At 38.6% G+C, this 144,179-nt stretch overlaps 1 non-coding gene and 1 pseudogene across 1 annotated transcript; both read right to left on the reverse strand.

Annotated features, from left to right (window-relative positions):
* Nucleotides 1-127,717: 127,717 nt before the first annotated feature.
* On the reverse strand, nucleotides 127,718-127,848 carry LOC114235506 (small nucleolar RNA SNORA42/SNORA80 family). Its single transcript, XR_003621664.1, has one exon. It is a non-coding gene; the product is annotated as a small nucleolar RNA SNORA42/SNORA80 family (small nucleolar RNA).
* Nucleotides 127,849-128,724: 876 nt separating this feature from the next.
* LOC130709125 (patatin-like phospholipase domain-containing protein 4) lies at nucleotides 128,725-131,437 on the reverse strand (annotated as a pseudogene).
* Between the last annotated feature and the right edge of the window lie 12,742 nt (nucleotides 131,438-144,179).

The raw sequence follows: 144,179 nt of genomic DNA on the forward strand, positions 1-144,179 counted from the left end.
ATAGTTTCAGGTATCTCACTGCTGATTAGCAGTGGTATGAAATCAGTAATGGGTATTGCTGTAAGTAATAATTTTGAATAGTTCATGATCATCTTGAAGTAGTGTATAATAATGAACTTTCTTAAAATTCACTGTGATACATTTCCTGGGGAGGAAGAAACCTAACTAGTTGACTATAAATGTTTGGTTTTTATAGGCTTTAAAAATCTTAATGACCAAACCTGGGAGTCTTGACTGATGTAATTAATTTCACAGAAATTAAACTTTATTATGGCTGGGGAAAATGAATTCCAAAGAAAATAGTGAATTTGTGTCTGATTGCTTTCACCCTGTCCAAGGGTACTGTGTTTCCCAGAAATAAACCAACTGCTATCATGGCCACTAGTAGCCATTGGCAGTGGAACCCCATCCTCCCAGCGCCAGGGATCCACCTCCAGGTCTGTTGTAGGGCCACACACACATCTGGTGGGTCTGGTGTGCAGTGCTGGAATCTTACACCCTGGCCCAAAGGCTCTTCACTCCCACAGGAACATTAAATATGCATCTACTCTGCAGCAGGTATTGGATAGGTACACTACAGCCCTTATAACCTTGTAACCTCCTTATTATACTATTCCCATTTTCAGGATGAGGCATCTGAGGCTCAGAACAGTTAGAAAACTTTCCAAGGTCATCCAGCTACTAAGTGACGAAGCTCTTAAGTAGTGTTTGTTGAACCCTATTGTCCAGAAAGTCAAAATAAAATTAAACTGATTCAGCAAAAAACCCCACCAAACTATATTAAGACACAATTTCCTTTTAGGTATTCAAAACACATAGTTAATAAACATCTAGCACCATAAAAATTAGTTACCACCAATCCTAATGGTTTCTAAACTGTGTTCCTACTTAGAGAAGAGAAGAAGGGGATAGCCCATAAATTCAGTCAAAACTGCTCTACTTTTATCTGTTTAGTTTATTTATACTCAGGCTGTTATAACAAAATACTGTAAACTAGATGGCTTTATAACAACAGACATTTATTTCTCATAGTTCCAGAGGCTGGAAAGTCCAAGATCATGGTGCTAGCAGATTTGGTGCCTGGTGAAGGCTGCCTTTTGCTGTAACCTCATATGATGGAAGGAACAAGCTAGCTCTCTGGGGTCTCTTTTATGTGGGTACTAACCCCATTCATGAGAGCTCCACCCTCATGACCTAAGCACTTCTCAGAAGCCCTACTGCTAATATCATCATCTGGGCATTAGGTTTCAACATATCAATTTTGGAGGAACACAAATATTCAGTCCTTAGCACTCATTTCATTTGAACAAGAGTTTCCACGGGAAAGAAGTCTGAAGACCACTGATCTGGTCTAACTATCCCATCATACAGGTAAGGCAACTGAACCTACAGAGTGGCTTGTGTAAGGTTATATGATACCAAAGTAAGTGGAAAAGCCTATACTTTCAGTTCTATTCAGTTCAGTAAGCATATATAGGGTTTCTGCTATGCATGTGGCCCTGAGCTAGATAAGTAAGCTCATATACAAAATCTTAGTCCTCTAGCAGCTCACAGTCTGTGGGGGAACTCAAGTTTCTTGACAACAAGGCCACGAATGTTTGCCGTATCATTTTGCTGCTTGTTTAATCCTGCCAGTTCATACACACTGTCTCTAATTGGCCAGTCCTTAAAAGAGAGGACCATACTACACTAATGCCACACTAGAATGAATAGCTTTGCTTGCAACTCACTTATTAGATCTGCTTCCCTGCTCCTAAGAGGGTAGCTGCAGAGAATTGTGTACTTTGGGAAGAGGAATTAAGGAGAGAAAGAAAGGGATTGTCTGAAAGATAAAGAAATAATTGCTGAGGCGTCCTCAGTGGGTGGTAGGCATGAGCATGCAGCAGACAAACTTTGACTATATTGTGTCTTAACCCAAACCCCTTCTAGGCTTTAGAGTCTTGTGCATGGTACTGCAGGATCTTGGAAAGTCAGATAGCCCAAGTAAAAGCGTAAGCATTGCCTTTGGCATGTAATAATCCTTAACAATGTACTAATAATTGTAATAATTCTTAACATCAGTTTTCTCATCTCTAAAATAGTGATTACGATAGTACCTACCTCCTAGGATTTAATCGAGTTGATGTGTACGAAGTATTTGGGACAGTGCTCAGTAAAAGTGCCTCATAGCAGTCCTGACTATGGAATGGTACCCAGACGAGGTGAAAGGAGCTGGCTATATTTTGACATGAATCACAATGACCTTGCCTGGTCATTTGGCCAGGGCATTGGTTTCCTGTGCTTATCATAAAGTCAGAGTTCTGGGAAGGTACCAGGAGAGTCTCTGCAAGGCATCTTGAATTATTCTTATTTTTGACTTGCTTTCATAATTAGCTAATTGCTGGAGAGATGACCCAGATGCAGATTATAAACTTGCATGATGGACCTGCTCATGTGGGGAAAACCCATGGCTTCCTGACAGTGAACTTGGTCGCACCAACCAAGAAAAGAAAGGCCCTTGAGCAGATTGGAGCACAATTGCTTCTCTCGATGTTATCACTCCATGAACCAATGCTAGCCCTCTGCACAGGTGGAGGTTCGTATTTGAGCGCCATTGAACACTACCCATTTCCCTAATGCATCATAATTAAACACCTGTGCTAAATAACTTCTCATTGATCCACTGTGGCAATTTGCTGGGTGCTCAACAGTCCTTGACATTTTCTATATCTTACTTGGGAGGGTGGTCTCAAGGTTATGCTTTGGTTCTCTTAAAAAAAAAAAAAAGGGGGGGGTAGCCTCCTTCCACTCTATAGAAAACTCTTACTGAGGGGTGGATTTCAGGACCTTTCAAGGACGCTCAGGTAAGAAAACATTTTGTGAATTTGGGAGCCATTTGTGCTTCCTCAAAAGCACAGTAATTAAAATACATTGTCCAACAGTAAGATGACACAAGAGCTATATATTTTTTTAAAGACATCACTGACGCAGTGAAGAGAATGTCTGGAAATTCAGTGCCTTTTTAATGAAGTTGGCTGTGCTAAAATGAGGATTATATGTAAAACACATGAACCAGCATTGTCCTGTGTCATAAGGCTCAGCAAAAAAATGACGCTTTTAGGTTATCTTGTTCATAGTTGCAATACACATCCATACCCCATTGAGTATTTTTCTTTCATCTTGAACAGCAGATAGCAAACAGGTTTGGCCCTGGGCTAAAAGTGTGGCTTGAGTGAAGCCTATCTTCAACTTGTAATACTTCTCTTTCTTGGTGGTTACCTCACATTTTGGGTGTTGTGTGTCTTTGCTTTTTGAGTTGTTCCCTCCGTCAAAACAAGAGACAGTAAGACCTAATGGATACTGTTTGTTGAGTATCTATCTATCTATCTTCATCATCATCATCTGCCTTACCTGTATTGTTCATGTAAAGTGAATAAGGTACATTTTTAACCCCCATGTTATACATGAGAGCATTTATAATGAGAGAGGTTAAGGCATGCTTATCATGTCATATAGCACTTAACTGTTACATTTGGGAATTGAACCTAGAATCTGTGGGACACTAAAGTCTGTGAATCTTCCACTCATGAGGGGGATCTGAATCCATGATTTGTGCTTGGTGATTACAGTATTTCTATAATTAATCTTTCAACAGTGTATCTTCTCAACTAGGAATTTTAATTTTAAGCTTTTAATTTCTAATACTGGAGGTTAAGGGAAAATCCTGTACATTATCAAGAAGATAGGGAGAAACTTGGAAATCCCTTCAGATATATGTTGTACAAGTAGGGGATTCTCCAGATTTTTCTTGATTTTGTCACTTTAAGTGATGGATTGCAGGAAACATCTGTACCCTCAATTCTCTTCCCCTTTGCCCTTTTTCTTTATCTTCCCAGAAAAATCTACAGCCCTGCATTGATTCCTGGTCTGTAGAATGAGCAAGAACCCCTGAGGAAAATATCATCACTGTGGGTTTGGTGGCCTAGTGCTACAGTTTTATGTTTCCAGAATCAAATGAGTCCTCAGTTCTTCGCAGTGATTCTTTGCTATGTCCCAATTCTTCCATTCATAGCAATAGCAATTCCACATTTTTATCATGTTCCATGGGATTTAACTGTCTCCCAGATGATGACCTCACCTACCATTCATAGAAAAAAAATAACAAAGTTCTCAGGTGAGAATTTCATATGCTCTTTGGGAACCCAATGGATATTAAAACCACATCTATTGATTTTCTCTTTCTCTCTTTTTAGGAAATGTTGTGTCTGTGCTCTTACTCAAAAACAATCATTTCATCTCTGTTCTGGATCCTCTTGGCCTCCCTACCTTGCTTCATCATTTATTCCTTTTCTCCTCTGCAACTTTTATATTTTCATCTCAACTGATACCTTCCTCTTTCTTATCTTATATTCTAATTTCTCCTGTCTTAAAAAGAAATAATAATTTTGAAAAATAACCATATTTCTCTTGATTTTGTATCTATATTATTCTGTCTCTCTATTTTTCTTTCAGGTTTGTTGGTGTGTGAAAGACTGACTTTTTTTTTTTTTAGTTGGGGTATAGTTGCTTTACAATGTTGTGTTAGTTCCTGCTGTACAGCGAAGTGAATCAGCTATACGTGTACATATAACCCCTCCTGTTTGGATTTCCTTCCCATTTAGGTCCAACACAGAACACGGAGTAGAGTTCCCTGTACTATACAGCAGGTTCTCATTAGTTATCTATTTTATACATAGTAGTGTATATATGTCAATCCCAATCTCCCAATTCATCCCACCCCTCCTTTCCCCCCTTGGTGTCCATATGTTTGTTCTCCGTGTCTATGTCTCTAAAGACTGACTTCTTAACCATCCAGCCCCATCAGCAAGCCAGTGACTTCCACTACCTACACTCTGATGATGTGAAATTCCGTATCTCTATCTCAGATCTTTTTTTTTTTTTTTTTAATATTTATTTTTGGCTGTGTTGGGTCTTCGTTTCTGTGCGAGGGCTTTCTCTAGTTGCGGCAAGCGGGGGCTGCTCTTCATTGCGGTGCGCAGGCCTCTCACTATCGCGGCCTCTCTTGTTGCGGAGCACAGGCTCCAGACTCGCAGGCTCAGTAGTTGTGGCGCACAGGCCCAGTTGCTCCGCGGCATGTGGGATCTTCCCAGACCAGGGCTCGAACCCGTGTCCCCTGCATTGGCAGGCAGATTCTCAACCACTGTGCCACCAGGGAAGCCCTCTATCTCAGATCTTTATCTTGAGTTCTTGTTGATGTTACCACTTGGATGTACCATGGGGTCCTCAAACTCTTTATGCATTCATTCATCATCTCCCCTTACACACTTCATCCTGCATCTTATTTCTGATCCTGATTAAGGACATCGTCTTCATCCAGATTCCCAAGCCAAAAATTGAGGAGTCTTTCTGTACACTTCCACCTCCCCACTTTCCTTCCACATGCAATTTGTATCAGTTCTTACTCCTAAATAGTCCTTAAATTTGTCTTTTTTGTCTTATTACCAAGGCTTCAGTTCAGCCCTTCATCGTTGTTGCCTGGACCACTTCAACAGCCTCCTGATTGTTATGATTATTACTATCAGAAGCAGAGAAATCAGTTAAAATGTTTTGCAGTAGTTTACTCCCAAAATAAAGGCTTTCGTAACTACAGTAAGGGCCTTGGAGACAGAGGCTGAGGGAAGCTTTGGCAGGGTGACCAGTGTGAAGAAAACAAAGAAGGTATAAAATAGTGAAAAACTAGAAAGATTACATTACCCCCCAAAATGAAATACTTAGGTATAAATCTAGAAAAATATGTATAGGATTTATATGAAGAAAACTACAAAACTCTGATGAAAGATATTAAAAAAAAAAAACCTTAAGTAAAAGGAGAGATTTTCCAAGTTTATGGATAGGAAGATTCAGTATTATCGGGATAGCAATTCTTCCCAACTTGATCTATAGATTCAGTACAATCCCAATCAAAATCCCAGGAAGTTATTTTGTGGATATTGACAGATGGATCTAAAGTTTACACAGAGAGGCAAAAAACTAAGAATAGCCAACACAATATTGAAGGAGAAGAGCAAAGTTGGAGAACTGGCACAACCTAACTACTTGACTTACTATACAGCTGCAGTAATCAAGGCAGTATGGTATTGATGAAAGAATAAACAAAAAGATCAATGGAACAGAATAGAGGGACCAGAAATAGACCCACATAAATGTAGTCCACTGATCTCTGACAAAAAAGCAAAGGCAATACAATGGAGCAAAGATAGTCATTTCAATAAATAGTGCTAGAACAACTGGACATCCAAAAGCAGAAAATGGATCTAGACACAGAACTTACACCCTTCTAAAAATTAATGCAAAAGGGATACAGACCTAAATGTAAAATGCAGACCCGTAAAACTCCTAGAAGATAATATAGGAGAAAATCTAGATGACCTTGAGTTTGGTGATGATGACTTTTTAGATATAAGAGGCATGATCCATGAAAGAAAAAAATTGATAAGCTCAAGTTCATTAAAATTTAAAATTTATGCTCTGTGAAAGACAATGTCAAGGGAATTAGAAAGTATACTACAGACTGGGAGAAAATATTTGCAGAAGGCACATCTGATAAAGGATTATTATCCAAAGTATGATAACTCTTAAAACTTAACAATAAGAAAACAAACAACCCAATTAAAAACTGGCTAAAGAACTTAATAGACACCTCACCAAAGAAGATGTACAAATGGCAAATAAACATATGAGAAGATGCTTCATATCACATGTAATCAGGGAAATGCAAATTAAAACAAAAATACCACTGAATACTTATTAGAATGGCCAAAATCTGGAACACTGCACTGACAACACTGCTTTGGAAGATAGTTTGGCCATTTCTTACAAAACTGAACATATTCTTTTATTCCATGACATTCTTCTCCGTGGTGAATGGACTGATAAACTGTGGTACATTCAGACATTGGAATATTATTCAGTGCTAAAAAGAAATGAGCTATAAAGCCATGAAAAGACATAGAGGAAACTTAAATGCATACTACTAAGCTAAATAAGCCAATCTGAAAAGGGTTCAGTCATCACACTGTATGATTGCAGCTATATGACATTCTGGAAATCGTAAGACTATGCATACGATAAGAAGATCAGTGGTTATCAGACTGGCAGGGAAGGGTGGGGAAAGAGATGAATAGGTGAAACATAGAATTTTTAGGATTGTGAATATACTCTGTATGAAACTATAATGATGGATATATGTCATTATACATTTGTCCAAACCCATAAAATGTGAAACACCAAGAGTGAACCCTAATGTAAACTATGGACTTCGAGTGATTATGATGTGTCAGTGCAGATTTATCAGTTGTAACAGATGTACCACTCTGGTTGTTGAGAATGGGGGAGGCTATGGATGTGTGGGGGTAGGGAGTATAGGGGAAATCAATATACTTTCTGCTTAATTTTGCTAAAAAAGTAAAGTCTTAACAACAATAATAATAAAGAAACTAAAGAGAGCTGACCAGGGAAATGCAGGAGATCTCTCCAGTGGCCCAAGACCCACTTGAAACACTCTATCTAGTGGCCCCATTCTGCACATTTGATGCCTCCAGCAGCTCCTCTATAGGCGAAGAGAAAGTGGGCATGGAGCTTTGTAGTGGGTGGAGATTTTTGTGAATGTTAGGGTGAGGCAAATATATTTTGCATATGGGATGGATATGAATCTTTAGGGGTCAGTAGATAAAGTATAGTAGACATAATAATGCCTTTCTGAAATAAATAGATCCTAATCCCTGGAATATATGAAAATTACATTATGTGGCTAAAGGGACTTTACAGGTGAGATTAAGTTAAAGATTTTGAGAGGGGGAGATTCTTGATTATTATGGTGGACCCTAAATATAATCAAGAGTGTCCTTGTAAATGGGAGACTGAGGAAGATTTGACCAAAAGGATAACCTTATGTGATCACTGAAAAAAAAGGTTCAAGTGATGTGCTTTGAAGATGAAGGAAAGGAGCCATGAACCAAAGAATATAGGCAACCATCAGGAGGTGAAGCAGGCAAGGAAATAGATTTCTCCCTCAGAGCCTCTAGAAAGAACTAGTTCTGCTGATGCCTTGACTTTGGCCCAGTGAAACTGACTTTGGACTTTTGATCTCAAGAACTTTAAGAGAGTATATTTGTTTTAAGCCGCTAAGTTTGTGGTAATTTGTTATAGCAGCAATAGGAAACTAATACAGGCTTGATTCAGTGTTGAGGTTTTGGCAGAGACATGGGCAGAAAGGAAAAGAGGCAAGATAGTAGGGAAGAGCTGGGACAGAGTAGCTGAAGTGATAGTCCAAGTATTCAGTTTATTAGGGCAGAAGTGGAGATGTACAGGGACTGATAGGGAAAAAGTAGAAGGCTCAAGGGATTGGAGAGTCCAGTGCAGGACCAGGAGATTTCTACTTCTTTTGAAGTATTTGGGTGAATTGCTTATAAATTATACAAATTAACCTGAGGTCAAAAACATTCCAGTACTACTGCAGCTAGTAATAATATAAATATCATTAACAATGGGTCTGGAAATTCATATAAATATCTTTGTTCACTTGTGGGACCAACAGATATTGGGTTGAAAGATAAATGGGTGTAAACATAAGAGACTATAATTTCCTGGATATTGTGGATTTTTCTAATAGGCATAACAGTGTTAGAAATTCTCTCTTTCATCTTCAAATATAGGTTGATCAAGTTGTTAACAAAATATTAAAAGTACATGCCTCATGTACACACTACTATATTTAAGACAGATGACCAACAATGACCTACTGTATAGCACAGGGAACTCTGCTCAATATTCTGTAATAACCTAAATGGGATAAAAACTTGAAAAAGAATATTGTTAATCAATTATGCTCCAATATAAAATAAATTTTTTTTAAAAAGTACATGCTTCAGTAAAAATTTAGGAAAATAGTAGCTCAATCTGCATGAAGACAGAAATGAAAAAAAATAAGCTAACAAACCTGAAAATTTGCTCTTTGATAAAAACAAATAAAATAATAAAACTTTGTGATACATCTGCGTTCAAAGAAATGTCACAAGAAATCCACACTCACAAATGCACACACACATAGGCAATTATGTGACTAGTAGAAGAGGTACAGCAAATTTGGGAACTTAAACATATCAAAGCCCATTGCAAGATATAATAGCAAATACAAGCCAATTTATTATTTGGATATCCATAAACAGTCACCAAATAAATATTATTTGGAAACTATTCAAAAAGATGTGCTCCTTCTAGATATTGTCTCGCCAGAAAAGTCTTTCTATACTAAGACATACACTTGGCCATAAGGCCATACTATTATAGTGTTCATATCAGATTCATGAGAGTAATACGGATGCATTGTATTTATGTGACACTTCGCTTGGTACTTCTGTTACCTAGGAAAGCCTGCCTTCTTTTAGCACTATTGGGTGACTTAATTTATAGAGAAAGTGGCTGTCACTTTTTTCTGCATCTCTTCTCTCCTCTGGGTTGTTATGTCTTTCTATTGCTATGAAATTCGTGTAGTCCAACTATAAACCCATCCAAAGGAAAACTTAAACAGCTTCATTGTCAGTTGGACTTGTATGCCTTTGTTCTGTAAACAATAAAGCTATATATCCCTGACTAAATGTAAATAGATAAGGTTTGGTATTATCTTTCTAGAGATAAACTACAGTGGTTGATTTTTCCACACTGAATCATTCAATGGATTTTTTGCATGTGAAGTTTTTTATATGCAAATGAAACATATAAAGTATGGCATTAAATAGCATAAGTGTTTAAGTAGCACTCACATGGTAAGACTGGAAAATTATTTTCTAAGTTCTGATCCTTGTAATGCATTTAAAAGTCAGTACAACGAAACTGTCTTTGGCAGTAACACATTTCAATCATTCCAACAATTGTTAAGAATAATATACTGACTAATTGCATCAAAAGTGTATTATATATTAGGGCATGGATCAGCAAATTCCAGTTGATAGACCATACCTGGTCAGCTACCTGTATTTGTAAATAAAGTTTTATTGGAACATAGCCATACTTTTTCATTTACATATTGTCTGTGGCTTCTTTAGCTCTACAAGGACAGAGTTCAGTAGTTGTACCAGAGACCTAATGGTCCGCAAAGCCTAAAATATTTACAATCAGCCCTTTTAAGAAAAAGCCCACCAACATCTGCATTAGACAAATATGCATGTAGTACTTATATTGTGCCTTATTTTGCTATTTATCTTGAATGTTCTGAGATAATTTTGATTTCAAATTTTCTTTTTTCTTCATAAATGATTTAAGGGTCCTAGGAATTCTAGCCTCTGTACCCAAACTTCACTTGTGCCTTCTTGACAAAAATTTTTTTTTTTCGAAAATGTGGTGCCTATTTCTATAGTGTACTCCTTTCATTTTAGAAAGTAAATGAATATTGAATTGCCTCTTACATTCATGTTGTGTGAGATTTTATCTAATGTGTGATTTCAAATCCAAATTCAAATCCTGTGAGTTAAATCCATAAATAACAGAGCCCATGCTGTGCAGTTTTATTAACAGTGGTAACTTCTTAAAAAAAAACCAAAAACAAAACAGTGGTAACTTCTTTAATGCCACTTTCATGAACTGTCTGACTTCAGACTCCTCATGTAATTGTGGTGTAAGCTAACTTACCTTATCTGTAAAATCAGACCAATAACTCTTATCTTCAGGGCGATGAAGCCCATTGGGCTTCAGAGTCTATGCTCTTGACTGCTACTCCATGCTCCATGTTTAGTTGGAAGTGATGCTTCTTGATTGCCTAAAATATTATTAAGGGGCTATTTGTTCCCCCCAAGAGTCGCATATTTTGTAAAATGGGAGCCCTCATCATCTGCTTTCGCATGTTGGTCTGTGGATCTCCATTAACCTGTGGCAGGAAGCACAGGCCACTCTATATGGGCCCATTTGTCTTCACACAATACGTTTTGGTATGTTGGGTGGACAAATGAGGCATGCAGTCCTTGGAAAGAAGAAGCAAAAGGGAGGTTTTCTCCTCTTAAAAGGAAGCCACCCTATAGTAAATACACTGCTCTTTGCATTCCTGAGAAAGGTACATTTTCTTCTGGAGTCATGAGGAGGCAACCACATAGACCATGAATTAAATAGACAGGGTTCTTAAAAATACTCAATGAACGAACTCTCCCAGGGCACCGCAGTATTTGTGAGTGATCTCCTATAGGTGGCGGTTTAAATTCATTTGGACCCTTGTGTGCAAGTGAATTTGTGTTGAAATCTCCTTTTTTCCTAGAACAAAGCTAATGGAAATCTAATTCTGAGAAATAAAAATATACGTTAAATGCATTCAAATTCTCAACCATTTCCATTTCATTGGTTTTGGAGGAAGTTTAGTGACGCTGCCCATAGGCAGAAGACAAATTCAGAAAAGATAGGAACCTGCCTGTATAGAAGATTTTGTAAGAGTTAAAATTCCTAGTTGTATTTACTAAGAAAAAAGGTTTAGTTAGGATTAAAATTACAATGCTTTCTATTTTAGTGAGTACTGAAAATGAAAGACCCAAGCAGGGCTCTGTGACTCCCGAGGAGTGCTGGGGGATTCTGTGATGCTAGTGAAGGATGCATTTTAGAAATTTAACTTCTCTTTCTGAATTTTTATTGATGAGGCTTTTTAATCATTTTATTGATGAGGCTAAACAATCATTGAGACTGTTCCTCCACGCACGCCTCCATCTAGCCAACTCTCAACAGCACCAAACCAGGTTAATGCAACTTCTACTCTTTCTGTGAATGGCCCAAAATACCTGGATTAGGAATTCTATGACTCTCTCATTAGGTTCATTTTGTGCTGTATTTGGAGATATCTATTCCATTAAACCAGTTGGTGGGTGATACTACTCCATGCACACAAAATGTTCTCTGTGACCTTGCTAGGATGGCTCCAGATGAAGCTTTTGTAAGCTGCCTGACTGTTCAGTGTGCCTGCCCTCCTGGTTCAGGGTACAATGTGAGCACCTTTCTGCCATCCACAAAAGGCAGGTACTCACCTTCAGCTCTGCTTTACTTGCTTTCAACTCTCACCTCTGATCCCTTAAGATGAGAGATTAAGAGCCATCCAACCAGTAAATTCCTGGTCCATTCCTGACCAGGCAAATTACTTAACCTCATCTGTAAAATGGACGTTATAATAATAGTATTGACTTCATAGAGTTTTATAATGAATAGATATTTTTAAAGGGCTTAGAAGAGTATCTGTGCCATGTTGTATTCCTCCAAAGAGTTAGTTCTAGATGATAAAATCAAACTGTCCTCTGAAATGTGCAAAGCAGCATTTGTACAGAAATAAGCAATGATATTAATGTTCATTATTCTTATTAAGCTGAATATCAAATTAGCTTATATTTATAACTTCACTATGGTCTTATTCTTTGTTTCTTTTTGTTTATTTTTTTCCCTTGTTGCCTTCAATCTTACTTAGAACCCTTTCCCAACCGGTCTTCCAAGGACCTATGTCTGGTGTATTTCTATTCTATGATGTCCTTGTTCACAGGTCACTCAATGCACTCGTTGTCACCTCATTCTCCAGCTATACCTCAGTATTGGTTATGGTCTTCTTGGGAATATTAAACAATGGTATATCTTTCCAGAATGGTATATCAATAAGCTTACTATGTGTGTATGTGTGATGAGTTAACTAGAACCAGGGCATAACTCCAAGCATTAAGGTTTTGTGAGATTTGTTATTTGTATTTTTCCAATTCCTTTTGCATTTATATATTTTCTTAAATAAGGACATAGCCCATCAAGATGGCTGTTACGTGAAAATTCTGAAGAGCCAACTCAATTTCTCTTCTTACTTTTTATACCCACACTCCCCAGACATACTTGCAGATGTATCTTCAGCCTCTTCTTGGCACTGGCCAGGTGTCTGACCCCTTGAACGACCAAAAATTATATCTCAAGCTCCATGTTACTCTTTCAGAGAAGTACACTTGGGGCTGCTACGGAGACCCTCATTTGCCATTTTGAGTTTTGCTGATTTTAGCAATTGAAAGAATGATTCCTGAGGCATAAACTTGACTGTAGGTCAAAGGATGTGACTTTCTCCAATTCTAGCAGTGGCTCTGGTTCTTTTATCTATAGGTCATCATAACCCACCTCCACAGTGAAAATCCCAGGCTTCTATTCTTAAATTCCTGACCCAATAATCTGAAGAATACCCCAATCTCCTCCCAAAGAGAGACTTTAACTTCCTTTTTCTAGTTCTGCTTCTAGAGAATGGATGCCTGATCCTAAATCTTACTTCTGTGACTGGAAACCTGCTACTTACTCTTTGGTCTCCATTTCTTTGGCTGACTACCCTGATCTCAGAGGTCTAACTGCTGGCCCAGATGGAGATTTGCAGTTCCTATAAATCTTGGGTATTGTGCTTCTATATTAGGCGGACCCTTCTCTATTCACAGAAGGCTTCCTCCTCAGTACCTTCTAGGTCATTATCCTAATTCATCTCCAAGCTCCTTTCTGCTTTAAATAACTAGGCTACAGTTGGGCTGGTTTCAAGTTGTGACATATTAGAACATTTTTTGGGGGGGCAGAGGTATCTGAAACAGAATAGACTTAAAATATCTTTAAGTCTTTCTCTTTCTTAAAAGATATTTTTGGTAGGTATAGGATTTGGAGTTGACAGTTATTACATTAAGCACACTAAGACTGTCCTTTCACTGACTTCTGTAACCATTTGTCACTTTAAAGACAGTTGTCAGTCTGTCATCCCTTTTAAAGTAATCTATTTTTTTTTTTTTTTGGTTGTTGTTAAATGATTTTAGTACTTAGTCTTTAACTTTTTTTGTGTTTGGCAGTTTTATGATATGTATAGGTGTGGATTTATTTTATTTATCCTGCTGCAGATACCCCATGCTTCCTGAATCTATGGATTGTTCTCTATTGTTATATTTGGGGAATTCTCTCCATTATCTCTTCAGATACTGCCTCTGCCACATGTTGTTTCTCAGCTCCTTCTGAGATGCCAATTAAATGTGTGTCAGACCATTTCATTCCATATATTCTCCATGTCTCCTAACTTTCAGTTACCTAATTTTCTCTTCAGTTATGTCTATTCTGTGGTTAAACTCATTTTTCAGTTTTACATTTTAGTTGTTTTATTTTTTATTTTCATTTTTTCACATCTGATATATTTTTAAAAACTAGCTATTGATTCCCATTTGATATTTTAAGCTTATCTTTTATTTCTTTAAACATAGTCAACACAGTTATTTATAATCTTTGATAATCCCAATATCTCGTTTCAGTAATTCCAATATTCAGTGTTTTGATGGTCCTATTTCTGTTTTCTCTCATTACTGCTATTTCTTGCTCATTCTGCCTTATTTGTATGCTTTGTTATTTTTATTATTTGTGTCTCATTTATCTTATAATATTATTCATGAAAATTCTTTCAGCACTAAGGTTAAGAGTTATAATCCTCCAAGGAGAGTTTCCATTATCTTCTGTCAGGTGCCTAATAAACTATTTTCATGGCATGAGGTTTTCCTTTTTTTTTAATGAGAGGAGTTATATGAGATTTTGTATTGCAACTCCTACTGAAGGCAAGCATGTCACCACTCATAGACCTGACCGCTGTCTCCCAAAGGGAGATAAGACAACTTTACCAAGGGGTGGGAAGCTAAGAGAGCTTTGCTTCTGGTTCATCCTTATGCTGAGGGGATAGCCTTGTGAAGTCCCAAGACTGTGAGGGGGAGAATCTTTTATTTAGTTTCCCCACTGTGGGCAGATCCTGGCTTTTGAGTATCTTGTGTTCCCAGACAGACTTGGAAGCCAGAGTCTGCTAAATTCAGCAAATGCCTCAAGACAAAAGTGGCTTCGTTTAATTCTTTGAGTAAAAGGTTTTACTTAGATTTTGTCCTGTTAATTCTCTATAAATTGTCCGTCTTTTGTTTTAATATGATGAAAATACATTATTCCTTTTTATCATAATATTTAGTTGTTTCTTTGGGGGAGGGAGCCAAGGGATGGTCTTAATAACAACTCACAGTATTCTAGAAACTTCAACCTTTTGATTGGTATTTTATATTCATATTTTACATCTATTTTATTAACAAGCTTACATTTATTTTTAAACAGATTCAAAAATTTTTTTCTCCAATTTTTTTAGTAAATTTTTAGCTGGCCTTTCTTATTTTAAAATCCTAAGACTTAAACCTGTATATCTATGCTGATTTCCTGCCGTAATTAGTCTTGGTAGCAGCAAATAAGAAAGTATCAAAGAGAGGGTTTGTAACAGGTCCTTTCAGGATTTGCTTTATCTCACAATCATGGATGGATATTTGGTATCAAAGCAAATAAAACAAAATTAATGGAGAAGTACTGGAGAACCTGGTCAAATAATCTGTTTAGTGTCAACCATGGGATAACAGATTAGAGAGATTCAATGGTCCTTGGACAGAGGGTGTGTGATAACTTCTTCCTAAACCTATATCCCTTTCCCTTGTCTGGGCAGTGTTCTCCCAGTGGGTGTTCATGGATTCTGTTTAAAAAGTCCATCATATCTTTCTGTGGGTTTTACTGCTGTAAGATGACATTTAGAAATTGTTCAACCAAATCATAATGGAAGGATTTGGAGGCACCATTGGGGGTGTAAGAATTTCCCTCCCCTGTAGCTCTACTAGTAAGAACACGGGTTCTCAGGTCAGAATGCCTGGGTTCATCTTGGGAGACTGACCCATCCACTCACTCAGTGACTTAGTTTCTTCATTTGTAAAATCAGAATAATAAGAGTATCTATCTCAGAGTTGTTGTGAATATCGAAAGAGTTTATACATGGAATGTGCTTTGAACTAAACCTGAAACTTAGTGTTTTATGAATGTTAAAGGGAATGGAGCTTTTCAGTGCACAGTGGAGGATGAGTGAAAATACAAATACTTCTGGGAGAGGTAGTACATGGATTATGTTCTCCTGAGCAGACCAGTTTTAGGGAGTGAGGTGCAACATGGATGGAGGGCATTGGATGCCTAAGGGATGGGAATGAGAAAGGAGTTTAGGACAAATGTACAGAGGTGCGGTTCTTAGCCTATTCACATTTAGCCCAGGGCTATTGTTTTTTTTCCCCTCACTGCTCTCTTCCTTCAGTTACACAGGTCTAATTCTCTTTCTTAGAAGCCAATGAGTATACAGACTGATTTTTCTTTTAACCAAGGAATATATTAAGTAAGGTTGAACATGAATTTTTATTGTGCCACAAGGGGAAAAAAACTGATTCAATTTGATTCTCAAGTGTATTCCTGCACTGAATAATAATGACATCATTTAATTATTTAGACATTAGCTTCATCCGCATGTGTAGTTTGGGACCATTTAGAAAAAAAAAACCTAGAAAGAACAATATTCTGTTTTTATTGTAGAACCCCACTGTTAAATATCTCACAGGCTAATGTTTAATCACATTCTTAGGCTTGCACAGTTCTTGATAATAATTAACCTGAAATAACTACTTTCATACGTGAGTTGAGGGACACATTTGCTCTTGTTGTTTCAATTTCCTTTCTCAGGAAGTTAAATGGTTAAAACTTGCAGATCTAAATTGCCCGTGAATAACCATAAGAGGAAAAAGCCCATGAAATATGGAGATTGGGAAGTTTGTATGTATTTGCCAATACAAACCCAAGCATTTATTAAACATTTAAAGACTATATTTAAATGACTGTTTCTTTTCAATGTCATGTGACTAGAACATTAGCAAGTTTGAAAATCTTAGACTCTACCATGGGCAGTTTTTCTCCTGTTCTGGTGACTAAAATCAAGAAAATCGAATTATCAAACCACTCATTAAAGGTAACTTCGGTGAGCCAAGTTGTAGGTCTACAACACAAGGATTTTATGTATATATCTCTTATTTTCTCTCTACTATTTCTCCTTCATTTCCTCTACCATACTTTGAACACACAAGCCTATTCATTTATCCAGGAGATGATATAATAGTTTTCCAATTAACTATAGCAAAATCAATAATAACATGTTTTAGAATTTTAAAAGATTGCTGAATCACCAAATACATATATTTATTTTGGTAGATTGTATTACTTTTCTAACTTTTCGATCCTTTCCCTGCTTATTGCCATAAAAAGTCTTCTTGTCGTCAGAGTTTACTTCCTTACCTCATTGTCAGTTGGCCAAATAATTTGTTGGGCCATTAGAATGTGAGAAGTGACAGAACGCCAGACCCAAGTGGAAGTTTCTAGAGGCATCTCATGTTTCTGCTATTTCTTGTGCTTTTCCTGCTGCCACAAGAAGGCATGTCTCAAATAAGAGCCACTTCTTCAACCAGAAAACGTATGTAGTAGAGCTACTGCAGATAAACTTCAGCCTCTGATTCATAAGAAAAACCAGAAATAAGTGTTTTTGTTCTAAACCACTGAGATTTGGAGTTGTTTCTTACTGCAGCAAAGTTGACTAATACATATGTTAAAATGACCTCTGGTATTTGTAATGAACTATAAACCTACTGAAGCTACACTGTGTAACATTATGTACATGGTAATGCCTCTCAGTGAGCCATTTAGTTTTATTATTTAATTACTGGTCTTTGAAAGCAGATCACTAAGATTTCTCATTAATAGCTAGATAAAAGTGAGAGTTCATGGTCCTAGGGTACTTCAAGGCTGCAAATTTTACCAACTTATTATCTAAACCAAAATTATGTAGACAATTCACAGAGTGCAAATATTTTATTTTGTATTTGATATAATTACATATTGAGTCTTATATTTGGGGAAAGTGTCCATATTTTTCTTGGCATACTTTCTTTTCATATTTTCAGTGTGCTTTTTGGAATTTTTAAAGCACTTACAGAACTAATTTTTCATGAAGATTTAGATTAACGATAGAAAAGGGTATGTTGCCATGCATGTAAAATGAGGGAAAGCATGCAGAATATCTTCCTCTCCTTTGCACATCGAGTTTCTTTTGTCAACAGGATTAAGTATTTCTCTTAAGGCATATGTTTTTGGATGCTTAAGGGATACATTCTTACGTCCATGTGATAGAGTAGCTTCTACTTTTACTAGAGGGAGATATTTTCATGCATCAAAGGTATGTGAGATTACTTTTTCAATTTTAATTGTTTCCCCCCACTTTTGATTGAAACTGTGTCACCAGGTTACTATTTTTAGGTTATTGTCTCAGAGAAGTCACACAAGGATGTCTTTATATAAATACCTGTAGCCCATGGCAATATAGTAGCTGATTATTAATTGTTGGATAGAACCTCACCAGATTCTGCCCCAAAACACATTCCTAAAAGACACTATAAATGATCCTCGTACTTCAGGTTCTATCCTAAGTCAACTCCATCACCTCCTTGATACTCCCTGATCACACCTGCCAGCACCAGTCTCTTCCCCTCTTTTACTCGTCCATATTGTACACTGGTGCCCATTAAATTGGGGGTGCTTGAGGGTGGGGTATGGTACCCTGCAGCACCTCCACGCTCACTGAATACATGAGTCTGTCAGAGAAGGAGAGTATGCACTGATGAATAAACTAGATCCTGTGAAGTTTAATAGGTGGGTATCAGCTGGTTTTTCTTACACTCTCATTAGCTCTTATCCCCCTCGCAGTACAGGGAGCTTCTTGAGGGCGGTCATCGTGTCCCTCCACTGTTGTCTCCCACAGCACAAGGCACACAGTTGTTGCTGAGTACGTACTCACTGAATGTAATTGAATTGAGTTCAGTGGGTAGGAAATAACAAAGACTTGTTTGAATTGGGCTTCATTCATTTAGCATTGAAACACCAGTCCTCAGAGTCACAAATCTAGTCCTCATCACCTCACTGTTTGGGACAACTTGCACTAAAAAAATCCATGGATGGCTGCTGAACCCATTCTCATTTTGTGAACAAAATTTAAGCAGTTGAGAGAAGAGAAGGACTTAGGCATTTCTGTTATTCATTCACACCATCAGTGTGTGCTGGCTGGAGTTGGTGTTGGGTATAATGATCATTGTCACCCCACTCCATAGTACAGACATTTTCTGACCCCTGTGACAGTGCCTGGGGATGCAGGCATTTTGAAGTGTTTCCAGCACATGCCCAGAAGTAAAGGAAGCTCTCTGGATCTGGGGAGAAGAACATGGTATCTTCCACCAGATATAGACAAGAGTTTGAATCTCAGTTCTGGTACTTATGCTTATGAGCTGAGGTCTTAGATAAATCACATAAATGCTCTAAATCACAGTTGCCTCATTTATCGAATGGGAATCAATGCCTACTTCACAGGCTTCTGGGAGTGTAAGAGAGAAGGTGATGAGGTGCCCCTGCAGTGGCTGACACAGGGCTGAGATGCTAGCCTTTGTTACTGTTTACATCGTTAGTCCCTAGGTCTGGTATCTGGTAGGATAATAAGTGCTAAATCAAATTGACCCCAGTAAAAAAACTCTGTTGGGCTCATGAAACAATTTCTATTGTGATGACAGGAAAAGAAACTATGGGGAGGTCCATTAAATGTGAATTTTTATGAATTAGAGGAGGTGGAAAAGTCTTTGTCCTCCTAGCTATATATGGAGCTGTGTGGTATAACTTATGTGTCAATACTTTATTAAGTGTCTACTGTCTGATTAGCACTGAAAGCACTTTTTCATGTACCACAGAGGATTTAAAAACAGTAAAGACGGAACTGGTATTGAACATTGGTGAAGAATTTGCCACCTCCGTTGTGGAATGAGAGAGATGGTGGACAAGCGTCTAAACCAGAAGCACCTGCTGTCATGGTATCTGAAATTCTGTGATTAGAAACCCATCCCTCTGTTGTTCATTACTACTTACCATGACAATGCCAGGCATTTGTGTAGCACCTTAGAGTTTATGATGCACTTTAATAGACACTATTTTACTTTATTATTTTTATACCAATCCAATGAAGTAAGAAGAACTTATTACTCCTATTTTGTAGATGACCATATAATTGGAAGTTTATGAAGCCAGGAAACCTCACTTCTACTCCAGAGCTCTTTTCCTCTGTGGACTTCTAAAGTCCTCTACGGACTTCTAAAGTCCTCTGCTAATAGAGGAGATCTAGAAGTCTAGTTCCCAAAGAACGATGGGCCATTGGCTTCACAACGTCAGGGGTTCTTGGAGGGGTGAGAATTCTCTAAGGTAGGGTCTTCAGCCTGAACACATTGACATTTAGACATAACAGCTCTTTGCTGGAGGAGCTGTCCTGTGCGCTGTAGGATATTTAGCAGCATTCTTGCCTTTACCCATTAGATACCAATAACACCCCTCAACTGGGACAACAGAAAATGTCTCCAGATGTTGCCAAATACCCCTTGGGAAGAGGGAGCAAAATCATTCTCGTTGGGAACCAGTGCTTCAGAGAAGAGGTAAAAAATAAACTTCACCTATTCTATAGTTATCATCAGGGCCAGATCTAAGCAGAAGTCCTAGAACCAAGGCAGTTACTATTTTTCACAGATACAGGTACAACCCTGCTTCTTAAGAATAGTTTAGTTGGTGCTGAAAGCTTTAGAATACAGTGAGGATAGTGAGACACTCATCCCTGAGGAAGAGATATGGCTGGTCTCATAGGGAGAAATCTGCTAACACTCCAAGGCATAAGCCCAAGTAAGACTATTCATTGAAACATAAAGAGGGAGACTTGTCCAATGAAATGTACCCAGCGTGGACTAACCACACACGCTCTTTTTTGGAGCGTGCTATATAACAACCATGGGTGGTGCCACTATCTATTTCCGTCTCCAAAATACCTTGGACCCTTTCTTGCTGTCAGAACCACTCTGCTTTAATACTCAAAAGGGTGAAGTGCGGGAGCATACAAGGCGATGAGTCTGGAGATGAAAGATTTGACTTTTTCGGGCACTAGTCACTAGTGTGTAACCTTAGGCAAGGCACTTTACCTCCTTGGATCTAGCTTTCTATATCTGAAAAGGAGATTAATTTCAATATCTCCAAGCTTTACATTTGTATAGTTTTCCTACTCTTACGACCACAACTAAATCACTACTAATACTGCCAGCTAGTATGAATATAAGATTATACTGCAATGCACACCATCAGAAGTAATATGGTAATATTGGTGGTATCATTCTTGTAAAGTTAAAAAAATGTTCTAATGAAGCAGATTAAGGCTACTTACAATATAAGCATCCTTGGGCTCAGGAGGGCTAGGTAGGAAATGATCTACTTGGATATGAGAAATGAAGTAGCCCGGGCATTGAAGTCCATAACTTACCATGGTTAATGAATCTTCCTCTCCCTAGCCCAATACCCCAGGCAAAAGATAGGCATTGGTACCTATTAAATAAGAGCTAGGAGAAAAGGAATTACAGTCAAAACCCTCTTAAGACATTTTCAAAGGAGCAGCCATTAAAACTTCTAAACCAGGAAATCATCCTTGGAGAGAAGTGGAAAATCGCAGGTACAGTGCCATGCAAATGTGGCCATTTAATGAATACTAGTGGATGAGGAGGGTGATAAGAATAAATGCACGCTGGAGGGAAAAGTGGGAAGCAGGAACCTCTAAGGGGTGGTTAATTTTTTAACAAACTGTGAATTTGTACTAGAGGAAATGTCATCTGACCTGAAGACAGAGATTCTTAATGGACTGATTTCTCTCACTTCAAATCTGGGCTTCGGTGGTCATTATGGCCACACAGATGTAAGGTGCACATTTTCCATTCTTCTGTTTTCGGAGGGAGGGACCATCACTTTCACAGTCAGGTGCTCTCTTTGAAATGAAAAGGCCTGGACTTCCCTTCCCTCATCTGTGACTACTTCCTTGGGCAAGTAGGGGAAGTTACTGGGCACCTGTCCCTCTAGCCCTTAGTTCTGCAAAAGCAACAATAAAGACATGCAGACAAGCAACAGTTAAATTATTGACTTACTGAATTTATTGATTTATTGATTAAGGAAGTGCTTATAGGTGTTACCACAAGAGAAAAGTTAGCTCTTTAAGTAAATATTGTGGTAACATCAAAACGATCTCTCAAGAGAGTTTAGAATTGGTCAAATTCCTTTGGGAACCTTTACTACGCTCTCCATAGAAGCATAGATCTGGATGGATATTGGTGTTCTCTGCCACATCATGCCCTTCTGGTCATCAGGTATCCACTTACTCCTTCAGTCCAAAGTCCCATCAGTTACTGCATTGATCTTCACATCTAACCTCCAGACATCTGGTCATGATAATGATGATCTAAGAACCATAAAGGCAAATTATCCAAACATCAACTTTATTTAATATAAAATGGAGCAGAAGGGATGAGTTAATTGGTATATAGTATCTGTCACAGGCTATCTCTCCAGGAAGCAGACTCTAAGACAGGGATTACCATGCAGGAAGTTACCCAGGGAGTGCCCTTGGAGCCCACACATAGAAGGGAAAGGAAGAAAGCACACTCCTCAGCCAATCCCATAATGAAACTGCAGGTGGCCCTGCAGAATTGCCCAAAGGTAGGATGAGGAGGCTGGACCATTATACCCTAGATTGACCAGTTATTGGATTTGGATACCTCTGGAAAGGGGCATGACCTTGGACAAGATATGAGGCAGCTCTCAGCTACAGCTGAGACAGTTATTGAAATGTGCTGTCTGAGTGCTGCTGTCATGTGGCAGTTTTACCAAATAGTTACTACTGCACAATATAGATCAACAGTCTGCTCTGTCTGTTTCTTTGTCTTATATATTATATATTTGAGATATTCATTTTTGCAGCATCTCACTTCAAGCTACCAATTTCTGTATTTGTCACTAGGTTTACCACTAAACAACTCTCAAATCCCAGTGGCTCAACACTATGCAAGCATCTTTCTCATTCCTATCATATCCAGTGCATGTCAGGTGGTTCTCCTTCAAGCACTGATTCCAATCTTGTGAATTAGCCCCCTTCCATCATTTGATACCAGCATCTGCAACAAATGGCATCTAAGATTTTCTAACAGGAGAAAGAAAACAGAGGATGGAGCATGGGGGATTTGGAAAGGCTTGAAAATTAGGCTTGTTAGGCTTGACAATTTCAGACATCACTTCTGCTCACATTCCACTGTCTGTGACTCAGTCAAATGCTTCTTTTAACTGCAAGGAAGCTTGGAAATATATTTTAGTGTGTGTATAGCATGAAGAGCACAAATAGAATGTTGATGGGCAGCCATCTTTTGCTCCAGATGGGTTGGAGCAAGAATTTTTTAAAAAGTTGTGAAGGACCTTGTATTACCCCGTTATGGAAACTGAACAATAATGTTGAAAAGTGATTAAGGGAGGTGGCTGAAATAAAGGGAAAAATTAAAGGTGGGTGGTGATGTACAGGAGAGGAGGATCCAGCAATGCAAAGTGAGAAGCAATATTCAGAGAGGTGTTGAAGAGTCTTAGGAGAGAGTGAGGTTCTAGAAACCAAAGGAGGAAAGGTTTTCTAGAAATCTAAAGTATCAAATACTAGAGTGATCAAAATGATGGACAGTGAAAGGGCAAACAATGCCAAGTGCTAGAAAGGTGGGGGAATAGCTTGAATGTTGATATACACAATTTGGGAAACTCTATTGACTAATTATGAAAAAGAAGTGTATTTTTGTGTGATCCAAAAGACATGTTTGGATGTTAATAGCAACACTATTTGTAATAGCCAAGAACTGGAAATGATTCAGATGCTCATCAGCAGTAGAATGGTTAAATAAGTTGTGGTACAGTCATGCATTGGAATATGCTATTGTAATAAAAGTAAGCATTATGGATAAATCCAATCTATGGTATTAGAAATTAGGATATTGGTTGTCCTTGGTGGTTAGGTGTGACTGGAAGGGGACAGGAGAGGTCTTTCTGGTAATGTTTGAGATTTGGGTAATGGTTACATGGTGTAATAGAATAATGACTCCCCCAAAGTATCTGGAATCTGTGAAAATGTCACCTTACATGGCTAAAAGGATTTGGGGTTGAGACTGGAAGATTAGATTAGTCTAGATTTTATGTATGTATAAAATATGTGTGTGTGTGTGTGTGTATATATATATATATATATATACATTTATATATCAGACTTTAGTAAAAATTTATATTAAGAGAAGGATTGGACAGGAGAATTGTCTTTGGATTTAACAGTTAGATAGTCATTTATAACCCTATTGAAAGTAGTTTCAGTAGAGTGGTAGCAGTAGGAGCCAGATTATAGTGGCTTGGAAGGCAAAAGGAAATTGAGGAAGGCGAAGAGTGGGTATGGATTCTTTCTTTAAAAGTTTATCAGTTATGGGAGAAGAAAGTTATGTTTTTAGTTGCGGGGTGGTGCATTGAGATAGGATTACGGGAAGAGTTCTATTTAGGCGGAGAGAGCCTTGAATAATTTTTTAGGCTGAAGGGAAGAAACTGGAGAAGTTATAGGAGAGAATGCTCAAATAAGAAAGAGATGAAAATAGTCTCTTTTTCAAAGATGAATATTTCCTTTTCTTTTCCCCCAGTAAGCAAGAGGAGAACTGAATATTTATCAACACATAAAGGAGCATCTGGAGATTTTATGCATATGGGAAGCTTAGTGCCCTTTCTGCTGCTCCGTTAGGGTACCTGGACTAAGTTGTTTTATGTATATTTGTGTCAGTTAGCTATTGCTGTGGGACAACACACCCCAAACTTAGTTGCTTATGCTGAGTATGATTTATTTAGCTCCTGAGTTTATAGGTCAGTTGGATGATTCTGTAGTCTGGGTTGGCTTGGTTGATCTTTGTTAGGCTTTCTCATTTGTCTGCCTTCAGCTAAGGAGTCAGCTGGTCTAAGATGGCCCCAGGGGGGATGATTTGTCTCCATTCCATACTCTCTTGTATCCATCAGCAGGCTTGCCTTAGCTTATCTCATGGGAGAGGCAGGGTTTCAAGAGAGCAAGCAGAGCTATGTAAGACGTCTTGAGGCCTAGACTTGTAACTGTCACCCTGTCACTTCCACCTCATTCTTCAGGGCAAATCGTGTCACGAGACAAGCCCAAATTCAGGCAGTGGAGAAATGAATTTAACCTCTTAGTGGGAAGAGCTACAGAATCACATTGCAAGAGGCATAGATACAGGGAAAGAAACAATTCAGGCCATTTTTGCAATCAATATACTAAAATATTCTTCCTTTTTTTTGTTTTGGCTTTGCTGCGCGGCTTGCAGGATCTTAGTTCCTCACCCAGGGATTGAACCCGTGCCCCTTGCAGTGGAAACACAGAGTCCTAACCAAGGGATCGCCAGGGAAGTCCCTAAAGTATTCTTTCCAAGTCATGGAATTATGGCCAAAGATAGCATTTGAAGGATATTTTTCCGTGTTGATTTAGCTCTAGCTTTGTTGTTACTCTGACTTCATTTTCTCAGGGGCTGCCTTCTAGTCCATAGCACAGACTCCTCTGGCCACTGGACAGTCACGATTTGGGATGACTGGTGGTAGAGTATTTGTTTTTCTGAGGTGTCCAGAAACTATTGACCCAATGTTCTGTAAGATCATGCCTTTGTACCTCTCCCAGTTTTAGAGGGAGGGAAATTTTGTTCATTAGTAGCTGAGATGTGTAGTCAATACAGTATTCAGGTTTAGATTTATCAAGAGATAATTCAAATTATCTCACTTAACAGATTCCGGATCTGGTTAAACTCACTGAAAATCTGGATCAAATATTAGCTTTTCTATTACAGGGATATCAAATTTCGGATATGCTTCATTATGATTCGACTTCTTGGCACATGCTAAAAAGCACACCAGTGATCTCGTGAGAACGAATGTGAAACAGATCACAGACCAGGCTTTGGGTCAAAATGTCCCCTCCTCCTCTCCACCTTCTCATTCTATTTTTTTTTCCTGAATAGGATATACCCCATATTGATATTCAGTACAGATACCTAGCATGCAATTTATTATGTCAAACTGAAAAATGCCTGTGGTAATACAGGTTTTTATAGCTGTGGTTTTCTCCAACTCAAATTGTTTTGAGTATCTGTGTGTCGGCAGAAAGTTCGAAGTAGGCTGGATACAGAAACCATGAGTGGACAAAAGACACCTTTAGAAACTACAAACCGGCAACCAGAAAGCCTTTTAGCTGTAAGTCAGCAGACTTTTATGTCAAGCTTGGCTGACTAATTATTGCTTATAATTTGCATTAGGATTAATTAACTAATTAGAGAGGAATGTCTGAAGGCAAAGTTATGGCTCTGCTTGTCAAGCTGAGGACTTTAATTATTCTGATATTTTTAATTATAATCAGCTGCTGAATGAGTATTACATTGTCAGCTACTATCGCTGAAACTAGGCTGGGCCACGGAGCCGGAGGAGTGATGGGTCGTCACTCTTCCTCCTACAGCAAGGGAAAGGTATGACCCAGCCACCCCTAGGAAGAAAAACTTCTAACAGCAGCAGTCTTTAAAACTGCACATACATCTGGATAAGCCACTGCAATTCAGGTTGGTTTGCCAATTAGAGATGGAAGTAGAGACTTCTCCTAAGCAGAATAAAGAGATCTGCCTTGTGCCTATGTCTGATTGTAGCTGGCAAGGAGTCTTGGGAGGTGATCCTACTGATAGACTGGGCTTATCCTGGAAACTGCTTTGACTGTTCCAAAGAAAGTTACTAAATAAATGTGCCGAGTACAGAGTAAATACTCAGTAAAATTATTGAATGCATTGCGACATTTTGGTATATAATACACAGAAACTAGCAAATTCAAATTAGCCCAGCAGCTAATTTCACAGGATACCTGGTAATTCTGCAAGAATATCAGAAATAAAAATCAGATCCTTTATCCTAGATGTTACAGTTAAACAATGGTGGGAAACATAGTGGAAAAAAATGCCTCCAAATGAGTCATGGAAAGATGAAAGATGATAATTTTTTCTTGGTGGTTGAAGAGCTAAAAGCTTCTTCTCAGATAATCACAACAAAGAAGCTCTAAACTTAAGTGATGTTAAAGGTTCCAAATGACTTACAAACTGGCAAAGGCCTGTGGATTTACTGTCCAGGCGCAACACAAATGTTGTGCTGATTTCTTTTCTTTTTTAAAGATGCCCAGAAGTGAATTCAAAGATACTCAATCACACAGACACTCCATGAGAATCGGCAGTGTTTTCTTTGAGAATGTGGTTTGGGAATGAGGTCAGACTATTAGCCCTTCATTATAGCAAAAATGCTCTGCATTTAGCAGTTTTCCACCTTTGTACAGAGGGGAGCAAATAAGGGGACATGGCCATTCATAAAATGATAGCCTTGTAAGACCTGGAAAAGATCTGTAGTGTTTAAGAGCATGGGTGCCTCTTTTTATTTATTTAACAAACACTTGTATAGCCTTTAACTTGTGCCTGGTACTGTTTGAAGCACTTGCAAATGACCTTATAAGAAACCCCCATATTGCTGAGGCCCAGAGGTTAAGGGACTTGCCCAGGGTAACACAACCAGCCTGCACGGGGCTGGGAATTGAGCCCTGGCTCAAGAGGCCATGCTCATCATGGCTATGATAGGCTGACTCACTCGATGTGACTTGAATCCTGACCTCTCTTAATTCTCGTTTTCTCATCAGTCAGTGGGGAATAATAATAATACTTATATCATGGAGTTTTTGGGAGGATTCAATGAAGTAAGGCCTGTGGAGCATTTCTCACAGATCCGAACTATAGCACATGCTTAATATATGTGCTGTTTAGGTAGATACAGGTCCAACTCCCCAGTTTTGTACTGTTAGGAGCCAGGGATCAATGGTTAAGTGACTTGCCCAAAGTCAACATCAGCAGATATCTCAGCTAAGAGAGGGATGTTAGGTATACAATTCCTAGTCCAAGTTCTTTCCAATGACTGCATCATGCTTTTAGAATGACTAATTTGTCTCCCAGTTTGTCCCGGACTTTCCCAGTTTTACTACCGACAGTGCTGTGTCTCAGGAGACCTCTCCAACCCCCCTCCGAAACTCATCACCCTGCTTCTCATCTAATTGTTCTCTCCAGCAGACAGGCCATCCTGCCTTGCTCCCTGACTTCTGACTTCTTGGTGAAAAGTTCCCGCCAACTTTTAAACCCTTTGCACCAAACATAGGTGAGAAAGCTCTAAATAGTCTCAGAGCATGCAAATATTTCTACTACCTTGGAAAAAAATGGAATTGGCTGATTTTGTCACTGCTTTATCAAGTGTTCTTGTGTTTTGTTCACACACACACAATATCACAGAAGGTACAGCACCATGATAACCCTTTAATGTATACTGCTTTACATTTTCAAAACACTTTCAGACCCGTTATCTCATTTGGCCTTGTTTAATCTTTGCAATGTTCTATCTCCATTTTGCCCGTGAGGAAATGGGAGCTCAGATAGTTATGACTTGCCGAAAGTCACAAACCTGGCCTCTTACTCAAAGACTAATGTTCTTTTTCCTACCCGGTATTAGTACATGGTAGGACTTTATAATAATGGATAATTCTTTTCACTCAAGCCAGAGACAGGATAAGAATAGGGCACTTACCTCAGTGCAAAATTTAAGGAGTCATCAAAAAACTCAGTAATCAAGGTAAATAATATTCTAATTTAATATTTGAGAAGTAAAAACATATGCAAAAAACCATGATGAACAAAATACCAACTTTAAAAAAAAACATGATTGGACATTCATATAGAAAAAAAATAATTTAGACACAGACCTTATAGCCATCACAAAAATTAACTCAAAATGGATCATAGACTGAAATGTAAAACACAAAACCATAAAACTCCTAGAAGATAACAGGAGAAAATCTAGATGAGTATGGCAGTGCCTTTTTAGATACAACACCAAAGAAATAACTTATGAAATATTTATGAAAGAAATAATTGATAAGTTGGAATTCAACAAAATTAAAAACTTCTGCTCTGCAAGTGCTCTGTGATGACCTAGATGGGTGGGATGCGGGGGGAGGGAGGTCCAAGAGGGAGGGGATATATGTATACATATGGCTGATTCGCTTCATTGTACAGCAGAAACTAACCCAATATTGTAAAGCAGTTATACTCCAATAAAAAAAAAAGACAGTGTCAAGAGAATTAGACAACAAACCACATATTGGGAGGAAATATTTGCAGAAGACATATCTGATAAAGGGCTGTTATTCAAAATATACAACAGTAAGAAAGCAACCAACCTGATTAAAAAATGGACCAAAGACTTTAACAGATATTTCACCAAAGAAGATATACAGATGGCAAATAAGCAGACGAAAGATACTTCACATCATATTCCATCAGAGAAATGCAAAGTTGAAATAACAATGAGATACCACTACACACCTATTAGAATGGTCAAAATCCAGAATGCTGACAACGTCAAATGCTGGTGAGGATGTGGAGCAACAGGAACTCTCATTCATTTCTGGTGGGAATGCAAAATGGTACAGCCACTTGGGAAGATAGTTTGGCAGTTTCTTACAAAACTGAACATAGTCTTACCATAAGATTCAGCAGTGATGCTTCTTGGTATGTATGCAAATAAGCTGCATACTTATGCCCACACAAAAATTTGCACACGAATATTTATAGCAGCTTTATTCATCATTGTTAAAACCTCTAAGTAACCAAGGTGAGTGAATGGATAAATAAACTGTTGTACATCCAGACAATGGAGTATCATTCAGTGCCTAAAAGAAATTAGCTATCAAGCCATGAAAAGACATGGAGGAGCCTTAAATGCATATTAACAAGGAAAAGAAGGCAATCTGAAAAGGCTACATGCTGTATGATTCCAACTGTACGATATTCTGGAAAAGGCAAAACTATGAAGACAATAAAAAGATCAGTGGTTGCTAGGGGTGGCAGGTGGGGAGAGATGAATAGGCAGAGCACAAAGGATTTTTAGGTCAGTGAAACTACTCTGTATGATGGTATAACAATTGATATATATCATTTTACTTTTGTCCAGACCCATAGAATGTACAACAGCAAGAGTAAACTATGGACTTTGGGTGATTATGATGTGTTAATGTAGGTTTATCCTTGGTTAAAAAAGTATACGATTTTGGTGAGTGGTGTTGATAATGGGGGAGGCTCTGCATGTGTGGGGCAGGGGGTATTTGGGAAATCTCTGTACCTCTCTCAATTTTGTTGTAAACCTTAAACTGCTCTGAAAAAAAAAGTCTTAAAAAAAGATAGGATTTAATGCTATGTTTTCGCAACCTTGCCTCACTCTCCTCACCCTAATCCTGGTCTTGCACACAGCTTCTTTTGCTGTAATGAAGAAGAATGAACTCCCTTGGTGGACCGGAATAAAGATTCAGTTAGTAAACTTTCTGTCTTCTGGGTTCAACAAACCTGCCTCGTTCGTTTTCCTTTTTATTTTCTAACTTATTTCCTTCTTGGAGCATTTTCCTCTCTTTTTTTATTCAAGTGTAGTTGATTTACAATGTTGCATTAGTTTCAGGTGTACAGCAAAGTGATTCAGCTATACATATACATATACAAATATATATATATATATATATATACACACACACACACACACACACACACATATATATATTCATTTTCAGATTCTTCTCCCTTATAGATTATTACAAGATATTGAGTATGGTTCCCTATGCTATACAGTTAAGACCTTGTTGGTGATCTATTTTCTATACAGTGGTGTGTATACGCTAATCCCAAACTCCTAATTTATCCCTCCCCCCTTTCCCCTTTGGTAACCGTAAGTTTATTTTCTATGTCTGTGAGTCTATTTCTGTTTTGTAAATAAGTTCACTTGTATCATTTCCTCTCCTGTCAATACTTTTTATAATAGTTGTAAGAACCCATCTTCTGAGTCATCTGTGGGTAATTCTCCAGAACCTGGACCTCCTAGAAAATGTGTTGCCTGCTTAACTTAGGCCCACCAAACACAGCTCACCCAGCATGGGCACGTCTGTGAGAACGGGCCATGGTGCAGGAGTGCTGCTGGGTCTTTCAGAAGCATGAACTGTAGCCGGAATTGCAAAGACAGCACTTACAGGGCCAGGGCGTTGGGGGACTGGGAGGGTCATCACGAAGGTGGTGGCAGCAGCTCCTGGGGCTGCAGGTTCTTTCAGATGTTTATGATTTGGGGCCTGCCTTACAAAGAAATCTTCTGCTCCAAAAGGAAGTAGTGTACTCACCAGCAGGGGCTGGCTGACTGTTCTTGATTAGAGACCATCTGTGGTGAGTATTAGAAGTAAACGTCTCTGGAAAAAGTGTACACGTTTATGCTCTGGCATGCCATTTGCATCACACTGCCTCCTTGGCAAAATATGTTTAAAAAAATCTCAAGCTGGTTGCTTTTTTTTTTTTCTTCCTCACCAGTCAGCATTCTTTTGCTTGAAAGGGCTTTCATCTACAAGGCTGCCTCTTCCTGTCACTTCCCTCACCCCTTAGGAATCAAAAGCCACTTCATCAAGCTCAGGCATCAAAATGAACAAAACAATGAGATTGTCAGTGTTCAATGACTAATGCAGGTTTACTGCCCATGATGCCGATATGGAGACAAGTGTGGAATACCTCTAATTTTTTCTAATAACAGCAGGCAGATCAGCATTGTTTTTTCGGTTATATCACTAACTTTAAAGTAGAGCAAAGACAAAAATAGGGCAGAAAAACTTAGAGATGCTTTCACCTGAGAGGAAAAACAGGTCCTTCATTCCCAGAGCACCAAAAAAGGGAAAATACCAATGTGGGGTTTTTTTTTTTTTAGAGGGAAAAAACAGAGAAATGTATAGAGGGCAAACACACACATGTACACACACGTGCATATAACCCTGACACAAAGGGCACTAAACAAAGACAGTGGTTCTCCAGTATGAGCAGAATACTGAGTACCTTAGAAGGAGAGATCTTATAGCCCCTTTGAATTCCTATTGTCCTTACAAAAGAAGTGCTTATCAACACAGGACCACCTCTATTGTCACACATGGCTGTGAAAGAAATTATTCCACAAGAGTAAATATTTTAGGAAATGGGCATTTGTAAGGTCCCCAAACAATACATTGATCCTTTGGCCACTAAGGGGGTTGACCACCTCATGAGGCTCTACCAGCCGTGATCAGTTATCGTCCTGTGCTCTCACCCAGTAGTGCCTCTGGCGTCTATGTATGTGCACAGAGTTTCTTGCCTGTATGCTAAGTCGCCCCAGACTCTACTTTTTCATCCAACGCCTTGTGTCAATTTCAGTAGTTTTTATATCCGCTTTGTTGACAGCCATCACTGTTGTCAACATTTCATCAAATTGTATCTGTCTCCAGAGGTCTTCCTAGCAGACCCAAATGTCTCTTCTGATCTATTCTTTTTATCTACTGTGGGTCAGTACATTGGGGAACCAAACCTTTTAGATTTCTGTCTAAAATGAGGCTCCAAGAAAGGGCTTTTCTGTAGACCACGAGCATAAGCTTTAGGTCATGAGTTGAAGCTCCAACTTCTTCCTGTGTTCTGGATAGCTGAGCCTGCTAGGGAACTGAGTTTCAGGTACGTAGGATGTCTTGTTGTGAAGTTATTTTTACATAGGTCATCTCTCCAGCATCACTATAAGCTCCAGTGTGGCAGGGACCCCTGTCTTACAAGATTCGGAATGTGTGCACTGCCTGGAGTGGAACTTTATACAGAGTTGGACTTTAACAAACATGTGATACATGGACCCTCCGAGCCTCAGTTTCCTCATTTACAATGCAATGGATGTTATCGCCGCGAGCAATTCCCTGGGGAAAAGGGACGCTAAAAATAAGATTATTCTAGTGTGTGTACCTGTGACACTATAAGGATGGTGAATCTCTTTTGTTCTTTCTAAGGTTATATTGGTCCTAATACTTGGTGCTAAAACAGCCTTTCCTTTATGAAATGGTGACTATAATAAGTGATTCTAAAAATGTCTTACCTGTGATGATATACTACATTGGCAATCCATTTCAGTATCTCAACTGAAATGAAACAAAACTATTATTAGTTTGTAAAAATCGGTTAAAAGCACAGAACTAGAGCAAAATTCCAATCATAACATTCTATACATTTATAAATGTTTCTTAAAATACATATATTTCTTAAAATATGTATAAACCTCAACAATACATGATAGATTGAATATATAAATAGGTTTAAGAAAGATTAGTTAAATTCCTTTAGGCACAGTCCCTCATGCATACTTAAAGTCAGCAAATTTCTGGAGGAACAGAGTTTACTTACTTCAGTTGATGTCATGAAAGCCTCCTGCACTTTCCAGGCTTTTCCTTTAGTTCCTCACAAAGTCAGAAAACAGGCCAGAACAATCGGCTCTCTGACCCTGGAGGGCAATTCTGAAAGTTGTCTAAACATTCTTCCTTCACGTTCCAGCAGCCCCCATCCCACTCCCCTTGCCAGCTCTTGGTTCAGAAGAAGGTGAAGAAAAAGAGAAAAGAAGGGACGTTATTTTAACCGTTTGGGTGTCTGCAAGAACACTTGCTTGAAACTTTCATCCAGGCATTTTTACACTGAAATGCCCTTAGTGTGTAACTTGGCTCTGCTGAGTGAGGCTCAGTGAGAGTTGATATGTGTAACATGGGAAGCTCTTGGTGGGACAGTCATACTCTAAGGTGGAACAGAGCTGCCCAGCAAAGACGAGTCATTTCTCCCCCGTGTTCTCTTCTGTCCTTGCAAAGAGAGGGACCGTGTGTGTCTCTGAGGACGTGGGAAGGAAAACACTCCGTCTTGTCTCCTCTGCTTTCTTGGCTGCAGCTTGCTTAGAATTGCTCGCCTGAACCAGTGGTTTCAGCGATGGCTGGCAAAGCGGCTACCCTCTTTCCCTTCAGGAGATTGTGAGAACGGAGCAGGAAACTGAGTGGCAGGGACAGCTGTGGAATGGAGTGGCCACAGCTGGGGTCACTGCCATTGAGGAAACCCAGGAACAGTGTCTGGGACGTTACCCCCTCTCCACAGTTGTTTAGAAATGCTGAGTACTCAACAAACACCTGAAATCCTTTGGAGGACAGACTATGTCATCCTTAGGGAACATTTTACTGGGCTGATTTTCTTTCATGACCTTTTCAAGCCTTCATTTAGAGAGCTACCCAGTCTTGACATTCATACATTTACTTATTCAATAGGTATTTATTCAGCACTGAATGTCTGCCGTGTGCTGTGTGAGATTCTAGGGATTCAAATATAAACGTCTGCCCTTGAGGAACCCATAGTCTGGCAGGACCTAGAAAGACCCAACAATACTACAATAGACTAAAGGGTCATCAAGGCTCCCACACTGTGTTCCAAGCATGGGTGGTGTGTGTGTGTGTGTGCGTGTGTGACTGCTGGTGATGAGGAGAAATAATCAGGGAAGAAGTTACCAGGGAGGTGACCTTGAAATCAGATATCATAGAAGTATGGGACTTTGTGGTGTACCAAGAAGGTGGGAAGGAAGTTGAGAACAGGGAGAACCACATGCATGGAGACATGGAAGGATGGGCACGTTTGTAACTGGATAGATGAGGATGGCTGGAGTATTGGGTGTGGGTTTGCTTGAGCTCATGGGAGATGCTGCTGGAAAGGGGACAGCTAAGACCCCATAGAGTTCCACAGGTTCTCATCCCCACTGAGGAGAGATGGTGGATTCCAGAAGCCCATTTCCGTCTTAGCTGCTGCTCTTCACCTGAAACACAAAGAAGCAGGAGGGAACCCATGGGACATGAATTATGTATGTCAAGGTCAGCCACTGAGCTGGCCGCTTTATATGTTATCTTAATCTTTACGAGCAACCAGAGAATTATGAGATATTCACATTTGACAAATGTGAAAACTGGGTCTTGCCCAAAGCCACACAATCGGCACGATAGTCTTGGAATTCTACTCGGATCTGTATGGATTTATAGTCTTTCTCAATTGTTGCTTCTGATGGTTACTTTAAAAAATGATGAATGACCTTCTTAATATGAATATAAAAATTGGATTAATTTTATGGACTTGGTGAAAAACGTGGGTTTTTTTCCACAGACAACAAAATGCCCTTCAAAATGTCCTTCACAGGGACAAGGAGACTGGGAGCCCTGGAGGGGCTACCTAGGACTGCCACCGGCTGTCTGGGGGTGCCTGGCAGGAACAGAGCCCATCAAGCGGGAGAGAAGGGAGCAGCAGATAGCCAGTTGCAAGCCCTGGAGAAGCATTCCAAAATCAGGGGATTTGCATACTAAAATTGAAAGCATACTTGCATTCAGAAATCAAACGCATACATTACCACTGTCCTGGAAATAGGCTGACTCAGACCATACAACTAAATAAAAGAATAATGTTTACTCAGAACTGATGTACTTGTTTAAAAAGTTAATGTTTTAAGCTTTCTGCCTTCTAGCAAAACATCGCTAATCTAATTAGAGCTTTCCAACCCCACTTGGCCTGCAAGCAGGCCTGCAGTGCATTGACTGCTCACCAGACAGGATGGACCCCAGGCCCTTTCTCCTCACCCCCTCAGCTTAAAAAGTTCAGCTCTACCCTCCTTCCCATCACCAAATGTTTTCTTCTCATTTCTAAGCCAGCCACCAGGCACATTCCAACACTTTGCACTCCCTAGAATCCCAGAAAGTGAGTTTATTTGGGTGATAGGTCTTCCCTTAAAGGCATTCTTAGAACACTGTGTGGTGAACAGCACATATCTAATTGCAAAGGCAAGGAGATTTTAGCAACAGAGGGATTTTATAACATAAGGCTGCTTCCAGAGGGGAAGGATCTTTAAGACTCCCCTACCTCAGACTTTAGCAAGTTGGTTCTTTGAAACTTTTTCCCCGTTCTCAAGTTGTAGCCGGCTAGCTTTTACTGTCTAGGGCACTGGCAGGTGGTGGGCTGGAGAGGTTGTGGTTGATGAAGTTTAAGTTTAGGTGGAATTAATTAGCCATAATCCCATTCTAAACCTAGTTTGCGTTTAATCTTTCAAGATCCAGGAAGGAGCGAGCGCAGAGGGTGTTACAAAAAAATCATGAAATAAAGATATGAATGCCAGTCTGTGAAGTTTTCCTGCAATTTACACAGAATGGGAACTAGTCTGGTTGCAGTGGTGTCTGGGGGTGCTGGTTGAGAACAGGGGTGTAGCCCTGTATTACTCCTCTCCAATTCCCACAGCTGCTGACTTTGGAGGTGATGAAGGGATGGAGTAGAATTGGGATGAGGGGTAGTAACAGTGAACATCTGTATCCCAGGACTCCCATTGTCTCAGAGCCCTCCCCTGTCTATCCCTCACTTCATATTTACACAACCCAGGAGGGGAGTTAACTGCAGGTATTGGTGTTCCCAGGTCACAAAGGAATCACGTGGGTCATAGCTGTTACGTGGTTTGCATAGCAGTGCGCAGATGATTCACACCACAGGTGGGATTAAACACTTAGTAAGTGCAGTTTTCAAAGTTCTGAATGGTTAGGGTACTCAGTGTAAGGAATCAATAAGGTTCCTCCTCTTGCTCGTGTAAGTTTCTAGAAGTGAGATGGAGGGAGGCAAGATCATGACCATCTCTTCCTCATGTCAACCCCTCTCCCACCTTCAAAAGGTTAAAGTATGCGTTAGTGTCACCTTCAAAAGGTTGAAGTATGTGTTAGTGTTAGTGACAAGGTACCCTGGGATCCAGTGAGGCACTTTTCCATCTTTGGATTCAGAACTCAGTGCATGACCCTTTCACCCTCTGCTGGGGCTGAGCAGCCTGACTCTTGTCCACACCCCAGGAGGCACTTGACTCCTGCCTTTGCAAGCACTTGGGTCTCTTTGAGTCTGATGGTCTTATTTTCTTCCAAATCTCAAGGTCTGAACCTTACATTAAGTTCTGGTGGGTGAGGTTTAAGAACCCTGGTGAGGAAGAGTTACGCAACTGTGAAACCAGCAGTTAAAACCAAAACCAAAAGCAAAACCAAGCAAACAAACAAACAAAACAGAACAGAAAGTGTGTTTATTGTTCAGAACAAATACGGTAGAGGGAAACCAGCTTATTTTCTCAAGCTTTTACTCAAACATATTAATGTTGAATGAATTTGGGGGGCACACTCTGATTTAGTTCATTTCTTCATGGTTTGCTTGAGTCAAATTCTGTGTCTTCCACTGAGAAAAGAGCTGTGGTCCCGCTTCCTACCTGCCTTGTTAATTAAACTCCGCCCAGACACAGCGGGTAACGTTGCCATTATCTTATGGATCATGTGCCACGTTGCACAATACTTGCATTGTAACTCAGAATTTAGCCATCGCCCAGTTGCAGTATAGGGGAGATTATATCAAAAGTAGTGTTTACAGTGTACTAATAGCCTCATAAAGATAAACATCGGAAATTCATTTGAAAACCTAAATCATTGTGTCAGTTCTTAAGTTTCCATAAACAGCTTCCTTATGTATGTGTCTCTGCTTTGGTGTGCATAAAATTGCCAAGGCTTTCAGCAGACCCTGCCTCTGCCCCATTCATAGAAGAGTGCGAGCACGGCCCACGGACACAGAGCAACATTTGGCTCCACAGGCCACCCCCACCGCCACTTCCCTTTGGTTCCAGGGCCAGACACATAGGGAGAGGAGACTTTCAATTTAGAAGCTAAGCACATTGTTCAAACATACTTCCTGATGATACGTCTGAAGAGTCTTGTTCTGTCTGTGCTTCTCCTACTCAGGAACAGAGTCTACGAGGCAACATTCTGACTCACTGTTTGGGTTCACATTTTTGAACGAAGAGAAAAAGGTTGATGCAGGACACCCAAAATGCCCATATTTCCCTATGGGAGGGCTAAGAGTGCTGGTTCTGGAGTCAGAGAGACTTCAGATTCAGCGCCAGTTCCATCACTTGCTAACTGTACAAACTTGGATGAGGTACTACTTCACCTCTCTGAGCTTCAGTTTGCCTGGTATTTCAAGTGAGAATAATTTATCTCAGAGGGTATTTGTGCGGATTAACTAAGTGCACATAAAGCACCTATCCCAGTGCTCAATACCAAGCAAATGATCAATAAAGGTTAATTAGTAGTATTATATTTGCCACCGTGGAGGACCACCTACAGGGTTGTTACAGAGAATGAATATAATAATGCCAGCAAAAGCTCTTAGCACAGCCTTTGGTCCATGCCCTTAGATTTTCTCGTATGGCAAGGAAAAAAAAATCTGTATTCATACTCAATTCATGGATTTTAATTAGTGAGTAAAATAAACTATCTCTCTAGTTTCCATCAGGATACAGGTATGTGATTCTCTTTTAAATGCCCTTCTCGTTTCTATTTGCTGTTCCTTTGTTCTGAAACATGCTGGGTAGGTGGGCGCATTTCCAAAGCTAAAACATCTGGATTTGGTTGAGTCAAAACTTTGTCTGTGGTTTATCTTGTGATAGCTCAGGTTATCCCAGGAGACTAGAGACCACCTGGAGACTTCAGTTTTGGCATCCAAAGTAAGCTAGCATCCTCTGTAGATGAGCACCCACGTACCAGGAATATATGTCTATTGATACATAAATATATAAACAGGCTGAAAGCCAGTACCCTTAGCTGGTGGTGAGTCAGTCTGAGCCCCAAAAGCCAACAGGACTGTGAGGTGCTTCTTATGCAGAGCCCAGAGACCCTTGGGTTGAACTCTGATAGGATTTTAGATCTAAGCATGCCTTAGCAGGTAATAATGCCACCTGAAATTTCCATGGCACTATGTTCTTTTCAAAGAGCTTTCACATAAAATATCTTATCACAGTTGTTCTGTGATGTAGGCAATGCAAAAATTTTCATCCCCACTTTACCTTTAGAAGAAAATGTAGGTTCAGAAACATTAAGTGGTTCCAGGAACACACTGAGCTGGGACAGCCTGGACCATGAAAAGGTGCTCCCGTGGCACTGGAGAAAAAGCTGTGCCACGAGGAGAGGTCCCCTGGAAGGGTGAACAGCTGAAGAGGGGTTGCCTCTCATTTCTGGGGTGGGGTCTCCTTATAAATGAGTTATCTCTGTGGTCCCTTGGTTCCCACAAGCTGTGCTGATGTCTTCTGATTCCCAGTCCTTCTTGCCTACCCTAGGGATCCTCAGGTAGTCTGTGGTTCCCATTTCTTTTTTTTTTTTTTTTTAGTTATTTCTGAGATACACATTTTAAAGTAAGAACTAGAATTATGACTTATAACATTATACCAGAACATATAAGAATTTTAGGAATTTCATGTAATGTCTGAAGCATTTATATGAACATATTTCCATACAAATAACCCAAAGAAAGTTTAGTATTAGTTTTTTCTTTTGTTTTGTTTTGGTTTTTTATACAGCAGGTTCTTATTAGTCATCAATTTTATACACATCAGTGTATACATGTCAATCCCAATCGCCCAATTCAGCATACCACCATCCCCCGCCCCACGGTTTTCCCCCCTTGGTGTCCATACGTTTGTTCTCTACATCTGTGTCTCAACTTCTGCCCTGCAAACCGGCTCATCTGTACCATTTTTCTAGGTTCCACATACATGCGTTAATATGCGATATTTGTTTTTCTTCTTCTGACTTACTTCACTCTGTATGACAGTCTCTAGATCCATCCACGTCTCAACAAATGACTCAATTTCGTTCCTTTTTATGGCTGAGTAATATTCCATTGTATATATGTACCACATCTTCTTTATCCATTCGTCTGTTGATGGGCATTTAGGTTGCTTCCATGACCTAGCTATTGTAAATAGTGCTGCAATGAACATTGGGGTGCATGTGTCTTTTTGAATTATGGTTTTCTCTGGGTATATGCCCAGTAGTGGGATTGCTGGATCATATGGTAATTCTATTTTTAGTTTTTTAAGGAACCTCCATACGGTTCTCCATAGTGGCTGTATCAATTTACATTCCCACCAACAGTGCAAGAGCGTTCCCTTTTCTCCGCACCCTCTCCAGCATTTGTTGTTTGTAGATTTTCTGATGATGCCCATTCTAACTGGTGTGAGGTCATACCTCATTGTAGTTTTGATTTGCATTTCTCTAATAATTAGTGATGTTGAGCAGCTTTTCATGTGCTTCTTGGCCATCTGTATGTCTTCTTTGGAGAAATGTCTATTTAGGTCTTCTGCCCATTTTTGGATTGGGTTGTTTGTTTCTTTAATATTGAGCTGAATGAGCTGTTTATATATTTTGTAGATTAATCCTTTGTCCGTTGATTAGTTTGCAAATATTTTCTCCCACCCATTCTGAGGGTTGTCTTTTCGTCTTGTTTATGGTTTCCATTGCTGTGCAAAAGCTTTGAAGTTTCATTAGGTCCCATTTGTTTATTTTTGTTTTTATGTCCATTACTCTAGGAGGTGGATCAAAAAAGATCTTGCTGTGATTTATGTCAAAGAGTGGTCTTCCTATGTTTCCCTCTAAGAGTTTTATAGTGTCTGGTCTTACATTTAGGTCTCTAATCCATTTTGAGTTTATTTTTGTGTATGGTGTTAGGGAGTGTTCTAATTTCATACTTTTACATGTAGCTGTCCAGTTTTCCCAGCACCACTTATTGAAGAGACAGTCTTTTCTCCACTGTATATCTTTGCCTCCTTTGTCATAGATTAGTTGACCATAGGTGCATGGGTTTATCTCTGGGCTTTCTATCTTGTTCCATTGATCTATGTTTCTGTTTTTGTGCCAGTACCATACTGTCTTGATTACTGTAGCTTTGTAGTATAGTCTGAAGTCAGGGAGTCTGATTCCTCCAGCTCTGTTTTTTTCCCTCAAGACTGCTTTTGCTATTCAGGGTCTTTTGTGTCTCCATACAAATTTTAAAATTATTTGTTCTGGTTCCGTAAAAAATGCCATTGGTAATTGGTAGGGATTGCATTGAATCTGTAGATTACTTTGGGTAGTATAGTCATTTTCACAACATTGATTCTTCCAATCCAGAACATGATATATCTCTCCATCTGTTGGTATCATCTTTAATTTCTTTCATCAGTGTCTTATAGTTTTCTGCATACAGGTCTTTTGTCTCCCTAGGTAGGTTTATTCCTAGGTATTTTATTCTTTTTGTTGCAATGGTAAATGGGAGTGTTTCCTTAATTTCTCTTTCAGATTTTTCATCATTAGTGTATAGGAATCCAAGAGATTTCTGTGCATTAATTTTGTATCCTGCAACTTTACCAAATTCATTGATTAGCTCTAGTTGTTTTCTGGTGGCATCTTTAGGATTCTCTATGTATAGTATCATGTCATCTGCAAACAGTGACAGTTTTACTTCTTCTTTTCCAATTTGTATTCCTTTTATTTCTTTTTCTTCTCTGATTGCTGTGGCTAGGACTTCCAAAACTATGTTGTGTACTAGTGGCGAGAGTGGACATCCTTGTCTTGTTCCTGATCTTAGAGGAAATGCTTTCAGTTTTTCACCATTGAGAATGATGTTTGCTGTGGGTTTGTCATATATGGCCTTTATTATGTTGAGGTAGTTTCCCTCTGTGCCCACTTTCTGGAGAGTTTTTATCATAAATGGGTGTTGAATTTTGTCAAAAGCTTTTTCTGCATCTATTGAGATGATCATATGGTTTTTATTCTTCAATTTGTTAATATGGTGTATCACATTGATTGATTTGCGTATATTGAAGAATCCTTGCATCCCTGGGATAAATCCCACTTGATCATGGTGTATGATCCTTTTAATGTGTTATTGGATTCTGTTTGCTAGTATTTTGTTGAGGATTTTTGCATCTATATTCATCAATGATATTGGTCTGTAATTTTCTTTTTTTGTAGTATCTTTGTCTGGTTTTGGTATCAGGGTGATGGTGGCCTCATAGAATGAGTTTGGGAGTGTCCCTTCCTCGGCAATTATTTGGAAGAGTTTGAGAAGGATGGGTGTTAGCTCTTCTCTAAATGTTTGATAGAATTCACCTGTGAAGCCCTCTGGTCCTGGACTTTTGTTTGTTGGAAGATTTTTAACCACAGTTTCAATTTCATTACTTGTGATTGGTCTGTTCATATTTTCTATTTCTTCCTGGTTCAGTCTTGGAAGTTTATACCTTTCTAAGAATTTGTCCATTTCTTCCAGGTTGTCCATTTTTTTTAAAATTTTTATTTATTTATTTATTTATTTATGGCTGTGTTGGGTCCTCGTCTCTGTGCGAGGGCCCTCCCCAGCCGCGACAAGTGGGGGCCACTCCCCACCACGGTGCACGGGCCTCTCACCATCGCGGCCTCCCGCTGTGGAACACAGGCTCCAGACGCGCAGGCCCAGCAGCCATGGCTCACGGGCCCAGCCGCTCCGCGGCACGCGGGATCCTCCCAGACCAGGGCTCGAACCCGTGTCCCCCGCATTAGCAGGCAGACTCCCAACCACTGCGCCACCAGGGAAGCCCCAGGTTTTCCATTTTATTGGCATAGAGTTGCTTGTAGTAGTCTCTTCGGATGCTTTGTATTTTTGCGGTGTCTGTTGTGACTTCTCCTTTTTCATTTCTAATTTTATTGATTTGAGTCCTCTCCCTCTTTTTCTTGATGAGTCTGGCTAACGGTTTATCAATTTTTTTTTTTTTCAAACATCTTTATTGAAGTATAATTGCCTTACAATAGTGTGTTAGCATCTGCTTTATAACAAAGTGAATCTGTTATACATATACAATATGTTCCCATTTCTCTTCCCTCCTGCATCTCCCTCCCTCCCACCCTCCCCATCCCACCCCTCTAGGTGGTCACAAAGCACCGAGCTGATCTCCCTGTGCTATGCGGCTGCTTCCCACTAGCTATCTATTTTACATTTGGTAGTGTATATATGTCCATGACACTCTCTTACCCTGTCACATCTCACCCCACCCCCTCCCCATATCCTCAAGTCCATTCTCTAGTAGGTCTGTGTCTTTATTCCCGTCTTGCCACTAGGTTCTTCATGGCCTTTTTTTTTTTTTTTCCCTTAGATTCCATATATATGTGTTAGCATACTGTATTTGTTTTTCTCTTTCTGACTTACTTCACTCTGTATGACAGACTCTAACTCCATCCACCTCATTACAAATACCTCCATTTCGTTTCTTTTTATGGCTGAGTAATATTCCATTGTATATATGTGCCACATCTTCTTTATCCATTCATCCGATGATGGACACTTAGGTTGCTTCCATGTCCTGGCTATTGTAAATAGTGCTGCAATGAACATTTTGGTACATGACTCTTTTTGACCTATGGTTTTCTCAGGGTATATGCCCAGTAGTGGGATTGCTGGGTCGTATGGTAGTTCTATTTGTAGTTTTTTAAGGAACCTCCATACTGTTCTCCATAGTGGCTGTATCAATTTACATTCCCACCAACAGTGCAAGAGTGTTCCCTTTCCTCCACACCCTCTCCAGCATTTATTGTTTCTAGATTTTTTGATGATGGCCATTCTGACCGGTGTGAGATGATATCTCATTGTAGTTTTGATTTGCATTTCTCTAATGATTAATGATGTTGAGCATTCTTTCATGTGTCTGTAGGCCATCTGTATATCTTCTTTGGAGAAATGTCTATTTAGATCTTCTGCCCATTTTTGGATTGGGTTGTTCGTTTTTTTGTTATTGAGCTGCATGAGCTGCTTGTAAATCTTGGAGATTAATCCTTTGTCAGTTGCTTCATTTGCAAATATTTTCTCCCATTCTGAGGGTTGTCTTTTGGTCTTGTTTATGGTTTCCTTTGCTGTGCAAAAGCTTTTCAGTTTCATTAGGTCCCATTTGTTTATTTGTGTTCTTATTTCCATTTCTCTGGGAGCTGGGTCAAAAAGAATCTTGCTGTGGTGTATGTCATAGAGTGTTCTGCCTATGTTTTCCTCTAAGAGTTTGATAGTGTCTGCCCTTACACTTAGGTCTTTAATCCATTTTGAGTTTATTTTTGTGCATGGTGTCAGGGAGTGTTCTAATTTCATACTTTTACATGTTCCTGTCCAATTTTCCCAGCACCACTTATTGAAGAGGCTGTCTTTTCTCCACTGTATATGCTTGCCTCCTTTATCAAAGATAAGTTGACCATATGTGTGTGGGTTTATCTCTGGGCTTTCTATCCTGTTCCATTGATCTATATTTCTGTTTTTGTGCCAATACCAAACTGTCTTGATTACTGAAGCTTTGTAATATAGTCTGAAGTCAGGGAGCCTGATTCCCCCAGCTCCATTTTTCGTTCTCAAGATGGCTTTGGCTATTCGGGGTCTTTTGTGTTTCCATACAAATTGTGAAATTTTTTGTTCTAGTTCTGTGAAAAATGCCAGTGGTAGTTTGATAGGGATTGCATTGAATCTGTAGATTGCTTTGGGTAGTAGAGACATTTTCACAATGTTGATTCTTCCAATCCAGGAACATGGTATATCTCTCCATCTATTTGTATCATCTTTAATTTCTTTCATCAGTGTCTTATAATTTTCTGCATACAGGTCTTTTGTCTCCTTAGGTAGGTTTATTCCTAGGTATTTTATTCTTTTTGTTGCAATGGTAAATGGGAGTGTTTTCTTAATTTCACTTTCAGATTTTTCGTCATTAGTGTATAGAAATGCAAGAGATTTCTGTGCATTAATTTTGTATCCTGCTACTTTACCAAATTCATTGATTAGCTCTAGGAGTTTTCTGGTAGCATCTTTAGGATTCTCTATGTATAGTATCATGTCATCTGCAAATAGTGACAGCTTTACTTCTTCTTTTCCGATTTGGATTCCTTTTATTTCTTTGTCTTCTCTGATTGCTGTGGCTAGGACTTCCAGAACTATGTTGAATAATAGTGGTGAGAGTGGACAACCTTGTCTTGTTCCTGATCTTAGTGGAAATGGTTTCAGTTTTTCACCATTGAGGACAATGTTGGCTGTGGGTTTGTCATATATGGCCTTTATTATGTTGAGGAAAGTTCCCTCTATGCCTACTTTCTGCAGGGCTTTTATCATAAATGGGTGTTGAATTTTGTCAAAAGCTTTCTCTGCATCTATTGAGATGATCATATGGTTTTTCTCCTTCAATTTGTTAATATGGTGTATCACATTGATTGATTTGCGTATATTGAAGAATCCTTGCATTCCTGGGATAAACCCCACTTGATCATGGTGTATGATCCTTTTAATGTGCTGTTGGATTCTGTTTGCTAGTATTTTGTTGAGGATTTTTGCATCTATGTTCATCAGTGATATTGGCCTGTAGTTTTCTTTCTTTGTGACATCTTTGTCTGGTTTTGGTATCAGGGTGATGGTGGCCTCGTAGAATGAGTTTGGGAGTGTTCCTCTCTCTGCAATATTTTGGAAGAGTTTGAGAAGGATAGGTGTTAGCTCTTCTCTAAATGTTTGATAGAATTCGCCTGTGAAGCCATCTGGTCCTGGGCTTTTGTTTGTTGGAAGGTTTTTAATCACAGTTTCAATTTCAGTGCTTGTGATTGGTCTGTTCATATTTTCTATTTCTTCCTGGTTCAGTCTCGGCAGTTTGTGCATTTCTAAGAATCTGTCCATTTCTTCCAGGTTGTCCATTTTATTGGCATAGAGTTGCTTGTAGTAATCTCTCATGATCTTTTGTATTTCTGCAGTGTCAGTGGTTACTTCTCCTTTTTCATTTCTAATTCTATTGATCTGAGTCTTCTCCCTTTTTCTCTTGATGAGTCTGGCTAATGGTTTATCAATTTTGTTTATCTTCTCAAAGAACCAGCTTTTAGTTTCATTGATTTTTGCTATTGTTTCCTTCATTTCTTTTTCATTTATTTCTGACCTGATCTTTATAATTTCTTTCCTTCTGCTGGCTTTGGGGTTTTTTTGTTCTTCTTTCTCTAATTGCTTTAGGTGCAAGGTTAGGTTGTTTATTCGAGATGTTGCCTGTTTCTTGAGGTAGGCTTGTATTGCTATAAACTTCCCTCTTAGCACTGCTTTTGCTGTGTCCCATAGGTTTTGGGTCGTCGTGTCTCCATTGTCATTTGTTTCTAGGTATTTTTTGATTTCCCCTTTGATTTCTTCAGTAATCACTTCGTTATTAAGTAATGTATTGTGTAGCCTCCATGTGTTTGTATTTTTTACAGATCTTTTCCTGTAATTGATATCTAGTCTCATAGCGTTGTGGTCGGAAAAGATACTTGATACGATTTCAATTTTCTTAAATTTACCAAGGCTTGATTTGTGACCCAAGATATGATCTATCCTGGAGAATGTTCCATGAGCACTTGAGAAAAATGTGTATTCTGTTGTTTTTGGGTGGAATGTCCTATAAATATCAATTAAGTCCATATTGTTTAATGTATCATTTAAAGCTTGTGTTTCCTTATTTATTTTCATTTTGGATGATCTGTCCATTGGTGAAAGTGGGGTGTTAAAGACCCCTACTATGATTGTGTTGCTGTCAATTTCCCCTTTCATGGCTGTTAGTATTTGCCTCATGTATTGAGGTGCTCCTATGTTGGGTGCATAAATATTTACAATTGTTATACCTTCCTCTTGGATCGATCCCTTGATCATTATATAGTGTCCTTCTTTGTCTCTTGTAATAGTCTTTATTTTAAAGTCTATTTTGTCTGATATGAGAATTGCTACTCCAGCTTTCTTTTGATTTCCATTTGCATGGAATATCTTTTTCCATCCCCTCACTTTCAGTCTGTATGTGTCCCTAGGTCTGAAGTGGGTCTCTTGTAGACAGCATATGTATGGGTCTTGTTTTTGTATCCATTCAGCCAGCCTGTGTCTTTTGGTGGGAGCATTTAATCCATTTACATTCAAGGTAATTATCGATATGTATGTTCCTATTCCCATTTTCTTAAATGTATTGGGTTTGTTATTGTAGGTGTTTTCCTTCTCTTGTGTTTCTTGCCTAGAGAATTTCCTTTAGCATTTGTTGTAAAGCTGGTTTGGTGGTGCTGAACTCTCTCAGCTTTTGCTTGTCTGTAAAGGTTTTAATTTCTCCATCGAATCTGAATGAGATCCTTGCTGGGTAGAGTAATCTTGGTTGTAGGTTTTTCTCCTTCATGACTTTAAGTATATCCTGCCACTCCCTTCTGGCTTGCAGAGTTTCTGCTGAGAGATCAGATGTTAACCTTATGGGGATTCCCTTGTGTGTTATTTGTTTTTTTTCCCTTGCTGCCTTTAATATGTTTTCCTTATATTTAATTTTTGACAGTTTGATTAATATGTGTCTTGGCATGTTCCTCCTTGGGTTTATCCTGTATGGGACTCTCTGTGCTTCCAGGACTTGATTAACTATTTCCTTTCCCATATTAGGGAAGTTTTCAACTATAATCTCTTCAAAAATTTTCTCAGTCCCTTTCTTTTTCTCTTCTTCTTCTGGTACCCCTATAATTCGAATGTTGGCACGTTTAATGTTGTCCCAGAGGTCCCTGAGACTGTCCTCAGTTCTTTTCATTCTTTTTTCTTTATCCTGCTCTGTAGTAGTTATTTCCACCATTTTATCTTTCAGGTCACTTATCCTTTCTTCTGCCTCAGTTATTCTACTATTGATCCCATCTAGAGTATTTTTAATTTCATTTATTGTGTTTTTCATCATTGCTTGGCTCCTCTTTAGTTCTTCTACATCCTTGTTAAATGTTTCTTGCATTTTGTCTATTCTGTTTCCAAGATTTTGGATCATCCTTACTATCATTATTCTGAATTCTTTTTCAGGTAGACTACCTATTTCCTCTTCATTTGTTAAGTCCAGTGTGTTTTGAGCCTGCTGCTTCATCTGCTGTGTGTTTTTCTGTTGTCGCATTTTGCCTATCTTACTGTGTTTGGGGTCTCCTTTTCACAGGCTGCAGGTTCGTAGTTCCCGTTGTTTTTGGTATCTGTCCCCAGCGGCTAAGGTTGGTTCAGTGGGTTGTGTAGGCTTCCTGGTGGAGGGAACTAGTGCCTGAGTTCTGGTGGATGAGGCTAGATCTTGTCTTTCTGGTGGGCACGTCCACGTCTGGTGGTGTATTTTGGGGTGTCTGTGGCCTTATTTTGATTTTAGGCAGCCTCTCTGCTAATGGATGGGGTTGTGTTCCTGTCTAGCTAGTTGTTTGGCATAGGGTGTCCAGCACTGTAGCTTGCTGGTCGTCGAGTGAAGCTGGGTCTTGATGTTGAGATGGAGATCTATGGGAGATTTTTGCCGTTTGGTATTACGTGGAGCTGGGAGGTCTCTTGTGGACCAGTGTTCTGAAGTTCGCTCTCCCACCTCAGAGGCACGGCCCTGATGCCTGGCTGGAGCACCAAGAGCCTTTCGTCCACACGGCTCAGAGTAAAAGGGAGAAAAAATAGAAAGAAAGAAAGAAAGAGGCTATAATATAGTGAAGTAAAATAAAGCTATTGTGAAGCAAAGCTATACAGACAAAATCTCACCCAGAAGCATATACATATACACTCACAAAAAAAAAGGAAAAGGGGAAAAATTAATATCTCCTGCTCCCAGAGTCCACCTCCTGCATTTGGGCTGATTCGTTGTCTATTCAGGTGTTCAGCAGATGCAGGCACATCAAGTTGTTTGTGGAGCTTTAATCCGCTGCTCCCGAGGCTGCTGGGAGAGATTTCCCCTTCTCTTCTCTGTTCGCACAGATCCTGGGGTTCAGCTTTGGATTTGGGCCCTCCTCTGCGTGTAGGTCGCCTGAGGGTGTCTGTTCCCCGCCCAGACAGGACAGGGTTAAAGGAGCAGCTGCTTCGGGGGCTCTGGCTCACCCAGGCCGCGGGGAGGGAGGGTTACAGAGGAGGCGGGGCGAGCCTGCAGCGTCAGAGGCCGGCGTGACGTTGCACCAGCCTGAGGCGCGCAGTGCGTTCTCCCGGGGATGTTGTCCCCGGATCCCGGGACCCTGGCAGTGGCGGGCTGCACAGGCTACCGGGAGGGGCGGTGTGGAGAGTGACCTGTGCTCACACACAGGCTTTTTGGAGGCGGCAGCAGCAGCCCCAGCGTCTCACGCCCGTCTCTGGGGTCCGCGCTGATCGCTGCGGCTCGCGCCCTTCTCTGGAGTTCGTTTAGGCGGCGCTCTGAATCCCCTCTCCTTGCGCGCAGCGAAACCAAGAGGCAAGAAAAAGTCTCTTGCCTCTTCAGCAGCTGCAGACCTTTTCCCGGTCTCCCTCCCGGCTAGCCGTGGTGCACCAACCCCTTCAGGCTGTGTTCACGCTGCCAGCCCCAGTCCTCTCCCTGCGATCCGACTGAAGCCGAGCCTCAGCTCCCAGCCCCGCCCGCCCCGGCGGGTGAGCAGACAAGCCTCTCGGGCTGGTGAGCGCCGCTCGGCGCCGAGCCTCTGTGCGGGAGTCTCTCTGATTTTCCCTCTGCGCCCCTGTTGCTGTGGGATCCGCGCTGATAGCCGCGGCTCGCGCCCTTCTCTGGAGTTCGTTTAGGCGGCGCTCTGAATCCCCTCTCCTTGCCCGCCGCGAAACAAAGAGGCAAGAAAAAGTCTCTTGCCTCTTCGGCAGCTGCAGACTTTTTCCCCGGACTCCCTCCCGGCTAGCTGTGGTGCGCTAACCCCTTCAGGCTGTGTTCACGCTGCCAGCCCCAGTCCTCTCCCTGCGATCCGACCGAAGCCCGAGCCTCAGCTCCCAGCCCCGCCCGCCCCGGCGGCTAAGCAGACAAGCCTCTCGGGCTGGTGAGTGCTGCTCGGTGCCGAGCCTCTGTGTGGGAACCTCTCCGCTTTGCCCTCCGCACCTCTGTGGCTGCGCTCTCCTCCGTGGCTCTGAAGCTTCCCCCCTCCGCCCCCCGCAGTCTCCGCCCGCGAAGGGGCTCCTAGTGCGTGGAAACCTTTCCTCCTTCACGGCTCCCTCCCACTGGTGCAGGTGCCGTCCCTATTCTTTTGTCTCTGTTATTTCTTTTTTCTTTTGCCCTACCCAAGTACGGGGGGAGTTTCTTGCCTTTTTGGAGGTCGGACGTTTTCTGCCAGCGTTCAGTGGGTGTACTGTAGGAGCAGTTCCACGTGTAGGTGTATTTCTACTGTATCTGTGGGAAGGAATATGATCTCCGCGTCTTACTCTTCCGCCATCTTCTCCTCCTCCTATCAATTTTGTTTATCTTCTCAAAGAACCAGCTTTTAGTTTTATTGATCTTTGCTGTTATTTTCTTTATTTCTATTTCATTTATTTTTGCTCTGATCTTTATGATTTCTTTCCTTCTGCTAACTTTGGGTTTTGTTTGTTCTTCTTTCTCTAGTTCCTTTAGGTGGAAGGTTAGATTGTTTATTTGAGATTTTTCTTGTTTCTTGAGGTAGGCTTGTATAGCTATAAGCTTCCCTCTTAGAACTGCTTTTGCTGCATCCCATAGGTTTTGGATCGTCGTGTTTTCATTGTCATTTCTCTCTAGGTATTTTTTGATTTCCTCTTTGACTTCTTCAGTGATCTCTTGGTTATTTAGTAACGTATTGTTTAGCCTCCATGTGTTTGTGTTTTTTACGTTTTTTCCCTGTAATTCATTTCTAATCTCATAGCGTTGTGGTCCAAAAAGATGCTTGACATGATTTCAATTTTCTTAAATTTACCGAGGCTTGATCTGTGACCCAAGATGTGGTCTATCCTGGAGAATGTTGCGTGCGCACTTGAGAAGAAAGTGTAATCTGCTGTTTTTGGATGGCATGTCCTACAAATATCAATTAAATCTATCTGGTCTATTGTGTCATTTAAAACTTCTGTTTCCTTGTTTATTTTCATTTTGGATGATCTGTCCATCGGTGTAAGTGAGGTGTTAAAGTCCCCCACTATTATTGTGTTACTGTCGATTTCCTCTTTTATAGCTGTTAGCAGTTGCCTTATATATTGAGGTGCTCTATGTTGGGTGCATATATATTTATAATTGTTATATCTTCTTTTTGGATTGATCCCTTGATCATTATGTAGTGTCCTTCCTTGTCTCTTGTAACATTCTTTATTTTAAAGTCCATTTTATCTGATATGCGTATAACTACTCCAGCTTTCTTTTTTTTTTTTTTTTTTTTTAAATTAATTAATTTATTTATTTTTGGCTGTGTCTGGTCTTCGTTTCTGTGCGAGGGCTTTCTCCAGCTGCGGCGAGCGGGGGCCACTCCTCATCGCGGTGCGCGGGCCTCTCACTGTCGCGGCCTCTCGTTGTGGAGCAGAGGCTCCAGACGCGCAGGCTCAGCAGTTGGCTCACGGGCCCAGTTGCTCCGTGGCATGTGGGATCCTCCCAGACCAGGGCCCAAACCCGTGTTCCCTGCATTAGCAGGCAGACTCTCAACCATTGCGCCACCAGGGAAGCCCCTCCAGCTTTCTTTTGATTTCCATTTGCATGGAATATCTTTTTCCATCCCCTCACTTTCTGTCTGTATGTGTCCCTAGGTCTGAAGTGGGTCTCTTGTAGACAGCATATATATGGGTCTTGTTTTTGTATCCATTCAGCAAGCCTGTGTCTTTTGGTTGTAGCATTTAATCCATTCACATTTAAGGTAATTATCGATATGTATGTTCCTGTGACCATTTTCTTCATTGTTTTGGGTTTGTTTTTGTAGGTCCTTTTCTTCTCTTGTGTTTCCCACTTAGAGAAGTTCCTTTAGCATTTGTTGTAGAGCTGGTTTGGTGGTGCTGAATTCTCTTAGCTTTTGCTTGTCTCTAAAGCTTTTGATTTCTCCATCGAATCTGAATGAGATCCTTGCCGGGTAGAGTAATCTTGGTTGTAGGTTCTTTCCTTTCATCACTTTAAGTATATCATGCCACTCCCTTCTGGCTTGTGGAGTTTCTGCTGAGAAATCAGCTGTTAACCTTATGGGAGTTCCCTTGTATGTTATTTGTCCTTTTTCCCTTGCTGCTTTTAATAATTTTTCTTTGTCTTCAGTTTTTACCAATTTGATTACTATGTGTCTCGGCGTGTTTCTCCTTGGGTTTATCCTGTATGGGACTCTCTGTGTTTCCTGGACTTGGGTGGCTATTTCCTTTCCCATGTTAGGAAAGTTTTTGACTATAATCTCTTCAAATATTTTCTCGGGTCCTTTCTCTCTCTCTTCTCCTTCTGGGACCCCTATAATGCGAATGTTGTTGCGTTTAATGTTGTCCCAGAGGTCTCTTAGGCTGTCCTCATTTCTTTTCATTCTTTTTTTTTTATTCTGTTCCGCAGCAGTGAATTCCACCATTCTGTCTTCCAGGTCACTTATCCATTCTTCTGCCTCAGTTATTCTGGTATTGATTCCTTCTAGTGTAGTTTTCATTTCAGTTATTGTACTGTTCATCTCTGTTTGTTTGTTCTTTAATTCTTCTAGGTCTTTGTTAAACATTTCTTGCATCTTCTCGCTCTTTGCCTCCATTCTTTTTCCGAGGTCCTGAATCATCTTTACTATCATTATTCTGAATTCTTTTTCTGGAAGGTTGCCTATCCCCACTTCATTTAGTTGTTTTTCTGGGGTTTTATCTTGTTCCTTCATCTGGTACATAGCCCTTTGCCTTTTCATCTTGTCTGTCTTTCTGTGAATATGGTTTTTGTTCCACAGGCTGCAGGATAGTAGTTGTTCTTGCTTCTGCTGTTTGCCCTCCATGGTTCCCATTTCTGATGTGAAATCCTTCCTGTGGTTACACACCTACAGGCTGCTGCCAGTATTGCTACCTCTATCAAAAGGTTCTCACACTTTTGTGTGCAACAGACTTATCTGTAGTGTTCATTAAAAATGAACTCTGGATCAATTTTGAAATTCTGATTTAAGAGACTCTGGATGGAAGTGTGTGTGTGTGTGTGTGTGTGTGTGTGTGTGTGTGTGTGTGTGTATTGTGGATTCAGTGGTTGCTGAAGCTGGCTTGGAAGAACGTATGGGGTGCATCTTTTCCTATCTCTGCATTCTGTGCCACAGTATCTTGAAATTGGCTTTGGTGGGAGTTTTGGCCCATGGAGATCAGCAAGTGTTACAAATCAGCACCTCTGCCCCAAGCCCACGAGTTGGTTGTTGAACATTTACTGACACAGTACTGAGTGGTTCCATTGAGTTCCAACTGCTCACTCAGCCCTCAGATAATTCAAACCCATGCCTGTAAATCATAGGTGGGATACTTGGACAGACATATCATAAACTGACAACTTCCTTTTCTTTGTCCTATTTTTCCCTGTGAAATATAAAAAAAAAAATGCAAATTATGCTTTTCCTTTCCAGGAAGGCTTAATTATATAATTTTTGTATTTCTAGCATATGTCACAGCTCTTTTCATAATAAGAATCATTTAGCGCCTACTATTTCCCAGCCCTATTCTAGTGAATAAAATAAAGCCCTTTCTCTTTTGGGACATGCACAGAATTCAAAAGTCTATAACTCCTTGGAAATTTCATGGAATTGGAGGAGATTCCATGTAGCTGGAGCAAAGTGAGGGAGTGAGAGAATGATAAGGGATAAAACTGGCTTTGTATGCAGACGCAAGTAAAGAGTTTGTATTTAATTTGAAGTTTAATAGGAAGCCTTATTAAATCTCAAGCAGAGGAGATATATGTTTCAAAAAGATCTCTCTGTTTGCTGTTTGAGAACTTACTGTGGAGGGCAAAAAAGAAATCTGGGTAATGAAACTCATTTTTTCTTAAATTTTTTCAAAGAAAAATTTTCTACAATCCCCTTAGGCCCTCTTAAGGACAGATTTCTTCCTTACAACTTCAGGAATGCAAATCTTCGAGCTGAACACTATGGGAGAATTGCCTCATTGGTAAATAGGTGGAATCACTTCAGAAGCAACATGTTGTAAGAAGTTATATAAGTACTTTCTATTTTTTTAATACTTGGTCTGTTTTGACCATTAGGCCCAGGCCCTTGACTTCAGGTTAAAAAACATTCAACCAGCACTATCCAATAGAATTTTGTGCAGTGATAAAAGTATTCCATAGTTGTGGTCTCCAAAATGGTAGCTATTTTCCACATGTGGCTAATGAGCACTTGAAATATAGCTAGTGTGACTGAGGAGTTGGATTTTTAATTTTATTTAATTTTCATTAATTTAAAGTTAAACAGCCACATGGGGCAAGTAGCTACCATATTGGACAGTGCAGCCCTAGAACTTCTATGTCTGTGGCCATGCAGGTGACATCTCTGAGCCCCTGTATTTAGTTAATAATACTTACCTGTTAGGAGAGGATTAAATGATATATATAAAAGCATAAAGCCTGGTGTCTGGCAGCTCCCAGGACAATAGTAGAGGTTGGATTCGGTGGTGCACTGGAACAGGAATGAACTGGCTCATGAGAGTCAATTTCTCACATCCCTTCCCAACTCTGAGTTCACTGACAACATACTTAAGTCATGGTTGGAATATCTACACCATGGAAATCAGCAACCACTGTACTTCGGGGCCCCCCAACCCAGCCTAATCCCAAGAGCCAGCTGTTAACAATTTACCAACACACCATTGGTAGGGTGCATTTACGCATCCTATTTATTTATACTTGTTTCTACTGCCAGAAATTTAATTCTTTCATGGATCCTTTTCCTTTTCATTATTTCTACAACATCGTTTTAGTATTCCATTTCCTTCTTTACCTGACTTTCACAAGCCTTCTGTGCTTCTGTGTTTCTACTTCTGTGTTTCAGAGAAGCTTCTGCGTGAGGAAGACTATGCATCTTTTTTTTTCTTTTTTTTTTTTTCCTTGTAAATTTTAGGTCATTCCGGTTTGCCTATTCCTTCTTTGCTGTGAAGGAAGCAACCAGCTGGCTACACAATGTAGTCACAATGACACTTTCAGAGGAAAACCCGGATGCTCTGTGTCTCCCTCTGTCCCACCCTTATCTTGGGCAGGTGCTTTGTCTTCAGTTCCTAAACTTTTACACTCACCGGCAAACCATTTTGTAAAACGTTACAAAGTACATCTCTGTTTTGCTTCTGTCTTCCTGTTTCCGGTAATTTTTACTGGTGTTTCATCTGCAAACTAGATTAGGAAGATTATATATTCATTACTGATGACTCTCTTTTCTCAGCAATATGGTTTTAAGGTAACTATCCAAAAATTTTACGTCCCTAAACCCTATCTCAGCCAGGGACTTAGTAAAACATCTGCAGATAGTTTATCAGTTAAAAAGCTTACATTAAAGATGATACTAAATGAAGACCTTTTGCCGTCAAAACTGTTGAGAGCCTGTTTTGACTTGTGAGCTCTGACCTTTACCAACGGGTTAACCCTGATTAAATTTCCAGGTGTGATCCCATCTGGATGAACTCTAAGAAACTCTACCCCATTGATTTTCAAAACACTTTCATTTTTTTTTAAAGCAACAGAATCCTTTCTTCAAAGATAATTTACATGGAAGTCCAGTACATAAGAGGCAAATGCTGAGTTTTTCTGGTTTTGGTGTAGGCAAGAAATCTACCCAGAAGGAGGGACTTCAAATAGAATCGTTTGAAAAACATTGACGAACCCGACTTATTTTTTTTAAAGGCAGTTCTATTCTTTACCATTATTAAACATCCATTCTGTGGGTGGACAGTCCTTCTGAACTATACTATATTTTCTCTTTTAAAAAACTATACATCTTGTTTTATGAGGCCAATACTTTAAATAAATATCAAGAGAGCAAGCAGGCTTTAGGTATGTCTTTTCTATCTAACTACTAAACAAACAAAAAGAGAGAGAGAGAGGGAACTGCTACAAAAAATGGATAACTGTTGAATCATATGTCTCTGAAAGCTAATATTATGTTAACTAATTTAATGCCACCTTCTATAGTTACCTGCCAATATAACAACCTTTAAAACAAAAGAACAAAAATGAATTATTTGTTCTTCATAAAACACAAGGTTTGAAAATGTATGAAATTCTTTAAGACAATTTACAGCATAATAACAATATACTTAAAATAGAATATTAATTTAATTTAATACGTTTCTTATGAAGTCATATAAGGCCTAAATAAGAAAGGCCTAGAAAGGTCTTTTCAAAAGTCTTGTACTCTTAGCAACACATTTGCCTTGGCAGATTTATCAGTCAGCAATCTTACTCAAAATAACAATCTAATTTGAATAGTATAAGGGTCGAAGTTAATTTGGAAATACTCAAGAGTAAAGAAGATTGGGTGTTAAATAGATTATTTATTCACTAGTAACCTCTGAACTGTTTCTAGAGAATAATTCGTTTTGACAAACAGCATGTCTATGGCCCACTATGTGGAAATAGGAATATTGTCTATGAAGGGAGGGTTTTGTTTGGGCTTCTTGCTTGATTTCTGCAGTAAGTCAACTGTTCATGTGTTTTCTATAATTACTCACATTTAATTTGTTTCTTAGGGCACAGCAGAAGCTCTGATGATAGAAACAATGTCTATTGAGTATTATAGGAAAGATCTGTAGTCTTCTCTTCTTCCTGGGAAGATTCCTAATCTGGAGTCCCAGGACCCATAGTCAGCAGCTGATAGTTGGGATTTAAGAAATTTTTCAGCTCGCTAAAATTGTAAAAACAAAACATTTGTATATATGCACATGTGTGATTTTCTAAGGAGTTCTAACTTTTACAATCTTCTTAAAAGGATTTGTGTGAAAAAAAAAGATAAAGAGAACCTATCAAAACATTATATTCTTTTTTTTTTTATTGAAGTGTAGCTGATTTATAATGTTTCAGGTGTACAGCAAAGTGATTGTTTTATATATATATGTATATATATATAGATACACAAACATACATATTCTTTTCCATTATGGTTTATTATAAGATATTAAACACAGTTCCCTGTGCTATGCAGTAGGTCCTTGTTGTTTATGCAATTTATATATAGTAATGTATATCTGCTAATCCCAAACTCCTAATTTATCCTTCCCCCACTTTCCCCCTTGGTAACTGTAAGTTTGTTTTCTATGTCTCAGTGTCTGTTTCTGTTTTGTAAATAAGTTCATTTGTATCATATTTTAGATTCCACATATAAGTGATATCATGTGGTATTGTCTTTCTCTGTCTGACTTATTTCACTTAGTATGATAATATCTAGGTCCATCTATGTTGCTGCAAATGGCATTATTTCATTCTTTTTTATGGCTGAGTAATATTCCATTGTATGTATATATACCACATCTTCTTTATTCATTCATCTATCGATGTCCATTTAGATTATACCCTTGACTGTATTATCTTGAACCTTGTCTTCCTGACTGACTCACTTACCTCCTTCTTGCGCAAGAATAAACCAGGCTAAATGGTGTTTCAAGTTTGAACCCAAAGTTTTGTAGAAGTTTTGAGGAATAGACCTGTGAAATCTTTAATTCCATCTTGTTGGAAAGTTGTTGAGGATATTGTTTATCATGTTATTAAGAACCTTCCCTAAGAAGACCCATTTCAGAAAATTCTTTTACAGATTATTCTTCTTAAAGACTTCACTTCTCCCATGAAATTGACTCTTTTTTTTGATAATAAGTCTGGAATCAACTCGAAGCGTCAAAAGCTGCGTGAGGGCTCACACGACCTGCATAGTTTTGCATGATCCTCCTCTACCTGGTCCTGGTTTAGAGTTTCTGCTCTATTGTTATTTTTCTTTCTATTCTTATTTATATGTTCTATTTTTTATTCACTGTTGATGTAAGCCTTCTCAAAGGAGAGTTAAGGGGAAGAATAAATGAATATCCGACCTGCAAGTGGGGAAATTAAATTTCAGTTTGGTGGCTACCTTAAAGTAACAGAGCCCATTCCACGTGTATTCTTCAACCCAGGCCTCTCACATATCAGATCTGTTCTTTGGCTAGTTTACCATATAGATGGCTCAAAATACTGGTTATTAGGAATCAGGGAAACTTGTACATCTATGGGAAACTCCCCTCCCCTCTATCCCTTCCCAAGTTGTGAAACTACATCCTCTTTAGCTTTCTGGAACTATTACCTTCTTACTATAGGCAATGTAGTGACTATGAAATTTGTCTTTTCTATTTGCAAGAGCATTTTAGGAAAGTGTGGGTAGGAGCAGAGTGCGAGACAAACGTAGGGGCAGAAAAGCTTTGGTTGCATGTCTTCCTGCTCTTCCTGCCTGTGTCCCGTCTTGCAGAGAGAGATAGAATATTATAGTTGTGAGAACATGGAGTCTGTAGCCAAACAGATTAATAAAGTCCAGCTCCCCGCTTGCTACCTGTGTGACCTAGGGAAAGTTGCTTCACCTATTTGTGCAAAATTATCCTTTATCCTATAAGGATAGGATAGTTGTGCAGATTGAGGAGTTAATGTATAAAAAGCACTTAGAACAAGACCTGGTATATAATACAATCTCAGCATGTATTATATATTATAATTACTGCCAGAACTCTGGATAGGTACTGCATGAACACTCTCACCTTGTGGAAAGAGATTGCTTGGAAAACGTAGGAGAGTCAGCTCTTTCTCCTACCTGTAAAAAAAATTAGTCCTCTGTATACTTTCACCAGGGCAAAATTCAGCGAGCACAGAAAATGGGTTTAGAAAACATCCAGATGTCATTTCGCATACAAATCAAGAGCAGGGTCTGAATTTCAAACCATTCCTTTGGTACCTGCCCAAATCGATTTTGGCTGAGAGCAGGAGGGATGGAATGGGAAGAAGTCATCGAAATTGCGTGCACAGTGTTGTTGTTCCAACTTGGGAGGTTGGAGTGAAGCCACCTCGAAGGTTTGGCCTTGTATGTTTGTGATCCTAGGAAATTTCCCCAGCATGAAAGTTGTGCTTCAGGGAACAGAAAGAAATAATGATTTTTGTATCTGTAAATAAGGCCGTTGCTATGTGTGAGTGGCAATGTTCCAGAGACATTAGCTATTTTCACTTTCTTGTGGTCCACCCATGAATTACAAAGCGCAAAAGGGTGTTCCCTTCCCAGTTGAAAATAGCTTTTGGCAGCATTTTCTGACACAGTTCTTCAATGCACCACGGGACCTGTCACCTCAATCATTTTGTGTTCCCTTTCATCCTCCCACAAAAGTGATTTTAAGAAGGGAGGGTAACTGATCAGATGAAGCCAAGAGATGTGTGAGTGTGTTAATAACAACCTGTCAAAACCTGGGAGAGCCAGATGCAAACATGTTACATTAGGGGTGAGGTGGGCTCCTAAACTGCTCATAACCTGATTTACCTTAAACTCTGCAAATGTCCCTTTCTCCACCCATCCTGAGAACGATATTCTCCTCTCATCTTCATCACCAATATTGTGATAATCAATAGCAAACCTTTTTTTTTTTTTTTTTTTAAAGCATGTACAAGGCTCACAACTCATAAAAATTCACTCCTGGCCTCCTTGATTCCCAAAAGAATTTTCTTTACTGGGAGAAACTCAATCACATCATCATCAAGTATTTCATAGGAATTTTAATATAATGAAGTTTAAATCTTCAAGTAAGCCTTGGCACTGGAAATAAATGGAAGGCTTAAGAGATACAAAATGGACCACTTTGGTCCAAGTATTGTTCCAAATGCTTCACTTATATTAATTAATTTAGACCTCCATAAAGACGTCATGAGTTAAGTACTAGGATTATCACCATTTTACAGGTAAAGAAACTGAGGCACAGAGGAGCTAAGGATCTTGCTTATGTTTGTACAGCCCGTTAGGAATTAGAGGAAGGATTCAAACCCAGGTAGGTGTCTCCAGGAAGCTCTTCCGGCCGTACCATGTGGCCTCTTGTGATAAAGACAACGTACTACAAGGTTGTCAGTTCTTCTGAGAGACAGTGATAATTGAGAATTCAATGAGGTTTCTTCCCTTCTTACGGATCAGCTGGAGTAGAAATATAAAAAACTCCAGTTGCCAGGTACATTAGAGATTGCTTAGGTCCAAAGACATCTCACAGCTAGTTGGTGAGAGACCCAGGGCTCAAAATCTGGCTTCCTTTCTCCTTGTTTCTTGACCATCTCTTATACCACGAGTGACTAATTAAAGTGGGTTTCACTGAGAAATATTCTCAAAGAAGTCTTCCTTGTTTCCTCCTGTGTGTTCTGTTCCACTCCCAGGGCCTCCTACTTCAAGATGTGGAATGCCGGAAGGAAGATGGGCAGGTGGTCAAGATCCTGGGATTTGAGTCCCGACTCTGACATTTTCTAGCTGTGTGAACCTAGGCAACACTCTTTATCCTGGGACCATGTATCTCCTCATCTAGACAATGGTAGTAAATGCCTGCCTTTTTTTTTTTTTTTAAATTGGGCTATAGCTGTTTTACAATGTTGTGTTAGTTTCTACTGTACAGCAAAGTGGAGTTCCCTGTGCTATCCAGTAGGTTCTCATTAGTTATCTATTAGTGTCCATACGTTTGCTCTCTGCATCTGTGTCTCTATTCCTGCCCTGCAAACAGGTTCATCTGTACCATTTTTCTAGATTCCACATATATGCGTAAATACACGATATTTGTTTTTCTCTTTCTGATGTACTTCACTCTGTATGACAGTCTCTAGGTCCATCCACATCTCTACAAATGACCCAATTTCATTCCTTTCTGTGACTGAGTAATATTCCATTGTATATATGTACCATACCTTCTTTATCCATCCGTCTGTCGATGAGCATTTAGGTTGCTTCCATGACCTGTAAATGCCTGCCTTTTTTTCATGTCCCTGGGTTTTTTTTCAAGAATCAACATTTCTAGATCTCTAGATCTTTGCTACTTGAGGTATGGTCCACACATCAGTGGCACCTGGGCCAGTTAGAAATAAGGGATCTCAGGCACAACTTCAAATCTACTGAATCAGAATCAGCATTTTAACAAGATCTTTGAGGGATCTGTGTCACATTAAAGTTTGAGAAGCACCGTGAAAGTGTCACAGCTTTCAAGCACAGCACAGAGAGGAAGGGTTGCTATGGCTTTCCACCTCTTCCCATCTCTCCCTTCTGCTGCTCTAAAAGGGTAATTCAGGCCACGAATCCCTTACTCTCAAAACCAGTTTTGGAATTCAGAATTTTTTGTATTTTGAAAGGCAGTATGCTACATGTGCTGTATGTTATTTAACACCTTCAGTAGGATCAGGGTAGCTAGCGCCCTTAAATAAAACACAGTGACTGTGATTCTGAGTGAGATAGATAAAGATGAAATAAATCTTTATTATTATCTTCAGTGTGGTTGCTGCAAACTTTGAAGATAACTTTTGGGTTTCAGAGCTTTTGGGGGTTTGGAATGGCTGGTGAAGACTGTGGATTTGAACTTCCCAGGGACGTGCTGACCTTGGTCTGGGGGAGCTCTGGGGTGTGATTTCCACCTGGAGCAGCTCTTCTCTGGGCAAAGCCTGTGTGGCCATGGTTGGACCAAGGGTGGGAACATAAGGTCCCAGCATGATGCTGCCCCAGGATTCTCTGGGGTACCATCTGGGGCTTCCTGCCTCTGCAAGATCCTACTGACCGCCTAAACCCAAAGCAGATGCATGGTTTGGGGGAGAGAGACAGCTCATTTTCTTCTTCAGCCTGGTATATTAAGCCTGAGCAAAGAGTGGAGTGGGTAGTAGGTGTAGGCAGCTCTCTTCACATCACAACAAAGATAGCATGATTCCTAAAAAGAAGGGGGCTTAGCTTATTGTTGCTTTTTAATCCTCCAGAAATCGAATAAATAACTCAAGAAAATTAAAATGTCTCTTGAAGGTATTAATGATGAGGGTGCTTTAATCACATAAACAAATGTTTTAATGATAAAACTTCTCAAAAAAAAAAAACCAAACAAAAAACGGAACAAACTACACCCCCAATCTGATCCTTTGCACTCTCCCTTTTACAGCTACCTTAAACTTACTCAAATTATGTCTGAGGGCTCCAGCAGGCAGAACATTTGGGCTGCTTCTCTAGCATGGATGCCTTTGTTGTAGCTCTGCTGGAAGAAAAAGAAAGGGGAAAAAAATCCATTAGTGTAACTTCATCACTGATATTCAAAATAAGAACTAGCTGAAAGGAAAAACCCTTTGAAGAGCCTGCAAGGTTTAAAAGATGGAAAAGAATAAAGCATCTGGTTCAGAAGAGTTAGTGTCTGATCCCAGCTCTTCCCCAAGCTGCTGGGAGGAACTGGAAAACTCTCCTCTATTTGTCTGGGACCCAAGACATCTGGTGGGTAGGTGATGCTGGACGAACAGGGTATGCCTTTCCCACCAGAAATACCTGCCAACTCACCCCAGAGCCCTTCCAGAGACAGTGAAACTGAAATGACCAGCTGCTCCAAAGTGAGCCAGCACTGGAGCATGTATAGGAACTCATGTCTGATGGCGCCCAGAGCTGCTTTTATTAGGGCAGGATCTTCGTTTGTATTATTTCAGTTAATCTTCATAAAACCCTGGGAGATTATTCCCGCATTCTATGGAGCAGGAAACTGAAGCTCAGGAGGTTAAGTAAATTGCCAGAGGTCACACAGCTAGAACCCAGGTCTGCCTAACCCCCAAAACTGTTCTCTTAACCACTGTGGCTTCCAGTTTTATCCTGAGGCTTAGACTTGCTTGAGGAGCCCTGGAGTTCAGAGTATAGTAGAGGTGCTCTGGGCAGCAAGGCCAGACATAAGTACTGTCCGCAGAAAAAGTGTTGGGTAAGGAGTGAGGGGGCAGCAGGACCAGGAATCATGAACCCACAGGTGATTTATGGCTCCTTTTCAACCTGCCTTCTTTCTTATAATCATAGGATTATAGTGATGAAATGAAACTCCTAAAACCAATCTATCCCCTGCCTTTAGGCAGTGGTTCATTTAAACCAGACAATTTTCTCCCTTTGTTTAAAGTTCTTAAGAGGCAGAATTTCCAAATCACTCAAAGATACCTATGACAGGGGCTCACAGGTCTCGTAGTGATTAATCTTTTTGTGATAATAAGCCCAAATTAATTTCCAAACATTTATTGAGTTCCTACATTGTGCCCTGTGCTAAGATAGATGGTGTGTGTGTGTGTGTGTGTGTGTGTGTGTGTGTGTGTGTTAGGTGTTATAAGGAGGCACAGGTAGCTTGCCCTTAGATTTCTTATAATTTTCTTGGATCAAGAGTGATACAATTGTAGTAATTAAAACCCAGTTTACATATACTCAGAAATTACTAGCTAAGTAGCAGTAATCTACTTCTGATTCTGCCAGAAATGAGCCATATGACTTGGTACATGTCACTAGACCTCTCTGACATTCAGCTTCCTCTTGTTGTAAAGTGAGGGGCAGGCAATCTTGCCATGATGGTTGCCTAGCAGCCTGCAGAATACAGGTTCTGGGATGTGTGGTGGAGACTGTGAGGGTGATAAGAGCTCAGAAGAGAAGTGCTCCCAGAGGGACTGGGTAAGGCTTTGGGGAGGAGGAGGTACTTCAGTTGGTTCCTGAAGAATGAGTAGCCTTGGCCTAGGGAGAGGGGAGGACACTTAGGAAGACAGCAGGAAAGAAGAATGAGCATTACCTGTTGGCCAGCTAGTGAGGGGCCAGCTGAGGGCACAGCTGGGAAGGGAAGAGTGGAGCCAAATTACCTAAAATCGCATTTAGATTTGAGGTATTGGGGTTAGAGGGGACATCTCATTAAAAACAACAACAACCAAAAAGAAAGGGAAAAGAAGAGAGAAAGGAACTTATAGAGCCCCTTCACTACCCCAGACACTAGGCTAGGTTCTTGAGATCTAGAACCCTCTCCACCCTCCAGAAGTAGAAATTAGTTTTCTCACCCTACAGATGATGAAATGAGGCTCAGAGAGGTAAAGTAACTTGCCTCTGGTCACCTTGTAAGAATGGATTCAGGTCTATTTAACTCAAAGCCTGAGATTTCTGGATGGGCCAGGATATGAATTATATATGTGGTGGAAGTTTTATGAAAAAGTGGAGTGAGAATCACCTAGCATTCAGGAAACCAGAGGAATGCAGAGGTGAGGCAAGCTTAAGGGCAGCAGGGTGAGGCAGAGAGCAGTAGTTCTAAGGAATATTCTGGAAGATTTGAAGGGAAAGTAGATTGGTTATGGGGCTATGGTGCTAGAAATGGATAAATAAAAGATGATGACAATGTTTGGAATATGAAAAGCTTGGAAATCCTTGACTCTACAGATACCAAGTAGGAAGAGAAGCTGGTCTGGAGATGAAGATGACTCAAATCTCAGACACGCGGAGTCTGAGGTGAAAGTGATCTCCTCCATGGCGTGTCCAGAAGGATGCTGCTGCAGTGGATGCAGGAGTCTTGGCTTAAAGGCAGGACAATGCTAATGACAAAGTTACGGGGATTATTAGTGAAGAGAGATCATGGAAAGCTTGAAAAAGGGGGAACTCTGCAATGGAGATAAGAGAGTGGAGCTGTCTCAGGAGGTGTATGGGAAGAGGAAGAGAGGTCTGCATGGGAGGCAGAGTGGGTATGCAAGGAGAACACAGGAACACCAGAGTGCAGAACACCTAGAAGCTGCGTGGAAAGGGACTTACAGGAAAGTGGGGCAGAATGAGGAGGGCAGGGGTGTGGGGGCGCATTACTCCTCAGAAATTCTAATTATAACAGAGAAGTCTATTAGAATGAAAGATCCAGACCACTTGTGTGTGTGTGTGTGTATGTGTGTGCATCATTTCAAAGATCTTTTCTCTTTTGTTATTTCTTCAAGCAAATTGTATAATTATAATCCTCAGATTTTCTGCAAGAGAAAAGTTCTATTGCAAAATTTGCTCTGATACAGTTTTATACTGGAAAACAGTACACTTTCCTAGGTTTCCATAGGGTGTTAACTGCCGAAATTGTCATACAGATTTTTTTTTTTTAAACATCTTTATTGGAGTATAATTGCTTTACAATGGTGTGTTAGTTTCTGCTTTATAACAAAGTAAATCAGTTATACATATACATATGTTCCCATATCTCTTCCCTCTCGCATCTCCCTCCCTCCCACCCTCCCTATCCCACCCCTCTAGGTGGTCACAAAGCACCGAGCTGATCTCCCCGTGCTATGCGGTTGCTTCCCACTAGCTATCTATTTTACCTTTGGTAGTGTATATATGTCCATGCCACTCTCTCACCCTGTCACATCTTACCCCTCCCCCTCCCCATATCCTCAAGTCCATTCTCTAGTAGGTCTGTGTCTTTATTCCCGTCTTGCCACTAGGTTCTTCATGACCTTTATTTTCCCTTAGATTCCATATATATGTGTTAGCATACTGTATTTGTTTTTCTCTTTCTGACTTACTTCACTCTGTATGACAGACTCTAACTCCATCCACCTCACTACAAATAACTCCATTTCATTTCTTTTTATGGCTGAGTAATATTCCATTGTATATATGTGCCACATCTTCTTTATCCATTCATCCGATGATGGACACTTAGGTTGCTTCCATGTCCTGGCAATTGTAAATAGAGCTGCAACGAACATTTTGGTACATGACTCTTTTTGAATTATGGTTTTCTCAGGGTATATGCCCAGTAGTGGGATTGCTGGGTCGTATGGTAGTTCTATTTTTAGTTTTTTAAGGAACCTCCATACTGTTCTCCATAGTGGCTGTATCAATTTACATTCCCACCAACAGTGCAAGAGGGTTCCCTTTTCTCCACACCCTCTCCAGCATTTATTGTTTCTAGATTTTTTGATGATGGCCATTCTGACCCATGTGATGTGATACCTCATTGTAGTTTTGATTTGCATTTCTCTAATGATTAATGATGTTGAGCATTCTTTCATGTGTCTGTTGGCAATCTGTGTATCTTCTTTGGAGAAATGTCTATTTAGGTCTTCTGCCCATTTTTGGATTGGGTTGTTTGTTTTTTTGTTATTGAGCTGCATGAGCTGCTTGTAAATCTTGGAGATTAATCCTTTGTCAGTTGCTTCATTTGCAAATATTTTCTCCCGTTCTGAGGGTTGTCTTTTGGTCTTGTTTATGGTTTCCTTTGCTGTGCAAAAGCTTTTAAGTTTCATTAGATCCCATTTGTTTATTTGTGTTTTTATTTCCATTTCTCTAGGGGCTGGGTCAAAAAAGATCTTGCTGTGGTTTATGTCATAGAGTGTTCTGCCTATGTTTTCCTCTAAGAGTTTGATAGTGTCTGGCCTTACACTTAGGTCTTTAATCCATTTTGAGTTTACTTTTGTGTATGGTGTCAGGGAGTGTTCTAATTTCATACTTTTACATGTATCTGTCCAATTTTCCCAGCACCACTTATTGAAGAGGCTGTCTTTTCTCCACTGTCATACAGATCTTTGGAGCAACTACAGGCTCACTTGATAATCATTCAAGTTCCTCCCGTGAGCCAGGCTCTGGGCTAGGCATGGCCCTGCGAATAGGCAGGCAGAGTCTCACCTCTCTACCCATCCACAAGCCCTGTTATCATGAGCTCAGCTAGACAAAGGGAGTAGCAGAGGGAAAAGGGTGCCCCTGGGAGACTGAGGGCAGCCAGTGGCTGAACCAGCTTCAGCCTCACTCTCTGCCTCCATAATCAGTAGAGGCTGGGGATAAATTGCATTTCGCTTCCAAACAGTGTGACCCTAAATTGCATAAACAAGCCTGAAGTGAATGTCAGCTCTAGCCCAGGAAGCCACTTCCCCAAAGCAGATTGGCAGGGAGCTCAGGGGTTTTGCCCCTTTCCCCCCAACCGTGATCATCTGTTGGGATCAGGTGGGTGTCACCCCAGCAATCAATACCCTGGGTGAGCTGCAGGAGCAGGAAGGGCAGCAAATGGGCTGGGCCATTCCTCAAACCTCCTTTTACCTTCAAACTGAGTGCTCGTCTGCCTGCTTTGCAAAGGTAAATCCAGTCTGTTTGAAATGAGTACAGATTTAATTAAAAATGAAGTATGTCCCTTCTTCCATGATACTCATTTCCCTGACAAGCAGGAGTTTTGGAAAATCGCAGTGGATTCGCCTCTGCAGCTCTCTCTCTCCATCTCCTGCCACACCACTTAGACACACAGAAGCTTTCCTATTCTGTATGTTTTCATACATGCAGCCAAATATGGAGGAAGGAGAAAGCCTTTAAAAATAATAATCATCTTCTATTTTTCTTTGTCGGATGAAAATTTCTTGCACTTTTGTTCATGTAAACGCAAAATTATGCTTCTGCAAGTTGAGGTGGTGGCAGTTCCTGAACACAGTTATATTTTGCAGATAACAGGATTAGCTTGGATGTGGGTAATAAGTTGGTGACTCTCCCCCCGGCCATTTCTCAACACTGTGAGAGCACTAATCCTTTATGCTTTGATGTCTTCTAGCTTTCCATCAGGTGCGCCATGGACTATTTGTCCTGGGGCAGTCAGCTCTCTTATAAGATCTCATAGTGTCCTCATTAGCTGCGCCTATTTACCCAGCCAGCCTGTTGAACCCAATTTATAGTTTATGTGATTAATTCCCAAAGTACAGTAAACCCTAGCTCTAAGGCTCTCTATTATATGACTGCATCTCCTCTAAGGGCAAACACAGCTTCGGCTCTTTTGCTATATGACTGCCTCGTATATAATACGCTAATAATTTTACTCTCGACGACACATTGAACATCTTTCTATACACTTTCTTTACAGCACAAAAGAATGTTCCATAAAGAAAAGAATACTCCATATTGGACTGTAAAGTGCTAACTCTATGCGGGAGTCTTTGTGTTTTTTTTTTGCTTTAAAAATTTTATTTTGGCTGATAATGTGGCACCGCCCTCCTGTCAGGTTTGAATAGGAAATTGGCAAACCATGTTACCGTACAACTCTTTATCTACTGAATTATAATTTTCAAAAGGCTTAAGAGGTAATGTGGCAGCACAAACCCATGGGCTCCTTCTCATCCTTAACATGTAGGCTTGGAAGATAAAAGGTTCAAGTGCATGCATGTGCACGTGTGTGTGTGTGTGTGTGTGTGTGTGTGTGTGTGTGTCTGTAGGGAGCCAGAGAGGGAGACAAAGACAGAAAGCAAAATGAGGAGAGGAACGCTCAAGGCACCGTATGTCAACTTTGTTGCCATTTTTTCTCACAGCAGAAAGAATTATGGAAAAACTCACTTACAGTTGGTACAAGAGGAAGAAAAAATAACCACTACACCAGCGGTTCTCAGCTGAGAGTATTCCCCTGGGACACTGGACATTGTCTAGAGATATTTTTGGTTATCACTACTCAGGGGCATGCTACTGGCATCCAGTGGATAGAGGCCAGGAATATGGCTAAACGTTCTACAGGCAACTCCTTGACGAAAATTATTTGGCCCCAAATGCCTAGAGTGTCAAGGGTGAGAAATCCTGCCCTGCACCTTTGGGTGATGGAATTGAAAGCGGGAAACTTGATCGCTTCTGCTTAACTGACCTCAAAGTGCATGAAGAGACAGTGGCTTTATGTCATTTCAAATATTCTGACCCTCAGTCTGCAATCCTTTGAAATACAGAGAGTAATGCTTGCCTCTCTCATGGGGATGCAGGAAGAATCATTCATAAAACACACTGTAAAGTTTTTATAAAACTTCCAAGTACTGTAATAAATTTGACGTTGATACCTTTCAGTTCTAAAATTCTTGACTTTATGACTAACCAGGGAATTATCACAATCTGTAAAAATTCAGTCTGTGATAGACTGTCCTAAGGCAGAACTTAATTCTCAGTGATACTGCATATTTTTTGTTTTGTTTTTCAAAATACCGTCAACTCTTGATTTTCCTCATAAATGGAAAAAGTGATAATCTCAAGAAGATGAGATTCAAAAATTTCTTTTAATTGTGTGGCATCAATTAGACATTTTTAGTATTAAAATAAGCTTACATTTGCAGAGCATGTAATGATGACAGATCATATAGAAGTAGTGCTTACTCTGTCCTAGGAACTGTGCTGAACATTCTAAACAGATTATATCCATTAATCCCTAAAATAATCCTGTGAGGTAAATTGCTATTATGATCACAAATTTACTGAGGAGTAAACTGAAGTTTACAATGGTTATGTGACTTACTTAACCACACATAGTAAGAGGCAGTGACTGGATTCAAACTGGAATCTTTCTGACTCCAGAATCTGAGCCCTTAGCCACTCCATCACAACATATTGCTTGGATTCTAACTACTGAGGAATTTCATTAGGACTAACATTCATGGTTTTCCTATTATCTGTTATTGAAACACACTGGACTGAAATCTCTTGAATTTAGCAACTCAAGCATATTTTTATTTCATAGTTGGTAAAAGTAGAGTAGTTCCTGAGAAATAGGTAGAAAATAGAACATTCTTTTATGTTCTCTTCAGTTGCCTGAGGAAAGTTAGAGCGTGAGAATGCCTTCTAACAATTCAGCATGGTGGGAACCTCAGCATTTCTTTGCAGAGCAAAGCTTTTCCTCTTCTGCCTGGGGAGGGGGTACTTTAGGCTGCTAAGTAGATCAGCTCTGGGCTCAGAGAAAAACAGTCCTAACTAGACATTGGTTAATCTGGAATAAAGAGCATGATATCAATAGTGATAACAAGGTAAGGTTTCCCTTTCTTCTCTGACCATCATCACCACACCCTCCCCTCAAAAAAACAAACAAAAAAAACCACCAAAAACCCTTTCAACACTAGAAGCCTTATGATTGACATAATTTCTCTGAAATTTTCACATGCTCCACAAAGTAGCCTAGGCATATAGAGGTTGGGGAGGTGTAGAGTACTCTGAGTTTAGGAGGCTGAGAGAGAGAGAGAAAAAAAACATAAAACAAAGACAGTGTTATGGGGCATCTGCTATAGGCCATTGAAATGGTAGGTGAGGGAAAACCAGCTGGTGAGGTCAGTTGAACTCTCATAATGTTGAACTCCGAAGGGACTTGGATTCCCAAGACATCTGCTGGGTTAAAGACCCACGAAGGATCAAAGGAGTTACTGAATTGGAGAACTGCAACTTTCTGTTACCAACCATAGCTAATGTAATTAAAGGAGAAATTATGTTCGACCCCCTGCTTACGGACAGGTAAGATTTTATTGAAAGTAGGAAAACAAGAGATAGGTTGAATACTATTGCCCATGTGATGATGTGTACATAGCAGAGTAAAAATGAGAAAACTGAATGCAACAGTACCGGGGAATTAAACTCTGAGGAAGCATATTAAGCAATGGAGTAAGGACGCGAGAAAATATTAAAACTCCGGAAGGTGGTAGGGGGCCAGAGCAGTCTTGGGGACAGTCATAAATGCAACTTTCTGGACTGCAATTCCTCAGAAAGAGAAAGGTGGAGAAACGAAGTAATAAACCCTCGCTGAGGCTGCGTGTCAGCTTGGTGTGGGCTCGGCAAAGCTGTCCAGGAAGTGCTGCGGCCCCACATCAGTTAAAGCTGTCAGGGCAGTGGAGATAAGGACAGCAAGTCATCTAGAATCAATTCATGATAACAAGAGGGTTAAAGTGAAACCGGCATTTTTTTGAGATACGCTAGGCAAATGGAAGAGGTCAGAGAGAAAGTTGTCCGGAGTATCTTACTGAAGCAAGACTGAGAGTTCAGAAGTCATGAATTCAGATTTTAATCCCAGTTCTTTCTAAGATACGAGGACAATGGCTTGACTTATTGGCATCTAAAGTTTCCCCTTCAGTGAGAGTGAGAGGAACCAGTTTTCAAGTAACTAAGTAGAAAGATACCGATTGTTGAAATTTCAGGAAGCTCTGAAAAGCTCCAGGGTTCTCCCCACATATCATCAGAGCCATTAATGTCTGGCTGTATTCAATAGTGAAGTTAAAATATGCCTGGCAAGGATAGCACATTACATTTCATCAAGGGTACACAGGTACCTTCCTTCAAATAGGCTTTAAATTGGACCTTGAGATTAATTTGGCCATTCGAAGATAGAGGTCACCAATGAGTAGGAAGACATGGCCTGAACTGGGTGATGGTGAAGTTGGAATACAGGTTTTATCTACCTCATAAGCTTGTGTCAAGACAGTTACAAAATGGTAATAATTCTCACCATATCATGGTCTACCATAGGTGACACTTCTTTAACGGAGCCAGAAACAGAGGGGGAACATTAAACTGGGGGAAGATCTTTCTTAACTATTCTATATATATATATATATATATTATATATATATATATATATATAAGTGATTGTTGAGGGCAGTAATTACTGGTTGTAGGAGAGAGAGAGGTGATTGATCCATCTCAATTTGCTTTTTGCCTTGGGGATACATTCCTGGTAGAAAGGAACTTCCCTTCTCCAACTGTAGAGGAAAAGCATCATACTCTGATAGAACTATAAAATAGCCCATCTGCAAGGGGTCTTAAAAGTAAACTAAATCCTGCCTCCTCTCTTTAGAATGAAAAAATTGAGACACAATGAAGATGTTTGGCCCACTCAGCTCATTATTAGTGTCAGATCCTGGAGACTCCTGACATCAAAGAGACACCATTGGCAGTAAAGTGATATATGGAATAACCAGAAAACACTTTTTCTCCCCCAAGCACTTCTAACAACTTAACTGCTTAGACCGCTGTCTCCCTTTCTCCCCTCTTGCCTCTCACTTCTCTCTTTGACTCTTATATTTTTGGAAAGTAAGAAAATAAGCATTCTGTTTTTCAAGAAATTGTAAGATAAAAAATAAAACTAAAGTTTCCTTTGATCTTTCTTTCCCCACACTGTGGTTCTCTATTGCCATTCCTAGAGGCAATGACACGTGCCTTTAGGAATGGCATGAACTTTTTTTGCTTTACTCTTTTTAGTCTTTTTTAACATACCCATATTTGAACCCATTGAGAATATATAACATTGAAAAAATATGTAGTGTGTGTGTATTTAAAATTATAAATGATTTCATGCTGCACATATAATTCTCAGCCTGCTTTTGCTGCTCAAGCATTTTTTGGTATTAATGTTGATATAATATTGATCTAGTTCATTTCTTTATACTATGGTATAGTATTTTATTCCATAAATATCTCACATTTTCTTACTATATTCATTTATTGATATTGTTTTGATTTTTTCCTATTATAAACAATGATGATTGAAAATGCTGTATCTGCCTCTTGGTGTACATGTACCAAGGATTCTCAAGGTTACCTACCAAGAAATTGAATCTTTGGTTTATATGAAATGCATAATTGTAGGACTCCTAACAATTTGACCTCCAAAGTAGCTAAACTAATTTGCGCTACCATCAGTAGAATATTAAAATACTAATTATTTTACATCTCCAAACCCTCTTCTGTGATTTATAACAAATTCTACATTCCAACTTGAGCCTTGAAGTAATGTAACAAACCCCTAATTAAGTTATTATTCGTTCACTTTTTTCTGTCATTTGTTCATTTATTTAGTGAATGCTGACTGCCCACCATATGCCTGACCCTGTGCTAAGAGCTAGTGATGCAAAGATGACCAGTCTAGGCCCTTGAGGACCTCAGAGTTTAGTGAAGAAAAAAAATGTATAAGTAAGGAAAACCCTATGTTTTTATAGATATAACAAAGGTATAGGCAAGGAGTTCTTCAAGGATAGAGATGGAAGGGATTAAACTTAAAAAAAGGAAGGGTTGGAATATGGTTAGAGAAGACTTGAGCCAAGAAGGAGGAGGAGACATTCTCTGGATGGACAGTAGGTAAGGTGAGAGAGTGTTCCAGAAATAGAATTTGTACCATCGAGTAAAAGTTATACTACTCAGTGATTGAGTTCTTTTATTGAGTACCTGCAATGTGCACACATTAATAAACACAGTCTCTGCTATAAAGTGCTCATAAAACTATTGAGGGTTCATGCAGTCTTTAATGGAGCCAGTATTCAAATCCATGTCTAGCTGACTCCACTGCATATGCTCTTAGCCATCATGTTCCCCTGCCCCTGATGGCATTTCTAATCTCTTTTCTACCTTACTGTTTGTTTATTTCTCATTATGAAATCCTACTGTATCAAAAGACTGTTTAAAAAATCTCCTCCCTTCACTCATCACCAAAAGATAAATTAGTATCTTCTCAAAAAATTTTATCTCCTTGAAGCTAAATCAGTACTTTAAAAAAAAAAAAAAAGATTATCACTCTGACTAACTAAACTAATATATTTTGGTAGCCTCCATAATCAAAGAAACCATCAGATAAGTATTAAAAAAGTACAATTTCAATTTGTAAATTATAAAGCACCTTTGAATAATTTGCTGTTGAAAGACATTAGCTGGTTGACAGATGATCTTACCACAGTATTTGTCTCCTCCCCATAAAATACATTCAAATGTAGTAAAACAAATCACATACAACTGCTTTCCTACTTTTTGAAAAAAAAAATTCCTCTCAGTCCTCTAACATTCTGTCTATACTGATTCCTTTGTATTATAATACACCCCTGTGGTATCACAGTACTATGGTATTCTCTCTGCTTCTTACAAATTAAACACCTGTGAGATAAAATGAGATATGGAATTGTTTTGAGTATTCAGACCAGTTCAAATATTTCCCAAACTTTCTTGGCATAGGAAAATACCAGATGTGTTTTCCTTGAAAGAAAAAGATAAATAAGCTTAGATGTATTTCCAGGTAAATTTAATCCATGTGTTGTTGATTAGCTGATTGATATAAAAAATATTTCACTGAAGCGACACGAATAAAGGACTCTTTATTAACTCTTTGTAAAAGTGTAGGTAGATTTCTTTGTTCTTAGATATGAGTAAGAATTTTTTGGCATAGGAATTTTATATTTCTCATGTATAAAGCTTGGTGTTGAAAATTTGATGATTCTAGAAAATTTGAGATTTTAGAAGGGGGGATTGCCGTGTGTGAGCCCTGATTGCTATCACACAGGCAGCATGGTGCAGTAGTTGAGTGTGTGTATGATGGAGTCAGACTACATCAGTATCAGTCCTGCATCTACCAGTTACGAACTGTGCAGTTTTATTCAAATTATGTAACTTGCTATGCCTCTGTTTCTTGTTCCTACAGTGAAGATAATAATAGAATTATTCCAAAGGTTAAATAATTTAAGGCATGTGCAACAAAACAGGCACACAATATACGCTTATACATGTTGCCCATCATTACATATCAAACTACAAGGATATTATCAACTCCTGGCAATAAAATGGTTCCCCAATGTTATTTCACATTCCTAGAACCCATCCCACCAAATCTGAGTCAGCAATGTTTTTTACAGTCACTTTAGGTGGCTGTGCTGTAGGTGGCTTTCATATGTTGGCATGAGAAACATTGTGTTGGGAACTGATTTGGGACAAAAGCCATCATATTTCATGTAGATATCAATTCTATAGGAAACTGTGTAAATTTTTTCCTTTGGAAGATTTTCTATTGACTAATGTAAAGTTTCACAGATTTGGTCAGTGCTGAACCTTTCCAACAGGGCTCTTGTCGGGCAAATGACAGAGTTTAGGGTAGCCCTGACCTCTGTAAACCCACCAGATGCATTCAATTCAATGTGATCTCTATGATCATGAAGATATATTTTAATCACATTTCCACACTCCTGATATCATGCTTTCCCACCATTCCCCTCAGCTCCATCAACACCACAAGGAGGTGTATGATTATCTTGGACATTGATTAAATCAAGCTTATTTGATGAGTTAGAAACACAGGATCAATATTTAGTGGAGAAAGAGATGTTTATGTTCAAATAAAACTGGCATTGGGGGTCCAGTGGTTAGGACTCTGTGCTTTCACTGCTGTGGGCCTGGGTTCAATCCCTGGTGGGGGAACTAAGATCCCACAAGCTGCACAGTGCAGCCAAAAAAAAAAAAAACTGGCATTAGGCAAACAGTGCGATGACTGGCTGAGTAAGTACTTTCCTTTTGTCTGCATTATATAGTAGCAAATTAAAGAAAGTCAGACCAGAAATTTTCCTGGTCGCTCTTTAACACTATCATAGCAGGCTTTTGTCTTGCAGGGACATTTATAAGCAAATGAAGTATATACAAATTAAGTCTCAGACATCAGCAATATTAAATATCAAAGGGATTATCTCATTGTTTACAGGCACAGGCCTGGTTGACATTCAAAATATTTAACAGCTGTTATATCTTTGACACTCACTGAGTAATCAGAAGAAACAAACATTGGAGAAAATCATCTAGTACAGCTATATTGCCCAGACCAGCTGAGTATTATCCTTTCTATGCTCTTTTAGTCATTTGGGAATTAGTGAAGGCAAGTATTAACTGAACACATTCATAGAGATGTTGTGGTCAGGAAAACAAAAACAGATATGTCAACAGAGAGAATTTAATATAGGAAATTGTTAAACAAGGGTTGGAGGATTGAAAAAAGCAAAATAGAAACACTGAGGTAACAAACATATAAGAACTGTAGGAAGCAGCTACCATTCCTAGAGCTAGGGGAACAGAGTAAAGATATTGGAATTACTAGAAGCAATAAACTTAGTGAAGAAGCAACACAGATTGGGATTCAGCTTCTGAAAAGGGTATTCCACTTACTCAGGAGCTCTGAAGGGGCCCAGTGGAGCTAAGTACTCAGACTTCTGAGCGGGAGACACTCCTCTGATGGCATAATACTTCTGAGGCAGAGTGATGGGCGGTTTCTGGATTACAAACATTACATATATATGGAAAGGTTGAGAGACAGTCACTTCAAAATCAGCACAGTTGACTAGATGTTTCTGTAGGTACTGGTAAACTCATAAAGAGTCATCATTTATGGCATATACATATGTTATATATATAACAAGAACTTATATATATTTATTGTTTGATATATATGTATATGGTTAGGTAAAGTTCTAAAGCCACAGAAACTTTGATAAATTAAATAACTTATTTACTAATTTATTTTAAATGTATTTGTGAGGTTCACTTACTGGCAAATGCAGTAAGCTAGAATCTTGAAACCCTTCAACCAGAAAATATCTAAAAATGCCAGATAAAATAGTTTTAGGCCCTCTTTTAAATAAATGTTCTAAGAAACAGGAACAGGAATATAGGAAAGTAAGTGTACACTGAAGTCACTGGGTGACAGAAGCATCTACTGATCAGATATCTCCTGATAATGGGAAGTCTGGGGCTTAGGTTTCAATGTCTGCCTAGGGGTTGGGGTAGGAAGGATAAAGCTCTGAGTTGTCCAGGGGGTGAGGAAGTAGAACAAAAGGCTGCCATTCCTTCCCCAGCCTGAAGTTTTCTATGATCCAGGAAAATCTACACCCTCAGGGAAGTGAACTGGGAAAAAAGCACCCTATAGCTGGAAATTGGTGGTCTAGGTTGTGACTCTAGGTAGAGAAGAAAAAATTCTTCCTGGAGAATTTGTGTCCAAAAGCCAGCATTTACATGGATTTGGAGCTTGAATTCATATCATTTACTTGAAATGAGAACTGTAAGTTGAGAATTCTTTTTTAAATAGTACCTAGGTAGGTAGTACCTCTAAGTGCCTGCAGAAACAAACAGTATCCTCTCTGGAGGAAAACATCTTCAATCCAGTTCTAAAAGACTTTCCTGAGATAAGGTACCAATGATTAAGGACTCACAAGGAAAAAGTAACAAAGCCATGAGAAAAAAAACCCAAAAACACCATGAGTGAGAGTCAGCAAAAACAAGAAGCAGTAGAACCAGACCTCAGACCCAAAAGTCTTCAGATATTGGAACTTTATGATATATAATATTAAAAAACTATTAAAGACATATAAAAGTGAATCAACAATATGTATCAGAAGCAGGAGTTAGAGAAAATGATAGTCAATTTGACAAAGAACCAAATAGAAAATGTAAGAGAAATTAAACATTCTGTGGATGGAACAAGGAGGCTCTGGAACAAGGAGGGATATGGGGGGGGGACCTGTGTGGATGGATAGCTTCACAGTAAAAGGAGATGGGCTCTGTGAGAGTAAGCCCATGTGTACTGAGGGTACACCAGGGACCAGATGCACCTTACAATGGTTTTGAACTTATTTATATGACTCCAAGACAAAAAGAGAGTAGAATCCACAGTTGACTGAAACTGAGTTCCCTTCTGTGTGGGTTTGAAATAGAAGTAAAGGTCAAATATAGAAATACATTACTTTTTTGTACATCTGATTGTGCATCCTTTGGGCATTTTGAAAATCTGAGAAAAGGTCATGTGATTACAAAATACGTTGCTGAGACTTGAAAAGCTGAAACAAGGAGAATGCAAAGTGTAAAAGATTTCAAATTTCAAGTCATTAGGAGCTGGATGGAAACATTTTAAAAGAGGTATAGTTTTTAGGAGGGCGAATCTGCTAAAAAGGAATGTTTCTTGAATGCCATAAGAAAGCAATTTATGAAAGGAGTTATCTGGCAATTCTGGGGGGTGGGTTTGGTATACATTTACTTTCAAGAATTTGTTTTTTTTTTTAAGTACATACATATGCATTCAATGTTAACCTTAATGTTTTAATCCTAACCCCCTGTTTTTTTAATGAGCCCTGATCTTGCCAAATGTGGCTTTTCCAACCATGGCACATTTAACGAATATTGCTCTTAATTGGCAAGAAATTTAATTCCACTTATTAAGAAGGAGGAGGGATGGGTGTACTTTTAAAAGATTTTCCAAATAGGTTGAAACAAACAGGGCTTAATTCCTTATTTAACAAAATTAAGTACCCAAAACACTCAGTTGCTGGACTGTTCCAGGTAATTATGATATGCTTTTATTAAATTTATAGTTTTTACTTTTTAGTGGCTCCTATTACATAGTCAGCTCTAGATAATGGAAAATCTTAATTTGGAGAAAAACTATGCATTGATATATAGGGACTAATACGAAAAATAAATCCTCAACTTAAAATTGCAATATTATTCTACCATCAGAATTCAGTATTTATGATATTTAATGAAACGATAAGCAATATTTTTGAGGTTGGAAAAGCAGAAGAAAGAAAATCAAATTTGAATTATTATGATATGCTAGTCATTGAATCTATTAAATCCACTTGCCCTTAAGACTTCTTGCTGTTGTGGAAAGCATTTCACAAGGTTATAATTACATTTTGTTTTTTCCCCCCTTTGCATTTAGGCTGTAGCTTTATTAAATTATTCATTATAATATACCAACTTTAAACCCAAATAGTGTATAAATACAAGATCATGTAACTTCAACACAGTATTAGAGCCTTAGGAGCTAAACAGAGGTATGTATTCTACTGTATTATTTTCTGATTTTCACTTGTATTCTCCATGGCTTTAACTGCCCCTACTGCCATAAATTAAATACTCTGCAGCCTTACCAGTGTAGCTTTATTTCTTCTCCAGATGTAACCACTGGATACCCAGACCCTGGATGAAAGGCTGGGTGACTCTTACACTTACATATTACTTTTCTCCAAATGACAACAAGCAACACAGTGCAGGCAGTGAGGGTATATGTGGATTTTTTTAAGTGGGGAAACTAAGTTATGGGAAGGCCAGAAAAACATGTTTCAGTAAAGAAAATAATATAATTTTATTATATTTGTACAAAGATTTTGTCATAATCAGAATTTAGAAGGCATTGCCCTGTTTTCCAGCTCTTAAGACTTGTGATCATTTGAGTTAAAAAAAAAAACAACCAAAGAAACATCCAAATTGAGGGTTTCAGCACTGCATCTTTGTGTGTGTGCATGCATAGGTGTGTCATTGTGTTTGTTGTAAGAGATAAGCTATTTTTAACTCAAAATTTTCATTGGGAGAATGCCACCACCAGCTTTACCTAAACTTCATCATGTCATTCCTGTATTTTCATCTATCTACATATAACTGGCTCCAGTGTCAGTTTCTCTCAACCCCACCCTGATAAACTTGTTTGAATGAAAAGAAAAATCTACATTTACCCTCTTTTGGAGGGGAGAAACAGACTCATTTTTGCACTCCTTATGTATCATAGAGTGTGAACATAATAGGTGCTCAGTAAATGTTCGCTAAACCAATAAGAGAAAAAATTGTAGATGTCTGCAACCATGGTTTTACATAATATATCCTAGTGTACTTCTCGAAGTTCAGGCATAGTTCCTCAGGAGGAACGTTGTTACCAGTTAACGTATTTCCTTATAGTTCTTTTTATATTCATTTATGTACACATACATCTACATTCACATACACACCCACTAACACAGAATTTTTCTACTTCCTGACATAAATGGAATCATACTATCTTCTAAAATATGATTTTTTGACTTAGCAGGTAGTTTTTGGAGATTTTTGCCATGTCACTACGTAGAGGTGTACAACATTTTTTTAATGATTTCATAGGATAGGTGTTCTATAATTCATTTAATAGCTCCCAACTTGATGAGCATTTAGGCTGTTTACCTTTTTTCCTTCGCAAACTTTTATACTTTAACAATTTGATGGGTGTAAATCATACCCCATTTTAATTCTTGCACAATCCTCACCACAAGTGAGGTTGATCATTTTCACTCATGAATGCTTTCAGGCACACTATTTGCATACTTGGCCCATTTTCTCTTGGTTGGTTAATAGAAGAATTTATAAGCTCGGACGAGTGTGATTACTGCTGTGCTTGGACTTGACCTTGTCAACCTTGCTGTATGTTTATTGGCTGTGTTTCCTTCTTTCTTTGCTCTTTTCCCTTCTTTTCCTTCCTCTTTCTTTCCTGGCACTGTCTTATATGAATGGATTGAATTATTTTTATTTACCTCATTTCCTTCTATTTCTAAAATTCTGGCTAAATTTTAGCCTATGTATTTAAACTTTTTTGCCATCGTTCGGGGTTGATCAGTGTGTTTTGTTCCTCTGAAGATGACAGAAAGCTTAGCATGTTTCCATTTCACTCCTCCTCAGCACCTCCTGTGTTGAGATCATTTGAGGTTTTAATTCCAAACTATTCCTTTACATTCCACATCTATAATTATTCAGACTTAACTGTAAATGTCCTGTATCCAAAACATCCTCCTTCATTTCTATCCGTTAACTGTTTATTGTAGTTACAGTTGATTTTACAATTTGTCCTGGAGGATATTATGCTTAGCAAAATGTCAGACAGAGAAAGACAAATGCTGTATGTTTTTACTTATATGTGGAATCTAAAAAATAAAATAACAAAGGAGTATAAAAACACAGAAATAGACTCAAATACAGAGAACAAACTGGTGGTTACCAGTGGAGAGAGGGTAGAGGAGGGAAAAGATAGGTGAAGGGGATTAAGAGGTACAAACTACTAGGTATAAAATAAGACACAAGGATATAATGTACAGCACAGGGAATATAGCCAATATTTTATAATAACTTTACATGGAGTAAAAGCTATAAAAAATATCAATCACTATGCTGTATACCTGAAACTAATATAATATTATAAGTCAACTATACTTCAGTTAAAATAATTAATTAAATGTTTTCCTTAGGTATTTTTTTGTTTCAATGGAATGTAACTTTCTGTAAACTTTTTTTAAAAGAAAGTTTTTGTAAACAGTACATTTCTTTTGCTCTTGCACTTGAATGCTAGCTTGACTGGGCATGAAATTCCTGGTCAAAGTAATGCCATCTCTGAACTTTGAGGATATTGTTGTATTGTCTTCTAGCACTCAGTGTTGTCAGTGGGAAGTCTGATGCCAATCTGATTCTTTTGGCTTTGTGGGCAATATTTTTTTTCAAAACATTTTGTGATTGGTAATAATATTTGTGCAATTTTACAAAAGTGAGCTTAGGATAGCTATTTGCTAATCCCTTTGGAAACTGAGTCTACTCATTATGGAACCTTTCAATATTCAGCCCTATTTATCTTTAGCTCTACTACGTATCAGTTTATCTCATTCAGCATTTTCATTCTCTCTGGTGTCTTTAGAACTATTTTAAGTAGGTGTTGGCCTTCTGGACACAGTCTCAGTATGTGTTTATTTCTATTAAATAATTTTCATCTCTTTGTTGTTTAGTGATTATTCTGGGAGAATTCTCTTGACTCTCTCCACATATTATTCTCCCAACCCTCCCTAACTTTATTTATTTATTTATTTATTTAAAACATTTATTTATTTTATTTATTTATTTTTGGCTGTGTTGGGTCTTTGTTGCTGCGCGCGGGCTTTCTCTAGTTGCGGCGAGCGGGGGCTACTCTTTGCTGCGGTGCACAGGCTTCTCATTGCGGTGGCTTCTCTCGTTGTGGAGCACGGGCTCTAGGTGTGCGGGCTTCAGTAATTGTAGCACGCAGGCTCAGTAGTTGTGGCGCACAGGCTTAGTTGCTCCGCGGCATGTGGGATCTTCCCAGACCGGGGATCGAACCCGTGTGCCCTGCATTGGCAAGCGGATTACTCAACCACTGCGCCACCAGGGAAGCCCCCTCCCTAACTTTATTGTGTACATTCTGCTGTTCACTCCATACACTTCAGTATATTTAAAATGTTGAGAATTATTTATTTATTCCAAGACAAGCAGTTGTGTTTTTTAAATGGCTGATACAGCTTTTTTTGATTTCTATGAGATTCTGTAAGGCTTATTTAAATTTTTTTTCGGTTTGCACTATTAACTCTCTTTTCCCAAGTGTTAGTTCTATTCTTGATTTAGTTTGGTGTTTCTCTTTCCAGGTGTTGGTTGAACTTAAATATCTAGTGATTCTTCCTCGTCTGCTGTCACCTTTGTGTTTGTGTTGTGTTTGTGAATTTCTCTTTGTATATTCATGCATGTTAATTCTTAGTTAGGATTTTAATTTTGGATGATTGTTGGGGAGGAAGACAAGTGTGCCAGTAGCTTATCTTCTGGGTAAAGCGTTTGCCTCTTCCTTCTAGATGCCACTAACTCCCTATGGTTCCTCCCTTCCCTGAGTACCCAGACTCATTGCTTTGCCTGGGGGTATATACTGTATTGCAACCTACTAGGGCAAGCTGTGGAAGGATAAAAGCCAGGATGCCCAGGTATTCTGTATGAATATTCTCAAATAATGGCTCTGATGATGACTGTGGAGCTCTTTTCCACTCCCTGTCTCTGTTTCCTCAAGAATGAAGCATTCCCAGCACCACCTCCACTTTGGCAGACATGTTCTTATGGATATTTTGGTTGCTTTTTTCCTAGTAGCTCAATCTCATCTTCTTTCAATCTTTCATGAATACTTAAAAATTTCTTACCCCAAAATGGCATGCCTTCTTATTTCCCTCATTGCCATAGATGAATAGATCTCTCTAGCTCTCTAATTCTGTTCTTATCTCTATCTCTCTCCTCATATTCATAACATCTACACCCATAACCATTTCCATAAATAAATCCCTATTATTATGCATAGTTCCATGTCTTTTGGGCCATATCTTGGGGTTTGGGGTAGACAAGATGTAGGCACCTAAGTTTATTCCTGACATCTTGTTTTAATCTCCTAAAGTGGTCTTTAAATTGACCTTTATTCTGTGACCTTTACTCTTTATTTATTTCTATAAAAAGGAAGGTGTAACATTATAGCTTAGGTTAGTGAAATCCTTTCTGTCAACACCTAAGATAGTGGAGCCGAATAGCATCGTTTCTAATGATTTAACTAATGTAGGTATGGAGCTGAAAGATCCTAAAGGAAGAGAATGTTAACATGTTGCTTACACTGTCTTTCCTAAATATTGGATATCTCCAAACAAGGTTGTAGCAAGTACAGGATCAAAGGCAATTAAAGACTGGATTTTCTGAAAACTGCCTGAAGTGTCTATATTCTGGGTTGTTGATTAAACAAAGATTGATATGCTTGAGATACCATACAGGCAGGCCAGAGTTGACATTCCAGTATAAAAATTTAAAGCATGTCTTATCCTTGTCCCGATGGAAGGCTGTCCTCTATCTGTAGGAAAGTTCACCCAAAACTTCTTTTTTTCTTAAACAATGAGCTTAGACTGATCTATGGTAGAAAGCAGGCAACTATTAACGTGAAAACTGCATTTCTTGGTCATAAAGTATAGAAGACATAACAGGTCCCTTCCCTACCACTGTAATGTAGTAATCTCAACACTATTCCTAACACTGCTTCTAAAGGATGGGTAAAGAATGTTGTAAAGTGTTTAAATCACAAAAGAATCATTATGAACTTGACTATAAATTACTTTTATTTTCGTAATCTTACTGCTTTTATAAAAGGTCAAGTACAAATATTTTTAGACCCGTGTCACAATGAAGTGATCACTTTCGATGTAGTCTAGATGTTGATGTCAAGAAAGGAAAAAAGGCCAAAACAGTAATTCTAACTCTTGATTAGAGGCACAAGTGAAATTGTCCCTTACTTATTTCATAGGTTGATCTATACCCTTATTTGATTCTGCTATGGAAGAGACCACTAAAAGTTGCTTTCTTCACTGAATCATTCAGAGATTCTGGGAAGCAATAATCCAATTCAGATTTTCTATGGAAGAAACTCTACTATATTTATTCTTGATCCTGGCTCTTACATATTTTATAAAACTGTTAGCTCATGAATGCCTAGTGTTGACAAATTAGTTCTAACATCTAAAGGAGTCAGAGACTGAAAGCTAGACCAGAATAAAAATATATATGGGTTTGTATAGGTGACAGGTATCTTAGAAACTGACCTACTGGGTTTAGTGTGGGCTAGTCCACCCTGATTTCTTTCAAGTTTGTTTTGCCAGGAGATTGGCTGGGAAAGGATTTAAAATTAGGACAAAATGAGGTATCTTGAAAACAGATACTCTTAAAGGTAAGAATACTAGGGCGCCACTCTCCTTTGTTCTGTTATATTCTCAGCAGAGGGTCTTACGGTGTAGGCGGGGATTCTTTGTTTCTGTCATTCGGAAATGTTCAAAAAGTCCTTATGATCATAAAAAATGCAGTAACTTGCCTTTCTAGAACTATTTTGTATTTAATCTGTTTCAGGAATATGTAGCTACATCTAGGTAAGCCAGACTCCAAAATGGATTTTTACTTTACATTCATTTTGCCTGTTTATATCAATGAAACTAAACACTTAAGCGCTATATATCTCCTTCACATGATACTGAATATAAGCATTTCAAAAACTAATTTTGGACTAGACTGTATCTTACATTCTCTCTAAGCCCAGAGATATAAGAACACACACACACACACGCACAAATGCATGCACACATGCACATACACACTCACAGATACACACTTGGTAGTTTTGTTTTAACTTCATCATAGAAACATAGCTGTGTATGCAAAGACGTGCGGCCAGTTAGCATGCCTTTAAGACAGGCAAATAGAAATAGAAAGGGGCAATGGAAATTAAATCACACGAATAACTTCTTGGAAGTTGTTTTTCCTTGTAATTAGCAGCACACACCTCATGACTTCTTGAGGGGTCATGGTAGGCCTGAAGAGTAAATATTCCTTGGCAGTCGCTTTATATTTTCCCCCAGATGAGTTGTTTTTAATGGTAAAAGCAGTAGGGTGCAGCCGATATATAGAAAAAGTGACAGGTGCCAGTTTTGTTATTAAATCCCAGCCTCGGAGCCTCTGAATTTCAAATGAGGCCTCTTATTGGCTGCGTGTGTGAGGGGTCAGGGATGGGAAAGCGTGACCGGAGCAGAATGGGTTTCACTTCACTGAGCCACTCCAAAGTCTTCATTAAACATGGACATAACATTTGCACTTGTTTTGTTTGTTCTAGACAGTTTGGATAATTACCCTCTGAAATGGTGTGCACCCATGTAGATTTGTGTATTTATCAAGGGGAGGGGGTATTGGGGCATGGGGAGAGGAGGACGAAGGTTCATTGCACTATTTATTTTAATCCTTCAGTGATGATTGCATTTCTCAACCTCCATACTGAACCTTATCAGTTGCCCCTTAAAACTGCTAGTTCAGGTCATTCAGTTGAAATTGTATTTGATTCTAAGGGTAGCTTTTCACAGTTCTCATTTCTTTTTCTCCTCCCCCTCCTGGAGGGTCTGAGGACCCCCATTGACTTGGGAAGGAACTCTGCCCTCTACCAGAAAAGACTAAAGGAAAGAACTCAACCTTAAAAAGAAAAGACAACCAGCCTATGAACTGCCTCCCCTCAAAATAAAAGAGGTCAGACAGAGATGGGAGGCAGGGAGCAGGGTCCTTTGTCATTCCCTTGTCATTCTCCTTAGAATAGTGTATTGAGAAGGTCAGCAATTCCGAGAAAGCCATTGTTTAGTGGCCTGTACACAGGATTCATGATCAAGCACATCTAGGCAATAAGTCTTAGCCTTTCTTCATGAATTTTGCAGGGAATTTAGTTTTTTGTTAGTTAGTTGTTTGTTAACTGTATCTTTCACTTGATTAGCAGGCCATTTGCTCCCTCCTTACCTGAAAAAGTAGATAATCTCAATACTCTTTGTAGTGAGGGGAGAAAACTGAGGCAGCCAGTCCAACATTATTAAGAGCTCATTATGTGGAAGACACCATCCTGAGTGTTTGACACCTATTTAATTCTCATAACAACCTCATGAGGAAAGTATTATTATTGTTGTTATTATTGTAATTATTTTTAAAATGATGATTCTTTTTTTTTTTTTTTTTTGACCACACCTCACAGCATGCGGGATCTTAGTTCCCTGAACAGAGATAGATCCCGCGCCCCCTGCAGTGGACGTGCGGAGTCTTAACCACTGGACCTCCAGGGAAGTCCTGAGGATTCTAAGGCGTTGAGAAATTGAGTAACTTGCCTAAGCCAGAAAGGTACTAATAGGTACCTGAGCTGGGATTTGAGCTCACATAACATTTGGCCCCAGAGTGTATGATCTTAACCACCATGCCTCTCATGAAAGGGAGGTAGAGCAGGCATTAGATACAGTGAGAGACCAAGAACTTAGAGACACCCTTTATAGTCCAAAGTATTAGAGCTGGACGAAGAGCCAAGTGTCCCTACATCTTTGTCTAGATTTCCCCTACTGACGCCATCTAAGGATTGTATATCTCTAGAAATGGCACCTGAAGAGCCAGTCCTCCTAGGTAACGGGGTACAGAGAAAAAAATCTCTTTCATGGAGTTGCCATCCTTGGGATGTTAAGGGTGGAAGGCACCAGAGCCTATGTGTACCTCATGCTCTACTAGATACTGTGTGCAATTAAACCAAAAAACAGTTTTGAACTTAGGAATCTCACAGTCTAGTAGGAAGCCAAGACACGGAACTAATGGGACCCAAAAGTTAATAGAGTTTTCCTTATTTCGGGATGTGCCTACCCGATGATTGAAAAAAAAAAAAGATCAACCAACTGATTATTTCATCTAACAATTTGTTGCCACTTTTCATCCTTAAAAAAGGAATGAATGAACCTCACTGTTGAAAATTTCAGAGTGAAGGGGAGTCCATGTGGATCAACAGTACTTTTTGAGGACATGCTTGCAGCTCAGCCGTGACGGACACTTTCAGATACAGACTTTTGGAGGCAGAGTAGTTAGCAGGCGGTGAGCACACGTGGTCCATCAGAGTGTGGATTGAGCCTGTGCCCTCAGCGTCCAGTTGCATGAGAATATTGTTCAAAGGAGGTGACAGACTCCATCCACAAATAAATATGGGCACAAATAGTAGTAAAAACAATACCGTATAGGAAAGTTTCATAGACATTAGGAGAGACAAAGCTATTATTTACAAGGACCTTATACTTGCATTGGAAATAATATGATGTAAACTTATTTTTAAAAACCTAGAGAAAAATATAAGACCATACACCCAGGTACCATGGGTGCATACTTGTGTAGGAGTGAAACTAATAAGGGGAAAAGCTAAATAGTTTTAATGTTAGTTTATGTCAGCATTTGTATTGTCTTCTCTTAAGATTTTTTTAAAGCCTATTTAGAGTGAGAGTGATGAACTTATAATTTGTTAGTTTATGGCTTCAGATGTGATCTTCTCTACAATAAGCTTGCCTGATGTGCTCAGTTTTAGGTGTGTTAGGTAGGAATGGGCATATTTACTTGCACAGTGTATGCTGGAAACCCCAGCTGGTCTGCCCACCTTTCTTCTGGGGCCTTGATTTTCCAAGTATGTTGAAAACTTGGGGCCATTTGCTGCCTGGTGCTTCCTACAATGCCATAGGGTATGTGAGACCAGGAACTGTGGCCGGCCTTTAGCAGCATGGCGGAGCCTTGCTGTTCAGGGAGTCTTGGATGTTTAGCGCCTGCAGGAAAATACAGGTAGTGGTGAGGCTACCCAGGTTACTTTTGCATACAACTGTGTATGCAAGAAACTATATACTGCTGAAAAAGAGGTTACGTACCTGATTTCAATGCAAGGAAATGTTCTGGGTTTTAGCACTACAAGAACCTTGGAAGACATCGGATTCAAATCTTTTCCAGGACAGAGATTCCTTCCGACAACACTCTAAACCCTTATCTGCTTAAACTTGCAGTAATGAGAAATTTACCAACTTTCGAGGCACCGTATTCCTTAAGTTGAAGCATGCCTTTCGGCATCTTTCCCTGGCTCTTCTTTATAAAGCTGCACAAAATAAATTGTTCTTTCTAAATCTTCAATAAACCAAAGTAAACTCAGACCACTGACCAGATCTCATATGGGCAATCTTTCATCTTCTGAGTTACTCTGCTTTTGAAGCTTTCTGTTTCATTTGCACATCTTAAAATGTGCAACTCAAAATTAGAGTAAACACCACAGGTGTCCTCAGACAAGAGCTCAGGTGGTAAGAAATGTGTCTCCGTTGAGCAGGACACCATGTCTTTTTTAATAAAACCCAAGATGATGTTAACTTGTTAGAAGCTCTGTATCCCCTTGACTGGTGGTTGTCAACTGGGTGGTTTCGCCCCCAGGGGACATTTGGCATTGTCTGGAGACATTTTTGGTTGTCATACCTGGCAGGGTACTAGAAGCATCTAGTGTAGTGGGTAAAGACCTGGAATGCTGCTAAAAATCCTCCAAAGCACACCCACAACAAAGAATGATCTGGTCCTGAATGTCAATAGATCTGTGGTTGAGAAATCCCCATCTTGATTACAAACATCCTGAAGACAAGCTTCACCTGAACGCCAAAACTAGAACTGAAAGGAATAAGGGAGTCAGAAATGCACTTAGTTAACAGTAAGGAGGAAGTCTAAGTGTGCAGAAGGGTGTGAGCCTCAGGCCGATACCCCTTCTGCAGCATTAGCCAGAAGGAGAGCTTTGGACCTTATTAGGAGGAGGAGACTGGCAGAAAGCTCAGTTTATCACAAGGGCATCAGATTGGTATGGCAAGTCTCCCCAGAAGGCAAGCCAGAATGTAAAACTGCCTCTACACCAGAAAGGAAGCAATAGTAATCATGTTTGCAAATTAAACGCTTAGCAGAAAACAAAGGTCTTGGTATAATTAGCAGTTTAAACATTCTTTGGTGGGAGGATCATCCTTGGGAACTGATTCAAATCTAAAGTTTCTAGGAGTGAGGAGAGTGAGGTGACATCAGAAGAGGTCACCTTTGTTATGAATCATTTAGCAAGCAGTAAGAGAGTTAAACACAGGAAATTTATTGATTTTCTTTAATAATTCAGAAAATGCAATTTAAAATGACATAACCGTGGCAAAAATGAAAATAATACCCATTTTGCCTAGAATGTGGATTAATAGGCATTTCCATAGTGGTTATGGGAGTAGAAATTGATATACTTTTCTAAAAAATAAGTTAGAAAATCTGCAAGGAAAACCCTAGCAATGCACAACCCGATGACTTGTCTCTCGGAGATTGTCGTAAAGGATAATTACATTTAAGGAAAAATATTTAGCAATAAGAAATGCTTATTTCTATACTGTTTTAGGGACCAGACTAAATATTTTTAAATGGGGATAGGTTAAATAAATCATGACATATCACAGAATAGAATATTATGCCATCATTAAAATTATATGAGAATATATTTATTGACATGAAAATATGGCATGCCCACAAAATTGTATTAAATGAAAAAAGAAAATGCACATATTTTTGTATGTAGACATTAAGTGGGCATTGCAGGGAAAGACGTGGATTAAAAATTTTTGTCTGCATGTTTGTACTTTCTCATTTTTGATACTAAGAGCTGCTTTTTTAAAACAAAAAATAGAAGTAATTTTTAAATATAAGAGTAATCTTAGAAAAAAGAAAGCCCATAAAACAGCCAAAAGAAATTTATACCACTTTAATAAGTAATTAACAAGAGGTATGTATAATAGACTGATGAAAAAAGCATTTTAAAAGTCTGAGGAAACAGTAAAATTAGGCCAGGTAATAATAATGAATGTCTTTGATTGCCCAGACTTAGGCAGGATATTATAAGAGTTGGAGATGAGATTTTCACAAAGAACAAAGGATTGTTTCCTAGAACAGGCAGTTCACAAGCAAAAGAAATGCACTCCTTCGACTGTTGCATTGAAGAGCTGATTCAGAAGATAATGGTAAACGAGTCCGAAACCAATTAAAAAGAATATTTACTGAAAGGGAAGGAGCAAATCTGATCATTGTTAGGACTTCTAAGTATTTAAATAGTATTGAGATGAGGGTTTAAAACAGGGATTAAAAAATCGAACAGCAATATAGGACCCACTGAGGGATCCTCTGTCTAGAATCCTACAGTGAATTGCATAGTCATCTCTGGATTTGTGAGCTCCCCTCAGTATCCAAGTGGTTAACTGCGGGGTTCAGACCGACCAGGTAAAGCATTTATGGATCAGTGCATACAGGCCAGGCATGGCCAAAAGGGTGTTAAGACTGTCTAAGGCGTAAATTGATGATCCTATGCTATTGGTTACAACTAGGTCTTACTGCACACGTCTTTCTATAGCAAAGAGGGCCATCCAAAGGTTGGCAGCCAAAAGGAACAGTTCAAACAAAATGTGAAACATCCTTTTCCCTTTGCCTAACTGTATAAGGAGGTCTCTGCATCTGGTACTCCCTGTGCGGTGCAGGTGTCAGAGCCTCCAGAGAGGCCTGTTGAAGTTAGAGAAAATCCAAAGAAAGGCTGCAAAGTAGACTTTGCAAGGAGTAAGCAGTAAGGAGAGGTAGGGAAGGAGAAAAAAATAGGCAAATTGGACGTAATGAATGTTGGTTTTCCTTCCAGGTAACAGAAACTGTGCTGGGCCTTTGCACAAGATACCTTATTTATTCCTCAAAGTTCACTTAATTGGCAAGACAAACTTGATATACCAATCCAATTTTTATTATTCTCAATTCATTTCGAGAACATGGTGTATCTCAGCCCCTCACTTTCTGGCTGTGTGACTTCAGGGAGTGATTTAACGTCCCTCTGTCTAGTTTGTATAATAAGTCTGAAAATCAGCATTCAAGAAGTGGTTGAACTCTGTGGTCTTGTTCACTCAAATCTGGGTGCTCTAGAATGAGGTGCTCTTGAAGTTTGAGTTTTGGCCAAGCTGTTCTCCCTCCCTTCACTTCACGTGGCTGGTAATGAGCTTAGGATGGCCTTCAGGTGGATGTGACATGCATGAGGCTGCTACCTACAGCTGGCCTGACTTAGTCATATCCCTGTGTTTCTACATGTGAGACAATCTGCTAGACTCATGGAGAAAAAAGCATTCCTCCCTTTGAGCCCCGAGCTGACACAAAGGCAAAGACTGAGCTAAATTGCTCCCATCAGCATTTGTTTTTAAATTAAAGGAACGAGGATTTGAAGGGAGTGGCTAACCCAGAGACCCCTTGGCTGAGGGCACTTAGAGGCTTATCTTTGCAGGCTCAAAAATGTAATTTTATTAAGGGAAAATAGCAGCCTAATGTCTCCAAATGTTTTAATTATTTATCCACCGCTGTTTCAACTTGTCCTCTGATGTTGGCTGTGAGTCAGATGCAGATTTAAGCAGTGTTTTAGCAATTATTATACCAGCATTAACTTTTCTTCTCTAATAGAAATCAAATCAAAGGACTTTTTCCCCTTGTTGTTAATTCATTTTTTTACAACAGGGCTGAAAAAATTAACATCTCAGGAGGGAAAATAAAATCGTAAAATAGTTCAGAAGGTCATAAGCATCCCTGTCAACAGAGTTCCAGGAAAAAAAAAAAAAAACCAACAACAACATATATTTGCACCTCCAAAACATAAGCTTCCTGGACCAAACGTATTTTGGAAGGAAGCAAAAGCCTCAACAGCCAAAGGGGGTGAATCCCTGCCTCCAAGACCGACCCTACCTGAGTTACTAAAGCTACTCTGTGTCTTAGTTTTCTTATGAGAAATAAGGTATGTGAAAATCCTGCTGCACCTTACATCATCTATTTAATTTGATTTAAATGACTATGTTTTGAGGCATCAAGGTATGGTTGGCACTTTGATGGAGCTGCACTAATCTATAATATTGTTTTAAAATACCAGACAAAATTACCTGCTGAATAGGAGCAAATTAAATCCTTTGCCTTCCTGAGTGTGAAGTATTAAATAGGGACACATCCTTTTCTGTCTCTAATTCCATACCTTGCTTGAGAAAGCAAAGAGAGGAAAAGTGGCTGTATTACTCCGTATGTGGAACAGGAGGCTCTAGCTTTTTGGCGAGAGAATTGTAGACCCTGAAGGTTGGAAGAGGTGTTAGAGGCGAGGCAGTGCACCCATGAGGTCCTCCGTTTAAATAAAGTGAAACTGACCACAGTTCTAGGGAGGAGGGCCAAGTTGGCCTACCCTGCATCTTTCACAACTTTCAGATCATATAGTCTTCAAAAGCTGTTTTTAAAAGAGCCCTTATTTAAATGATCGTCTACTGTTGCATAAGTTGTAGCCTTTTAACCATAAACTCATTTATAAGCTAAATTAGGTCAATGGTGACAAAAACCATGGGGAAAAGATTTATTGTACTTTAAATTTCAGTTAATCTAGATGTAGAGAAATATACTAAGAAATAAGTAATTCAAGATAGAAAGTGATGAAAGACACTCACCGTGGTGCTAAATCAATAAAATGTATATTAAATGCCTGCTGGGTCAAGGCATGGTATAGTCAGCCCTCTGTATTGATTGGTTCCACATCCTGGGATTCATTTGGAAAAAAATTGAAAAAAATTTCTAGAAAGTTCCACAAAGCAAAACTTGAATTTGCAGTGCACCGACAACTATTTACATAGCATTTACATTGTATTAGGTATTATAGGTAATCTAGAGATGATTTTAAGTATATGGGAAGATGTGCATAGGTTATATGCAAATACTACGCCATTGCCTATGAGACTTGAGCATCGGCAGATCTTGGTATCTGCAGGTGTCCTGGAGCCAATCCCCCATGGATGCCAAGGGATGACTATACTGGTGCTTCAGAGAAACAGACAAAGCACGATGTATGCTTTGACTCCAGGAAGACTTTCCCAGTCGTTTTTCAGTGTTTTCAGAGACCAAGGCCTTTTTGCAGAATATGGAGGAGTCACCACTGGGGCCAAGGAAAGTTCAAGAAAGCACTGCAAGACCAGGACCCCTGTTAACGGCTTCACTCCAAGCAACTTTTGGGGGAGAGAGCTTCCTCTCACTATTTCATTTGCAAAAGATTCTACTACTTTAAATTAAACTTTGAAGATCAGCTAATGCCTTTATTTTGGAGATGATAAAATATATAAGCAAATAGTATTATCCTATATACACAGTTTTTGCATTTCCTTTCATTGTTCGCCTTTTCTGTAAGAGCATAAATTCCTCAGAAGGAAAAAATTTTGTTTGCTTAACAGAATTTTAAAAAGCCACCAAGTTATGGCCATTGTTTTCCCTGTGGGTTGCTTGATGAAGAAATCATATACGTTTCTGTTACTGCCTCTATTTTTGGATTTATTTTGCATTGCAAGTCCAATAAATTTTAAGTTCTCTTTGCTAATTAAAATTAGATTTTTTCAACTGAAAAGAATTTACTAAATCCCTAATATAGATTCAGAATAGAAGTTCATACCAAGAGCAGGTAAGGGAAGGTGTAGATATAAAATAAGTTTAAAACATGGCCCTGCCCGTGAGGATGTTATAGTCTTGCTGGGCAGACAAGAGGAAAACCCAAAAAGTCACAATAAATAAGAGGAAGTTTCTTTATGGAAAAATTTCCTTTCTCTGGCTAACCTTCATGAAGTGAAGAGGATCAAATAGAAAGAGTAGACTGGGTAAGCAATGGGAGGAAGAGGTCATGTGAAAGAGAAGTAAAAATGCCAGCTCTTAAGAGTTTTTCCAACATCACAAAATATTAACTAAGGGGAAAAACTAGTACCTTTGGAAGACGTTGCTGCCAAGGGGCTTGGCATTTCCATAATGGTGGGGAAGGAGAGACATCTCTGATTTCCATAGTATTTTGTAATTAATTTGGTGCTCTTATGGAAAATTAATTGGTTTTTGGATAATGAAATAGAAAGAAATAGTCAGACTCTGGCATATTAAAAGAAATTCTCTGTAATAGACGCAATGTCAGCCTGATAATGTGGTTTTGCTCCCCCAGGTGCTCAGATGCAAGTTTCAGAGTAGCCCGAGAGAGCCTCAGAGGCTCAACAGTTAAGCAAGCTTCTCCCTTGCAACTAAAGCTAAGCAGATTAATTAAAACTTAAAAGCATTATGATTTAGTTATGAATAACAGTTTGCAGGTGACAGAGCTCCCCGTCTATAATTCACCATAACAAAATGACACTTGGGCTCGCTGCTGCTATAATTAGCTTTTGATATACTATTTCTTGGAAATTTCTCGCCAGCCACAGCCTGTGTGTTTCCAGATGTCCTGCACATACTTAAAAATGGTAAACATTAATTTATAGGGATGACAGCTGTGGGTCAAGTTTGAGGTTGATTGATAATTCCTTATTCAAATGTGTGCCTATGCGCCTTCATTTGTCATCCGCTAGTGAAACAGAAAGCCATTCTACCACATTCCTAGTTAATATTTCATTTTTTTCATAAATTATCTGTAAAAGCAAAAGCAATAGAATTTAGACCTTTCTTCACCATATGGCATGACATATTAATGGAGTGGAGTGTTTTAAAAAATTATTTTGCAGCCAGTAGTGTTGTGATTTGTTAGCCCGATACCTTGTATTTGCACAGTGATAAGCACACAGTGGGCACACAATAAATGTGGCCTAGTGACCGCAAGGGAGCTCAAAATGCTTTCTCGAAGACAGGCCGTAATTTCTCCGAGCCGCCGTCCCATTTTATAAATTAAAGAATAGCAGACCTGTGAAGTTTTCCTAAGAGGTGATAAAGTGATTCATCTCTAGGTCAAGTTCAACTTGAGGGTAGAGAAAATGACCCGTGCTCACAGAAAACGTCTTCTCTCTGAATTATTTATTGGGTTAGATTCAAAATGCACACCTGACCAAGCCTTCTTTCTCTTTGACTCCTTGTATGAAGGCAAAAGAGATCCCTGAAACATAAAGAAGAATTCAGTCATTCGGCTAATTGTCTTATCTGTAAGGCACCAGGTTGGTTGACTGAACTTTCCACCAAACTGGCAGACTTGTTTTTCAGTTTTGAAATGACAGTTTGTTCAGGATTTTGGTACTTTGGTACATAGTCAGAATGTACTGAATGGCATAGTCAGAATTCAGATTCAGGCATAGTCAGAATGCCTGAATCCCCACTATGAAATTATAGGCTGCAATTACATGACAACAAAAGATCTCATCGGGCTTCCCTGGTGGCGCAGTGGTTGAGAATCTGCCTGCTAATGCAGGGGACACGGGTTCGAGCCCTGGTCTGGGAAGATCCCACATGCCACGGAGCAGCTGGGCCCGTGAGCCACAATTGCTGAGCCTGCGCGTCTGGAGCCTGTGCCCCGTGACGGGAGGGGCCGCGATAGAGAAAGGCCCGCGCACCGCGATGAAGAGCGGTCCCCGCACCGCGATGAAGAGTGGCCCCCGCTTGCCGCAACTGGAGAAAGCCCTCGCACGAACCGAAGACCCAACACAGCCAAAAATAAATAAATAAATAAATAAATAAATAAATAAATAAGAAAATCCTTTAAAAAAAAAAAAAAAAAAAAAGATCTCATCAGTGCAATAAAGTATGCAATGGAACTAGTTTTAGCACTGTATATCCAGCTACTTTATTACTATAACCTTATTCATACAAACAAGGGACTAGATACTCTTATTGAGGCACCAGAAACAAATTGAGATTCAGGAAGATACTAGGCTTCCTGGAAACAGGGCAGATTTGTCATCTATGTTTCATAGTCACTGAATAATCATGAACAGATTATTCTACAAAGTATCCCTGTAAACCAGAAAATGTTATTTCAGTTTAAAGTTATTATAAAATATTGCCTATATTTTCCTGTGCTGTACAACGTATCCTTGTTGCTTATTTATTTTATAAGTAGCAGTTTGTACCTCTTAATCCCCGACTCCTATCTTGCCCCTCCCCACTTCCCTCTCCTCACAGGTAACCACTCGTTTGTTCTCTATATCTGTGGGTCTGTTTCTGTTTTGTTATATTCATTCCTTTGTTTTATTTTTAAGATTCCACATATAAATGATAACGTATAGTATTTGTCTTTCTCTGTCTTACTTATTTCACTAAGCATAATACCTTCTAGGTCCATCCATGCTGTTGCAAATGGCAGAATTTCATTTTTTTATGACTAATATTATACTGTATATATATATTAATTCCATATCTTGGCTATTGTAAGTAATGCTGCTATGAACATTGGGGTGCATATATCTTTTTGAATTAGTGTTTTCGGCTTTTTTGGATACATACCCAGGAGTGGATTGCTGGATCATGTGGTAGTTCTATTTTCAGTCTTTTGAGGATCCTGCATACTGTTTTACATAGTGGCTGCACCAATTTTACATTTCCACCAACAGAGTACTAGGGTTCCCTTTTCTACATTCCTCCCCAGCATTTGTTATTTATAGACTCTTTGATGATAGCCATTCTGACAGGAGTGAGATGATATCTTATTGTAGTTTTGATTTACATTTTCCTGATGATTGATGATGTTGAGCGTATTTTCATGGACCTGTTGGCCATCTGTATGTCTTCCTTGGAATAGTGTCTATTCATACCTTCTGCCCATTTTTAAATTGGAATGTTTGGGTTTTTGCTATTGAGTTGTATGAGTTCTTTATATATTTTGGATATTAGCCTCTTATCAAATATATCATTTGCAATTATTTTCTCCCATTCAGTAGAATATCTTTTCATTTTGTTGATGGTATCCTCTGCTGTGCAGAAGCCTTTTAGTTTGTTTATTTTTGCTTTTGTTGCTTTTGCTTTTGGTGTCAGATTCAAAAAATCATCTCCAAGTCCTATGCTGAGGAACTAATGCTTATGTTTTCTTCTAGGGGTTTAATGGTTTCAGGTCTCACATTCAAGTCTTTAATCCCTTTTGAGTTAATTTTTGTGCTCGGTGTAAGATAGTGGCCCAGTTTCATTCTTTTGCATCTGGCTGTGCAGTTTTCCCAAGACTATTTATTGAAGAGACTGTTCTTTCCCATTGTATATTCCTGGCTCCCTTGTTGTAAATTAATTGACCATATATGCATTTATTTCTGGGGTCTCTATTCTGGTCCATTGGTCTGTGTGTCCATTTTTATGCTGATACCAAGCTACTTTCATACTATAGCTTTGTAATATAGTTTGAAATCAGGGAGTATGATGCCTCCAGCTTTTTTCTTTCTCAAAATTGCCTTGGCTATATGGGGTATTTTGTGATTACATACAAATTTTAGGATTGTTTGTTTTATTTTTGTGAAAAATACCATTGGAATTTTGATAGGAATTGCACTGAATCTGTATATTGCTTTGGGGGTATGGACACTTTAAAAATATTAATTCAATATACAGGACTTTTACCTCTTTATTCTTTTTGATGTGATTGTAAATGGGATTGATTTCTTAATTTCTCTTTCTGATAGTCTGTTATTACTGTAAAGAAACACAACAGATTTTTATGGATTGGTTTTCATATCAAGCAGCTTTACTGAATTTGTTTATTATTTCAAAGAATTTTTGGATAGAGTTTTTAGGATTTTCTATATATAATATCATGTCATCTGCAACTAGTGACAGTTTTACTTGTTCCTTTCCAATTGAGACACATTATATTTCTTTTTCTTACCTAATTGCTCTGGCTAGAACTTCCAATACTATGTTGAATAAAGGTGGCAAGAGTGGGCATCCTTGTCTTATTCTTGATCTTAAAGGAAAAGCCTTAAGCTTTTCACCATTGAGTATGATGTTAACTGTGGGCTTGTCATATACGCCTTTATTATGTTGAGGTACATTCCCTCTCTACCTGCTTTGTTGAGATTTTTTATTGTAAGTGGATTTTTTATTATAAACATTTATCAAATGCTTTTTATGCATATATTGAAATGATCATGTGATTTTTATCCTTCATTTTGTTAATGTGGTGTATCACATTTGTGAATGTTGAACCATGCTTGCATCCCTGGAATAAATTTCACTTGATCATGATATATGATCCTTTTAATGTATTACTGAATTCAGTTTGCTAATATTCTGTTGAGGATTTTTGCATCTATGTTCATCCAGGATATTGACCTGTAATTTTCTTCCTTGTGTGTCATCCTTGTCTGGTTTTAGTATCAAGGTAATACTGGCCTCATAAAGTGTGTTTGGAAGAGTCCCCCCCCCTTCTGTTTTATTGGAAGAGTCCCCCCCTTCTGTTTTACTGGAAGAGTTTTGAGAAAATTTGGTATTAATTCTTCTTTGAATGTTTGATGTAATTCACCAGTGAAGCCGCCTGGCCCTGGACTTTTGTATATTGGGAGGTTTTTGATTACTGATTCAATCTACTTGCTAGTAATTGAACTGTTCAGATTTTTAAAATTTCGTCATGATTCAGTCTTGGTAGGTTGTGTGTTCCTAGGAATTTTCCTAATTCTTCTAGGTTGTCCAATTTGTTGGCATATAATTGTTCATAGTGGTCTCTTATGATTCTTTGTGTTTCTGTAGTATCAGTTGTAATATCTCCTCTTTCATTCCTAATTTTATTTATTTGAGTTCCTCTCTTTTTTTCTTGGTGAGTCTAGCTAAAAGTTTGTCAATTTTGTTTATCTTTTCAGAGAACCAGCTCTCAGTTTCATTGATCTTTCTTACTGTCTTTTTTGTCTCTAGTTCATTTATTTCTGCTCTAATCTTTGCTATTTTCTTCCTCTTACTAACTTTGGACTTCATTTGGACTTCTTTTTCTAGTTCCTGAGGTGTAAAGTTAGGTTGTTAATTTGACACTTTTCTTGTTTCCCACGGTTGGTATTCATTGTTGTGACCTTCCCTTTAGAACTGTTTTTGCTGCATCCCATAAATTTTGGTGTGTTACATTTCCATTTTTGTTTGTATCAAGGTATTTATTGATTTCTCTTTTAATTTTTTCTTTGACGCTTTTCTTGTTTCCTAAGGTAGGCATTCATTGCTGTGACCTTCCCTTTAGAACTGTTTTTGCTGCATCCCATACATCTTGGTGTGTTACATTTCCATTTTTGTTTGTATCAAGGTATTCATTGATTTCTCTTTTGATTTCTTCTTTGACCCATTGGTTGTTCAGTAGCATGTTGTTTAATCTCCACATACTTGTGAATTTTCCTGTTTCTTTGTGTAATTAATTGCTAGTTGCATACCATTGTGGTCAAAAAAGAAATGTGATACAATTTCAGCCCTCTTAAATTTATTAAGACTTGTTTTGTGGCCTAACATATGATCTGTCTTGGAAAATGTTCCATGTGCATGTGGGAAAAAGGTGTATTCTGTTGCTTTTGGTTGGAATGTTCTGTAAGTATCTGTTAAGTTCATCTGTTCTAACATGTTGTTTAAGGCTGATGCTTCCTTATTGATTTTCTATCTGGATGATCTATCCATTGATGTAAGTGGTGCATTAAAGTCCTTTGCTATTATTGTATTTCTGTCTATTTCTCCTTTTAGGTCTATCAATATTTGCTTTGTATATTTAGGTGCTTCTATGTTGGGTGTATAAATATTTACAAATGTTATATCCTCTTGTTTGACTGACCCCTTTATTATTATGTAACACTCTTCTTTGACTCTTACTACAGTCTTTGTTTTAAAGTTTATTTTGTCTGGTATGAGTATAGCTACTCCAGCTTTCTTCTGGTTTCCATTTGTATGGAATATCTTTTTCATCCCTTCACTTTCAATCTGTGTGTGTCCTTACATCTAAAGTATGTCTCTGTAAGCAGCACATAAATGATTATTGTCTTTTTATCTGTTTAGCCACTCTATGTCTTGACTGGAGAATTTAGTCCATTTACATTTAAAGGAATTATTGATAGGTATGTGCTTATTGCCATATTGTTAAATTTTTCTAGCTGTTTTTGTACTTCTTCTTTGTTCCTTTCTTCTTCTCTTGCTCTCTTCCTTTGTGGTTTGATGACTTTCTTTAGTTATATGCTTAAATTCCTTTCTCTTTATCTTTTGTGTATTTACTATAGGTTTTTACTTTGTGGCTACCATGAGGTACACACACACACACACACACATACACAGAAAGGGAGGGAGAGAGAGAGAGAGAGAGAATGAGAGAGAGAGAGAAATCTTATCATGTACATGACTCAGATTTCAGAGTTTTCAGTACCTCTATAACCATATTACATTAACAAAACCTCTGGCATTTCACACAAAATGCACTCTGGCAGGTGACTGGATATTGTGGAGAATACTGTCTACTACTCCACACAACATCCCCTTCTTGTGGACTCAAGAAGAATGTTCTCTCCAACTTAACACTGGGAGAAGTTGAGCTGCTTCTTAGTAGTTGCTGAAATGTTGCCAATATTTTGGAAACTTTAAATTATGCTTCTTTTGTCTTTGGACACTAAGGAACTCAGGAACCATTTGCCATCCATACTTATATACGGGAGTTTGTGTACACTTAGTATACTAATTTTATCCCATTTCAATTTACTTGTCTACCCTAAATTTCTCTTTATTTTTGGCATTTTCTCCTATGATACTATGTGTACTTTTTAGAGGCCACAGTTTTTTTTGAAAAACAAAGCAAAAATAGGGTAAAAAAAGATAAAGAACTAAAGGATAGAAGGAGGAAAATTAGGAGAAGAAGAGGGAAGAAAGAAAAAAAAGAAAATCTAAAATGGGTTGAAAAATTGTACAGTTGATTTGGGCCGCATAAATAGCTAAGGGAATGATTTACACACCACCACTACATTCTTAGCAAATCAAATCTTGGAATGCTTTTTCAATGTTCTTTTCTGCCAAACTTCTTTTTTTGTTGTTGATGTTGTTTTTTGTTTGTTTGTTTGTTTTTGGAGTTGCTTAACTTCTTGTGAACTTACTCTGATAAGAGTTCCCGGTGGGTAAGTACCACATCTCATTCATCTTAGCATTTCCCCAACCTAGCACTTTGTCTAGAACATAGTAGAAGCTTAGTAAGTAGGCACTAATTGAAAAACATCATGCAGTACTCAGATTTTTAGGATGGTATGAAATATTTTGGTACTTATTTAATGTTGGCTCTTTTAATTATTTCACCAGAAGCACAATAATAAGGTGAAAAAGAAACAGCTAGTGCTTATGGTGGGGGTGGAAGAGGGTTCTGTCAATGATTTTTCTTCTGCATGAAAAGGACACAGCTCTTTCAAATTCAGCAGCTGAGTGGATCCATATGCCTTCCAGGCAGAGTGTAGCCAGGGTAATGCTACAGATAATGTAATTAATTAACCCTTTTGTAGTCTCAGAATTTCAAACTTCTAGGTAATGGCATTTGTATAGTAATTTTCCTTGGTTCTATGTAAGATCTTTAACAGAATCACAAGATTTGCATTTAAATGTAAATGGTGGAAGGAAGGCAATGGAAGTTATTAAAATGAACACTTGATAAATTTGGATAAAAGTGGCTTAGTACAATAAACTGTATCTTACATGGTTATTTGTATTCAGGAAATCATTGGCGAATGCCCACAGTTGTGAGCCCCCCATATTTGAAAAATAAACCAAAAAATTCATGTGCTCGATTTCCCTAATTTTCTCTGCTTCTCTCCCCATCTCCTCCTGCTCCTCCTTCTTTCCCATTCATTCATGTCTCGAAATTTGAGCAGAACATTATGATTATAATTGTACACATTCTGAAGAAGTTTTTTTCTCCTATCCCTTACAAAAGGATATTTTACCCCAACTCTTCTCTTTCCAGCTGTGGAAATCAGTAGTATTAATGTGTCCAGTATTCATTTGTATTGATGAAGGTATAAATATAGCTATTGAATTGTGAGTCTTTAAACAGACATACTTAAAAAAATCTTCAATATAATCTTGCCCAAATGTTATTTCAATGCCAATTAAATCCGAAGACTGAAAATGATGGTAAATATAACCCTCTTATTTCACTTCTGGGACTGTACTCTTTGGCCAGCCTGCGGTCTTTTGCAGAAAATGAGATTGGTTGCCTCAGTTTAGTTTTCGAAAATAATTTATAACAAAAATAGCTTATGATAGTCACTTTAGTAAACAAGGATAGAGAGGATTTAATGAGTGGGAGTGCCTGGAAAACACTAAAATGACACGAAGGCAGAGGGTGTGTAGGCAGAAGAGGAAGGACGTTCTGTCAAAAGATACAGTAAATGTTTCATTCTAGGGGAATTTAATATATGAAGCAAGTAGACTTCATTTTAGATGAGTAGCAAACATATTCTCAGATGTAAGTTAATTTTCCTATATCAATGAGGCTTCCAGTTTGGCAATAGAATATGACTGTGAGTCTCTGAATTGACAGAAACTATTGTCAGGGAATTGACAGTTGAAGGCGCGATTGTTAAGATATCCAGAATTGGGAAATTGAGGGCTTGTTAAAATGTGGCCCCAATCCAGACCTTGTGAGATAATTGCCTACTTGAGCTGGCGTTTGTAATCAGTTGTGACCGTGTGCCACCCTTACATCCTGTAAGTTCAGGGGTTTGGATAGCTAGGGGTAAGCTGTTTATAAACAGAAAAGAAAATAGTTTTATAACATAAAGTTTCCCATGAATTTATTTGCCTTGGGTCACATTCTGTCATTCCTGATGTAACACATATGCTATTTACATTATAATCATATCGTTAAAGCTATAGATATCTCTGCAGATGTGGATAGAAATGAAACATTTCTATTCCTTTTGTTTTGTTCTTTCCATTGGGTATCCTGTTGTACTTCAGTCTCTCGTCAGATTGGAAGCTCTGAAAGCACGTGTTTCAAGTAGGAGGTGTCTCTTTGCTCTCCTCTGCAGGTGTCTGGTATCAAGCCACAAGCCCAGGGGACCTCCAATAAATAGACCTTTACCGCTACAACTGCAACTACCAGATATAAAGATCAATAGAATAAAAAACGGAGTCCTACTCCAGGCTCCATGGTAATTTTGTTTTGACGAAACCCCAGGGCCAGTAAGGAGGGATCTATGGGAGGGAAGGACTGGAGAAGAAGGAAATTTTACCTGGTTTCTTATAATGACAAAACACATAAACTTGTTGAACACAGAAATGCTCTTCTAAGCATCTCCTGTGGACTAAGTGGGAAGGAAAGAGAAAGAGATAGATTGCATTTCTCTTCAAATACACAGGTTTGTCAAACTCCTTCCTCCCATAATATCTAAGAAAATGAATGCAGTGTATTTCTTTACCCTGAACGTGGTCCATTCCATCATCATTGTCATTTCAGTAGAAATGCATTTCCCCTCAGAGGATGATTTAAATAAAAGATTCCCCACTTGTAATCCAAGCTCCTTGGCCTCTGTGTTCCATTTCCTTTTCCTTCACCTTTTCTTAATTTTTTAAAATTTTATCTTTGAACTATTTAGTTCAATTTGTGTTTAGAAAAAAGAGGCCTCTTTTATCAAAGGGAATAGAGATATGGTGGTTGGCTATTTCATTCACATTCTCCATCTAAATGTAATTTCAATGCCTTTTTGTTTTGCATTTTAACAAATATAGATATTTGTACAGAGGAATTTAGCTAATTTACATCAGTATCAGAAAAAAATACTCTTTGGGGTTTTTTAGCTACTAATTCTGCAAGGAAAGCTTGTTAGTGGTTTTAGGGTAGGATTTTAAAAAAAAGAAGAAAAGTGGGGTCATCAATGAAAGGTCTGCCCTGCTCTTCTGACTTTAAGGCCATGCCTAGTTTTCAGGTCTATAAACTTCTAATATCCTCTAGACCCTCCTTCAATATGTACAGAATTCCAGCATTTGAGCTACTGATATGATGGCTTGCAGATCTGTCCTAAGGATTTTTTTCTTAATACATAAGAGGTTCTGTGGAACATCAGACTTTCTCTAGTCAATACTTTTTTTATATATTTAAAATAGATAATCAACAAAGATCTACTGTATACCACAGGGAACTCTGCTCAATATTCTGTAATAACCTAAACAGGAAAAGAATTTGAAAAAGAATAGGATACATGTATATGTATAACTGATTCACTTTGCTGTACACCTGAAACTAACACATTGTTAATCAACTATACTCCAGTATAAAATTTAAAATTTTTTAAAAATACTTTTTTAAATGATAAATTTGTCAAACTCTAGGGCCTTGAAAAGGAGGCCTCCATGCTGCATTTTTCTAAAGTTTCCATTTCCTTCATTCTTCACTGTAACTATATTGTGTTTTCCTTTGACTTTCTTTCCTTGCTGCTGGGTAAATTGATCCTTCTTCATATTTGTTTCCCCAAACTCCCTCAACTTCATGTATCTCTTGGCACAGGGCTGCCTATAAGCACCTTAGAAAATAGAGCAAAACAAAATATTCAGCTATGTGGCTAATGAGGTAGTATAGTATTTATAATAGCAATGTCATAATTTAATTAAACAAATTGCATTATACCCCAAAATGCTATTTTACTGCTATTAAAATAATGATTGTAAACAATTTACAATGATACAAGAAAATACTTATTATATAATAAGTTATTATAGCAACTACAAAACTATGGATAATATAATCTCAACTGCATTCAAAAGTGTATACATAGAAAAAAGGCTGGAATGTAGTACACCAAAATATACAATGATTATCTTTGATCGTTCGGCTTATTTTACAAATATTCTGTCTTGAGCATGTACTTCCAGCACAAAGTACTGACAACCAATTTACTCAGAACCTACTGGATGTTTGGTACTGCGCTAGGTGCGTGCAGCTATTATCACATTTAATGCTTGGCACACACTGTAAAGTAGTTATGAATTTCATTTTGCATAGAAGAAACCGTCATCTCAGAAATGTTGTATAAATCATATTAGGTCACACAGCTAGTAATAATAATTATCATCCCCATTTTACAGGCGAAAACACCAAGGCCCAGAGAGATTAATTAACTTGCTTAAGGTCATCTTGCAAATAAGTAGCAGTATGGATTTGAACCCAGATCTTTCCGAGTGCAAATGTTGAAGTATTTCCAACATATCACACTGTCTCTCTAAAAACAAATAAACAATGACAATGGCAACAAAAAAAGTACATTAAAAAGTGTGATAAAGAAAGAAGGATATCCAGTAGGAAACAGAGGAATATTTTGTCTCTGCATCATTATCTCAGCTGGTTAGCTGTTCTTGCTAAGCCCTCTGATCATTGTTTGTAGATCTGTGTATTATGTATGAAACACACAATACCTTTTTCATAGTGTCTGTCTTCTGAGAATTTCAAAATTCACATAATAAATATTTCCTGATGTCTTAGTAAATGTTTTTTGTTGTTTTATCTAGTAATAATCCTTGTTTAACACAAATTAAACTTCAGAGAGTTGAAAAGTTTGTATCCATTCCCAGTCTGCAAATAATGCATGCTTGGAGATTATATTCATAGTGTTTTTTCTTGACTAATGGTTTCCTGTTATTGGGCTCAGAAAATACATATAAAAAGTGCAAACATTACTGGCATAAATATGGTATGTCACCAAAAACTGCTGTGGAAACTCAAAGATAGATAAGAAATAATGAGGTTTATAGATTCATTAGCATTTGAATGATGAAACATGTATATGTGTTACTTCTTTGATCAATACTGCCCTGGAGGGAAAGTACTGTATTTAATTGTCTTTCACAGACCTTCCACTGTGGACATCTGGTTGTTATGCAGTCCTGTAGCAGGACATTTCATTGCCTCAGTGTTGTTGAATTCAAGTTCCTATTTTATTACCAGCGATGGTATATGTTATGAGAAAAATGTATGAAAAGCCTGGTCAAAATGCTAGAAACACAGCCAGGAGGGTGCCTCTATTCTCTCTGCATTGCCTGGACTTGACTAGGAGGCATGCTATAGGTAAACATGTCATATCATTCTAGGTAGTTTTCAAATTTGAGTGATTTTATTATATATGTTGTTTTAATTATCTACATCTGTGAGCTATTTCATTAGATGAGTTCCACTGCATTATGAATGCTTCCTTGTCGTAGATGCCTTTCATTTTGCAATCTCACAAATTTGTGAACTTTGCGTATGCATAAAAGGCCAAGACAATGTTTAATTGTGGGGAAAAAATCAAGTGCATTAGAGGCAGAGAGACCTGGCATCAAGTGCTGACATCATTGTTTTCCAGCTATGTGATTTTTCAGGAAATTATTCAATCCATGAATGCGTTAGTTTCCTAATCTGTGAAATGGGGACATTAGTACCTATCTCATGGAATCTTAAACAAGTAGCACCAATAAAAAAGCCTGACTCATTGTGTAAATTATTTTCTTTCTCCCTTTTACCTCTTCTCAGTTATCTGTACTGACAAAGTATTTAGAGTGAGCTAGTATACATAGTAATAATCTAAAACAAAATTTAGTAAGAGTTTATTTTTTTAACTAGAAATGTATTAGATGATGTTTATGGGGAAGGGGCAGAGGTTTGCCTAGTTGAAGCGTGTATTAAAATTAGGTACCTCGGTGCTGGCCAGTTAACATGGAAGAGTGTGCTGCAGAAGCAAACACACGGCTGATGGGAGCTAGCAGCCAGTGTGGGATGTCAAATATACCCTGAATAATCTGTAAGTGGATAACTGAGAATTTCTTATATTCAGTTTCTATGCTTATGACCTGGTGGCACACATGAGGGAAGGGGTAATCCAGGAGTTAATGGAGGGCAAATTCTAAAATGCCCCGAAACTTATCTTGCTATAGAGAAGGATGCCGGTGCCTACCAGGTTTCTGCTTGTTAATTTCTGTGGTTGCTGCTACTGGGGAAATTGTCCTCATTTGCATTGTCTTTCAGTGACCTACCTGGAGGCAAACACCTGCAGACACTTTATGTTCATGGAAGTATCACTTGGGACAGAGACCCACATCCATTCAGAGCAACCAACTATGTTAAAATAACACTATGGGCAAATATTTCAAAGCTTAACATTTCAAATGGTCGCTTCACATACTATTTTACCCTCTCTTATAGCTCTTGAGTAATATATATCGCTGCCAACATAACTTCTTGGCCACTCCTTTGCCCTGTGTGTTTTTAACTTTTCAGATGGAATTCTTACAGAGGTTTAATTGTAGGAGTTCAGTAACTGCATTCACTTTTTTTAAGAGAAAAGAAAAAGTCCCTGGTGAAAGAGTGACTTGATTTCAGTGGGAATAAAAAAGAATAAAAAAATAAAGCAGAAATGAATTTGGAAATGTGATTAGTTATATGTTACTTACAAATTATGCATGTGTGCGTGATTACATATTAAAGAGAATCTGTTATAAAAATTATCATTTGTATATTGTACCATATATAAATTTGTTTATTCTAAATATAAGTATATATGTATGTATAATGAAAAATATATATTGTCCACATAATTATAATTTATAAATTTTACATTTTAAGAAAAATGGTCTGGACAGGAAAATTCTGAATGTGTATTAGCATTTTTTAAGAGGTATAAGTTTTTTAAAAAAAATTATGTCCTTTGACATAGAATTCAGAATTCTCCGAAATAATGGTTTGGAGTTGAAATGTTTCCTTTCTTGAATTAATGTTCAAAGTCTCGTTTTATTTAATTAATTTAATTTTATTTGTATGTATGTGTGTATGTGCTTTAATAGTTATAGCAAAATAGATTCAGCTGGTTTGGGATTACATGAGATTTTTTTTTTAAAGTACTTCTTCCCTCTGTAATGTCAAGATACTGTTTACACTGAAGCTATAAACTTTATGTTGGCTTAGTTACAGAGCTCACTGAAGGAGGAAATGAGTCATATTTAAAGAAAAATAGGTTAACAATTTTCAAAGTGATCATGACAATAGGTTTAGCGCAAATGCAGTCAAAATGCATTTTAATTTTAATACAAGCTTCAAGTAGGCAAACCTCTGCCCCTCCCCCATAAACATCATCTAATACATTTCTAGTTAAAAAAAATAAACTTTTACTAAATTTTGTTTTAGATTACTACTACATACACTAGCTCACTCTGAATACTTTGTCAGTTATTATGTTTTTTAATGGCTGAAATAACTAAAAAGTCTGTCTTAAAGACTTCTTTCTTTTAGGCAGCCATACTTAAAGATTCTGGTGTTTAGGTTTTAGCTTTTCATTTAGCGCCTTCTTAACCATGGAAATAAAGAATAAAATTTGGGGTATTTTATATACATGACATTCACCAATTAATCTTTTTACTGGTATCGAGAAGCATCAGGTAGATCCTCTAACGACTACTGGTGGTAGATTGGGTTCATGTGTATTTTGAAGATGAGGAAACTGAGAGACAGAAAGGAAATATTATGTTACATACACATGCAGAGACGGGATGTGGCCATACATATATTCTACTTAGTGATCCTAGGCCTCACATTATAAGAGCAAACAGCAGATGAACTCCCATTTCCAGTAAGACTGCAAAGCCCCTGGCCAAGACACCTTCATTCCTTCATTGCCGCGCAATAGCTATCAACCTGCTAGCGCCTGCATCTTTTCTCCTCAACTAGACTGCAGCTTATGAGGGTTTATACTTTCTTATTACCGTCCTACTCCACGCTGTCCAACATTCTACTTTCCATAAGGATCAAGTTTTATTAGATATTTGGTTGAAAAAAATTCCTGTGAGTATTGTAGTGCACATAGAATGATTTACTTTATAGAGTTAAAATATTTAAAGAAATGAAAGGAATACAGTGGATGCTAAAATAAGTGAGGCTTTTTAGAAATTATTATTATTTTTTAAAAACTTTTTATTTTATATTATTGGAGTATAGCCAATTAGCAGTGTTGTGATAGTTTCAGGTGCATAGCAATGATATCTATTGATGTGATTCATACATCTCAGAACTAAGTTCAGTATCACCTATTATGGCTTTTAATAATGGTTACTTTCTATTTTCTTCTAGGAAACCATCAGGTGTCTCCTGGGCCCATAACAGAATCTGCCTGCTCTTCCTGAGCAGAATTCAAGATTCACTGTGCTCCTGGGCTATAGCCACTAAGTGGGGAAGCTGAGGCATTTCTACTCCTCAGATCAGGTGAAATAAATCCTAACTTCAAGAGAAGAGTAGCTTGATTTTGTTTGGATGTGAATTCTCCATAATGGAGAATTGTAATAATCACATGTTGAATATATTTGCTGCTATTTTCATTTCCCTTGTATAGAATAATCCAGCCAGGGAGAGTTTGGGGGAAGAAACTGGAAATGTATAGAACTGCTAGGAAGAGATGCTCCAACCCCTCGTTAGAATTTGAGACCAGCTCAGCTGATTAGTGGATAGACATGATCCCTCTCTCTGATGGAATTCATGTTAATTTTGAAAATCTAATACCAAAGACTCATTACCCCCAAGAGGATGTGTTCTAAGTCAGGGTGCAGAAGAGGCCAATGGGTGTGCCCGGCATATCCCTCCCACAGCCCATGGGTGTATAGTAGAATCAGAAGTTGCCAGGATAAATTTCTCCCCAAGCAATCTCTTTTCCTAGTTTTTCCATGAAGAAACCTGACACAGATCTGAAAATATTAATTTCTAATTACCAGCATCTTCATTTGCAAGTTCTGTTCGTGTTTCCTTCTCCCGCTCCCAGCCCACCTGCTCTTACCCCTGGTACCTTTCAGCGAGGGGAAGAGAATCCAGGAGGGGAGACTGTGAACTTAGTCACAAAATAAGTCAAGGGAGAAATGAAGTACTAATTAAGAAAGCCTGGGTGTTATGCAAATGCTCCTGCACCAAAGGCAGCCTAATGAATGTGCCCGGAGTGGCTGGGCGTCTTCGCCGCGCTGACAGCTGGCTCCCAGGAAGGTCAGGCGCAGGCGGGCGCGAGGGAGCATAATCCTTCAGATTGGCAGCTCTGCCCCCTGGTCACCGTTTGATTATCTCCCAAATTGCTGTATTTCACAGAGATAATGATTTTTTATGGTCACAGATTTGAAGACAACTGCTGTATCCTCAGGGTTGTCGTTCTGCAAGGAGCCGCGGCTGCTTCCTTCAGAGGACAGAGAGGGGAGAGAGAGTTTCTTCTCCTTTTCTCTCCCTTGCAACTTCCTGGAATGTTTTCTTATCATCATGAAAGCAATACCTATTATTAAGGGAACCTCCCCAGTTCTGATTAGTCCCAACCCTTTCCCTGTTCCTTATCCAGTGCTTGGGTCTGGAAGTCTCTTACTCTCCTCTTCCAAGTGTTCCAGAACTTTCTCATACTCAGGAGAAGGATGCTGTTCTCTCTGCAAACCTCAAATTGTCTGTGCGTAAAATGAGAAGAGGAAGGTTCACCTGGTTTCTCTTAAGAATCATGTGTATGAGTGTAAGAGTGAATGTGGATGTGTGGGGGGGATAATTCATCTGCACCATTACTTGGGGCCCATCTGGGAGCTCAGGACGGAACAGGTCACCTCCGCTGAACCCAGGTGGAGCTTGCCCAAGGTGGGGAATGAGGCTGTGAGTTCTCTTCTTAAAATGTTTATTGAAATGCAGTTGATTTACAATGCTGTGTAAGTTTCAGGTGTACAGCAAAGTGATTCAATTATATATATATGTACGTAAGTATACATATATATATATATTATTTTTTAGATTGTTTTCCATTATAGGTCATTACAAGATATTGGGTATAGTATGCTGTGCTATACAGTAGGTCCTTGTTGGTCAACCAATATCATTTGAGTTCTTTTAAAAAGCCTTCAAGGTGGAAACTTTTGGCGGGGGTTCCCAAGTAGGATTTTCATTTAATTCTGATGTAAAAGCAATCAGGAAAAAAAAATGTTTAACCATATGATTACTCCCCTTGAAGACTGGTTTATTTAACATTAGTTAAATGATTACTTGTGAGCTCAGGACTAACAGGAACATACTTATTTTTCTTTAAGAGAGTGACCACCGAAGTTGTGAAGTTCCAGCATGAACTTGATTGTCTATTGATACTGGGACGTGACTGTAGTAATCTGAGCCCAATTTCTGCAAGGATGCTCTTCTGACCTGGTAAGGGAACATCAAGGTTTTACCACTGGAAGCGCTGCAACTTGGAAACCATCATGTTTCAGTTCAGCCTTAATTATTTCAACATTGCTGGCATTTTAATATTTATGAAGAAAAGGATTGCCTGGAATTCATATTTTAAATCAATTCTCTCATCTTAATTGAAGGAAAGGTAAACAGTGTAAATGAAACCCACTTGGCTTGAGGTCTTGCTGATGTGAATCTAGAAAACACAAATTCAAAGGTGGCTTGATTTTATCCTGTTTCCTATCAAATATTAATTTCCTAATATTTTTCATTATTTTTACTGCATTTAGTTAATATGCATTTGTTTTATTTTAAAGTATGAAAGTTATTTATATGTGGGGGTCTATGTGTTGATCTACAGAGCTGTCTTCAGAATTTAAAAAAGGGGATATACTATCATTTATCTTCCCACATCTGCAACTAAAAAAAATGCAAAACTGAGTGCTTCTGCTAGGTTGACTACCCACACATGCATCAGCAGGTCTAGCCATTTTTTTTTTAACCTGAAAGGCCTGTCTCTTCTCCCAGATAAGTTTAATTGAGAAATATGTTGCCAGCCTCACTAGAGAGATAAGATGCTTCCTTGGCATTTTGGTGCACATTCATATCATGAGTAACAAAGCCTGATTTTTTTTTTAGACATTATAATCGGCCCTCTGTATTCTCAGGGGATTGATTCCAGGATCCCTGCAGATACCAAAATCCATGGATACCTTTTACAAAATGTTGTAGTACATTTGGCCCTCAGTATCCATGGGTTCCAGATCCATGGTTGGTTGAATCCCTGGATGGAACCCGCGTATAGTGAGGGCTGCCTGTAAATTATTTTTCAGCAGTTTCAATGATTCTTCCCAGGTATTGCTCTAGGAGTAAAGGAAAAAAAAACATTTAGCAAGGTTAGGAGGGCAAGGTGAAGGGATTGGGATTGCTGTTCTAGATGGGCTGGCCAGGGCTCTTGAGCAGCTGGTATTGAGCTGAGACTTGGAAAGCCATGTGCATATCAAGGGGAAGAGTGTCCAGACAGAAGAAACAGGGGAGGTCATGCATGACTTGTTTGAGAAATAACAAGGAGAGCATTGTGTCTGGAATGGAGTATATACAAGGGAAAGGGTGGGAGACGAGAATTGGGCATGGCTTGGAACCAGGTCATAGATGTTTTATAGATGATGCGGGGAGCGTGGATTCTGTTCTAAGTGGAATGGACAGCTTTAAACAACCTTCTGCAGATGGATGTTGAGGATTTCCACTGTTCACAATGATGAAAACACTGAAGTGGACATCCTTGCGTATAAACCTTTGTATGTGTACGTTCATTCATCCATTAAATAAATGTTATTGAGCGCCCCTCTGTGCCACTGCTGTGCTAGGCACTGGGGATCCAGTTGTGGAGAGAGCAGACATAGTTTTTCCAACACAGAGCTCATAGTATATGGGGTATATGAGCTCCTGTATTTATCTTCAGTGCGTATTTTAATTATTTTTAAGGGACCAGTCTTAGAAATGAAATTACTCCATCAAAATGGATGCTCATTTCAAATCATACATACATGGATTACATATTTAAAAGTAAATATCCATACTGTTCCCAAGAAAAGTTGTACCACGGCATATACAGTCATATAGTTTCACTTCTAAATATTTAAAACATACCAATGTTATAATGCTATAAGGACTAACTTTCCACGTCGATCACTGTGGAAATATTAAGTGTATCTGCAGCATACATTTCTGAGTGGAATTGCTGGGTCACATGGCATGTTCATGTATAATTTTTTGGATAGTGCCAAACTTATGTCCATAGACGTTGTACTAAGCAGTGTATGAAAGTGTTGTTTCACATAAACTACCTGCCTCCTTTATAGGTGCAAAATGGTATCTGTGTAGTTTCAATTTGCATTTCCCTGATTAGGAATGAGTTTGAGCATAGTTTAATATGTTTTAGAGCCATTTATTTGTATTTCTTTTTTTGGTGAATTTTCTGTTAATGCATTTTGCCCATTTTTTTTTTTTTTTGCCCTAGTTTGTTGGTATATTTATTATTTATTTATATAAGCTCCTTGTGTTTTAAAGAAGTATGTGTTACACATAGGTTCCCCAGTTAGTAATCTTTTTCGTTTTGGTTTTACCTATTGGAAGTTTTTGCCACACACAGATTTTTTTTTTTTATTTTTATAGAATTGAATTATTTTATCTTTTCTTTTATGGGTTTAATGTTTGGTCTTCGAGGGAAGGTTTAAATGAGTTGCAAATTCTATAAATTCATAAGATTCTGGTTTGAGTTTATAATTATGTCTGCCTTTCTCTCTTCTTTTGAATTTAAGTTGTTTGCGGGCAGAATTTGTGTGAATTAGCTTGTATAAGTGGCTTTATGTGAACAAATCCATTTAATCCCCATAATATCCCAAAGAAGTTGGTACAATTATTATTGTCATTTTACAGAGGAGTAATCTGAGGCTCAGAGAGCTTGAGTCACTTGCTTAGTATCACACAGCTACCAAGTTAAGGTGTCGGGGTTCCAGATCATGTATTAGGATGCATGGGAGGCATAGTCAATGAAAGTTAATGGATTTTTCTGTAGAACAGAATCAACTGTTGCAATCTGTGACCATAGGATACCAAGTGTCACCATAATCACCCTCTCCCAGACCCCAACTCCCCTCCAACATAGATGAACCATCCCGAGACAGCTGTGCAAAAAGTATATTTTTCCAAAATCATATGTAAAAGAGTCTAAAGCTGAACTTATTGAACAATGTTTCTCTTTCTCATATAGAGACATTAAAAAAATGGGAATTCCTTCCCTGCCCCTCCTTATACCAAGAGAGGTTTGCATACAAAGCTTTCTAGACTTATCTGTGGGGTTGAACTTAAGCCATCAGCCAAGCACAAACCTAATGATGACCTAGAACTGGACAACAGTGGATTTAGGCATGGGCAACACCAAGAGGTATGAGTCATGTAAGTTCTTAAGCTCTAATGTGCTACCCATTTCGAACTGCATGACACCTGTGTGCTGCATTTGATTCGCAGCATCTGTATGGGCAGGGAAACTTAAAGGAGTCTTCAAAGAGGCAACATGCTGGCACTGCCCTCTTGAATGGGGTTTCTGGTTAACAAATTGATCACCTGGGCAATGTCATTCCATCCGAATACCCGTACTAAACAAAACTAAAAAGGCTAACTTTGCACATTTTCAGACAATAAATATATAAGTTTGTCTTTGTGGCAACCTCTGGGTTCCTATTAAAGGAACATCATTAATCACTTCATTCAATGTTGGCTATGTTTATCAATTTTTCACCCCAGAAGCATTTTTCTTATTTTTAAGTGAGTAATGCTAACTATAAACATTAGAATAAAATCACTTTACCTCCTTTTAACTCTAGACTTGACTTTTCTGTATCTAAGTATCCACTCTCCTATGCACAGCACCACTGATAAAAATGTAGGAAATTGACCCCAGTTTATTCAATGTATGTTTAGTGTGAACCTGCTACTTGCCAGGAAATCTGAACCCCTGAATTCCAGGACTCAGAGAGCTTTGGCAGGGCATCATGCAGAACTATTATAGCTTATTATCATTATGACATGTTAGGAAGATATAGAAGAGCAACTGAAAAGTGTAAGGTAGATATTGGAATTATGCTTAATATAATCATGCTGGAGACTTAAAATGTAAAGCTGCATTGAAGATTGATCTTTCACATAGAAATACATTTTTATTATTCTAAGTGCTTATGATGAGTCAACTGATACACTTTTAAAAATAGCTTTATTGGGCTTCCCTGGTGGCGCAGTGGTTGAGAATCTGCCTGCTAATGCAGGGGACACGGGTTCGAGCCCTGGTCTGGGAAGATCCCACATGCCGCGGAGCAACTAGGCCCGTGAGCCACAGCTACTGAGCCTGCGCGTCTGGAGCCTGTGCTCCGCAATGAAAGGCAACGATAGAGGCCCACGCACCGTGATGAAGAGTGGCCCCCACTTGCCGCAGCTAGAGGAAGCCCTCGCACAGAAACGAAGACCCAACACAGCCAAAAATAAATAAATAAATAATAATTTTAAAAAAATAGCTTTATTGAGAAATGATTCACATACATACAATTCATCCATGTAAAGTATAGAATTCAGTGGATTTTAGTGTATTCACAGATATGTGCAACCATCACCATGGTGAATTTTAGAGCATTTTAACACTCTCAAAAGAAACCTCATACACTTTTAGCTCTCACCCCCTATTCTCCCAACCCCCTCCTCCTAGCTGTAGGCAACTACTAACCTACTTTCTGTCAACATAGCTTTCCCCGTTCTGGACATTTCATATGAGTGGAATATATATGTGATCTTTTGTGACTAGCTTCTTTCACTTAGCATCGTGTTTTCAAGGTTCATCCATGTTGTAGCATGTATCAGTACTTCCTTTCTTTTTTATGGCCAAGTAATATTCCGCTGTATGGATATATCATATTTTGTTTCTCTTTTCATCAGTAATTGACACCTGGGTTGTTTCCACCTTTGGGCTATTGTGAATAAGGCAGCTAGAAACATTTGTATTTAAGTTTCTGTGTGGACATCTGTCTTAATTTCTCTTACATATATATCCAGGAGTAGAATTCTGAATCATATGGTGACTCTGTGTTTAATCTTTTGATGAACTGACAGACTTTTCCAAACTCACTTCACCATTTTATATTGTCTCCAGCAGTGTATGAGGATTCCAACTTTTCTATATCCTCACAAACAGTTGTTATTAGTTGTTAGTAATTTTGATTATAGCCAACTTAGTGGCTATGAAGTGGCATGTCTTTATAGTTTTAGTTTGTTGTTCCCTGATGGCTAATGATTTCCAGCATCATTTTGGGTGCTTATTGGCCATTTGTATATCTTCCTTGGAGAAATGTCTATTCATATACTTTGTGTACTTTGTAACTGGGTTGCCTTTTTACTATTGAGTTGTAAGAGTTCTTTATGTATTACGGATAAAAGTACCTTATCAGATATATGATTTGCAAATATTTTCTTCCATTCTGTGGATTGTTTTTTCACTTTCTTGATGGTATCCTTTGAAAAATGAAAGTTTTTAATTTTGATGAAGTCAAATTTACCTATTATTTTTCTTTTGATGCTTGTGCTTTTGGTGTCATGTCTAAGAACTTTTTGCCCAAACCAAGGTCATGAAGGTTTACCCATCTATTTTTTTTCTAAGGGTATGTAGTTTTAACTCTTATTTTAAGTCTTTGATATATTTTGAGTTTGTTTTTACATATGGTGTGAGGTAAGGGTCCAAAATTAATTCTTCTGCATGGGGCTACCCAGTTGTCCCAGCACCATTTGTTGAAAGGTTATTGTGTCCCCATTGCATCATCTTGGAAATTTTGTCTAAAAACAGTTGACCCTAGATGTATGGATTTATTTATAGACTTTCAATTCCATTCCATTGGTCTGAATGTCTGTCCTTGTGCTGGTACCACACTGTCTTGATTACAGTTGCTTTGTAGTGAGTTTTGAAATAAGGAAATATGAACCCTCCTACTTTGTTCTTTCTCAAGATTGCTTTGGCTACTCTGGGTCCCTTACAAATTCAGATGAATAGTAAAATCAGCTTGTCAATTTATATGTAGAAATCAGATGAGATTCTGATAGGAATTGTGTTGAGACTGCAGATAAGCCGGGGAATATTACCATTTTAACCATGTTAAGTCTTCTGATTCATGAGCAGTGTATGTGGGATCTACATGTCAGGTCTGCTTCTACTCAGAGTCTTTGCATTTTTTTCTTTTGATGCTCGCCCCTGAATGTTCCCTGACCCTCAGATGTTTCCTCAAATGCACCTTCTCAGTGAGGCCCTCTAGGCCAACACTTTATCCCTCACATGCACCTCTTTCCTCTGTTTTCTACATTATCTTATTTCTTAACAATTATCATTATTTATTATATTTTATATTTTTCTAAGCCCTAAGAATACAACAATGAACAAAATGAACAAAAATCCTTGCTGTCATGGGGTTTACATTCTAGCAGGAATACAGATAATTTTAAAAAAGAAAAATATGTAAAATGTGCAGAATGATAATAATACATCCTGTGTGAAAACTAAAGTTGAGAGAAAGAAAAACTATGTTAGGATTGCAATGATGAATAAATACAGTCTTAGACAAGGTGGCCAGAGGCCAAGGACAAGCCAGGGAGGCAGGTGGGTATCTAGGGAAAGAGTATTTGGCAGAGGGAACTGTATGTGCAAAGGCCTGGAGGTAGGAACAAACTTGGACTTTCAGAGAGCAGTTGGGAAACCAGAGTGGCTACAGCACAGTCAGACTGAACTAGGGAAGTGGTAAGAGGTAAGGGGTGAGCCAGCCATTTAGGGCCTTGTAGGTCATTTTGAATAGAATTCAGTGTTCAAGGAGATTAGGGATTTTGTCTAAAGGGACATACTCTGTATGTGGATTGTGCTCCCAAGTGTTTATGATAAGAATAAAGGAAGAGAAAGCAGAAGTGAAGCAATAACATTGTCTGATCTCTAACACCATAGCAGTGTTTTATAAACTATCTGGATATTTTAATTGACTGCATGATTGCCTCAGCTATCAACTGTGCCTAAATGGATACTAGTTATCTCATTTATTAACATAGAATATTTTAACATGCTAGCTTCCTCCCTCCTTCTTTGGGCCTGGAGGACTTTAGTTGGTTTACCTCTCAGGTCTGCTGTAAAACCCACTGTTGGTATGTTTGGTGAAGAATACTTCAGGTATCTTTGGGCCATGATGATATAATTTAATGCTAGCATTTTGATCACTGGGTTGTGCGTGGGGAACTCAATGAGAGAGGCACATTTTGAATATAGTAGATAGATAGGTAGATAGATAGATAAATAGATAGATAGAATCACTAATAGAAGCATGTGCATTTTTGATTGGTTAGTATCCCTATTTAGCCTGAAGTTCCTCTGATCTGGTGATAAAAGTGTTTGTTTTGAATAATTCCATGGCACTTTTACAAATTTAAATGTCCCCAGGACAAGGACAATTCAAACGTGTATAAACAGTACAGAATGGCAGGGCCTGTGGCTAAACTGGAGAATATATGCCCCGCCTACTGGCAATCAAATTCATATTTTCAAAAAATTCAACTCCGTCTAAACAAAAATTGACGGCTCTTGATTACTACACAAGGCTGGCACTCTGCTAAAATCATTATGCGAATTACCTCATTAAGTCCTCCTAATAAATTATATGAGGCAGGTGCCCCTATAACCCCCATTCTCCTGCTGTGAAAACTAAGACTTAGCAAAGATAAGTAGGTAACTATGAAGATGTAGAGTCAGAATGTAGAGACAAGCACTCTGGTTTCATAATCTATGTTCTTAATCACTGTAATAAGCAAACTATAACTGGCAGATAATCAACCAGTTATTTTCCCCCCCCATGGATTATGAAGAAGGTAGGATTTGAAAACATGTAGAGGAGCATTATCCTATAGATATAAATGCAAGCCACATATGTAATTTAAAATTTTCTTGTAGCCTCATTTAAAAGAATAAAATAAACATGAAATTAATCTCAATAATATGTATTTTTAATCCAATGTATTCAAAATATTACTATAATATGTAATCAATGTAAAAATTATTGATGAGTTAGTTTGTATTCTTTCTAATATGAAGTCTTGGGAATTGGTGTCTGTTTTACACAGCTCCAATAAGAGTAGCCACATTTCCAGGGCTCTGTAGCTATAGTGGGATTATGGCTACCGTAGTGGATAGTAAAGATTCAGATGATTGGCTGCATTTTTCACATTTAATTTTTCCTTCTAGATGATTTAATTAATCATCTAGAGCTGTAATTTAATTAAACTCCATTTTCTTAGAGGTAAAGCAGGAACTCCACCAGTGTAATAATTACAGGGGAGGAGGTGCCAGCAGGTGCTGTCTTCTGATCTCATTAATAAGTTTGTATGAACTCTCAGCACAAAGAGTTTGAGATCCTGTAAATTTATGGCCTAAGTTATATGGGGTTTACACATATGTACTGATGTTACCTAAACTATCCCTTCCTATAACATTCTCTTTATGAACCAGTTCAGTGGATGGAATATTTATATGCTTTTACTATGAACATAAGCATTATAAAGGAACTATGCTTTGTGCTAACTTAAATAGATTTGGAAAGCAAAGTGGAAAAACTATAACTTTATGATAAACGTTATCACCTCCCTTTAATGCATTATTATATTTTATAGTTAGAATGGAACATTGAGGCAGAACTTGTGCAGAATATATAAAAGCACTGAGGCATTGAAGGAGACCAAAAATTATATTTGAGCTTATTAATTTAGGAAAAAAACAAACAGTGTATTCTCAGACAGCTGCAACATCCACTCAAGTTAAAAATATGCTAACGCGTCAACAACCTCCAACCCGTAATCCTGCCAGGATAAAATTAAACAAAACAATCTCCCCCAAATTATTAAAGTCGAAGTCTTTAGGGGAATGCCCTATATTTTACCTTAAATTACTAAACTATAGGCATAACTGTGTAGCCACACGTCTGTGTACCTCTGTACTGTGTAACTGTATACAGATGTACCCCATGTTATGCAATGGTCTCTCTCCTTAAAAAAAAGTAGAGTGCAAATTCAATATTAAAAATCCTTTAAATGGACTAGGGGAGCTTACTATTTAAATTTTTTTTATAATGAGATTAATCACCCCCTAACTCCTCTTTTTGGCAAGGTAAAGTTTTAATATAGGATTTTTGTAGTTTTTAAAAATCGTGTTTCAGAAGGTATGGAGAAGAAAGAAAAAAAAACTAGTACTACAGGTACACGGTCTGGGATGTACCCACCCTGCACTGGATCCTATTCCATTTCACCTACACAATTCTATTCTTTTCCCTGTCTTATCATTATGCAAACATACTCTAGTTTTCCCATTAAAAGAAAAAATCCTTCTCATAACCCTATTTTGACTTTCGTCTACCACCATTTTTCTCCCCTTGACAGCAAAATGCCTGGAAAGGGTTATCTACTTGTGTCTCAGATTCCTCTCCTCAGAGCTGGTGAGTTCCATACTTTGTGAGTTTGTCAAAACATTTCCGAGATTATTGTCCTTAGTTTTCTATAAAAAAATAAGAGCTAAAAGATCAAAAGTCTTTTCGATATTAAGGAAACAGGTGCACAAATGTGTTCAGACATTCCTTTTCCCCACCAAAAATGTCTTGTTTCTAACTGTATTAGTTTGGTAGGGCTGCCATAACAAAAGACCACAAACTGGATTAATTAGAAACAGAAATTTATTGTCTCACCGTTCTGGAGGCTAGAAGTCTGAAATCAAAGTGTTGGCAAAGCCATGTTCCCTCTAAGGGTGTTAAGAAAAGATCTGTTCCATGCTTCTCTTCTAATTTCTGGTAGCCTCAAATGTTTCTTGTTTTGTACTTGGCTGTCTTCTCCCTGTGTCTGTATTCAAATTTTCCTTTTTTATAAGGACACCAATCATATGGAATTAGGGCTCACCCTAATGACCTCATGTTAACTTGATTACCTCTGTAAAGAATGCATGTCCAGATAAGGTCACATTGTGAGGTTCTAGGGGTTAGGACTTCAACATATATTTTTGTGGGGGGAATACAGTTCAACTCATAACAACCAAAATCTAAAATCTGGTTTTCCTTTGATCCATCTGTAGGGATACGGATCTCAAATACGCTGGGAAAGCTTGACCTGTTCTTCAGAAGAGGGTTTGCTGATTCATGTGGACTCTACCTAGATAATATGATTGTTCATAATTGTTATTGACATTGACCCTCCTGTCCCTTATAAAGAAATGCAGGGGTTTTATGGAATATGTTTATCCATCCATCCATCCGTCTCCATCTTTCTATCCATCTATCCAAATATCCATTTATTGTTTTCACAAAAATTATTGGGCACCTGCTATAGATTTAGTATTTGGCAAAGTACTGGGTGGGGTGGGGGGAAGGCATACACTGGCAAGATTCAGTCGTCTTTGCTTTCAGGAAAGTATAATGTAGATGGTAAGACAAGACTTAACATGGGGAAACTGAAGTAAACCAAACTGAAAGAGATGTCTTTTTGTAGTTTAAGTCATGACTGACCAAGTATTATGCTGGGAATATCACTCATTAAGACGTTAGCAACATTCTTCACAAAGCTATGGCCTGGGTTGTCTCCATATCAGCTTGCTGAAGTTTTGAATTCTGTTTACGCTAATCTTGTTTTGAAATTGACATCCTAGCTTTGAAGTCCTTGCTCCAGCTTGATCAAGCCTCACAATATTGCTTCTCTCCCTTTTTGGTTGAAGGTGAGGCAATCACAGTGCTACCTATAGGCTCAGCCCAGCCTAAGTATGGGACCAGTTCTCATGTAAATGGCATCAGTTCACTCAAGGTCTAGATTGTCCCCGACGGCCCATGACATATTCATCCACTGGTCTGTTTTTCCCTACTTACAGCTCTTGAAGGAAGTAGAGAAAACCTAGAAAGTATAGGGTCAGCCTTCTCCATGCAGTTTCTGGGGGCCCAGTGGTCCGAGGGCATAAGGGAAGATCTACTGTTTCACCCCTCATTTTCTACACTCCGTGAGAGCTATCCACCATCCTTTCAGTGCACTTATTTTCCACTTAAATTATCAGAGTTGGTTTCTGTTACTTCTAACAAAACATCTCTGACTAATGCACTCTCTACCTCCAAATCTCAGGCTTGAGAAAGTTTTAAGCCCCTCACGGTTCCTAAGGGACTAATATTGTTTATTGCCTCCTCCACATCCCTAGAAGGACTACCCAGGTAATTTCCCAGTGCCGTGAGAACTGCTCACTTTTTCCTCTTGATGCTTACCAGTATCTCTGGTATTCTTTATTCCTGTCCTTGTCTACCATTTATCCTTGCTGATAAGATACACTTAGATTATCCTTAGAATAATATCCTGGCCTCTCTTCCTAAGTGCATCCCCTTCCAATTCTCTTATCTAGGCCCAACATCTCCCATTTCCTCGGTCTTGACAAAATAATGTCATCAATTATTCTGTGTCCATCGATGTTACATTTCATATCTCCTCTTTCACGCTTGTGACTCTGGCTGTGCTTGCAGATTGCATTTGTTGATCATATTACCCTTGCCTGGTATCCTCATCCTCTCAACCTTAACCCAAAACAAGACCTCAAAATCACACGGATGATATCCAACCCCCATCTGCTTAATCTGAATCTTTGGCAGTGAGGCCCAGCAGAGGGACCATATATTTTTAGAAGCTCCCCAAATCATTTTATTCATAGCCATTTAGAATATACGACCTCAAATTATGGCTTTACTTTCAATGGTCTCTCCCTCTGTCTGCATTTAGAGTTCTGCATACTCAGCCTTGATTGCCAGTATTCAGCATCACTCTTGAGCCAAGGCATTTGGACCTTCATTCTCTCCAAAGAAGAAATGGTTTCTAACCTATTTTACAATATCACTGGCTAGTTCAGATCACCTTGGAATGGAACCGAGTTGAGCAACCAGAGTTGTTTGGGTTTTTTTAGGCTCTGGAATGATCTCTGTCTCCTCATTAGACACCTGTGTTCAATTATAAGCCCACAAACTTAATTGTTACCTATGTATCAGGTCCCCTCTAATACCCGTTCATGTCACCATCCTTCATAGCACTTATTGGCGGGTAATAGTATGCCTATTTTATAATTAGCTACTATACATTTGTCTTTTTCACTATAAGTTTGATGAAAACAGAGATTTGTTTTGTATAATGCATAGAACAGTGTCTAGTACATAGTAGATATTCAATGAGTATATGTTGAATAAGTGAATAAATGCATATCTCCATCTAGACCTTTCATAGACACCTCAAATATAACATGTCTAAAAAGGAATTATTATCTTTTCCCCAAATCTTTCCTCCTCTACAGGTTATCTTTTTTTTTAATTAAACTTTTTATTTAAGAATAACTTTAGATTTACAGTCATTGATCTGTTTACCATCTCTATGGTTTTGCCTCTTCCAGAACGTCATGTAAATAAAATCATTCAGAATGTAGTTTTTTCATACTGGCTTCTTTCACTTCGTGATATACAATTAGTGAAATAAATCTCTGTTTTTGCATGGCACGTTAGCTCACTCTTTTTCTCACTGAATATTGTGTTGTGTGGATGTACCACAGTTTGCTTACCCTTCACCTGTTGGAGGACATCTCAGTTGCTTCCAGATTTTGGTGATTTTGATAAACTGTTATAAAGATTCACACTTAGGTTTTGTATAGACCTACAGTCTGACACCAGTTGGAATAAATATCTAGAAGTGCAGTTGCTGGATAAGACTAGTTAGCTCCTTAAGAAACTGCCAACTCCAGGGACTGTACCATTTTGCATCACTACCAGCAGTGAATGAGAGTTCCTGTTGCTCCGTATTCTCACCAGCAATTGGTATTGTCATTTAAAAGAGATTTATCTATTCTAATATATACAGTGGCATCTCTGTTGTTGTAATCTTCCTTTCCCGAATAACAAATGATGTTGAGTATTGGTTTGTCTTGTTGAATGTTTGACATATGTGGTATACAACCCACTGTTTACCACCTTCTGTCCCCCACTATCTCACAGACGCTCTAAGAGCAGAGACTTGCAATATCTTATTCAGCTCTGCATTTTCTAAACAGTGCCTGGCACAGAGCAGGCATTCATTAAGTGTGTTAGCTGACTGGATGACTATCTTGGGATTGAAGGTGAGGACTGGTGGTCTTATTCTTCAGAAGAGAAGGACCACTGTATTTTGCCCATTTAAGACTGCATTAAAGCAGTGGAAGTAGGATCCTGATAATATGCTTGAAGAGCTCAACTGTCAAAAGCCAGAAGATAAACATAAGTCTCATTCATTCATTTATTCTCTACTATTTGCCAAGCACTATAGGCTCAGTGCTCTCCCCTTCCATCTCCCATGCTAGGGGTTAAAATTAAAGCTGCAAAATGTCTGCTTGCTTATTTGGTCTAGCATGAGACTATCTGTATTTTTAAATATGACATGAGAATAAAACTCATCTCTTTCCTTCTTCGTGAATAGGCTACACATAGGGTCTCAGTGGAATAATGTTTATTGCTGTATCCAACATTAATTATAATCTCCGTTAGGATTGCATTCTGTTCTAGAATGGGAGTCCATAAGAGCTTGAGAATGAGTTTTCAGAAAGAAACAAAAGGCCAGGAAAAAAAATCTCATCCAAAAAGCACACACTTAAGAACCTATGCCATATGTATCCATACGCATGCTGAGAAATCCAGTGATTTTTTTTGCTAAGTGTGTTGTCTCATATGCCTTCCACATAGTTTGTTTGACCACAGCATTACACAGGAGGACACACACATACACACAAACGCTCAAAGCTCTTCTATTTTAAAATTCCCCAAATGCCACAAGATCTGAGTTTAGGAACGTTGAATAAACTTGGGCCGTAGGGAGTGTAGAGAGGATCTGAATGCATTTTAACTGCCAAGCGAGTTACAAGTATGAGGCACAAAGACCCTGCTGGACACTGTCCAAAAGGGCTCAGGACCTCCATCCTACGGGACCCACTGTGAGCCAAGCTTAGTGCCCTAATGGAGTGAAGCTTTGGCTCCTGGTCATGTCGAGAATTACCTCAATACAGTTTTATTTGTGTCTCAAGAATTTATCTTTAAAAGAAAATAACAATGAGACGTTTGTCTTTTACTGGATGAGATGCTTCCAAGAGAAAGTATTGAAGTACTCAGAGGTGTTCATGAGTTTATCAGGTGACTGAAGTTTAGGAGAGAGAAACAGAGAAGGGAGAAAGGAGGAGGAAATGGAGAAAAACTCAATTTATAGGGATAGCTTTGTTTTTCCACTAGCAAATATTATATATCATCTCACCACCTTTAAGATGGTTTCCTGTGAATAACTTTAATATTTCTTTTATTCTTTGGTAATTATGATAATGTAAACTTTAATAATTTATTCTTTTTATTTAAACTCATGCTAGATCCAGAAACCCCTCCATCTACTAGTTGCCCTAACTCTTATAAATCATCTTGAGTTGGCATAAGTTAATTGAAGTCTCATGGGAAAAGCCTATTATGAATGTAGTGGATTCCAGTACCTTCTCTTTCTGATAACCTACTTTTGCAGTCTTCATTTTCATCCTGTGAACTTTTTGTGCTATTCTCCTGTTGCCTTGTACTATAAGTTCTCCCCTCTCATATATTCACATGCTTAATACTTTCCTCCTTCTTCCCTTTGTTTATCTGTTCTTTTACCTCCCTCCCTGCCTTTGAATGTTCTCATTTACCTTTGGGTTCTTGCTGGACAAAAGCTCTTTATCCTCCAGGCAAGCTTAGCATTAATGGTAGTGAGAACAGGCATTGGTCCTTGCCAAGGCACGTTCAACTTTTAAGGTACTTAATGGTTTCCGCATTATTTTATACTTAATTGTAGTTTTTGCTTCTCCCGGCTCTCATTAGATTATGCATGTGTGGATGATTCATCTTTGCATCTGCCAGAATTCCTGGACTATATTTCATGCTCCCTTATTGTCTGTTGGATGAATATAGGAATGAATGAAAGCACAAATAATGAATGTATGAATTTTACTTGTTTCCAAGGGACCCACCCTGACATATCCCTGGAGACACTGTCCATGGAGGCCAGGCCAGCTTTCCAGCCCTTCTATAAAGAAGCCAAGGGGCATCACGGCCCTTTTCAGCTTGGTTGGTTTTAGAACTACTTTAAAAAGTAATCCACTTTCATTTTTCATGAAATCCAGGGAAATCCTGCAGCATTGAAACAATCCAAATGAAAGTAAATCAAAGTGAAGTTAAAGTATTATCGCAGATATAAACACACAAAAAAGTTATTTGTCATTTTCCCACAAATTGGGCTAGAACCTAGATAGCATCTTGTATTTTCTGAGAGCTGACATTGACTAAGGTTTCTTTGATCAATGTATATAAGAAAGGAACTAGAAAGACCACACTTGGATAAGACAAAAGTCTATATGGACATTGTTTATTTTACAGTAGAACACAGCATAACTGCCAAACATTGAAGCAGGTAACTAGTAGTTCTACCAACTCATCTTTAGGTAACTGCCTTATATATTACATAAAAACAAATTTGTGTTCTCCTCTCATTAATTACATTTTATCATAATTATGTCATCATGCATATAAACTTGTAAAATTATTGTATTCCAAAAGTGATTTTTAAAAATTAATTTATTTTTTATTTATTTATTTTTGGCTTCGTTGGGTCTTCATTGCTGCACGTAGGTGTTCTCCAGTTGCGGTGAGCAGAGGCTACTCTTCGTTGCAGCGTGCAGGCTTCTCATTGCAGTGGCTTCTCTTGTTGTGGAGCACGGGCTCTAGGTGCGCGGGCTTCAGTAGTTGTGGCACACGGGCTCAGTAGTTGTGGCTCACGGGCTCTAGAGCACAGGCTCAGTAGTTGTGGCACATGGGCTTAGTTGCTCCGTGGCATGTGGGATCTTTCCAGACTAGGGATCGAACCCATGTCCCCTGCATTGGCAGGAGGATTCTTAACCACTGCGCCACCAGGGAAGTCCCTCCAAAAGTGATTTAACAGCACATTTCATGCCATTTATAAGCACAGACTCCTAATCATCTCAGTAAAAGAGATGTTAACATTTCCTCTTATTCTGGATTTCCTACTCTCTCATAGCAGACTGCCATCTCTTTGTCTCCAATGTTCCATGCACCTTAAAATCTATTCATGGAATAGAAGGTAGACTTTGGAGGAAACTGTGGAATGTATAGATTGCTATGGATTTTCCTTAACCCATAATAGACTTTACTTTTTCAATCTCAATTTTAAGTTGTAAATATATAAAATATTCTGCTATTGAAGTACCAAAATTAGAATTTGTCCTTAGAAGATATCTCAAACATAGAACAATTCAATGTTTTGCAAAATATTAGGCTTTCTTTTTCATGTAAATGCCACAGGCAGCACAGGATTCTGTGCCTGCTCCTACCTCTGTGTATTTCCTGAATAAACATCTAGAGTTTGATCATCTATCATCCGCGTGCAGCTCATCACCTTAAAGGCATGATTAAACTAGGGAATCACAAAAGCCATTGGTACAAAACACAGGTATATAAGCACAACAAAGGGAAATTTTCTGTCAAAGCAGTGCCAAATTAATTTGCCCCTCCATATTTAATCATGCATGATAGGTTTTATTGCTGCTTCTGTAATCTTACTTTTATTAAGACTGCTATCAAACGCAGAATTCAAGGATTTTATTACCTCAGGTGCCTAACAAATAAAAAACAAAACATATTTATGCATAGGAATTTAGAGTCATAGTTAATGAATTCATTTTTATTTTTACCTTCAAAGTTAGTCTACATATGTAGAAAATTCTTATGTGAATATCTTAATTTCTTTACAATGGAAATATAATTAATATTGGTAGGTGTGTTCATACTCCTTATCTTTAAAGAAGGATGCCCCCAAACCCCATTTGGCATAATTTCCTGAGAACTACCTGTGTGAAGACACAAAGACACATGGTACATACACTTGAAATGACAATAATTAGAAAGTTAAAATGACTATAATTGAAGCCAAACAGAGCAGATACTCAAAACAGAATACTTCTTAATTTTCTCCTGATGTTTATAAATACCTATATATTTAGTGTCTGCCTCTTTTTTTTAGAGTGTAAGTTCCAGGAAGGGAGGGATTTTGTCTTACATATTGATGTATCCTCGGTGTCTAGAACATTGTCTGGCATAGACAGTGTTCAATAAATATTGATTGAATGAATAATATCCAAAGGTACTCTGTAGCTAAGTGTAGAATGAGCAGTGCTAACCCACACATAGCCCCTGTGTACTTGGAATTGCCAGAGAAGACCTCAAGAAAGAAGTTATACTTAAAGTTGGATGGGAAGGATGGGTAGGTAACCTTTCACTTCTCGATTTACTTCTGCCAACAGATTAATACCCTGAAGTCATCAGTCATTACTGGGATGATAAATCCTTGGGCATATCAAAGATTCCTCTTTTAAAGAGTTTTACATTTTAGCATCTATTTTGACCAGTTCAGGCCAAAACACCATAGTAAACAAAGCAAAATAAAATGAATACTCAGGAATACATCATGCCTTAAATACATGCCTTAAATTATTTACTGGCTGGAGCCACTGATGGTTACACTTGCACATGACGATCCTGGCAGCGCATAGACCTCACTTGAAATGTTTCAGGGGACAGGTCCTGACAAAACAAAGCCCGTGGCAGGGCAAGTGTAGTTTCTTTGAATAACAAGTTTAGAGGGAACTTGGATTACTTTTTAAAGCAGTTCTAATACCAACCAAACTGGAAAGGGCCCATGATGCCCCTTGGCTTCTTTATGGGAGCGCTGAAAAGCTGGCCTGGCATCCATGGACAATGTCTCCAAGGATATGTCAGGGTGGGTCCCTTGGAACTCATACTACAGTGAAGTATGTTTGTATTCTAGACTTTACATTCACTCTGATTGTAGAAAGCAAGGTTTCAGTTCTGCTAAAGTCATAGCAGAGTCATGTGCCTTTATTATGATTAGATACCCTTATTGAGAACACATACATTTGGAGAAATGTGCATTGAATTTGGGAGAAATAGTGACATGATGGAAAGTACACAGATGCCAGGGTCAGACTGTCTTGTCTTTATGACTCCACTTAAATGTAACAGCAGTGTGATCTTGGGAGAGTTAATTAACTTTTGGTGACTCCACATTTTTTTCATTAAAAAAGAGACTATCTTTTTTTTTTTTTTAAATAAATTTATTTATTTATTTATTTATTTTTAGCTGTGTTGGGTCTTCGTTTCTGTGTGAGGGCTTTCTCTAGTTGCGGCGAGTGGGGCCCACTCTTCATCACGGTGCGCGGGCCTCTCACTATTGTGGCCTCTCTTGTTGCGAATCACAGGCTCCAGACGCGCAGGCTCAGTAGTTGTGGCTCACGGGCTTCGTTGCTCCGCGGCATGTGGGATCTTCCCGGACCAGGGCTCGAACCCATGTCCCCTGCATTGGCAGGCAGATTCTCAACCACTGCGCCACCAGGGAAGCCCAAAAGAGACTATTTTTTGTTTTTTTTTTTTTTTTTTTTTTTACACTGTGCAACCTGCTTCAGTGCCTGCAGCCTACGGGCAGAGGCCAGGCAATGGTTCAGGGCCAGTTTGCTCTGGCATGGGACACTATGAGAGGCCCAGGGGGACGGGAGACTATTTTAATGATAAAATATCTAGAGTAGTACTTGGCCCATGGTAGGGATTCATTAAGTGTAGTAGTGAAAGTAATAATAGCTATTATTTATTAAGCATTTACTATGAACCAGAAACTAAAATGTATTTCATATTTATTATCCCAATTGCTCCTCACAAAAATGCTATGAAATGAGTATAATTATTATCTTTACTCAACAGACTTAACAGGTCTGGGAACTGTGATTCAAAAAATGTTAAGTAACTTTCCCAAGCTCACAAAGCAAGAAAGCGGTAAAGGTGGGATTAAATCCAAGAAAAATGACTGAGCTTGAATCCAAGATTTCAATCACTTTGTCAAACTTCCTCTGCAAATAATAGGAAATTTGTATTAAATAATAATAATTAATGTGGTGTATTATTATTCTCAAGCACATTGGCTTGACAGCATAGCAAAATGGAAGGAGAATAATTAACTAAACAACCAGAATTTATTGAGTTACTCCTATGCTCCAGGTGCTGTGCTTTATACATTTTCTCACTTAATCTTCAGAGGTGGATATTATTATTCTGCATTTGATAAATGTTGAAACTGAGGCTTAGAGAGGTTAAAGCATTGGAACGAAGGCTCGTGTAAAGCAGTGAACGGAGCCACAAGCAAGAGAAGAGTTCAGAAGTGAAGAGGGGAGGGTAGTGATGGCTGGGAGTGTGGTAGGAGAGGTAGTCAGGGCCAGACGTCCAGGGCTGTGGATGCCTTGCTATGGACCTTAGTCTTTATCCTGAGTAATAGTTCGAAAACAGAGAATTAATATGATCAGCTAAGACATTTCTTTTAGGCTTTGAAAAAAAAGATTTCATTAGAAAACTCCATCAAAAACAGTCTGAAATGTGTTTTGCATTATAAAGTTTTAAACATTCTATTCAAACCAACTTTCTTTAAGTAAAAACTTGATGGCATCATCAAAGCCATGTTGATACAATAATTCCATTATCCTCTTGCTTGATGGGGAAAGGGCTTGGTTAAGTCTCACTCAGTTTGCCCTGAACAGTATGTCCTGGTTGGCGCTATTAACATAGAGATCCAGCTGCCTTTTGTCCTGCAGGGAGATGTACAATCATCCACTGAATGGTGGGATGGTCACCGTCTGGCCTATAGACAGGATGGGAAGGCAGATGGTGAAGCCTCCATCCACCCACTTCTTAACGAGGTCCCCCCTGGAGGGAAAGCTGGAGACTAAGTAGTTTTCTCTGGTCTTGGTGTTGGTGATGGAGACGTTCAGTCGGTGGTGGACCAGCTCATGTGCGTTGCAGGGGAGAATGAACTCCATTCCGCTCCTTGGATGGCAGGTGACAAGCAGGACGTGGCAGCAATCTTCCCTCAGTTAAGGCATATTTTAAAAAGATATCTCCAATATCAAGGTAGTGGGTCCCCTTAGATAGCTCAGTGTGGCACAGAGATATCAGTGGGCTGCCTAGATTCCCACTAATCATATGTCCTCCTCCTGGGCACTGAGAAGGACTATATTCCCCAACTTTCCTTCCAGTTATGTTGGGTCCACGCAACTGAGCTCCAGTAAAAATGATGTTCACTCCTTTCAAGTCTGACTATAAATCACCCTGGGCAGTACTTCCACACTCTTGTTTCCCTTTCCCCAATGAAAATGGTAGTTGTGGACAGAAAATGGATCCCTGGTTTATCACTTATGAGACTCCCAGCAGGACCACTGACCTTCATTGCTCTATGCAATATTAATTAAAAGGAGAAAACATTTTTTATTGTATTAAGCCACTGAAATCTGGAGTTTTATTTGTTACAGTTGATCAATACTTTTCCTTTCTAGCCTATCTTGACTAATTAATATTCTGTATTCTCATAGGAGGGAAAGTACTTCCTATGGTGTGCATGAAAGCTAAGGTTGACAAGGCATGTGATCTTGATCATTCTAGTTTTGCAGAGCAGATAGTATTGTTGGTTCTGGGACTTGTTAAGATGTTTCCTGAGAGCAGAGTGCTTTGATTCTGTCAATGTGACAGCCAGCCTCCAAAATGATCCCTAATAATCTTTGCTTCTTGGTATTCGTGCCTTTGTGCAGTCCTCTTTTACATGGAATTAGGGCTGACTTACGTGACCAATGGAATACTGTGGAAATGATGGTGTGTGACTTCAGGTAATAAAATGCTTTGCAGCTTCTGCTTTGGTCTCTTGGATCATTCACTCTAGAAGAAGCCAGATGCCATCCCATGAAGACACTAAGCAACCCCATGGAGAGGCCCATGTGGAGAGAATGGAGGCCTTCTGCCAATGTCCAGCATGGCCTTGCTAGCTGCATGAGTGAGCCACATTAGAAGCAGATATTCCAGCCCCAGTCAAGCCTCCAGATGACTACAGCCCTCAGCCTCCTGAGTTCTCCAGCTGATGTCCCAGATGATGTGGAGCAGAAAAAAGCCATCCCCACTGTGCCCTTTCTGATTCATGACCTATGAAACCATGAGAAATGCCAACTGATTATTGTTGTTTTAATTCAGGCAGTTTTAGGGCAATATGTTATGTTGCAGTATACTACGACAGCCACTAATGTCGGATGGAATCAAAGAAGACCCAAATAGGATTCCTGAGCACAAAGTGACCTGGAGGCCTGATTCTGGGCTAGTGGGCCTGTCTGCCTCTGGTATGGACTTCTGGCTTCTATGGTAGCTCTTCAGCAGAGCTGTGGCTGCTTTCCCTCTACTTATTCTGCCTGGTTCTAGGATCAACCACAATAGATAATGCTTGTGCTCTCTATGACTGGACAAAGAACCTGGGGCACCTTTTCTCATTGAATGATGAGCTTTCTAAGTAGAATGGCAAGACATTTCTTTTAAGGTGTGCTGTTGTTATTTAATCCCTAATATGAATTATCTTGAAAGTCAAATGGAATTAGAAAGAGAGTGTTAGCCTGTTTTAGAGACACGTTCCTTGTCACAGATTGAACTAAAATGAAATTTCTATTGGCCAATCCATTTTCTTTCTTTTAGAAACTGCAATTGGGTAATCATGTAGTGAGAAGATCACTGGATTGAAAGTCAAATGACTTTGTCTCAAGCCCTGACCATACCTTTTGACAGCTAGATAATGTTGAAGAAATTACTAAATATTTCCCTCACTATAAAATTCAGGCGATGCTGATGATACCTAAATAAAAGGAATTAGATTGTTGTGAGAGTGAGGGTAGGTAATATACTGGGACTGTTTTGGTAAAATATAAAAGGTTGCATCAATATTTTATTCAAAGGACATGTACTAAGTGTGTACTATGGTTCAACCACCATTCTCGGATTTGCAAAGGAGCAGCAAATGGATTAAAAGTCATGCCTTCATAGAGATAACATTATATGCAGGTAGAGTCATGTATTAGTTTTCTATTGCTGTCATAACACATTACCACAAAATTAGTTACTTAACGCAATACAAATGTATTATCTTACAGTTCCGTATCTTTGCAGTCCAACATGGGTCTCACTTGGCTAAAATCAGGGTGGAGGTGGAGCTGCTTTACTTGCTAGAGGCTCTATGGGAGAATCATTTTCCTTGCCTTTCCCGCCTTCAAAGAGACTGCCTACATTCCTTGATTCATGGCCTCCTTTCTCCATCTTTCAAGGTAGCACTATAGCACCTTTCTGACCAGTCTTCTGTAGTTGCATCCCTCTTTGATTCACATCATTCTTCTGCGTCCCTCTTCCACCTCTTGTAACTACACAGAGCCCACCTGGATAACCCAGGATATCTTAAGGTCCTTCAATTAATTATGTCTGCAAATTCACAGGTTCTGGGGATTAGGTTATAGATATCTTTGGGGGCCCTTATTCTGCTTACCACATAAAGTACACTTTAGTTGAGTTGAAATGCTCTAAGTGACTACTTGCTCTTCAGTTTATATCAATATAACCAAAATCATACAGCACAGCTTACAATTTTATTATTATTGTTTTGTACCCTAAGCTTATGCCTGACTTACAAGAATTAGGTTTTGATTAAGAAATTATTCCTTCCCAGTTCTATCTAGAATTTTGCAGTTGTTTTTCCCTTAAACTATTGGGAGGTAGAGGTGGAGAAGAACCTGACAAGCAAAGGAGAAAACCCAATTCATTTATTATTTCTATGTAAAGCCTGGGTGCATGATATCTTATTCATTGACCTGGGTCAGAACCAGTGTTGAAATCTCATTGCTGAGATGTAATGCTATGACCCTGAGGAATGAATTTAGTTCAGAACAAACAAGACCATCAGTGACAGTCACTGTCTATTTCTGGCACATTAAATCAAGATTTTTTGGAGTGTCAGAATCTGTTATAACTTGGATTGAAATACGACAGCCTGTCAAAAAATTTCCACAACTGATAACATCCCCTTGAGGTTAATAGACAAAATTATAAGATGGAATAATTTGTGTAATATAGTTCATAAATTCCTTGTCATAAAATCTCAGGGGTGGGATTTTATAAATATGTAGTCAGTTTTACTGCACCACTATGTAATACTTGATCCCTTATGCTTGAAATATATTTACAAAATAGAGTAAGACGCATTTCAAGTCAATTCAGTTTGATAAGAGTTTGTAAGTAATTGATGATACATGATGCACACTCCTAGGTGCTGTGGGAGGTACATTAGAGGAATAAAAGATGGCTCTCACTGAAAAGCTTGTTGCTGTAAACTATGTAAACACAGAAAATAACTGAAGAACATTACAAATCAATATACTCAAGCCCGCCATAGACCAATGAACTATGAAAACTCAGTGGGTTCTGGTGACATGATAAAGGCTGAAGGGATATTTAGGGACTCAGGATAGATGTTAAAAGTGTGGGGAGCAGGACAATCTAGGTGGAAGGAACTTTATGAGCAAAGTCCCCAAGATCAAAACGAGAATTTGACGTACATACTCTACTAGTTTATCACTTAGCTACTCACTGTAGGCTAGCCTGTTGGTTTGATCATTATAAGGTTTTGGGTTGTTTTTATAGTTTATATATTGCTCCATTTGTGCCTACAGTGGATTGTTGGCTCACAGACATGATGCATAAAGAAGACTGCTGTGAAATATGTGAGTAAAGATGATAAGAAGGATAACAATTTAAAAAATGGTCTTTCATGAGCTGAATTGTGCTTCTCCCAAATTAATTAATTAATTAATTAATTAAGGAAACCAAGTATGTACTTAGTGTCATAAATTGACAAATGACTTAATATACATACAGCACAATATTGTTCCTTGAGCAAATACTGTGTCTAGCCACACATTTCATCCAGGGCTCACAAAGTTCTTGGAAAATACATATTATTAGGTCTCCTTTGCTATTTGAATGCACACTCTCCTCATACACGTGTACCCTGTAGATGAATAAACCGAGGACTGGAAGGTCAAATAACTTGCCCAAGGTCACATAGAGAGTAAATTGAATTGGCAAGATTTATTATTAAATTTTCCAATTTAGACTTAATTTCAAGCCTAGGATTCTTTTGAGAAGGAGTTAAAATGCCACCCCAACAATCTTGAGGTTTGGATTTACATACATCCTTCATATCATGGCTTCAACTGAATATTAGTTGATTTATTCAAACACTCTACTGAATTCATGAATTTGTCAGATCAGTCCAAACAAATAAGCTGATTTTTCCCCAAGACACACCATCAACCTTTATGTTGAATTATTTACTGCATTTGGAATCCATTGTTCAGCAAGGAGCGGACCAAGGGTAAAATATATAATGAAACTAAGAAGAATTAAGGGTAGTAAAAACCCAAATAGCAGAGGATCAAAGATTGGCAAATACAGCCCTAGCCCCTAATCTTTCAAACCAAGAGGAGGAATGAACCCTTGGAGGAAGATGGCCCCAGTATTAACCTAGCAGTTTCATGGATCAGTGACACACACACACATACACACATATATAAAAGAAGATATAAATGTAGTGTTTGCTGTTTATCTATGATACACATTGTAAATAAACTGGATGTCATTACAATCAGGGAGCCAACCTAGTTGGCATATGGCAGAATAACAATTGTTTCCTTATATTCAGAAATTTCTGGATCATCTAGAATCTTCTTGGTTTTATCTGAAGTACTGTCTTTTGGAAATTCAGATGAAAAAGAGAGAATATTCTTGCTTATTTATCCCTCAATTGAAATAAGAGATAAAGGGAGGAAAGAAAAATCAGGGAGGTTTCCCTTCCTTACCCTACGTGCAGGTTTACTGAAAAATTTATCTCCGACCATGAGTCAGTGCTACAGATTCCGATGTGGGAGATGCCTTCAACTCATTTAAATTTGTCAGGCTGAAGAATCTTGGCGCTTTTATAGCTGGGGAGGAAAAACATTGGATCTTCCTTTTTCTGTTGTTCTAAGTAGGGTTATATATGGAGGGAAATAGATTTGGGGAAAAAATGTCCAAAGAACGTGACTTTTACTTACTTAGTTATTTAAAACAGAGTATATATGGTTTAAGATAAAATAGAATATCAACTTTAGAAGGTGTGTGTACGTAAATAATTTTTAACTTTGTGGATGAAAATTAGGATTTTACTTGAAGGGCTGTTAGAAATTATTCATCGGTGCTCTGCTTAGCATATTTTCTTGGAAAATCCACTTAGAAGAAACAATAGGATTTCATATCTTCAAATAAGATGCTTAAAAATAGGAGACTTTATTTAATTGCTTTTATACACCTCTTGCCTGTGTAAGGTTGTCCTCATCCTTGTTTCGTCCTTGGTAGTTTTTGGTCTAGTTTTAAGCACTCCTGGCTTTTTCCTGCTACTTTCCATTAGAACTACTTCCACAGCCCAATAGACTGTTAAGAAAGTTTGAGGGTTTTTTATATAATGATTTTTTTTTCTCTGAAATTCTTCTTCGTTTTTTTTTTTAAACAGTGTTTCTCCATCCAGTTATATCTCTCTTTAATTATGCTTTAGCTATGCCTAAATAATTCTTTCTCCACTTTAGTTTTCATACCCTTAGGTTATTTTAAGCAATCATCATGTCTCTCATCAGCTATGCTTTTAAGCTTGAAATGGCAGCCTTATTGACCGATGTTGCTATTTGAAATCTACTGTTTGTAAATATAAGTTTGTGATTGTAGGACTTAAAGCATTGGATGGGAGTAAAATATTTTATTTATTTACTTTCATTTACTTCTTTGTGCTGCCGAAGGAAAAAGGACAGAAAAAAGTATTTGCTCTGAAAACTGTAGAGGAAAGTGTTTGACTTAGTTCATTCTTTCTGTGATTCTATGAACATTTTCTCAGAGGGGGAGAATTTAGCTCCATAGTATTTCTTTATGAAAAATTACCCTATGTGTTTTCTATAAGAAGTAAAGAGACTTTTCAGAAAGGTGAGAGCTAATTTATAAACAGATCTTAATGCATCTGAGAGGTATAGGAGTTAAGAAAAAAGAAAAAACTGCTATATGTACTTACGTATATGTATTTCTGAAAATTTGTTTCAAACTGTATTTAGTTAATTGCTTCACTATAATACCAGTATTTTAGTTCCTTATGTGTTAAACACTGGAGTAAGAAAGAATAAGAAAGTCCTGGATCTTGCCCTTCAGAAGGGCATTCCACAGTAAGGAATAAAAACAGGTGAGCAGATAATAAAAATGCAAATGCAGTAAAGTGCCAAAATAAATGAGTAAGAACAATTTGGAATTTTAAAAAATCGATTGTCCTGTAGGTAAAGTGAAAAATTCTAAAGAAATATAATCATTACCAGCTCCCCCAATTACTTTCTAAATTTGGATATTTGCATATTAGTTTTTTTTTAATTGGGAGGGTAATTAAATTGTTGGCAAGGTATTCAGTTTCGTGTTTTTTACTAGAATTGGAGCTTTTATATGTCAGAGTTAATGTATAATTATATAAAATGGGAAGAAACATCTTAAAAAGACCACTTAAAAATTTGGTTCACAATTCAAAGAAAGTTTAAAAATGTTATTTAAAATACATCATAGCATCACACTAAAGAGAACTAGCCTCATTTACAATCTCATATTGCACTAAATTAAGAATTTGGTGTCATGGCAGCCAACTAATCAATATGTAGACACAACCCATTGGGAACATAGGGCAATAGTTAGGATTATGTTCACCATATTTCATCTAGATAATCCTGCTTTAAAAAGCTAGATATTTTAGATACTTTTTCCAATTTTTTCAATGTCCTAACCAAAATCAGGTTTTTGCCTCTGGCTTGAGCTGACCATTTATAGGTAAATTATTAATTGATTGACTGGATTATCACAAGATGAATAGGACCCAGCATTAAGTCCATTAAAATAATAGGAAGGAAAAACAGTTGGTCTAGTTATTTTGACATCTAAGCATCTAAATCAAAATAATATTTTATAGTTTTCTGCATAAAGGTCTTTTGTCTCCTTAGGTAGGTTTATTCCTAGGTATTTGATTCTTCTTGTTGCAGTGGTAAATGGGAGTGTTTCCTTAATTTCTCTTTCAGATTTTTCATCATTAGTGTATACAAATGCAAGAGATTTCTGTACATTAATTTTGTATCCTGCTACTTTACCAAATTCATTGATTAGCTTTAGTAGTTTTCTGATAGCATCTTTAGCATTCTCTATGTATAGTATCATACCATCTGCAAACAGTGACAGCTTTACTTCTTCTTTTCCGATTTGGATTCCTTTTATTTCTTTTTCTTCTCTGATTGCTGTGGCTAAAACTTCCAAAACTATGTTGAATAATAGTGGTAAGAGTGGACAACCTTGTCTTGTTCCTGATCTTAGAGGAAATGGTTTCAGTTTTTCACCATTGAGGATGATGTTTGCTGTGGGTTTGTCATATATGGCCTTTATTATGTTGAGGTAAGTTCCCTCTATGCCTACTTTCTGGAGGGTTTTTTATCATAAATGGGTGTTGAATTTTGTCAAAAGCTTTTTCTGCATCTATTGAGATGATCATATGGTTTTTATTCTTCAATTGGTTAATATGGTATATCACATTGATTTGCATATATTGAAGAATCCTTGCATTCCTGGGAAAAACCCCACTTGATCATGGTGTATGATACTTTTAATGTGCTGTTGGATTCTGTTTGCTAGTGTTTTGTTGAGGATTTTTGCATCTATGTTCATCAGTGATATTGGCCTGTAGTTTTCTTTCTTTGTGACACTGATGAAAGAAATTAAAGATGATACAAACAGATGGAGACTTATACCATGTTCTTGGATTTGAAGAATCAACATTGTGAAAATGACTATACTACCCAAAGCAATCTACAGATTCAGTGCAATCCCTATCAAACTACCAATGGCATTTTTCACAGAACTAGAACAAAAAAATGCACAATTTGTATGGAAACACAAATGATCCCAAATAGCCAAAGCAATCTTGAGAAAGAAAAACAGAGCTGGAGGAATCAGGTGCCCAGACTTCAGACTATACTACAAAGCTACAGTAATCAACACAGTGTCGTACTGGCACAAAAACAGAAATATAGATCAATGGAACAGGATAGAAAGCCCAGAGATAAACCCACGCACATATGGTCACCTTATTTTTGAGAAAGGAGGCAAGAATATACAATGGAGAAAAGACAGCCTCTTCAATAAGTGGTGCTGGGAAAACTGGACAGCTACCTGTAAAAGAATGAAATTAGAACACTCCCTAATACCATACACAAAAATAAACTAAAAATCTATTAAAGACCTAAATGTAAGGCCAGACACTATCAAACTCTTAGAGGAAAACATAGGCAGAACACTCTATGACATAAATCACAGCAAGATCCTTTTTGACCCACCTCCTAGAGAAATGGAAATAAAAACAATAATAAACAAATGGGACCTAATGAAACTTAAAAGCTTTTGCACAGCAAAGGAAACCATAAACAAGACGAAAAGACCACCCTCAGAATGGGAGAGAATATTTGCAAATGAAGCAACTGACAAAGGATTAATCTCCAAAATTTACAAGCAGCTCATGCAGCTCAATATCAAAAAAACAAACAACCCAATCCAAAAATGGGCAGAAGACCTAAATAGACATTTCTCCAAAGAAGATATACAGATTGCCAACAAACACATGAAAGGATGCTCAACATCACTAATCATTAGAGAAATGCAAATCAAAACCACAATGAGGTATCACATCACATGGGTCAGAATGGCCATCATCAAAAAATCTACGAACAATAAATGCTGGAGAGGGTGTGGAGAAAATGGAACCCTCTTGCATTGTTGGTAGGAATGTAAATTGATACAGCCACTATGGAGAACAGTATGGTGGTTCCTTAAAAAACTAAAAATAGAACTACCATACGACCCAACATATACTGGGCATATACCCTGAGAAAACCATAATTAAAAAAGTGTCATGTACCACAATGTTCATTGCAGCTCTGTTTACGATAGCCAGGATATGGAAGCAACCTAAGTGTCCATTAACAGATGAATGGATAAAGAAGATGTGGCACATATATACAATGGACTATTACTCAGCCATAAAAAGAAATGAAAGTGAGTTATTTGTAGAGAGGTGGATGGACCTAGAGTCTGTCATACAGAGTGAAGTAAGTCAGAAAGAGAAAAACAAATACCAATGCTAACACATATATATGGAATCTAAAAAAAAAGAAAATGGTTCTGAAGAACCTAGGGGGAGGACAGGAATAAAGACGCAGATGTAGAGAATGGACTTGAGGACACAGGGAGGAGGAAGGGTAAGCTGGGACGGAGTGAGAGAGTGGCATGGACATATATACACTACCAAATGTAAAATAGATAACTAGTGGGAAGCAGCTGCATAGCACAGGGAGATCAGCTCGGTGCTTTCTGACCACCTAGAGGGATGGGATAGGGAGGATGGGAGGGAGACACAAGAGGGAGGAGATATGGGGATATATGTATATGTATAGCTGATTCACTTTGTTATAAAGCAGAAACTAACACACCACTGTAAAGCAATTATATGCCAATAAATATGTTAAAAAAATAATATTTTAATGAACAGTACTTAGTCACTATGCCAGTGACTACATTGAAAAAGTTGCATTTTGTTTAATAGAATAAAACTGTAATTTCATCCCAGTACAAATCAAAATAGTAGCAAAGTAATTGCCAGCTTTAAATACATTTGTTAAGACATAATAGTTGATATTTTCAGAACACTATCTATGCGGTAATACTTCTATGGACAAGCTAAATTTGCATTAGTCTGCCTTACCAAAATAACGTAAATTTTAGGTCAAATTAATTAGAGGTCTTTGAGCATTTGGTGTACATAAAGGTAAAAAAATGAACTTGAAGCTTTGGAAGATGATGTTTAAGATTAAATGAGGAGTACTGTTATATTTGGACTGGTTAATATTGTTATCTGTATACTCTTTACCATATAGTAAGCACATGTTCTAAGGATAGTTTGGGGAATAGTTTAAAGCATAGTTTAAATAGATTTTAGGGTCTCAACTTTCTCATCTTAAAAACTGAGAGTAATAATTTGTGCCTTGCAGCATTGCTCCAAGGACATGATGGCTAGTGTACATACAGAACCTAGCACATAATAAACGCTCAACAGACAGAAGCTGTGGTTGTCAGAAATGTCTTTCTCACGTGCACATGTTTTTCTGAGGTGCAGATTATTGTCCCAAGTCATAAAACTCACCATTACATAGAAAGCACTTTAAATTCATGAAAGTGGGCAAATCTATAGGGAAACCGCTGAGAGGGAGACTCTCCTACTTTCAAAGTTGGCACTCACCCTAATCCGCCTCAAAAACCCAGACAGACAGCACCAAGGATGGGCAGAAAGGAAGTGAGGAAGGCAGACACCAGCCAGCCTGTGGTGCTACTCCCCTCAGGGCCAGCTCACCTGCCTCCCCGTGCAAACCTTTATGGGGCCTCACCCTCACCTCCCCTGCCATCACCCAAGCTCCACGTGAGGACAAAAGTGTCCCGTGGTAGCCAGACCATCACTCAGTTACTGCCACAATTATTCACCTACAGCAGATTCCAGAATTCTCTGCTCCTGGATTCAGGGGATGCGCTATAAGACTCTTCGAGCCTGGAGGCAATTAGCAGGAGACCAGAAAAAATAAAGATGATGGCAATCAAATTGTAAAAGCTGAAACCAACTAGCAATGTGAGGGTGAACTTGATATAGTTTGAGAGAGGGAAATATCTGTCACTTGTCTCTGTTTTCTTAACAAATGTGAACAAGTATTCAATAAAAATATTAGTTTTCACTTAGCTCTCCAAACTGTAGCCCCATAGCACAGTTGTCTGAGGTTCCCATCACTGGATTTCTGGGTTTAAAAGTGGAACTTTTTTTTTTTTTTTTTTTTTTTTTTAGTAAAACTTTCACATTTTTTTTTTTAAGAGTTATTTTTTTTATTGATTGATTGATTGATTGCTACGTTGGGTCTTCGTTTCTGTGCTAGGGCCTTCTCCAGTTGCGGCAAGCAGGGGCCACTCTTCATCGCGATGCACGGGCCTCTCACCATCGTGGCCCATCCTGTTGCGGAGCACAGGCTCCAGACGCGCAGGCTCAGTAATTGTGGCTCTCGGGCCCAGCCGCTCCGCGGCATGTGGGATCCCCCCAGACCAGGGCGCGAACCCATGTCCCCTGCACTAGCAGGCAGACTCCCAACCACTGCGCCACCAGGGAAGCCCCAAAAGTGGAACTTTTAAACAAAAAGGGTTAGTAATCAACTAGTCCTAAAGTTAGATCTCTAGAAAAATTATAAGTTCTTTTGGTATTGATAGTTTAAATTTTACTTACTTGAATTTCTTCAATAAAAAGAAAGACAAGAGAAAAATACTGTAAAGAGAAAATACCCTATTTTGTTGAATTAAAATGTATGATTTTTAATAAGAATTTCATATGAATGCTCCTCCACACCTAATCCCACTTAACTATTTACTTTCTATAGCAAAAAAAAGGAGTTATAAATACAGCTGAAAGATATGCTAATTATCTCAAATGAAAGACAAGTGACAGGAAACATGAGCTCAGAACAACACATAACGATACATGCATGTACACAGAAACCATTGCAATGCCTGATTCTTTTGGAAAAGTACCCGTCTAGAAAAGAATATATAGCGTAGGGCAGGTTTTGCCCTTCGTGCCTATGATTAGAGTCTTAATGCCATGTTGCCTTAAACCGTGCCAATTTCATTTCTACAGTGAAATACACTTTAGAGGATGGGAAGAAAACTGATTATGTAATCAAAGGGAGGGAGAAAGCCAAAATAATCCACTGTATCTCATGAAGGAGTAGAGGTTGGGGGTAGGAAAAACCTCAGAAAGCATTATAATAATGGTAGTTCTTTATTTTAAGTAACAAATAAAATAGCAAAACATTTTTTTCCCATCATAAAACTGACTTTGATCCCCAGTACAGCCATTGAGTGGAAAATTGAACCACAGTATAATTGCTTTCCCTGTGACCGATAAAGTAGTGTAACAAATTTTGTGTTTGAATGATAAAATCAGCAATTGGCCCCTAGCATTTCCCTCTGCCATTCCTCCAAGGACACTCAAGTCCCATCAGGCTCCAGGGCAAGAGAAAGGATGGAAGAACTAACTGTAAATCTACTCCAAGTTATTGTTGGATTTCTCTTGCTTGCTTGCTTAAGGAAATAAAAAAATAAAATAAAAATGTCCATGTTTGTCTTTAATGCCTAATATAAATCACTTCCGAATGTGGGGGGAAATAAAAACAGCTTTCGTTGAAAACTGATTACAGATGTAAAAAAAAAAATCTAAAGCCATAGTAAGAAAAATTATTTTACTCAAGAGCAAAGTCTTGTTAGAATGGGGAAATTGTCTTCGGAGTCCCAGGGACAAATGCCGCAGCTGTCTGAGGCAGAGGCACAGCCAGAAAGATGCAGGAAGGAAACCATTTGTGAGCTCATTATGACAGCCCTTAACTGTGGAAAGACACACTTCCACTTTCCGTGTGGAAGTTCAGCAGAGATCACCTGCCCATCACCACAGCTGAGTTTCCCAGCTTCTTTTGGGTAACGATCCCAAATGGCTGTGCCGGTTGTGAAATTCTGTGGATTCCTCTCAATTTTTTAATTTAGCTGGTATATTTTCCAGAAGAGGGTAAATTCCAAGCCCCTAGAAGAGACAGTGATGGTATTAGTGTATCTGGTAGAGGGGGAGGGGGGAAGAAGATCCCAGTGAAGCAAGGGCCGTACAATGAAAGCCTGAAAGCTTCAATCTGGGTGTCTGTGGAAGCTCATCTTGCACTGAAACACTTGGTTTGCACACCTGGACCCAGATTTGGTCATCTGCAGGTACCTACTGAAATTCAGCTTTACAAAAAGAAAATGTGTTTCTTGAGTAGTTCTTCTGTTTTGACCTGGAGATACGGCAACATGCAGAGACCCAAGGAAAAATGTTTTCAAAGATCAACTTCTTCAAATTTCACAGAAGCTCTTCATTTCATTTGGTGCGCTCAGATTAAAGCACAGTCCTGTAGGAGGAGGGGTTGGGGGAGGGATGGAGTTAGGGGAGGGTTGGGGTTAGCAGACGTAAGCTATTATATATAGAAAGAAAGCATAAACAACAAGAAAGCATAAACAACAAGGTCCTGCTGTACAGCACAGGGAGCTATATTCAATGTCCTATGATAAACCATAATGAAGAAAAGACTGTATATGTATGTATAACTGATTCACTTTGCTGTACTGCAGAAATTAACACAACATTGTAAGTCAATTATACTTCAATTAAAAAAAAAATAACTTAAAAAAAAAAAAGTCCCTAAAAGCAGTCAGCCAGCCTCTCCAGCACTTGGTACTTGATACAATGGAGAACCCTAACGGGCAGCCTTATGAGCAACTTTGTAAAATTATTCTAATACTTTTTTGTGTTTTCCAGATTTCTGTAGTGAGCATAAATACATCTGTTTCATAGTTTATATATACTTTGGACCTCTTGAGTTGTTTTTCTAATTTTAATGTTGGAAATTTTTAACATGTGTAAAAACAGAAGTGTCAGTATCCTGACAGACCCATCACTCATGTCCACAGTTGTTAAATGGAAAGCAGTGGAATCCATGGGAAACTGTGTCATCTCCGTGCTTTCACCCTTGCTGCTGCCAGAATACTGTACGTGGCAGACAGAGTGATCCTTTGAAACGTAGTAGGTCAGGTAGAATCCCTGTTCAGATCCTCCGCTGGCTCCCTGCCGTGGGTTGAATAGTGCCTCCTGTCTCCTCTCAATAGATAACATCTGTCCCGACTGCCGGAACCTGTGAATATGACTTTATTTGGGAAAAGGGTCTTTGTGGAGGTAATTAAATTAAGAATCTCGAGATGAGATCATCTTGGATTTAGGGTGAGCCCCAAATCCAATGACAGGTGTCCTTATAAAGAGAAAGGCAGAGGAAAATTTGGGACGTACAGACATAGAGCAGGAGGTGATGGGACGACAAGGGCAGAAGTTGGTGTGGTGTGTCTACAAGCCAAGGAAGGCCAAGGGTTGCAGCAGCCACCGGAAGCCAAGAGGAAGGCACAGAACAGATTCTCTGTCAGAGCTCGCAGAGGGAACCGGTCCTGATGACACCTCGATCTCAGATTTCTGGCCTCCAGAACCGTGAGAGAAAAATGTGCTATTGTTTGAACCCACCCAGTTTGTGGTAATTTATGATGACAGCCATGGGAAGCTAACATTCACCCCTTCACAGTTCTTTCCACGAGGCTCTACATGATCCGGTCTCCGTCCATGTCTCTCCGACCTTGTTGCTGTCTTTCTCAGCTCCTGTTGTACTGACGCTCCTGCTGTTCTTTTGGCGTGATAGGTTCACTGCTGTCTCAAGCCTCTGAACTTCACCTCTAGAAGGCATTTCCCCCAGATCTTCACTGGACTGGCTTCTCCATTTCATTCAGATGCCTATTAAATGCTGCTCCTTAGGGAGGCCTTCCCTCATCATCCTGCTTAAAATAGCCACTTCATTCCCCACACATCGTTCTCACTTCCTTGCATGGCTTTATTTGTCTTAATGTAGTACTTATCACCACCTGACAACCCACCAGCATTTTCTTGTTTATTAGTTTATTTTGTCCCACTTTAATTTCAGGCTCTTTGGAAGCAGGAAATATTCCTCCTGTTCACTCAATCTTCAACACCTAGAATAGTGTCTGGATCTGGAATTAATACTTGTTGAATGACTGATTTAACCTGAAATCTAGAAAAATTGACTTGGATATCTACGGCAGCATTCTATTTTGCAGGAAATGCATCAGTGGTCCACCTCTCAAGGCATGCATCCTCAGAGATCTTGGGACTTCATTGTAATAATTGTCATCTTAAAATAAACTGCCTCTCTGAAGCTGGATTCCAGGCAACCAGTTTTCAAAAACAAAA

The sequence above is a fragment of the Balaenoptera acutorostrata genome, chromosome 10, assembly GCF_949987535.1.
Source record: "Balaenoptera acutorostrata chromosome 10, mBalAcu1.1, whole genome shotgun sequence".
In the NCBI taxonomy this organism is placed as follows: domain Eukaryota; kingdom Metazoa; phylum Chordata; class Mammalia; order Artiodactyla; family Balaenopteridae; genus Balaenoptera; species Balaenoptera acutorostrata.